Source organism: Anopheles moucheti, chromosome 2, assembly GCF_943734755.1.
Source record: "Anopheles moucheti chromosome 2, idAnoMoucSN_F20_07, whole genome shotgun sequence".
NCBI lineage: Eukaryota > Metazoa > Arthropoda > Insecta > Diptera > Culicidae > Anopheles > Anopheles moucheti.
Genome location: NC_069140.1, coordinates 3,465,376 through 3,605,856, shown reverse-complemented (window position 1 = coordinate 3,605,856; position 140,481 = coordinate 3,465,376). Strand labels below are relative to the sequence as shown.

Genomic DNA, 140,481 nt, shown 5'->3' with positions numbered 1-140,481 from the left:
GGACAAGATGGCGGCCAAGATGGCGGCCAAGATGGCGGACAAGATGGCGGCCAAAATGGCGGCCAAGATGGTGGACCAAGAAGGCGGACAAGATGGCGGACAATATGGCGGACAAGCTGGCGGACAAGATGGCGGACAAGATGGCGGCCAAGATGGCGGCCAAGATGGCGGCCAAGATGGCGGACAAGATGGCGGCCAAGATGAAGAAAAACAAGATGGTGAGAAAACTCGCAAAAAATGACCAGTTTTTCAAGCTCCTGATACCAGGAGAGCATGCAACGCAGGAGGATGCTTTTCCGTGTCAATCGAGACAGAAAACTCGCCAAAAGTGACCAGTTTTTCAAGCTCCTGATATCAGGAGAGCATGCAACACAGGAGGATGCTTTTTCCGTGTCAATCGAGACAGAAAACTCGCCAAAAATGACCAGTTTTTCAAGCTCCTGATACCAGGAGAGCATGCAACGCAGGAGGATGCTTTTTCTGTGTCAATCGAGCCAGAAAACTCGCCAAAAATGACCAGTTTTTCAATATTCTGATATCAGAAGAGCATGCAACGCAGGAGGATGCTTTTCCGTGTCAATCGAGACAGAAAACTCGACAAAAATGACCAGTTTTTCAAGCTCCTGATACCAGGAGAGCATGCAACGCAGGAGGATGCTTTTTCCATGTCAGTCGAGCCAGAAAACTCGCCAAAAATGACCAGTTTTTCAAGCTCCTGATACCAGGAGAGCATGCAACGCAAGAGGATGCTTTTCCGTGTCAATCGAGACCGAAAACTCGCCTAAAATGACCAGTTTTTCAAGCTCTGTTATCAGGAGAGCATGCAACGCAGGAGGATGCTTTTCCGTGTCAATCGAGACAGAAAACTCGCCAAAAATGACCAGTTTTTCAAGCTCTGTTATCAGGAGAGCATGCAACGCAGGAGGATGCTTTTTCCGTGTCAATCGAGACAGAAAACTCGCCAAAAATGACTAGGTTTTCAATCTCCTGATACCAGGAAAGCATGCAACGCAAGAGGATGCTTTTCCGTGTCAATCGAGACAGAAAACTCGCCAAAAATGACCAGTTTTTCAAGCTCCTGATATCAGGAGAGCATGCAACGCAAGAGGATGCTTTTCCGTGTCAATCGAGACAGAAATCTCGCCAAAAATAACCAGTTTTTCAAGCTCCTGATACTAGGAGAGCATGTTACGCAAGAGGATGCTGTTCCGTGTCAATCGAGACAGAAAACTCGCCAAAAATGACCAGTTTTTCAAGCTCCTGATATCAGGAGAGCATGCAACGCAGGAGGATGCATTTCCGTGTCAATCGAGACAGAAAACTCGCCAAAAATGATCAGTTTTTTAAGCTCTGTTATCAGGAGAGCATGCAACGCAGTAGGATGCTTTTTCCGTGTCAATCGAGACAGAAAACTCCCCAAAAATGACCAGTTTTTCAAGCTCCTGATACCAGGAAAGCATCCAACGCAAGAGGATGCTTTTCCGTGTCAATCGAGACAGAAAACTCGCCAAAAATGACCAGTTTTTCAAGCTCCTGATACCAGGAGAGCATGCAACGCAGGAGGATGCTTTTCCGTGTCATTCGAGACAGAAAACTCGCCTAAAATGACCAGTTTTCAAGCTCCTGATACCAGGAGAGCATGCAACGCAGGAGGATGCTTTTTCCGTGTCAATCGAGACAGAAAACTCGCCAAAAATGACCAGTTTTTCAAGCTCCTGATACCAGGAGAGCATGCAACGCAGGAGGATGCTTTTCCGTGTCAATCGAGACAGAAAACTCGCCAAAAATGACCAGTTTTTCAAGCTCTGGTATCAGGAGAGCATGCAACGCAGGAGGATGCTTTTTCCGTGTCAATCGAGACAGAAAACTCGCCAAAAATGACCAGTTTTCAAGCTCCTGATATCAGGAGAGCATGCAACGCAGGAGGATGCTTTTCCGTGTCAATCGAGACAGAAAACTCGCCAAAAATGACCAGTTTTTCAAGCTCCTGATACCAGGAGAGCATGCAACGCAGGAGGATGCTTTTCCGTGTCAATCGAGACAGAAAACTCGCCAAAAATGACCAGTTTTTCAAGCTCCTGATACCAGGAGAGCATGCAACGCAGGAGGATGCTTTTCCGTGTCAATCGAGCCAGAAATCTCACCAAAAATGACCAGTTTTTCAAGCTCCTGATACCAGGAGAGCATCCAACGAAGGAGGATGCTTTTTCCGTGTCAATCGAGACAGAAATCTCGCCAAAAATGACCAGTTTTTCAAGCTCCTGATACCAGGAGAGCATGCAACGCAGGAGGATGCTTTTCCGTGTCAATCGAGACAGAAATCTCGCCAAAAATGACCAGTTTTTCAAGCTCCTGATACCAGGAGAGCATGCAACGCAGGAGGATGCTTTTTCCGTGTCAATCGAGCCAGAAATCTCGCCAAAAACGACCAGTTTTTCAAGCTCCTGATACCAGGAGAGCATGCATATTTTGTAGCCATTTTGCTCAAAAACCGCCGAAAGGTATGCAATGTTTAAACACTATCTTTCCCGTTGGTCGTGAAAAATTTCTTCTAAAACTACCAGTTTCCGCATGTATAGTACCAGGAGAGCATCCACGGAAGAGGTAGCTCCTGGTACTGCGCCGGAAGGTATGCAATCAACTTGCAATGCAATGCGCCGTAAGGTATGCAATGTTTATACACTAACTTTTCATACAAACCAGCTGTTTTCAGATTTCCGATACCAGGAGAGCATGTTGTTCAAGAGGTAACATCTTCCATCCCCCTCCCCCCCTTCCCCTGCCAAGATGGCGGACCAAGATGGCGGACCAAGATGGTGGCCAAGATGGCGGACAAGATGGTGGACAAGATGGCAGCCAAGATGGCGGACAAGATGGCGGCCAAGATGGCGGACAAGATGGCGGCCAAGATGGCGGATCAAGATGGCAGCTAAGATGGCGGCCAAGATGGCGGCCAAGATGGCGGACAAGATGGCGGACAAGATGGCGGCCAAGATGGCGGCCAAGATGGCGGCCAAGATGGCGGACAAGATGGCGGACAAGATGGCGGACAAGATGGCGGACAAGATGGCGGCCAAGAGTGTGGACAAGATGGTGTCCAAGATGGCGGACAAGTTGGCGCTGAAGATGGCGGCCAAGATGGCGGACCAAGATGGCGGACAAGATGGCGGCCAAGATGGCGGACCAAGATGGCGGACAAGATGGCGGACAAGATGGCGGCCAAGATGGCGGCCAAGATGGCGGCCAAGATGGTGGCCAAGATGGCGGACAAGATGGCGGACAAGATGGCGGACAAGATGGCGGCCAAGATGGCGGACAAGATGGCGGACAAGATGGCGGCCAAGATGGCGGACCAAGATGTCGGACCAAGATGGCGGACAAGATGGCGGACAAGATGGCGGACAAGATGGCGGCCAAGATGGCGGACAAGATGGCGGCCAAGATGGCGGACCAAGATGGCGGACCAAGATGGCAGCCACGATGGCGGACAAGATGGCGGACAAGATGGCGGACAAGATGGCGGACAAGATGGCGGACAAGATGGCGGCCAAGATGGCGGACAAGATGGCGGACCAAGATGGCGCACAAGATGGCGGATAAGATGGTTGACAAGATGGCGGACAAGATGGCGGACAAGATGGCGGACAAGATGGCGGACAAGATGGCGGACAAGATGGCGGACAAGATGGCGGACAAGATGGCTGCCAAGATGGCGGACCAAGATGGCGGACCAAGATGGCGGCCAAAATGGCGGACAAGATGGCGGACAAGATGGCGGCCAAGATGGCGGACAAGATGGCGGACCAAGATGGCGGACCAAGATGGCGGCCAAAATGGCGGACAAGATGGCGGACAAGATGGCGGCCAAGATGGCGGACAAGATGGCGGACAAGATGGCGGACAAGATGGCGGACAAGATGGCGGACAAGATGGCGGACAAGATGGCGGACAAGATGGCGGACAAGATGGCGGACAAGATGGCGGCCAAGATGGCGGGCCAAGATGGCGGACCAAGATGGCGGCCAAAATGGCGGACAAGATGGCGGACAAGATGGCGGCCATGATGGCGGACAAGATGGCGGACAAGATGGCGGACAAGATGGCGGACAAGATGGCGGACAAGATGGTGGACCAAGATGGCGGCCAAGATGGCGGACAAGATGGCGGACAAGATGGCGGCCAAGATGGCGGACAAGATGGCGGCCAAGATGGCGGACAAGATGGCGGACAAGATGGCGGCCAAGATGGCGGCCAAGATGGCGGACAAGATGGCGGACAAGATGGCGGACAAGATGGCGGACAAGATGGCGGCCAAAATGGCGGACAAGATGGCGGACAAGATGGCGGCCAAGATGGCGGACAATATGGCGGACAAGATGGCGGACAAGATGGCGGACAAGATGGCGGACAAGATGGTGGACCAAGATGGCGGCCAAGATGGCGGACAAGATGGCGGACAAGATGGCGGACCAAGATGGCGGACCAAGATGGCAGACCAGATGGCGGACAAGATGGCGGACAAGATGGCGGACCAAGATGGCGGACCAAGATGGCAGACCAGATGGCGGACAAGATGGCGGACAAGATGGCGGACAAGATGGCGCACCAAGATGGCGGACAAGATGGCGGACAAGATGGCGGACAAGATGGCGGACAAGATGGCGGACCAAGATGGCGGCCAAGATGGCGGCCAAGATGGCGGACAAGATGGCGGACAAGATGGCGGACAAGATGGCGGACAAGATGGTGGACAAGATGGCGGCCAAGATGGCGGACCAAGATGGCGGACCAAGATGGCGGCCAAAATGGCGGACAAGATGGCGGACAAGATGGCGGCCATGATGGCGGACAAGATGGCGGACAAGATGGCGGACAAGATGGCGGACAAGATGGCGGACAAGATGGTGGACCAAGATGGCGGCCAAGATGGCGGACAAGATGGCGGACAAGATGGCGGACAAGATGGCGGACAAGATGGCGGACAAGATGGCGGCCAAGATGGCGGACAAGATGGCGGCCAAGATGGCGGACCAAGATGGCGGACCAAGATGGCGGCCAAAATGGCGGACAAGATGGCGGACAAGATGGCGGCCAAGATGGCGGACAAGATGGCGGACCAAGATGGCGGACCAAGATGGCGGCCAAATTTTCGGACAAGATGGCGGACAAGATGGCGGCCAAGATGGCGGACAAAATGGCGGACAAGATGGCGGACAAGATGGCGGACAAGATGGCGGACAAGATGGCGGACCAAGATGGCGGCCAAAATGGCGGACAAGATGGCGGACCAAGATGGCGGCCAAAATGGCGGACAAGATGGCGGACAAGATGGCGGCCAAGATGGCGGCCAAGATGGCGGACAAGATGGCGGCCAAGATGGCGGACAAGATGGCGGACAAGATGGTGGACCAAGATGGCGGCCAAGATGGCGGACAAGATGGCGGACAAGATGGCGGACAAGATGGCGGACAAAATGGCGGACCAAGATGGCGGACAAGATGGCGGACAAGATGGCGGACAAGATGGCGGCCAAGATGGCGGACCAAGATGGCGGACCAAGATGGCGGCCAAAATGGCGGACCAAGATGGCGGCCAAAATGGCGGACAAGATGGCGGACAAGATGGCGGCCAAGATGGCGGACAAGATGGCGGACCAAGATGGCGGACCAAGATGGCGGCCAAAATGGCGGACAAGATGGCGGACAAGATGGCGGCCAAGATGGCGGACAAGATGGCGGACAAGATGGCGGACAAGATGGCGGCCAAGATGGCGGACCAAGATGGCGGCCAAAATGGCGGACAAGATGGCGGACAAGATGGCGGCCAAGATGGCGGACAAGATGGCGGACAAGATGGCGGACAAGATGGCGGACAAGATGGCGGACAAGATGGTGGACCAAGATGGCGGCCAAGATGGCGGACAAGATGGCGGACCAAGATGGCGGACAAGATGGCGGACAAGATGGCGGCTAAGATGGCGGACCAAGATGGCGGACAAGATAGCGCACCAAGATGGCGGACAAGATGGCGGACAAGATGGCGGACAAGATGGCGGACAAGATGGCGGACAAGATGGCGGACCAAGATGGCGGCCAAGATGGCGGCCAAGATGGCGGACAAGATGGCGGACAAGATGGCGGACAAGATGGCGGACAAGATGGCGGACAAGATGGCGGCCAAGATGGCGGACCAAGATGGCGGACCAAGATGGCGGCCAAAATGGCGGACAAGATGGCGGACAAGATGGCGGCCAAGATGGCGGACAAGATGGCGGACAAGATGGCGGACAAGATGGCGGACAAGATGGCGGCCAAGATGGCGGACCAAGATGGCGGACCAAGATGGTGGACCAAGATGGCGGCCAAGATGGCGGACAAGATGGCGGACAAGATGGCGGACAAGATGGCGGACAAGATGGCGGACAAGATGGCGGACAAGATGGCGGCCAAGATGGCGGACAAGATGGCGGCCAAGATGGCGGACCAAGATGGCGGACCAAGATGGCGGCCAAAATGGCGGACAAGATGGCGGACAAGATGGCGGCCAAGATGGCGGACAAGATGGCGGACCAAGATGGCGGACCAAGATGGCGGCCAAAATGGCGGACAAGATGGCGGACAAGATGGCGGCCAAGATGGCGGACAAGATGGCGGACAAGATGGCGGACAAGATGGCGGACAAGATGGCGGACAAGATGGCGGACCAAGATGGCGGCCAAAATGGCGGACAAGATGGCGGACCAAGATGGCGGCCAAAATGGCGGACAAGATGGCGGACAAGATGGCGGCCAAGATGGCGGACAAGATGGCGGACAAGATGGCGGCCAAGATGGCGGACAAGATGGCGGACCAAGATGGCGGACAAGATGGCGGACAAGATGGCGGACAAGATGGCGGACCAAGATGGCGGACCAAGATGGCAGACCAGATGGCGGACAAGATGGCGGACAAGATGGCGGACCAAGATGGCGCACCAAGATGGCGGACAAGATGGCGGACAAGATGGCGGACAAGATGGCGGACAAGATGGCGGACCAAGATGGCGGCCAAGATGGCGGCCAAGATGGCGGACAAGATGGCGGACAAGATGGCGGACAAGATGGCGGACAAGATGGCGGACAAGATGGCGGCCAAGATGGCGGACCAAGATGGCGGACCAAGATGGCGGCCAAAATGGCGGACAAGATGGCGGACAAGATGGCGGCCATGATGGCGGACAAGATGGCGGACAAGATGGCGGACAAGATGGCGGACAAGATGGCGGACAAGATGGTGGACCAAGATGGCGGCCAAGATGGCGGACAAGATGGCGGACAAGATGGCGGACAAGATGGCGGACAAGATGGCGGACAAGATGGCGGACAAGATGGCGGCCAAGATGGCGGACAAGATGGCGGCCAAGATGGCGGACCAAGATGGCGGACCAAGATGGCGGCCAAAATGGCGGACAAGATGGCGGACAAGATGGCGGCCAAGATGGCGGACAAGATGGCGGACCAAGATGGCGGACCAAGATGGCGGCCAAAATGGCGGACAAGATGGCGGACAAGATGGCGGCCAAGATGGCGGACAAGATGGCGGACAAGATGGCGGACAAGATGGCGGACAAGATGGCGGACCAAGATGGCGGCCAAAATGGCGGACAAGATGGCGGACCAAGATGGCGGCCAAAATGGCGGACAAGATGGCGGCCAAGATGGCGGACAAGATGGCGGACAAGATGGCGGCCAAGATGGCGGACAAGATGGCGGCCAAGATGGTGGACCAAGATGGCGGCCAAGATGGCGGACAAGATGGCGGACAAGATGGCGGACAAGATGGCGGACAAGATGGCGGACCAAGATGGCGGACAAGATGGCGGACAAGATGGCGGCCAAGATGGCGGACCAAGATGGCGGACCAAGATGGCGGCCAAAATGGCGGACAAGATGGCGGACAAGATGGCGGCCAAGATGGCGGACAAGATGGCGGACCAAGATGGCGGACCAAGATGGCGGCCAAAATGGCGGACAAGATGGCGGACAAGATGGCGGCCAAGATGGCGGACAAGATGGTGGACAAGATGGCGGACAATATGGCGGACAAGATGGCGGACAAGATGGCGGACCAAGATGGCGGCCAAAATGGCGGACCAAGATGGCGGACCAAGATGGCAGACCAGATGGCGGACAAGATGGCGGACAAAATGGCGGACAAGATGGCGGACAAGATGGCGGACAAGATGGTGGACCAAGATGGCGGCCAAGATGGCGGACAAGATGGCGGACAAGATGGCGGACAAGATGGCGGACAAGATGGCGGACAAGATGGCGGACAAGATGGCGGACCAAGATGGCGGACCAAGATGGCAGACCAGATGGCGGACAAGATGGCGGACAAGATGGCGGACAAGATGGCGCACCAAGATGGCGGACAAGATGGCGGACAAGATGGCGGACAAGATGGCGGACAAGATGGCGGACAAGATGGCGGACCAAGATGGCGGCCAAGATGGCGGCCAAGATGGCGGACAAGATGGCGGACAAGATGGCGGACAAGATGGCGGACAAGATGGCGGACAAGATGGCGGCCAAGATGGCGGCCAAGATGGCGGACAAGATGGCGGCCAAGATGGCGGACCAAGATGGCGGACCAAGATGGAGGCCACGATGGCGGACAAGATGGCGGCCACGATGGCGGACAAGATGGCGGACAAGATGGCGGCCAAGATGGCGGACAAGATGGCGGACAAGATGGCGGACAAGATGGCGGCCAAGATGGCGGACAAGATGGCGGACAAGATGGCGGCCAAGATGGCGGACAAGATGGCGGCCAAGATGGCGGACAAGATGGCGGCCAAGATGGCGGACAAGATGGCGGACAAGATGGTGGCCAAGATGGCGGACAAGATGGCGGACAAGATGGCGGACAAGATGGCGGACCAAGATGGCGGACAAGATGGCGGACAAGATGGCGGACAAGATGGCGGACAAGATGGCGGCCAAGATGGCGGACAAGATGGCGGCCAAGATGGCGGCCAAGATGGCGGACAAGATGGCGGCCAAAATGGCGGCCAAGATGGTGGACCAAGAAGGCGGACAAGATGGCGGACAATATGGCGGACAAGCTGGCGGACAAGATGGCGGACAAGATGGCGGCCAAGATGGCGGCCAAGATGGCGGACAAGATGGCGGCCAAGATGAAGAAAAACAAGATGGTGAGAAAACTCGCAAAAAATGACCAGTTTTTCAAGCTCCTGATACCAGGAGAGCATGCAACGCAGGAGGATGCTTTTCCGTGTCAATCGAGACAGAAAACTCGCCAAAAATGACCAGTTTTTCAAGCTCCTGATACCAGGAGAGCATGCAACACAGGAGGATGCTTTTTCCGTGTCAATCGAGACAGAAAACTCGCCAAAAATGACCAGTTTTCAAGCTCCTGATACCAGGAGAGCATGCAACGCAGGAGGATGCTTTTTCTGTGTCAATCGAGCCAGAAAACTCGCCAAAAATAACCAGTTTTTCAATATTCTGATATCAGAAGAGCATGCAACGCAGGAGGATGCTTTTCCGTGTCAATCGAGACAGAAAACTCGCCAAAAATGACCAGTTTTTCAAGCTCCTGATACCAGGAGAGCATGCAACGCAGGAGGATGCTTTTTCCATGTCAGTCGAGCCAGAAAACTCGCCAAAAATGACCAGTTTTTCAAGCTCCTGATACCAGGAGAGCATGCAACGCAAGAGGATGCTTTTCCGTGTCAATCGAGACCGAAAACTCGCCTAAAATGACCAGTTTTTCAAGCTCTGTTATCAGGAGAGCATGCAACGCAGGAGGATGCTTTTCCGTGTCAATCGAGACAGAAAACTCGCCAAAAAAGACCAGTTTTTCAAGCTCTGTTATCAGGAGAGCATGCAACGCAGGAGGATGCTTTTTCCGTGTCAATCGAGACAGAAAACTCGCCAAAAATAACTAGGTTTTCAATCTCCTGATACCAGGAAAGCATGCAACGCAAGAGGATGCTTTTCCGTGTCAATCGAGACAGAAAACTCGCCAAAAATGTCCAGTGTTTCAAGCTCCTGATATCAGGAGAGCATGCAACGCAAGAGGATGCTTTTCCGTGTCAATCGAGACAGAAATCTCGCCAAAAATAACCAGTTTTTCAAGCTCCTGATACTAGGAGAGCATGTTACGCAAGAGGATGCTGTTCCGTGTCAATCGAGACAGAAAACTCGCCAAAAATGACCAGTTTTTCAAGCTCCTGATATCAGGAGAGCATGCAACGCAGGAGGATGCATTTCCGTGTCAATCGAGACAGAAAACTCGCCAAAAATGATCAGTTTTTTAAGCTCTGTTATCAGGAGAGCATGCAACGCAGTAGGATGCTTTTCCGTGTCAATCGAGACCGAAAACTCGCCAAAAATGACCAGTTTTTCAAGCTCCTGATACCAGGAAAGCATCCAACGCAAGAGGATGCTTTTCCGTGTCAATCGAGACAGAAAACTCGCCAAAAATGACCAGTTTTTCAAGCTCCTGATACCAGGAGAGCATGCAACACAGGAGGATGCTTTTTCCGTGTCAATCGAGACCGAAAACTCGCCAAAAATGACCAGTTTTTCAAGCTCCTGATACCAGGAGAGCATGCAACGCAGGAGGATGCTTTTCCGTGTCATTCGAGACAGAAAACTCGCCAAAAATGACCAGTTTTCAAGCTCCTGATACCAGGAGAGCATGCAACGCAGGAGGATGCTTTTTCCGTGTCAATCGAGACAGAAAACTCGCCAAAAATGACCAGTTTTTCAAGCTCCTGATACCAGGAGAGCATGCAACGCAGGAGGATGCTTTTCCGTGTCAATCGAGACAGAAAACTCGCCAAAAATGACCAGTTTTTCAAGCTCTGCTATCAGGAGAGCATGCAACGCAGGAGGATGCTTTTTCCGTGTCAATCGAGACAGAAAACTCGCCAAAAATGACCAGTTTTTCAAGCTCCTGATACCAGGAGAGCATGCAACACAGGAGGATGCTTTTTCCGTGTCAATCGAGACCGAAAACTCGCCAAAAATGACCAGTTTTTCAAGCTCCTGATACCAGGAGAGCATGCAACGCAGGAGGATGCTTTTCCGTGTCAATCGAGACAGAAAACTCGCCAAAAATGACCAGTTTTTCAAGCTCCTGATACCAGGAGAGCATGCAACACAGGAGGATGCTTTTTCCGTGTCAATCGAGACCGAAAACTCGCCAAAAATGACCAGTTTTTCAAGCTCCTGATACCAGGAGAGCATGCAACGCAGGAGGATGCTTTTCCGTGTCATTCGAGACAGAAAACTCGCCAAAAATGACCAGTTTTCAAGCTCCTGATACCAGGAGAGCATGCAACGCAGGAGGATGCTTTTTCCGTGTCAATCGAGACAGAAAACTCGCCAAAAATGACCAGTTTTTCAAGCTCCTGATACCAGGAGAGCATGCAACGCAGGAGGATGCTTTTCCGTGTCAATCGAGACAGAAAACTCGCCAAAAATGACCAGTTTTTCAAGCTCTGCTATCAGGAGAGCATGCAACGCAGGAGGATGCTTTTTCCGTGTCAATCGAGACAGAAAACTCGCCAAAAATGACCAGTTTTCAAGCTCCTGATATCAGGAGAGCATGCAACGCAGGAGGATGCTTTTCCGTGTCAATCGAGACAGAAAACTCGCCAAAAATGACCAGTTTTTCAAGCTCCTGATACCAGGAGAGCATGCAACGCAGGAGGATGCTTTTCCGTGTCAATCGAGACAGAAAACTCGCCAAAAATGACCAGTTTTTCAAGCTCCTGATACCAGGAGAGCATGCAACGCAGGAGGATGCTTTTCCGTGTCAATCGAGCCAGAAATCTCACCAAAAATGACCAATTTTTCAAGCTCCTGATACCAGGAGAGCATCCAACGAAGGAGGATGCTTTTTCCGTGTCAATCGAGACAGAAATCTCGCCAAAAATGACCAGTTTTTCAAGCTCCTGATACCAGGAGAGCATGCAACGCAGGAGGATGCTTTTCCGTGTCAATCGAGACAGAAATCTCGCCAAAAATGACCAGTTTTTCAAGCTCCTGATACCAGGAGAGCATGCAACGCAGGAGGATGCTTTTTCCGTGTCAATCGAGCCAGAAATCTCGCCAAAAATGACCAGTTTTTCAAGCTCCTGATACCAGGAGAGCATGCATATTTTGTAGCCATTTTGCTCAAAAACCGCCGAAAGGTATGCAATGTTTAAACACTATCTTTCCCGTTGGTCGTGAGAAATTTCTTCTAAAACTACCAGTTTCCGCATGTATAGTACCAGGAGAGCATCCACGGAAGAGGTAGCTCCTGGTAATGCGCCGGAAGGTATGCAATCAACTTGCAATGCAATGCGCCGTAAGGTATGCAATGTTTATACACTAACTTTTCATACAAACCAGCTGTTTTCAGATTTCCGATACCAGGAGAGCATGTTGTTCAAGAGGTAACATCTTCCATCCCCCTCCCCCCCTTCCCCTGCCAAGATGGCGGACCAAGATGGCGGACCAAGATGGTGGCCAAGATGGCGGACAAGATGGTGGACAAGATGGCAGCCAAGATGGCGGACAAGATGGCGGCCAAGATGGCGGACAAGATGGCGGCCAAGATGGCGGATCAAGATGGCGGCTAAGATGGCGGCCAAGATGGCGGCCAAGATGGCGGCCAAGATGGCGGACCAAGATGGCGGACAAGATGGCGGACAAAATGGCGGCCAAGATGGCGGACAAGATGGCAGACAAGATGGCGGCCAAGATGGCGAACAAGATGGCGGACAAGATGGCGGACAAGATGGCGGCCAAGATGGCAGACAATATGGTGAACAAGATGGCGGCCAAGATGGCGGACAAGATGGCGGACAAGATGGTGGACCAAGATAACGGCCAAGATGGCGCTGAAGATGGCGCACCAAGATGGCGTACAAGATGGCGGACAAGATGGCGGACAAGATGGCGGACAAGATGGCGGACAAGATGGCAGACACAAGATGGCGGCCAAGATGGCGGACAAGATGGCGGCCAAGATGGCGCACCAAGATGGCGGACAAGATGGCGGACAAGATGGCGGACAAGATGGCGGACAAGATGGCGGACAAGATGGCGGACCAAGATGGCGGCCAAGATGGCGGCCAAGATGGCGGACAAGATGGCGGACAAGATGGCGGACAAGATGGCGGACAAGATGGCGGCCAAGATGGCGGACAAGATGGCGGCCAAGATGGCGGACCAAGATGGCGGACCAAGATGGCGGCCACGATGGCGGACAAGATGGCGGACAAGATGGCGGACAAGATGGCGGTCAAGATGGCGGACAAGATGGCGGCCAAGATGGCGGACAAGATGGCGGACCAAGATGGCGCACAAGATGGCGGACAAGATGGTTGACAAGATGGCGGACAAGATGGTGGACAAGATGGCGGACAAGATGGCGGACAAGATGGCGGCCAAGATGGTGGACCAAGATGGCGGCCAAGATGGCAGACAAGATGGCGGACAAGATGGCGGACAAGATGGCGGACAAGATGGCGGACAAGATGGCGGACAAGATGGCGGACAAGATGGCGGACAAGATGGCGGACAAGATGGCGGACCAATATGGCGGACAAGATGGCGGACCAAGATGGCGGACCAAGATGGCAGACCAGATGGCGGACAAGATGGCGGACAAGATGGCGGACCAAGATGGCGGACAAGATGGCGGACAAGATGGCGAACAAGATGGCGGACCAAGATGGCGGACAAGATGGCGGACAAGATGGCGAACAAGATGGCGGACAAGATGGCGGACCAAGATGGCGGACCAAGATGGCGGCCAAAATGGCGGACAAGATGGCGGACAAGATGGCGGCCAAGATGGCGGACAAGATGGCGGACAAGATGGCGGACAAGATGGCGGACAAGATGGCGGACAAGATGGCGGACAAGATGGCGCACAAGATGGCGGACAAGATGGTTGACAAGATGGCGGACAAGATGGCGGACAAGATGGCGGACAAGATGGCGGACAAGATGGTGGACCAAGATGGCGGCCAAGATGGCGGACAAGATGGCGGACAAGATGGCGGACAAGATGGCGGACAAGATGGCGGACAAGATGGCGGACCAAGATGGCGGACCAAGATGGCAGACCAGATGGCGGACAAGATGGCGGACAAGATGGCGGACAAGATGGCGCACCAAGATGGCGGACAAGATGGCGGACAAGATGGCGGACAAGATGGCGGACAAGATGGCGGACAAGATGGCGGCCAAGATGGCGGCCAAGATGGCGGCCAAGATGGCGGACAAGATGGCGGCCAAGATGGCGGACAAGATGGCGGACAAAATGGCGGCCAAGATGGCGGCCAAGATGGCGGCCAAGATGGCGGACAAGATGGCGGACAAGATGGCGGACAAGATGGCGGACAAGATGGCGGACAAGATGGCGGCCAAGAGTGTGGACAAGATGGTGTCCAAGATGGCGGACAAGTTGGCGCTGAAGATGGCGGCCAAGATGGCGGACCAAGATGGCGGACAAGATGGCGGCCAAGATGGCGGACCAAGATGGCGGACAAGATGGCGGACAAGATGGCGGCCAAGATGGCGGCCAAGATGGCGGCCAAGATGGCGGCCAAGATGACGGACAAGATGGCGGACACAAGATGGCGGCCAAGATGGCGGACAAGATGGCGGACAAGATGGCGGTCAAGATGGCGGCCAAAATGGCGGTCAAGATGGCGGACAAGATGGCGGCCAAGATGGCGGACCAAGATGGCGGACAAGATGGCGGACAAGATGGCGGACCAAGATGGCGGCCAAGATGGTGGACCAAGATGGCGGCCAAGATGGCGGCCAAGATGGCGGACAAGATGGCGGCCAAGATGATGGACAAGATGGCAGCCAAGATGGCAGACAAGATGGCGGACCAAGATGGCGGCCAAGATGGCGGACAAGATGGCGGACAAGATGGCGGACAAGATAACGGACAAGATGGCGGACAAGATGGCGGCCAAGATGGCGGACAAGATGGCGGCCAAGAGTGTGGACAAGATGGTGTCCAAGATGGCGGACAAGATGGCGGCCAAGATGGCGGCCAAGATGGCGGACAAGATGGCGGACAAGATGGCGGACCAAGATGGCAGCCAAGATGGCGGACAAGATGGCGGACAAGATGGTGGGCAAAATGGCGGACAAAATGGCGCACAAGATGGCGGCCAAGATGGCGGACAAGATGGCGGCCAAGATGGTGGACAAGATGGCGGACAAGATGGCGGACAAGATGGCGGACAAGATGGCGGACAAGATGGCGCGCAAGATGGTGGACAAGATGGCGGACAAGATGGCGGACAAGAAAGTGGACCAAGAAGGCGGTTAAGATGGCGGCCAAGATGGTGGACAAGATGGCGGACAAGATGGCGAACAAGATGGCGGGCCAAGATGGCGGACAAGATGGCGGACAAGATGGCGGCCAAGAGTGTGGACAAGATGGTGTCCAAGATGGCGGACAAGATGGCGGACAAGATGGCGGACCAAGATGGCAGCCAAGATGGCGGACAAAATGGCGGACAAGATGGTGGGCAAAATGGCGGACAAAATGGCGCACAAGATGGCGGCCAAGATGGCGAACAAGATGGCGGCCAAGATGGCGGACAAGATGGCGGCCAAGATGGCGGCCAAGATGGCGGACAAGATGGTGGACAAGATGGCGGACACAAGATGGCGGACAAGATGGCGGACAAGATGGCGGACAAGATGGCGGACAAGAAAGTGGACCAAGAAGGCCGTTAAGATGGCGGCCAAGATGGTGGACAAGATGGCGGACAAGATGGCGAACAAGATGGCGGCCAAGATGGCGGACAAGATGGCGGACAAGATGGCGTCCAAGATGGCAGACACAAGATGGCGGACAAGATGGCGGCCAAGATGGCGGACAAGATGGCGGACCAAGATGGCGGACAAGATGGCGGACAAGATAGCGGCCAAGATGGCGGACAAGATGGCGGACAAGATGGCGGCCAAGATGGCGGACAAGATGGCGGCCAAGATGGCGGACAAGATGGTGGTAAAAATCCGCCAAATTGGCCATCCATCTTGTCTGCCATCTTATTTGCCATCACGTCCGCCATCTTGTCCGCCATTTTGTCCGCCATCTTGTCCACCATCTTGTCCGCCATCTTGTCCGCCATCTTGTCCGCCATTTTGTCCGCCATCTTGGTCCACCATCTTTTCCGCCATCTTGGCCGCCATCTTGGCCGCCATCTTGTCCGCCATCTTGGCCGCCATCTTGGCCGCCATCTTGTCCGCCATCTTGGACGCCATCTTGTCCGCCATCTTGTCCGCCATCTTGGCCGCCATTTTTTTGCCATCTCGTCCGCCATCTTGTCCACCATCTTGGCCGCCATCTTGGCCGCCTTCTTGGCCGCCATCTTGGCCGCCATCGTGGCCGCCATCTTGTCCGCCATCTTGGTCCACCATCTTGTCCGCCATCTTGGCCGCCATCTTGTCCGCCATCTTGGCTGCCATCTTGTCCACCATCTTGGCCGCCATTTTGTCCGCCATCTTGGCCGCCATCTTGGCCGCCATCTTGGCCGCCATCTTGTCCGCCATCTTGTCCGCCATCTTGTCCGCCATCTTGTCCGCCATCTTGTCCGCCATCTTGGCCGCCATCTTGTCCGCCATCTTGTCCGCCATCTTATCCGCCATCTTGTCCGCCATCTTGTCCACCATCTTGGCCGCCATCTTGTCCGCCATCTTGGACGCCATCTTGGACGCCATCTTGTCCGCCATCTTGTCCGCCATCTTGGCCGCCATTTTGTCCGCCATCTTGTCCGCCATCTTGGCCGCCATCTTGGCCGCCATCTTGGCCGCCATCTTGGCTGCCATCTTGTCCGCCATCTTGGCCGCCATCTTGGCCGCCATCTTGGCCGCCATCTTGGCCGCCATCTTGTCCTCCATCTTGTCCGCCATCTTGGTCCGCCATCTTGTCCGCCATCTTGTCCGCCATCTTGTCCGCCATCTTGGTCCGCCATCTTGGCCGCCATCTTGTCCGCCATCTTGGCCGCCATCTTGTCTGCCTCCTTGGCCGCCATCTTGGCCGCCATCGTGGCCGCCATCTTGTCCGCCATTTTGTCCGCCATCTTGTCCACCATCTTGTCCGCCATCTTGTCCGCCATCTTGTCCGCCATTTTGTCCGCCATCTTGGTCCGCCATCTTGGCCGCCATTTTGTCCGCCATCTTGGTCCGCCATCTTGTCCGCCATCTTGGCCGCCATCTTGGTCCGCCATCTTGGCCGCCATCTTGTCCGCCATCTTGTGTTTGCTATCTTGGACGCCATCTTGTCCGCCATCTTGTCCGCCATCTTGGCCGCCATTTTGTTCGCCATCTCGTCCGCCATCTTGTCCACCATCTTGGCCGCCATCTTAGCCGCCTTCTTGGCCGCCATCTTGGCCGCCATCTTGGCCGCCATCTTGTCCGCCATCTCGGTCCACCATCTTGTCCGCCATCTTGGCCGCCATCTTGTCCGCCATCTTGGCTGCCATCTTGTCCACCATCTTGGCCGCCATCTTGTCCGCCATCTTGGCCGCCATCTTGTCCGCCATCTTGTCCGCCATCTTGTCCGCCATCTTGGCCGCCATCTTGTCCGCCATCTTGTCCGCCATCTTATCCGCCATCTTGTCCGCCATCTTGTCCACCATCTTGGCCGCCATCTTGTCCGCCATCTTGTCCGCCATCTGGTCCGCCATCTTGTCCGCCATCTTGGACGCCATCTTGGACGCCATCTTGTCCGCCATCTTGTCCGCCATCTTGGCCGCCATTTTGTCCGCCATCTTGTCCGCCATCGTGGTCCGCCATCTTGGCCGCCATCTTGGCCGCCATCTTGTCCGCCATCTTGTCCGCCATCTTGTCCGCCATCTTGTCCGCCATCTTGTCCGCCATCTTGTCCGCCATCTTGTCCGCCATCTTGGCAGCCCTCTTGGCCGCCATCTTGGCCGCCATCTTGGCCGCCATCTTGTCCGCCATCTTGGACGCCATCTTGGACGCCATCTTGTCCGCCATCTTGTCCGCCATCTTGGCCGCCATTTTGTCCGCCATCTTGTCCGCCATCGTGGTCCGCCATCTTGGCCGCCATCTTGTCCGCCATCTTGTCCGCCATCTTGTCCGCCATCTTGTCCGCCATCTTGTCCGCCATCTTGTCCGCCATCTTGTCCGCCATCTTGTCCGCCATCTTGGCCGCCCTCTTGGCCGCCATCTTGGCCGCCATCTTGGCCGCCATCTTGTCCGCCATCTTGTCCGCCATCTTGGCCGCCATCTTGGTCCGCCATCTTGTCCGCCATCTTGTCCGCCATCTTGTCCACCATCTTGTCCGCCATCTTGGCCACCATCTTGGTCCACCATCTTGGCCGCCATCGTGGCCGCCATCTTGTGTCTGCCATCTTGTCCGCCATCTTGTCCGCCATCTTGGCCACCATCTTGTCCGCCATCTTGTCCGCCATCTTGTCCGCCATCTTGTCCGCCATCTTGGCCGCCATCTTGTCCGCCATCTTGGCCGCCATCTTGTCCGCCATCTTGGCCGCCATCTTGTCCGCCATCTTGGCCGCCATCTTGTGTCTGCCATCTTGTCCGCCATCTTGTCCGCCATCTTGTCCGCCATCTTGTCCGCCATCTTGTCCGCCATCTTGATGCGCCATCTTCAGCGCCATCTTGGCCGCCATCTTGTCCGCCATCTTGTCCGCCATCTTGTCCGCCATCTTGTTCACCATATTGTCTGCCATCTTGTCCGCCATCTTGTCCGCCATCTTGGCCGCCATCTTGTTCGCCATCTTGGCCGCCATCTTGTCTGCCATCTTGTCCGCCATCTTGGCCGCCATTTTGTCCGCCATCTTGTCCGCCATTTTGTCCGCCATCTTGGCCGCCATCTTGGCCGCCATCTTGGCCGCCATCTTGGCCGCCATCTTGGCCGCCATCTTGATCCGCCATCTTGGCCGCCATCTTGTCCGCCATCTTGGCCGCCATCTTGTCCGCCATCTTGGCCGCCATCTTGTCCGCCATCTTGGCTGCCATCTTGTCCACCATCTTGTCCGCCATCTTGGCCACCATCTTGGTCCGCCATCTTGGTCCGCCATCTTGGCAGGGGAAGGGGGGGAGGGGGATGGAAGATGTTACCTCTTGAACAACATGCTCTCCTGGTATCGGAAATCTGAAAACAGCTGGTTTGTATGAAAAGTTAGTGTATAAACATTGCATACCTTACGGCGCATTGCATCGCAATTTTATTGCATACCTTCCGGCGCATTACCAGGAGCTACCTCTTCCGTGGATGCTCTCCTGGTACTATACATGCGGAAACTGGTAGTTTTAGAAGAAATTTTTCACGACCAACGGGAAAGATAGTGTTTCAACATTGCATACCTTTCGGCGGTTTTTGAGCAAAATTGCTGCAAAATATGCATGCTCTCCTGGTATCAGGAGCGCGAAAAACTGGTCATTTTTGGCGAGTTTTCTGTCTCGATTGACACGGAAAAGCATCCTCCTGCGTTGCATGCTCTCCTGGTATCAGGAGCTTGAAAAACTGGTCATTTTTGGCGAGTTTTCTGGCTCGATTGACACGGAAAAGCATCCTCCTGCGTTGCATGCTCTCCTGATATCAGGAGCTTGAAAACTGGTCATTTTTGGCGAGTTTTCTGTCTCGATTGACACGGAAAAGCATCCTCCTTCGTTGCATGCTCTCCTGGTATCAGGAGCTTGAAAAACTGGTCATTTTTGGCGAGTTTTCTGTCTCGATTGACACGGAAAAGCATCCTCCTGCGTTGCATGCTCTCCTAGTATCAGCAGCTTAAAAAACTGGTCATTTTTGGCGAGATTTCTGTCTCGATTGACACGGAAAAGCATCCTCCTGCGTTGCATGCTCTCCTGATATCAGGAGCTTGAAAAACTGGTCATTTTTGGCGAGTTTTCTGTCTCGATTGACACGGAAAAGCATCCTCCTGCGTTGCATGCTCTCCTGGTATCAGGAGCTTGAAAAACTGGTCATTTTTGGCGAGTTTTCGGTCTCGATTGACACGGAAAAGCATCCTCCTGCGTTGCATGCTCTCCTAGTATCAGGAGCTTGAAAAACTGGTCATTTTTGGCGAGATTTCTGTCTCGATTGACACGGAAAAGCATCCTCTTGCGTTGCATGCTCTCCTGATATCAGGAGCTTGAAAAACTGGTCATTTTTGGCGAGTTTTCTGTCTCGATTGACACGGAAAAGCATCCTCCTGCGTTGCATGCTCTCCTGGTATCAGGAACTCGAAAAACTGGTCATTTTTGGCGAGTTTTCTGTCTCGATTGACACGGAAAAGCATCCTCCTGCGTTGCATGCTCTCCTGGTATCAGGAACTCGAAAAACTGGTCATTTTTGGCGAGTTTTCTGTCTCGATTGACACCGAAAAAGCATCCTCTTGCGTTGCATGCTCTCCTGGTATCTCCTGGTGGTAGGCTTGAAAAACTGGTCATTTTTGGCGAGTTTTCTGGCTCGATTGACACCGAAAAAGCATCCTCCTGCGTTGCATGCTCTCCTGGTATCAGGAGCTTGAAAAACTGGTCATTTTTGGCGAGTTTTCTGGCTCGATTGTCACGGAAAAGCATTCTCCTGCGTTGCATGCTCTCCTGGTATCAGGAGCTTGAAAAACTGGTCATTTTTGGCAAGTTTTCGGTCTCGATTGACACCGAAAAAGCATCCTCCTGCGTTGCATGCTCTCCTGGTATCAGGAGCTCGAAAAACTGGTCACTTTTGGCGAGTTTTCTGTCTTGATTGACACGGAAAAGCATCCTTCTGCGTTGCATGCTCTCCTGGTATCAGGAGCTTGAAAAACTGGTCATATTTGGCGAGTTTTCTGGCTCGATTGACACCGAAAAAGCATCCTCCTGCGTTGCATGCTCTCCTGGTATCAGGAGCTTGAAAAACTGGTCACTTTTGGCGAGTTTTCTGTCTTGATTGACACGGAAAAGCATCCTCCTGCGTAGCATGCTCTCCTGGTATCAGGAGCTTGAAAAACTGGTCATATTTGGCGAGTTTTCTGGCTCGATTGACACCGAAAAAGCATCCTCCTGCGTTGCATGCTCTCCTGGTATCAGGAGCTTGAAAAACTGGTCATTTTTGGCGAGTTTTCGGTCTCGATTGACACCGAAAAAGCATCCTCCTGCGTTGCATGCTCTCCTGGTATCAGGAGCTTGAAAAACTGGTCATTTTTGGCGAGTTTTCTGTCTCGATTGACACGGAAAAAGCATCCTCCTGCGTTGCATGCTCTCCTGGTATCAGGAGCTTGAAAAACTGGTCATTTTTGGCGAGTTTTCGGTCTCGATTGACACGGAAAAGCATCCTCCTGCGTTGCATGCTCTCCTGGTATCAGGAGCTTGAAAAACTGGTCATTTTTGGCGAGTTTTCGGTCTTGATTGACACGGAAAAAGCATCCTCCTGCGTTGCATGCTCTCCTGGTATCAGGAGCTTGAAAAACTGGTCATTTTTGGCGAGTTTTCGGTCTTGATTGACACGGAAAAGCATCCTCCTGCGTTGCATGCTCTCCTGATATCAGGAGCTTGAAAAACTGGTCATTTTTGGCGAGTTTTCTGTCTCGATTGACACGGAAAAGCATCCTCCTGCGTTGCATGCTCTCCTGGTATCAGGAGCGTGAAAAACTGGTCATTTTTGGCGAGATTTCTGTCTCGATTGACACGGAAAAGCATCCTCCTGCGTTGCATGCTCTCCTGGTATCAGGAGCTTGAAAAACTGGTCATTTTTGGCGAGTTTTCTGGCTCGATTGACACGGAAAAGCATCCCCCTGCGTTACATGCTCTCCTGATATCAGGAGCTTGAAAAACTGGTCATTTTTGGCGAGTTTTCTGGCTCGATTGACACCGAAAAAGCATCCTCCTGCGTTGCATGCTCTCTTGGTATCAGGAGCTTGAAAACTGGTCATTTTTGGCGAGTTTTCTGTCTGGATTGACACAGAAAAGCATCCTCCTGCGTTGCATGCTCTCCTGGTATCAGGAGCTTGAAAAACTGGTCATATTTGGCGAGTTTTCTGGCTCGTTTGACACGGAAAAAGCATCCTCCTGCGTTGCATGCTCTCCTGGTATCAGGAGCTTGAAAAACTGGTCATTTTTGGCGAGTTTTCTGGCTCGATTGACACCGAAAAAGCATCCTCCTGCGTTGCATGCTCTCTTGGTATCAGGAGCTTGAAAACTGGTCATTTTTGGCGAGTTTTCTGTCTGGATTGACACAGAAAAGCATCCTCCTGCGTTGCATGCTCTCCTGGTATCAGGAGCTTGAAAAACTGGTCATTTTTGGCGAGTTTTCTGTCTCGATTGACATGGAAAAGCATCCTTCTGCGTTGCATGCTCTCCTGGTATCAGGAGCTTGAAAAACTGGTCATTTTTGGCAAGCTTTCGGTCTCGATCGACACGGAAAAGCATCCTCCTGCGTTGCATGCTCTCCTGGTATCAGGAGCTTGAAAAACTGGTCATTTTTGGCGAGTTTTCGGTCTCGATTGACATGGAAAATCATCCTCCTGCGTTGCATGCTCTCCTGGTATTAGGAGCTTGAAAAACTGGTCATTTTTGGCGAGTTTTCTGTCTCGATTGACACGGAAAAGCATCCTCCTGCGTTGCATGCTCTCCTGGTATCAGGAGCTTGAAAAACTGGTCATTTTTGGCGAGTTTTCGGTCTCGATTGACACGAAAAAGCATCCTCCTGCGTTGCATGCTCTCCTGGTATCAGGAGCTTGACAAACTGGTCATTTTTGGTGAGTATTCTGGCTCGATTGACACGAAAAAGCATCCTCCTGCGTTGCATGCTCTCCTGGTATCAGGAGCTTGAAAAACTGGTCATTTTTGGCGAGTTTTCTGGCTCGTTTGACACGGAAAAAGCATCCTCCTGCGTTGCATGCTCTCCTGGTATCAGGAGCTTGAAAAACTGGTCATTTTTGGCGAGTTTTCTGTCTCGATTGACACGGAAAAAGCATCCTCCTGCGTTGCATGCTCTCCTGGTATCAGGAGCTTGAAAAACTGGTCATTTTTGGCGAGTTTTCTGTCTCGATTGACACGGAAAAGCATCCTCCTGCGTTACATGCTCTCCTGGTATCAGGAGCTTGAAAAACTGGTCATTTTTGGCGAGTTTTCTGTCTCGATTGTCACGGAAAAGCATCCTCCTGCGTAGCATGCTCTCCTGGTATCAGGAGCTTGAAAAACTGGTCATTTTTGGCGAGTTTTCGGTCTCGATTGACACGGAAAAAGCATCCTCCTACGTTGAATGCTCTCCTGGTATAAGAGCTTGACAAACTGGTCATTTTTGGTGAGTTCTCTGTCTCGATCGACACGGAAAAAGCATCCTCCTGCGTTAGATGCTCTCCTGGTATCAGAGCTTGACAAACTGGTCATTTTTGGCGAGTTCTCTGTCTCGATCGACACGGAAAAAGCATCCTCCTACGTTGAATGCTCTCCTGGTATCAGAGCTTGACAAACTGGTCATTTTTGGTGAGTTCTCTGTCTCGATTGACACGGAAAAAGCATCCTCCTGCGTTAGATGCTCTCCTGGTATCAGAGCTTGACAAACTGGTCATTTTTGGCGAGTTCTCTGTCTCGATCAACACGGAAAAAACATCCTCCTGCGTTGGATGATCTCCTGGTATCAGAGCTTGACAAACTGGTCATTTTTGGTGAGTTCTCTGTCTCGATCGACACGGAAAAAGCATGCTCCTACGTTGAATGCTCTCCTGGTATCAGAGCTTGACAAACTGGTCATTTTTGGTGAGTTCTCTGTCTCGATCGACACGGAAAAAGCATCCTCCTGCGTTAGATGCTCTCCTGGTATCAGAGCTTGACAAACTGGTCATTTTTGGCGAGTTCTCTGTCTCGATCGACACGGAAAAAGCATCCTCCTACGTTGAATGCTCTCCTGGTATCAGAGCTTGACAAACTGGTCATTTTTGGTGAGTTCTCTGTCTCGATTGACACGGAAAAAGCATCCTCCTGCGTTAGATGCTCTCCTGGTATCAGAGCTTGACAAACTGGTCATTTTTGGCGAGTTCTCTGTCTCGATCAACACGGAAAAAACATCCTCCTGCGTTGGATGATCTCCTGGTATCAGAGCTTGACAAACTGGTCATTTTTGGTGAGTTCTCTGTCTCGATCAACACGGGAAAAGCATCCTCCTGCGTTGGAAGCTCTCCTGGTATCAGAGCTTGACAAACTGGTCATTTTTGGTGAGTTCTCTATCTCGATCGACACGGAAAAAGCATCCTCCTACGTTGAATGCTCTCCTGGTATCAGAGCTTGACAAACTGGTCATTTTTGGTGAGTTCTCTGTCTCGATCAACACGGAAAAAGCATCCTCCTGCGTTGGAAGCTCTCCTGGTATCAGAGCTTGACAAACTGGTCATTTTGTTGAAGTAAGCAATTTCCTACCCCTCAACATTATCTTGACAGTTGCGGACCGCAGGTTGCTCAACCCTGGAATAATGATTGCATGTACATTTGATTCCGCCAATAGACGTACAGGAAAGTGCACGTGTTTTTCTCTTCCTTGTTATACATTCAATCCGAACTCCCAGTTTCACTTAATGTGTAATACTGCGTAACCCCCAGCAGGTTATGGGCCCAGACAGGATATAATTATCCTTGGAAATTTTGATTGTTCAGTGAAGAAAGGCTAGTTTTGCTAAAGGAACGTGCGCGTCGGTTTTGTGTGTTGTACGGTATAGTGTGCAAAATAAAATGGCGGAACCCGGAAAACTCTCGCTTGCAAAATTGAACAATTCGAACTACAGCACTTGGAAGTTTCGAATGGAGATGCTTCTGATTCGAGAAGAAGTATGGTATGTGATCGCTGATCCAAAACCAGAATCACCACCGGAGAAATGGGTCAAGGATGACCGCAAGGCGCGTGCCACAATGGGGCTCTGTATAGAGGATAACCAGGTCAATCTGGTAAAAGACATACCTTCGGCAAAAGAGTTTTGGGAAAAACTACGAGTGTTTCACGAAAAGACGAGTGCAACGTCGCGAGTGTCGGTTCTAGGGAAAATATGTGACATGAACCTGATCGAGGGTGGCGACATTGAAAAACATTTAATGGAGCTCGAGAGTTTATTCGATAAACTCACAATAGCGGGTCTGGTGCTTCAGCCAGAGCTACGTGTTGCAATGATTCACCGGAGCTTGCCGGAGTCATATGGTGGGCTGGTGACTGCATTGGAGAGTCGTCCGGATTCCGAGTTAACGGTGGAAGTCGTTAAGTCGAAGTTGCTCGACGAAAGCGAGCGAAGAAAAGATCGGTCAGGTAACACTAGCGAACCAAAGGCCATGAAAGGTCACGTGAAACAAAGCCACGGAACAGTTTGTTATAAGTGCGGTAAGCCGGGACATATGAAAAGAAACTGTCGGTCTAAGGAAAGAAAACAAAATGGCAGTCGCGCAGAGTGCAACAGTATGTGTTTCATGGTTGGCATAAATCAGTCACATGTGTGGCTCATTGATAGTGGTGCCAGTTGTCACATGACGAGCAACAAGAAATTCTTCGAAAAACTCATCGTGTATGAAAAAGGACCAAGTGTCGTTTTGGCCGACGGGAACGTTGCAAAGGCAACCGGTATTGGACATGGAACGGTTCGTTGTGTAGGTGCGAACGGCGGCATTATAAAAATCACTTTAAAAGACGTCCTGTATGTTCCGTCATTGACGGCAGGACTGATTTCAGTGGACAAAATGGCGGCCAATGGCTACACAATTGAGTTCAAAATCGATGGGTACGAGATTCGCAACGAGGCCAATAAACTTATGCTGAAAGGCGAACGTTCCGGATGCCTATATAAACTGAAAACGGCTGAAGTGGCAAATACAGCTGAGAAGAAGACACATAATGCTAACTGTGAACACATGTGGCATCGTCGCTCTGGTCATCGGGACCTGAAAACTATCACGAAGATAATAAACGACGATTTATGCACCGGAATGAAAATGGTGGACTGCGGCATTAATGAAACTTGTGAAAGCTGCATCGAGGGAAAATTAGCACGACACCCCTTTCCAAAAGCAGCGGAGATAAAATCAACAAAGGTTTTGGATTTAATCCACACCGATATCTGCGGCCCAACGCGAACAACAACGCCGGGAGGAAAAAGGTACTTTATGAGTATGATAGATGATTATAGTCGGTTTACTCTTGTCTATTTGTTAGAGAAGAAATCTGATGTTGCTGGTAAAATTAAGGAGTACGTTCGTTTTGTGGAGAACCTCTTTGCTAGAAAACCACGAACAATAAGATCCGACGGTGGAGGCGAGTATGTCAATAACATCTTACGTACTTTCTACGCAGAGGAAGGCATCAAGGCGCAGTACACAGTAGCTTACTCACCTCAACAGAACGGCGTAGCAGAAAGAAAGAATAGATCTTTGGAGGAGATGGCAACAACGATGCTCCTTGACGCAGGTCTAGACAAACGGTACTGGGGTGAAGCAGTTATGACAGCAGCATATATACAAAATAGACTTCCTACCCGAGCGACTAATATGACACCTTACGAAAAATGGTTTGGTCGTAAACCAGATTTAGGTCATCTGAAAGTGTATGGTTGTCCCGCGTACGTGCAGATTCCTAATGTCAAACGAGGAAAGTTCGAAAGCAAGGCACGCAAGTTAATCTTTATTGGCTACTCAGATGAACATAAAGGTTATCGTTTCGTTGATACAGAAACGGATAAGATTACCATCAGCCGGGATGCTATATTCCTGGAGAGTGATGTAGTGCCTGTAAATAAATGGAAGTCATCTGAAGGAAAATTAAAGCAAACAACTACAAGATTGTTAAAAGACACTCAAAGTAATACTTCTTCAGAGAATGTCGTGGAATACTATTTAACGTCGAACCCAATGAAACCAACAACCCAAGAGGAAGTGGTTACAGACAGTACGAGTGATGATAGTTTATTCTTCGACTCAACTGAAGTTGGTGAGACCGTGGATCCCCTGGTCTTAGTGGAACATGAAGACAACGTGGAACCGGTAAGGCGTTCGAGTCGTGTAAATCGCGGTGAACTGCCTAGCAAGCTGAGTGATTACGTAGTAGGTGTTGCATCGTATACCGCAGATGAACCAACAAGCTATAAGGAGGCAATTTCGAGTGAAGATCGAAATTCATGGAAACAGGCGATGGACAGTGAGATTCAATCGCACCAACACAACGAGACATGGGAATTGGTACAGCTTCCCAAAGGAAAAAGAGCATTTGGTAGTAAATGGGTCTTTAAGCAAAAACGAAATGAATCGGATGCAATCGTGCGTTACAAAGCACGGATAGTAGCTCAAGGGTACAATCAACGCTACGGAGAAGACTATGATGAAGTGTATGCTCCAGTGACAAAGTATGCTACCCTACGAACGTTATTAGTACTGGCTGGAAAGAAGAATATGGCTTTACAACATTTCGACGTTCGTACTGCTTACCTCTATGGTGAAATCAACGAGGAAATTTTTATGCGTCAACCTCCTGGATATGAGGTTCCAGGAAAGGAGGAGTTTGTGTGTAAACTAAGAAGGAGCATTTACGGACTAAAGCAATCAGCAAGGTGCTGGAACGAGAAGCTTTCGGGAGTGCTATGCAAACTAGGGTTCACTACAAGTTCTACCGATCCATGTTTGTTTATGGCTAACAGAAACGGAAAAATGCTCTATTTAATAGTTTACGTTGACGACATACTTGTAGGGTGCGAAAACAAAAAGGAAATAATGGGTGTTTATGAACAGTTACTGGAATATTTTGAAATGACTTGCTTAGGTGATGTGAAGTTTTTCTTAGGACTAGAAGTTCAGAAGAGAAATGGCGTTTACAATATAGGTTTATCGAATTACATCAACAAACTAGTGATCAAAACCGGGCTTAGCGAAGCGAAAATAGCGAAAACACCTATGGACCAAGGTTTTCTGAAAGATGAAGTAGGAAGCGAAATACTAGAAGATAGTACCAAGTATCGGTCCGTTGTGGGAGCACTTTTGTACATAGCAGTTTGTGCACGACCTGACATTATGACAACAGCTACGATATTGGGAAGGAAATTCAGTGCTCCAACTGAAAGTGACTGGACAGCAGCTAAACGTGCCGTTAGGTATCTTAAAGGTACAAAAGATTGGGTGTTGAAGCTAGGTGGTGTTAATGATGGAATCGTTTCCGATGGTTTAGTTGCGTTTTCTGATGCAGATTGGGCAGGAGATTCCTCGTCGCGAAAGTCAACAACTGGATTAGTTATATATTTCTCAGGAGGAGCAATATCCTGGGCTAGTCGACAGCAGGATAATGTTACATTGTCAACTATGGAGGCAGAATATGTTGCATTAGCGGAGACCTGCCAGGAGGTATTGTGGTTGCGTCGACTTCTTGGTGATTTTGGGGAGGTTCAAGACAAAGCAACCACAGTGAATGGAGACAATCAGGCCTGTATATCATTTGCTCAATCGGAGAAAACTTCTAAGCGGTCCAAGCATATCGAGACTAAACATCATTTCGTGCGCGATTTATGTAAAAGGGGAGATGTCGTTTTAAAGTATTGTCCAACTGATAGTATGAATGCAGACATTTTAACAAAACCTTTAGGTGCGATAAAACATAACATGTTTTCGAGTAATCTAGGATTAGTAGGATTATAGTAGAGGGCTATTAATTGAGGAGGAGTGTTGAAGTAAGCAATTTCCTACCCCTCAACATTAGCTTGACAGTTGCGGACCGCAGGTTGCTCAACCCTGGAATAATGATTGCATGTACATTTGATTCCGCCAATAGACGTACAGGAAAGTGCACGTGTTTTTCTCTTCCTTGTTATACATTCAATCCGAACTCCCAGTTTCACTTAATGTGTAATACTGCGTAACCCCCAACACATTTTTGGTGAGTTCTCTGTCTCGATCGACACGGAAAAAGCATCCTCCTACGTTGAATGCTCTCCTGGTATCAGAGCTTGACAAACTGGTCATTTTTGGTGAGTTCTCTGTCTCGGTCAACACGGAAAAAGCATCCTCCTGCGTTAGATGCTCTCCTGGTATCAGAGCTTGACAAACTGGTCATTTTTGGCGAGTTCTCTGTCTCGATCAACACGGAAAAAACATCCTCCTGCGTTGGATGATCTCCTGGTATCAGAGCTTGACAAACTGGTCATTTTTGGTGAGTTCTCTGTCTCGATCAATACGGAAAAAGCATCCTCCTGCGTTGGATGCTCTCCTGGTATCAGAGCTTGACAAACTGGTCATTTTTGGCGAGTTCTCTTTATCAATCAACGCGGAAAAAGCATCCTCCTGCGTTGGATGCTCTCCTGGTATCAGAGCTTGACAAATTGGTCATTTTTGGTGAGTTCTCTGTCTCGGTCAACACGGAAAAAACATCCTCCTGCGTTGGATGCTCTCCTGGTATCAGAGCTTGACAAACTGGTCATTTTTGGCGAGTTCTCTGTCTCGATCAACACGGAAAAAGCATCCTCCTGCGTTGGATGCTCTCCTGGTATCAGAGCTTGACAAACTGGTCATTTTTGGTGAGTTCTCTTTCTCAATCAACACGGAAAAAGCATCCTCCTGCGTTGGATGCTCTCCTGGTATCAGAGCTTGACAAACTGGTCATTTTTGGTGAGTTTTCTGTTTCAATCAACACGGAAAAAACATCCTCCTGCGTTAGATGCTCTCCTGGTATCAGAGCTTGACAAACTGGTCATTTTTGGTGAGTTCTCTGTCTCGATCAACACGGAAAAAAGCATCCTCCTGCGTTGGATGCTCTCCTGGTATCAGAGCTTGACAAACTAGTCATTTTCGGCGAGTTCTCTGTCTCGGTCAACACGGAAAAAGCATCCTCCTACGTTGGATGCTCTCCTGGTATCAGAGTTTGACAAACTGGTCATTTTTGGCGAGTTCTCTGTCTCGATCAACACGGAAAAAGCATCCTCCTGCGTTAGATGCTCTCCTGGTATCAGAGCTTGACAAACTGGTCATTTTTGGTGAGTTCTCTTTCTCAATCAACGCGGAAAAAGCATCCTCCTGCGTTGGATGCTCTCCTGGTATCAGAGCTTGACAAACTGGTCATTTTTGGTGAGTTTTCTGTTTCAATCAACACGGAAAAAACATCCTCCTGCGTTGGAGGCTCTCCTGGTATCAGAGCTTGACAAACTGGTCATTTTTGGTGAGTTCTCTGTCTCGATCAACACGGAAAAAAGCATCCTCCTGCGTTGGATGCTCTCCTGGTATCAGAGCTTGACAAACTGGTCATTTTCGGCGAGTTTTCTGTCTCGGTCAACACGGAAAAAGCATCCTCCTACGTTGGATGCTCTCCTGGTATCAGAGCTTGACAAACTGGTCATTTTTGGTGAGTTCTCTTTCTCAATCAACGCGGAAAAAGCATCCTCCTGCGTTGGATGCTCTCCTGGTATCAGAGCTTGACAAACTGGTCATTTTTGGTGAGTTCTCTGTATCGGTCAACACGGAAAAAACATCCTCCTGCGTTAGATGCTCTCCTGGTATCAGAGCTTGACAAACTGGTCATTTTTGGTGAGTTCTCTGTCTCGATCAACACGGAAAAAAGCATCCTCCTGCGTTGGATGCTCTCCTGGTATCAGAGCTTGACAAACTGGTCATTTTCGGCGAGTTCTCTGTCTCGGTCAACACGGAAAAAGCATCCTCCTACGGAGGATGCTCTCCTGGTATCAGAGCTTGACAAACTGGTCATTTTTGGCGAGTTCTCTGTCTCGATCAACACGAAAAAAGCATCCTCCTGCGTTAGATGCTCTCCTGGTATCAGAGCTTGACAAACTGGTCATTTTTGGTGAGTTCTCTGTCTCGATTGACACGGAAAAAAGCATCCTCCTGCGTTGGATGCTCTCCTGGTATCAGAGCTTGACAAACTGGTCATTTTTGGCGAGTTCTCTTTATCAATCAACGCGGAAAAAGCATCCTCCTGCGTTGGATGCTCTCCTGGTATCAGAGCTTGACAAATTGGTCATTTTTGGTGAGTTCTCTGTCTCGGTCAACACGGAAAAAACATCCTCCTGCGTTGGATGCTCTCCTGGTATCAGAGCTTGACAAACTGGTCATTTTTGGCGAGTTCTCTGTCTCGATCAACACGGAAAAAGCATCCTCCTGCGTTAGATGCTCTCCTGGTATCAGAGCTTGACAAACTGATCATTTTTGGTGAGTTCTCTGTCTCGATTGACACGGAAAAAAGCATCCTCCTGCGTTGGATGCTCTCCTGGTATCAGAGCTTGACAAACTGGTCATTTTTGGTGAGTTCTCTTTCTCAATCAACGTGGAAAAAGCATCCTCCTGCGTTGGATGCTCTCCTGGTATCAGAGCTTGACAAATTGGTCATTTTTGGTGAGTTCTCTGTCTCGGTCAACACGGAAAAAACATCCTCCTGCGTTGGATGCTCTCCTGGTATCAGAGCTTGACAAACTGGTCATTTTTGGTGAGTTATTTGTCTCGATCAACGCGGAAAAAGCATCCTCCTGCGTTGGATTCTTTCCTGGTATAAGAGCTTGACAAACTGGTCATTTTTGGTGAGTTCTCTTTCTCGATCAACACGGAAAAACATCCTCCTGCGTTGGAAGCTCTCCTAGTATCAGAGCTTGACAAACTGGTCATTTTTGGTGAGTTCTCTGTCTTGATTGACACGGAAAAAAGCATCCTCCTGCGTTGGATGCTCTCCTGGTATCAGAGCTTGACAAACTGGTCATTTTTGGTGAGTTCTCCGTCTCGATCAACACGAACAAAAGCATCCTCCTACGGTGGATGCTCTCCTGGTATCAGAGCTTGACAAACTGGTCATTTTTGGTGAGTTCTCTGTCTCGATCAACACGGAAAAAGCATCCTCCTGCGTTGGATGCTCTTCTGGTATCACTGGTATCAAACTGGTAATTTTTGGCGAGTTCTTTGTCTCGATCAACACGGTAAAAGCATCCTCCTACGTTGGATGCTTTCCTGGTATCAGAGCTTGACAAACTGGTAATTTTTGGTGAGTTCTTTGTCTCGGTCAACACGGAAAAAACATCCTCCTGCGTTGGATGCTCTCCTGGTATCAGAGCTTGACAAACTGGTCATTTTTGGTGAGTTCTCTATCTCGATTGACACGGAAAAAGCATCCTCCTGCGTTGGATGCTCTCCTGGTATCAGAGCTTGACAAACTGGTCATGTTTGGTGAGTTCTCTGTCTCGATCAATACGGAAAAAGCATCCTCCTACGTTGAATGCTCTCCTGGTATCAGAGCTTGACAAACTGGTCATTTTTGGTGAGTTCTCTGTCTTGATTGACACGGAAAAAAGCATCCTCCTACGTTGGATGCTCTCCTGGTATCAGAGTTTGACAAACCGGTCATTTTTGGTGAGTTCTCTGTCTCGATCAACACGGAAAAAGCATCCTTCTGCGTTGGATGCTCACCTTGTATCAGAGCTTGTCAAACTGGTCATTTTTGGTGAGTTCTCTGTCTCGATCAACGCGGAAAAAGCATCCTCCTACGTTGGATGCTCTCCTGGTATCAGAGCTTGACAAACTGGTCATTTTTGGTGAAATCTCTGTCTCGGTCAACGCGGAAAAAAGCATCCTCCTGCGTTGGAAGCTCTCCTGGTAACAGAGCTTGACAAATTGGTCAGTTTATGCGAGTTCTCTGTCTCGATCAACACGGAAAAAGCATCCTCCTGCGTTGGATGCTCTCCTGGTATCAAGCTTGACAAACTGGTCATTTTTGGTGAGTTCTCTGTCTCGATTGACTCGGAAAAAGCATCCTCCTGCGTTGGATGCTTTGCTGGTATCAGAGCTTGACAAACTGGTCATTTTTGGTGAGTTCTCTGTCTCGATCAACACGGAAAAAGCATCCTTCTACGATGGAAGCTCTCCTGGTATCAGAGTTTGACAAACTGGTCATTTTTGGTGAGTTCTCTGTCTCGATCAACACGGAAAAAACATCCTCCTGCGTTGGATGCTCTCCTGGTATCAGAGCTTGACAAATTGGTCATTTTTGGTGAGTTCTCTGTCTCAATCAACACGGAAAAAGCATCCTCCTGCGTTGGATTCTTTCCTGGTATCAGAGCTTGACAAACTGGTTATTTTTGGTGAGTTCTCTGTTTCAATCAACACGGAAAAAGCATCCTCCTGCGTTGGATGCTTTGCTGGTATCAGAGCTTGACAAACTGGTCATTTTTGGTGAGTTCTCTGTCTCGATCAACACGGAAAAAGCATCCTTCTACGATGGAAGCTCTCCTGGTATCAGAGCTTGACAAACTGGTCATTTTTGGTGAGTTCTCTGTCTCAATCAACACGGAAAAAGCATCCTTCTACGATGGAAGCTCTCCTGGTATCAGAGCTTGACAAACTTGTCATTTTTGGTGAGTTCTCTGTCTCAATCAACACGGAAAAAGCATCCTCCTGCGTTGGATGCTTTCCTGGTATCAGAGCTTGACAAATTGGTCATTTTTGGTGAGTTCTCTGTCTCAATCAACACGGAAAAAGCATCCTCCTGCGTTGAATGCTCTTCTGGTATCAGAGCTTGACAAATTGGTCATTTTTGGTGAGTTCTCTGTCTCGACCAACACGGAAAAAGCATCCTCCTACGTTGGATGCTCTCCTGGTATCAGAGCTTGACAAACTTGTCATTTTTGGTGAGTTCTCTGTCTCAATCAACACGGAAAAAGCATCCTCCTGCGTTGGATGCTTTCCTGGTATCAGAGCTTGACAAACTGGTCATTTTTGGTGAGTTCTCTGTCTCAATCAACACGGAAAAAGCATCCTCCTACGTTGGATGCTCTCCTGCTATCAGAGCTTGATAAACTGGTCATTGTGGTGAGGGCAACTCTCGTGGCCCTGCAAATATTAAAGTGAATTTCGATCGTTCGCTTGATTTTCGCGTATTAAGTTTGATGCTTCGAGTGGAGATCGGTTGTCCGTGCGTCAAGAAATCCAAGAATTTCTTGGCCGATCCCTTCGGTCATTGTGAAGACACTTGCGTTCATTTCGTCACATTTACATCAGTATGAAATACACTACGTGCTCCTCATGCACAATTTGATAGTCAGTAGCAAATTATAGGTTTGCAACACCACAAAGCATTCACTAATTTTTCTCAAACAATCTGAGTTTTCAATGCAAAAAATCGAAACCGCTTTCAGCACGCACGATATCGCCAACAATGTTTTAGCAAGACTACTATGATAGGTTCTTCACTGAATACATTGTTTTTATATCAATGCGTACTTGATTTCTTCAAGTATCTTTTTTCGTGTTTTTTTATATAGATTAACGATTTCGCGGTGATGATCTTCAACCATATAGATTTAGAATTGAAAATTTTAGAACAATTCCAGTCTAACAACGATGCAAATGTTATCGAGATTACAACATTGTAGTTTGAACATTATTCTACACGGGGATATGATGAAGTGCTTGGACAGTTTGGGATGGGTAAAAGAAAAGAAATGGTATTCCAAGAACCATGAGGTTGTCATATAAAACGGAAAAGAGAGTTCTAATGATTGCAACATGATTTTATTAATATTCTATGATAATGCTAGCTATGTCGTAGTACACTGACAGATTGTGTCGGTTATAACATCATTACCGGCTTGCAAACTTGCAGAAATTGTGACAATCTAAATACTAAACACCAGATAAAAAATTTCATCTGGACCACCAAACCTCCGTACGCAGCACCGACTACCCTACGGGTAAAAAAAGCCAGAAATGGTAGGCTGCAACATCCTGAACCGGGCCGATATAGCTAGTCAAATAGAAACGAATGTTTTATATAAACAAGGGTATATAACTCTGCTGCTAAACTTCCAAAATTCGCACAATCGACACAAATTTTTTGGGGTCCCCAACACGGCGAGACCCTAGGCGACCGCCTATTCCGCCTGCCGTTTGATCTACCGCTGTCTTGGTTTGTCGTTGCTCAGCCACAATGGGAATAGTAAGCTGATTAATCTTTACATGCAATCTATCGGAGTTTCACTAGCGAGCTATTATCTTCAATAGAAGATCTTTGTTTGGCTGTAAAAAGGGTTTAAGAAAATAGATGAACATGAAACTCGATACCGTTTGGAAAAGCTGGAAAGGTCCTCTGTCTTTTGGGGTGAATTAATTTATTCATCCATTACAAGCCGTTCCTTCAGCTTTTTTGTTGCATTCAAGCTCCCGGAGCTTGAATGCACTAAATGTACCACGCAAAAGGTGGTAATAATTGTACGACACTGGCCTATTGAAACATAATAAAAATGCTTGTAGATTTTTATTGCTTTTCTGTGTTTACTCTTTCTCAAACTCACTGTAGACTAAAATGCACATTTGCATTAGAGAGGCTATGAACTAAGCGGAGAAAAACTGCATCCGCATCAGATATGACAGGCGTAGATCATTTCGCACGGTGCTCCCTGCAGGCCTTCCATCGCGGCCCGGTCCAGACTCGCCAGCAGACGCTTGTAGTTGTAGTTGTCCGCTATTTCCGGGTTGAACATTTCCGCACCCTTCATGAGGGCGTGGGCCGCCCGCGCGTACTCGTCGGCCGTCCGTGGTGCCCGGCAGGCAGAACGCATCAGACACCCGTCCTGGCCGGAACCTTCCGCGGCCAGATAGCCGACGATGAGGTTCGCTTCACCCGGCAGTAAAAATCCCCCATTGGCAGCACCTGCGTGTACACGGGAGAAGCACATGAAGCACGTTAGAAGGTGAGATTCGCGCGAAAGGAGAACTCATTAGCGCTGCGGGACCATTGTGTGTCCCTCACTGTGATTCGATACCGGGCAAAAGGTGCTGCAATCACCGAAACCTTCGGGCTGTTTCGCGTTGGAATGGAGCTTTATTTGCCGCTTCCGGTGTTTTGTTCGACCGGGTGAAAACAATGACACGCCGGAGACGGGGCGTGAGTGAGTACGGTGCCGGTTCCAGAGCGGTGCGTCGGATAATGGTGAATGCTGATGGTGGCTTACCTTCTTCGCTGCGGCCTCGCGCGTACTGGCTCCAGTTCCCGGCACCGATCAATCCAGCGGCGAAGATGAGCGCTTTCAGTAGAAACAGAATCAAGAGGTTCGTCAGGTTCAAGCTGAGCACCTGTGGAGTGGGTTGGAATAAAACGAAGCAACGAATCCGTTATGCAGCGATTAATTAGCTTTTTTTGAGTTTTTGATTAGTTCGCGGTGGAAGAAGTTTGCCTCCTTTCTCCGTTTGACTTCGAAAGTAAAAGTTTCAAAAGCAAAAGTAGCGACGTAATAAATTTACCGCACTTTAGAATGGATGGAATGTGTTTGGAGTTCGGAGTTCCGTTGGTAATACTTTCAGTTCCTTTATTTACTCATGCAACAGTAACAGTCAACAGTAACTCTTTTTAATTCGATTTCCGAAAGCAATAATCAATCGTTGTACTCTAAGTTTACATAGTTCATTTTAGTGTCTAACGAAAAACAAGGCAGATGACAAGATAAAGAGATTTACTGCGAAGCTTCTTTAGCAAATGGTCCAAAAGTATGATAAATTTGTGATATCATGTGGTTAAACATATTTTGCTTAATCATCTGCATCGTTTACATATACTGTGATTGATGCATCACTTAAAATGTGAAGAACAATTACAGATCCCTGAGAACTTGTTGACCTTTGAGTTGTTAGACTCATAAGTTGGAATGTTTGTGACACTATTATGGAACAACCACACGCAAACACACTCGCACGCACCTGGCTATTTCCTGCCGAACGACTGATCATCTCCTTGGCGACGTACGCAGCCAACTGACCAGCTGGACTGGCCAGTATATCGCGCGCACTGTCAGTAAATCCGCGTCCCACTGGCATCTGCTCTTTGCCGAATGGACGGCGTCGATCGTACTGCGGAGTGTGCAGTTCATTTCCATCAAAATCGTGCACATTGCCATACGTTTCCGGGATCACGAGCACTAATATGAGCACTATAAAGGCTGACACTAACAAGAAGGCAGGTTTCATCGTTGCAGAATGTCACTGATCGTTCGTTTTTCACAACCACTTTGCTGTTTAGAACGCGCACACACTAGCACATGAACGTGGCTTTATCTCTTTATCTCTCACACTGATCCTTTTCCCGGAGCTGAACACACTGCTACAGGTTGTACATCGTACTGAGCCTTGGGCCACTGTCGAACAAGCATAAATATCCTCGACAGGTAAGCATTCCGGAGCAAGGGTGGGTCGATTGCGGTTGCCAGAGATCGTCAGGTAGAAAGACAATGAGACACAATTTTCCTCGCTACGCTTCATCCTAAACATCTCACCAGTTTGGCAGCGGTTTGAAGGAAGCGAAGCCTCGATATTGTAGCGTTTGTCGCATTTCGGTTTGCTCGTTTTGTTATGCTCATCAACTCATGCCCGTCGCCAAACATTCCACCTTGTTGCCTTCTATTTTCGTCCACTTCCCCATCCGTGCACGCATTGGAAACGATTTTAATGCTTACAATGGAAAAACCTTGTAACAATAGCAGCGATGTGCGGTACGAAGAAGCAGCCGTTTCATGTTTCAGCTCAACCGTCCGTACAGGGACCGGCGCATTATCTGCGTTTAGCCGCGTGAGGCTCTCTTTGCAACCTTCTGCCATGAAGTTTTTCCGTCCAAATGTCCACGTGAGCCACCCCTTATCGTAGGCAACTTCCGTTCATCCCTTTTTTTTTCCTTGACCTTCTGTGCGCTCGTTGAGAGCCAACTAATACCAGTTGAATGCCGTTGTTTTATGACATAAAAATATACAACTAAAAACACCTTGCAAACTTCTGCACTGTGATGAAGTTTGCCATTTTGTTGAACAGTATAGAGGATTTTTTTGTCTGGTAATTATAGTTCCGTGGAACGCAAAAAGAAACCTTATCTATGAGTCTAGTAAATTTCACCGTACAACTGTCGCTGCATTAAATCATTTATCCGATATAAGTGATGTGCCAGTGTTTCGAGTAGACAATGGAAATTTGTTCAAATTGCTCTCGTGAGGAGGCCCAAGATTTAAACAACATGACACACTCCCTGGTACGAAGATTGCATAATGGTGCGTTAAATGAGCCGCACCGCTTGCTATCTTGCTGTGGGACAATGTGTAGAAAGTTTTTAAAATGATCCCTCGATTTTGTTTTCCCTTTCGATCTTCAAGAGCAGAAAGAAAAAGAATTTATCCCTGAGACATGTTTATTACTTAATGCGGTCATTTCTAGCTAATGAGTAGTTATGTTTTATGTTAAAGTTCTTATTCCTTTGAAATGTTTATAAATAAAATGTCAACGTCCCACGATGATTGCTTCAATACATATACAACCAAAATAAACATCGACAACACACATTTATCAAACTCATGTAGTAAATAATTTATTAAATAATTTTTGTTGCATACAATAAAATCCTCTCCAATGCAAACGATAACGTACTTTCTGCTAATTATGCTATGTTTCTGCTCCCCCAAAATTATGTCCCTAAACAAGACGTTACACAACAACAACAAACGTTTTTAATAGAATCTCGGCTTAGATGCACAACTGCACCCATTGAACTCTGTCGCTTACCGAACGAAATCTTCTCGACCAAACGATTACTAAATTGCTCGAAAGTATTCCTTGCCTGTGTTGCAGCGCTCATCGATTGCTGCTGTTATTCCCTAGTTATATCCCTTTCCTTTGGCATATGATGCTCTGGTGTATGTACAAGTACGGCATACATAACACGAAATCAAATCTCTCTTCGAATTCTTGCATAAAGGTGGTTGGTGGTGTGTTGGTGTGAGTGTAGTAAGTAAAGATGTAATGTTAATGACCAATGTTCATAAAACGGGATTTGTTTACGACTGTTGAATTAGTTGGCTAGACAGGGTTGATTAGTGTTTAGATTACTACTTGCATTCGCCCACACACTGGGCACATTGCCCAGTGCAGCAGATACAGATAAAGGTAACATGATTTTCACTTGCGCTAAAGTTTCTTACGCCCTATGTTGCAGCCCTCGATCGAAAAGGGTCGCGATCTAACGATGCCGTATCGCTGCTTACTATTTTAATATAAAATACAGACATGGTCTAAAACACACATAATCATACCGTCCCGCGCGTGGTTCAGTGGCTGCTCGGCTGCTCATGTCCCCGAGCTCACTGCTCACTCAGTTCTTCGCTATAACTAATAGGATTTTGCAATGGATGGAGTGTCCATGGTCTTCCCTGTCGCGGTCGCTCTCCGTTACACTCACATACACTCTTTCCGAAAGTTTTATTAAACATCAACTAGTGTCGAAATGCATGAACCGCATGCCGCATGCCGTGCCAGTGCTGGTCCGCAGATGTGCTGAAGGGTGTTCAGGATCGTGTTTGCTGCTGGCAAACGAATCGTGTGCAATCGTTCTGTCGGATGGCGTCAGTCACTGCCGACAGATGATCGGTGAGACTAGCGGCCAGTGCCGGGTGCATCCTGCAAAATGGAAGAAACAGAGACCATCAGACATTAAGGAAATACTTTCTTCGAGCTCCAGCCGTCGCTGTGATACCTACATATCTAGCATAGTGTACATCTTCTTCTCCATCAGCACGATATCGTCGGCGCCCTGTTGGATCATCACACGGCAGAAGGTGAGCTTGGCACAGGAAGGATTCTTCCAGTCGGTTTCGCGCAGCTGCTGCTCGAAACGGGCCCGAGACGAGCTGGTAGACTCGCGTCCCACATCCTGCAGGCCCTGCTCCTCAAAAGGATTCCGAGCGATCGACCGCTTGGAGCGTCGCGCAAACTCACGATCATTCGGCGAGTTCATGATCATCACATCGTACTGCTCCGGATAGCGCTGCTGCTGGATAGCTTCGAGCGCTCGCTTGTGCTCCAGATCGTCCAGGTCGAAGGGTAGCAACTCACTGCCCGACCTACGCAGCAGGCCCATGTCGAAAAAACGTCCCACAGCAACCGCGCCTAGCCCGAGGGCAGCTCCACCCGCCATCAGTCCTAGAGCCGGGAGTATAATTGAATTTGAAGCTGGTGCCACCACCACGCCAACCTTATCCTGAGCCTCGTCAGACTTTCGTACCAGTCCGAGATTTTTGGAGATTTTCTGTCCGGCCTCGACGATGGGCTCCAGGACGGGCTTGGTGAACTCCTGCACGGTGGAAATCCCACTCTGGAGTCCTTCGCGCATCTGATCGGTAATTTTGGCCCAAAATGGCCGCTCGTGCTTAACGCGCCGGATGTAGCCGTAGTTGTACGGGTACGTGGAGGGACCTTTAAAGTTCTCGTACTGGGGCGGCCGCGGCATCTTGACCGGTTGCGGTGGATCGTAGTAGTCTTTGCTGCTCATGGCCGGCTCGATCGCGTATGGCGAGTGATCGTTGTGTGCCGCCTTGCTGTAGTAGTCCTGCACGTTCATGATCTTCTTCATCGCTTTCGTTGGCTTACGCTCCGGCGGAACGGACTTGGCCGGCTGTACACCGAGCTCGGGGTGTGCGTATTGGAGTACGGGCTTCCGGGTATCCTCCAGCTCCTTCTCTTGGTTCTGTGCTCCCGGACCATTGATGGAGTACAGCTGCGACACGGGATAGTTTGGATTACCTGGGTTCTGCAGCATACGGCGCTGTATCTTGGGCTGTTCGGCAAGTGCATCCTCCTTGAAGTTGGCGCGACTCACAATCTGCGGATAGTGCTTACGACTTTCTTCCTCGTTGATTTTGCGCAGATACTCCACCAATCGGCCATTTGGTACTGGACGCGAGTTATCTGCTCTCGAGAATGGTCCAATATTCCCCGACACCTTCGGTGGGTTCGAGTTTATCGCGATCGAGCCCGAATGCAAGTTGTCCTCAACACTGAACGGTCCAAAGCTCTTGGCCTGTCCATCGTTCGGCTGGAAGTTGTCGGCGGTCGTGAACGGTCCGATGCTGCGCTGCCGTGATCCGAAGCTCGAGCGTCCTCCATTTCCGGACGGTTTGGCGAAGATCAGCTGCCCATAGATGTCGCCACTGTTTTCCAACTTCGTCGGTACATGGCCCTTCTCGTACGGTACCAGCTCCCCATTGATGACGCGAGCATTTCGCCACACCTGACGCTTGTCGGACTCATCATCCGGCACACGAATTCCGTGTACCACCGGTATACCGTCAGCGCCAATCTCCTGCATCGAACGACCCCGCTTTTGCGTCTTTACCGCCCCGTTGTCCTTCATGTACACCGCATCCGAGCTGATGACTACGGGCGGTGGAACGCGACTCTCCTGCACCGTCTCGTCACTCACCTTAATCCGCACCGGACGGCGATCGTTCTTCATCGCACCATGATCATCGTCGTAGAACGATCGGGGCGGCCGCTCGATGCGATTAACGTGCTCCAGGAAAGCGTTGATAATGTCTACCGATTCCGGTGCCGAGTCGGCCGACAGACGATAGTTTCCTGCGATTCGCGACGATGTCACGTGGCTTTGGGGCGGTGGCGGTGAGAAGGAATAGGTAACGCCTTGGCTGGTACTGCCAGTGACGGAGCTTGGGGTCACTGATACACTTCCGATCGGAAGTTCCATTCCGTTGCGCTTCTTTACGATAATCTGTACCATGCGCCCATTGTTAGAGCGTACGTTCAGCTTCTGCACGTTGTCCGGATTGAGACTTCGGGAGACCTTCAGCTCGGTTCGGGTGTAAGCCGGCCGTACTTTCGCCACTTCCTCCGGAGTGGTGCGATTCGTTCGCTCCACCGGAGCGGTTGAGTTGCGAGTTGCGGACAGTGCGTCGAGCTTGGTGAAGACCACCGTGCCCTGTCCGTTCGATTGGATTTCACTGTTTGCCAACGCGACGGCAAACAGCAAGCCAACGGTGGCCAGAGATAGCATGTATGACGTCTGGAAAGAAGAAAAACATCATATTATAAATGTTGTTGCCCATCATCATCATATAATCAATGTTGTTGGTCTTGTCTGATACAACTTAAGGCATGATGTAGTATTTGTTAGAATACCTCATCCATCAGTAGAAGAAATATCTTATTCCGTTCTTCGGAATTTCCTCAGTTTCGCTAGAAACTGGAATGGAAACTCATACAACTTCAGACTTATAGAGAATATCCATAAAGTACATTGTATATCTAAATCAGACTTCATTTTAGTTTAATGTTAAATGGTCTTGATTGAAGATTATTTTTCATTGTGGAAAATTTGAAGAAAATTGTATCCTTCAATCGAAATATTTACTCTATTCAACACTCCTATCACTGTTCACAATCGTTTTCATACAATTATTATTCAATGACCATTATCGAAGATCGATTCTGGAGGATTATACCTCATTGGATGGAGATTTCAACGAGTGGAAAGAGACGATCGTAATAATATGTTATTATGAAAGATGTGATGATATAGATTTCGATGCAAGTAGGGATATTTATCTTATGTTTTACATAATCAAAATCAATCAATCAATTTGGAATAGTTTTGCTCCAAAGCATAGTAAATTGAACAAAAACCCCCTTTCCATGCCACCTCATTTTCCACCGATTGTGATTTAAAACCGAAAGCGATCGGCCAACTAGCTGCACCAGCTCATTTTCTCATCCCCACGTCCAACTATCATTTCACCGATAATGTCTTATTTCGAGTAATTCCGGCGATGTTATTTACCCTCACGAATAACGGGGCGTACATTTGCAAAACACCGGGCCAGGACTTGGAACAGGGGGGAACAAACGGAAAACAGACACGGCCCGAACGGAAAATAATCACTAATCAGCTGCAAGCACCGATCGTTCGAACACTGGCCGTACTGACGTTGCGATGCCCGTGGCAATGGCTTTTCGTGAAAGTTTTTTTGCCCTCCACCCGCTCAACCGCTTCGTCCGTCCACGGCATCGCTGCCGTGGCCGCGAATTCCGATCAAACGTCATCGGCAATGGGGTGAGACCAGGGGGTGAGACATCCCCCCCTCTTTCTTCGATGATCGAAGCTTACGCAATCGATGAATTTCACCCGATTGCGATAAAGTCAATCGTCCGGCTGGTGACGGCCTATTGGAGCGATGATCGATTCCATCGGTCGATCGGTTTGTGATCGGCCATTCAACGTTGCTGTCAACAAGGATGTATCGTCATGGATCGATCGATGCACTGAAGCTGTCATCGATCGTTTCCATTAGCCTCATTTATTCTCCTGAACATCCGGCCACCCCGTATATCTGGCCACTCTGAATGTTAATCGAGCACTTTCGAGAATCTGTCTACTAGAACGTCACATTGCGGGCACACTTACCATTTCTTTGTAGCGTGATGACTGTACTGACTGATGACTAGGTGCAGCCTGCAGGCGAAATCGAGAGCGTCTTCTAGCACCTAACGTTGGCTGGTGAAATTTCCCACCGGTGTCTCTTGTTTTTCCGCTCGATCGTTTTAGAAATCAAACAAGTGTAGCGCAAAAAACAAAGCAGCTCTGCCACTAAAGTCACCTGGCAACCGTTCCGAGGAGCCCTAACGTCAAGCTCTGATTGTTCGATAAAAGCCTCTGCTTAGATTGATTGTTTCCTCGCTTGTCACCGGTTTCGCTTCGTGGAGCTTCAGGCTCCAGTTTCAGCCTCTGTTCAGTTAATTATTGGTGCTACGTTTCCTCGGTGTACATGTGTGTGCGCAGCAGCTCTTCTCGTCACGCGTTTTCCACCAGCCACCAGCCGGGAGGGCGATTTTTTGGCTTTTCCACTCCTTCGGCACACCGTTTTACAGGTGGCAGAGCTTTTCACCTGGTGCACTACAGCGGCAGCGCTAGTTCGATTTCTAATTCCTATCCAAAACTATGCACATGTACCTCACGCACTAACTATCTTTCCCTCTATTTCTCTCGCTCTCTCTCTCTCTACACGCACACGCACACACGCGAGCACTCACATATGCACCTACACCGATGCACCAATTACTAGCATGGACGGGATGGTGTGGGGGCAGGTTACAATGTGCAGGAAATCGGATCTCTCCAGCTCCGGCGATACGGTCATCTTTGCAGGAGTTGGAAAACCAACAGCATGTTTCCGCGGTTCGGCTCCTTTTTTCCTCCTTTCGGGGCGCCGTTCGGGGTGGGTACATGGGAATAGAAAATAGAAGAAAAACCAAGCGGGTAAGAAAAGGAAAGCGATTCCGATAAAGCGTGCGCGCACCACATTGCCAATCTCCCGTTACCGTTACAATCTAATTGTTATCGGTTTTGCTCTCGGGTAAGATCCACCCGGGTTCGATTACATATAGTGGGAGAGCTTTCGCGAAAACCGTCACCCGGATCGACCGTCTGCCATTTTTTGTAGTTGTTGTTGTTGCGAAAATACTTCGCACCATTCCTTTCCGCCAGTCTTCCCGCAAACCCCATCCCATAGGCCTAGCTCCCATGTAGCCGGTACGGGGCGGCAAGCCCGCACCTACACACATACACACTCGTACACGGCTCGTTGTTGAATTTCACTTTTATTTGGAAAGTATCGCCTTGAATTCATTTATTTATCTCATTTTGCCTTTTCCACCCGTTTTCCAGCGCATTCCAGCGGCATGAGTGTTGTACGGTGGGTCGCGTTCCAAAGCGTTCCCCTCACTTACTTCCCCCTTGACTTCCTCTCCCACCCCTCCCATTAACTCAAATCTCCCTCAACCCATTTGCAAAGGCTCATTGGTACCGGCATTTCTTCGTCGTGCAGCAGCCAATCACTGTGCATGTGTGTATGTGCGCATTTCTTCTGCGTCTCTTTCGCTGACCGATGTAATACCGTGTGGCTTTGCCGATAGCCGCCACTCAACTGTTACGTTATGCAGACTATCTTCGGCACCTTCGAACCAGCAACCACCGTGTGGCACGTGAAAGTGATGAACCTGACGCACTCTTACGCTACTTTGCCAGGCGAAAGACACCTTGCTTATAGCATCACGTATCACGTGTTTGTGTGTGCCCGGGGAAGAGCGAGTGGGTCGGAAGGCTTTCTTTTAGCCTTTTTTTCGTAATGTCCACTCCATGTTGGTACCGTGCGGGTAGAGCCTCTCATTTCGGTTCAAATTTCGCAGACAAGGCGGTGACCCACAAATCGTACGGAAGGGGTGTGTTAGGGAGGGGGAGAGGGGGATGGGGGGAGTGAAGTTGCTAGGGAAGATCTTGCAGACAATCCACAATGATAACACCTTATCCAGATGTGTAAATCTGCCCAAAAGCACGGGGACCCATATAACTAGATCAATTTCACGTTCGGAGCGAACGAAAGACTGCAACGGTGGTGAAAACAACGAACCTTTTTTTTCGGCCAAAGTTGACAAATGCTCGCCGGTGTAGAGTGGATTAAATATTCATCAATTGCAAATTGGTTTGCGTTATCAAAATGGCACCACTTAACCGGTGAAGTCGGATTCAATTAATTCATATCGAGAAAATTGCCATTTATAAGATGGCAAAGGTAGCAAAAAGAGAGCAAAAATCAAACATTTTATCCCGTTCGTAGCAGTATATTTCCGAACAACGGTATGAAAGTAATTTCTAAAATGCATATAATTTACATTCTTTTATTGCTCATAAGATGCGACGTAAAACTGTTCAAAGTCCAAACTCGTCCATTCGCCCGTCGCGAACTCCTCGCTACGGGTGTAAAAGTGCAGCAAATTAATCACTGTTGAACCGAAATTCCCGATTCAGCTCACACTCGAAGATCTGCCTTTTAAATGTACTTTCCCAAAACGAGGGATAGCGTGGAATAAGGAGTCGAGCGGCGCAGGGAGAGAGAGAGAGAGAGAGAGAGAGAGAGGGAAGGGAACCGTGCATACGTCGTCCCCGGAGTGTCTGGCCGGGTTAAAGATTTTAACTTTCCCCTTTCGGCAGTTGTTTCCCCTGTTTTACCACGGACCACCGCATCTTTAAAGTGCCATTTCACAAATAACCTCCCTCTTTGCGAACAGTCTCCCAAAACCGCGCCTATTGCGCCATCATCTCGTTGTGCATTTGAATATTGGAGACACAAACACTACCAATAGACACACACACAGGCACACACTCAGGCACAGTTAGGAAGCAAATGACCGTAATCTGCATCCGATACACGAACGTGTTCGATCAGATCGAGTTTGTTTTTGGCCTCTGTCCGCACGATTCGATGCCGTAATTATTCACTTTGTGAATCGGTTCGATGGGCCGGCCAATTCGACCCGTTCGGTATTCTCGGCGTTCCGGCTGTTTCCGGTCGGTATTATTTCACTTTCACAATCGGAGGGGGTTTTTTCTTCGTGCCGAGCTATTTTTGCCGCCGATGAATGTAATAGTGGCAGCAGGGAGTGGATGACAAAAAAACGGCGACGAAACAAAACAACCTTACTCCCACACTCGATTATGCGAGTTCCTTACAAAGAACAGCAACAATTGCACCGATGGGAACCATCGCGGAGGGGTATGATGAAATGGCCACGTGGTTTTGAACGGGTAACGCAACATTGCTATAAAATAGTAACTTCTGTCGCTGGAGATAGTCACTTTATAGCTCGCCTTTTCGCCATCCATTGCTGTACACTAATACTATACATTACAGAAGATAGTCACTTTATGGCACGCTCTTTATAGCATTTTATGGCAACATCCATTAATAATGTGTACTAACTACTACTACAACTAAACCATTCGTTTATCCTAAAACATACTTTATCTTGGCCACCAAAACACACGCTCACACACGCACACACTTGTTAATCACGGGACTACTATTGGTTGTACTAAATATTGTTTTCCGCGCAATATAGGTGTAGAGTATTTTTCACTGGTACAAAAATAACACTATTTTGTTTCGGGTAACACTGCTCGTTTAATGCTTCGGTTCGGTTGGTGGTCAAACAGTTTCCTTTTCAAACAACTTGCTGCAGCAACTAAAAACTGTTGCGGTTTGCTGCTTTCGGGAGTCGGATATCCGTTCGAAAGGTTCGATCGCATCCGGACCGGAATTCCCGTCTGTGAAGGAACGCAGGGAGTCGTTTCCTTGTGATTAGTTAGTTTTTGTTTGTTAGTGTGGCCACTGGCTGTGGGTTTCGTCGTGCGTCGCGTTCAGCGCTCAGATTGATACTGATTCATGGTGGATCCCGGTGCCAACCGTACCCAACGAACCAGCCAGCCAATGTTCCACGCCGGCTCGCCGAGTTCGGAGTGGGGAGATTGTACGCTTTGCTTGCCAAGTCCACCCTTCACTCCACCCGGCTGCTGAAGGGAAATTAAAAGTCTCAAAATCTCAACACGAAACCGAAACTCGCCTCCTTCTGCTCGCACCACCACCAACCGGGTGAGATTGAATAACGTAATAGCGCTGGAAGTGCATCTTTGCGAGGCGAATGAAAGGATTGCATCTCCGCTCGTTGAAGTCGATGGTGGAGTTCGTCGCCGGGGCTGGTGGGATGTGATCGTGGATCACCCCAGAAACTACACACCACCACCTTCCAACAGGCACGGGAGGGAAAGGGAAGCTGTGCGTTTTGTCTCGAGTGTTTGTTGGCCCAAAACGATCCAAGTGGGACCGGGAGGGGTGTCCGCGGGTAGGAGAAAGCGCCGTGAAGGTGGTACACGGCACCACAGATGAAAGCCTTTCCATTTGCTCACATGTGTGTGGCGATGCGATCGAGTGGTGCGCGAGCGCGAAAGAAAGTTGCCATTTTGCTGCCATCGAAATCGGTCTCTCCTCCCAACGCCCTCCTCCCGCTCTAGACGCCCCTTACTCCTCCAGCGGGCACGATTCGAACGGGACGAAAGATTGCGTTGAAAGTAAAGCGAGGAAACTGCCATTTCCGTACACGCGCATGTGCTCTATTGCTCTTTCACATCGGTGCGGTGTGTCATGTGTGTTTGTGCTGTGCTGTGCGCTTCCGTTCCGACCATTGCGATGGCCAGCGATGTTTGCGGAGGTTTGGGACACGGCCCCAATCTTCTTTTCCTCTCCGCCGCAATTTGAGCGCATCCCTTGAACGAAACCACCTGATCGAATTATGCAACGTGCGGCATTGTAATGCAAAGTGCGCGCTGTCGATAACGATCGATGTTGCGCGTTCGGTCGTGCCTTTCCGGGGTGATTTTTTGGGGCTGCTGGTGCAATCGAACGCGTGACGCGGAGTGACGGATGACGAAGTGCGCACTTGTTCCCATCCCACGCTCCACTCCAATACGTTTTCGAGCCGTTTCATAATGATGGGTTTTTTTTTCTTGCCGACCCGAAGCATCTGCTTCTGGGATATTATCGCCCAGTCCGGAAGTCGTACGCGGCGGCGTGAAACAACCGAAACCAAATCACACTCCTAATCGGCGTGGCACCCGTTCGGAGTGGATGTTTTGTTTCCATATTTGTTAGCGCTTGGCCCTAATTTATAAATCATTTCCAGCCCAAAACGGTTGGACGAGCTAAGCCGCGATTTCACGTAGTAATTATGGGTGATGAGCACCCGGGACGCGAGCGAAAAAGGTGCCCTTCGGACCGAAGATGAATGTTATAAATCTTCATAAAAATCAGTACGAACAAAAGCTTCGGCCCGAAAAAGGGGGATCGTTATCGATTAACAAAATGTCTAATTAATTATTTATTGCCGCTTGTTGCCTCTGTTTATGCTGATGATGAATGTGTTTAAACAGTTGGTGAATCATTTTTACGGCATCTCCCTTTGGAATTTATTAAAATGAAAGCATCTTATTATTTAAAAAACGAAGAAAACAATCAATCTCGCCGCCAATAAAACAAGCAGTGTCATGCGCATTAAGATGACCCCTGTCGCATGCTGGTCCGGTGGTCACAAATTCTTGTACAAGATAAACAACAATTAATTTCTCCATCTATCCGTTTGTTTTTATTGCGTTGCGGTTGCACTTTACCGTACCCGGTCCGTTTCGAAGATGCACTTTATCGACTTTCGCTTTGTTAAAAAGATGCCCGAGGCTACGTGAGGTTATGCGTGCGTGGTTTGCTGGCTGTTGGTTTTATTGCACCTTCGTTGCGCCATCTCCGCCATCGTGCCCGGTCGTCAAGTGTCCTGATCGCAGGTGCGCTGCAACCGATCGCAATCACCTTTCCGTATGATGCGGAAGATCTCCTCCAGCCCGAGCCGTCCCGTCCATTCCGATGGGGTCCTGCAAGGAAAGTGTCCGACAGTGAAAGTGATGAATGCGATGAGTAAAGCCGGGAATACCGGAATACCACACGCGGTACCCTCCGCTACGTACTCGCTGACAATTTTCCACAGCATCTTGTGGACCGCGTCCGTACCCGTGCCGGACATTCCTTGGCGGGCGAGCTGGCAGAGCAGCTTCCAGTCGCAGCCCAGCAACTTGCCGGTGTCCATTAAACGGTTCATGCCCTCGACGTCGTCTGCGGCCGAACCGGACCGGACCGTGTCGCGCTGCTCGAGCGCATTCAGCTTACGGAGCAGTTTGACCAGTGCCACCGGATCCGCACCGAGGCCACGCTGGGCTAGAACGAATCGTGGCACATCCTGTCCGAGGCTGCGCTGACGTATTCCCGTACCGGCCAAACCAGCCCCACTGACGGGGGTCGGTGTCTGCAGTTGTATCGGTGGTCTAATAAATGAAATTAAACAACGACAACTGTATCATATCCGTTTGTAATAAAATACATCTTATTAGGAGGATATGATACCGATTCCGGTCGAACAAAAGACTGTGTTAACGAGCAAATTGCTGCTTACTTCGTGGTCGAATACGTAACGTGGATGGTATGCTACAGTTGACATTCTTTGGTTCAAATCTCACCCATATGCGCGTGGCCTTTTTTCTGATAAGACCAGATTGGGGGAGCTTAAGGAAACTTTTTCACTTGGAGCAGGCTGTCATCACACACTTAGTATAGTTAGTAGTGGTTGGTGTAAAATCCTCTTGCACTTTTTCCCTTTTTAACCATGACCGCGTCACAAATTGCGATTGGACACACACAAAGGGGGGGATCGTGGGATCCGTGGCCCTCGAACATTTTTCAACCCTCGGCAGTTAACTGCATCCCACACAGAGCAGGTGTATTGGTGTGTGTGTGCGCGGGTCGGCTCGGTATAGGTGAAATTTTCACGCGCCATTGCATTGTGAAGCGCATCGGCAGCCAACGCGTCGTCAAACGTCATCGTGGCCCCCCCATGTGTGCGCGCTCGCTCATTCGCGGTTCATTCATCTTTCATAACTGATGTAACATGCCAAAGGCGCAGGCCACGATGACGAAGAAATTCAACGGCCACGGCCAGAGGGAAAGAAAAAAAGGAGGAAAAAAGCGAAAATCTCAACCAGTAGTGATGCAAAAAACAACACCAGTGGAACGGGAAAGGGGAACAGTGTGTGGAGAGTAGGAGCAGCAGCAGCAGCAGCAAAGGGGGCCCTCTGGAAACACGTTTTCACTTTCGTCGAACAAAACCGTCCGTTGCTGTACTAGCCCGCGGCACGAAAGACGCGCTCTCTAGAGACACACCGGGTATGTGCGAGCGCGCGCGCACGAATGTGTGGATAAGAGCGACGTTAAAGTAGGCTGGTGATATCTTCTAGCCATTTTCGCGGCCTGTTGCTGCTTGCTGCCCGCTTTGCTTCGCATTGTTTCCACAATTTTCACCTTTCTTCTTTCGCGCACCACGACGCACTACATAATCTCGTTCGGTGAATTCGCCGCTGGTGCTGTACGCAGCTCATTTGCTGCTCATCTCGGCGGCGGCGAGAGCAGCTGGTTGGAAAAGAAGGCGCTGGGGTGGGAGGGAGGCGAAATTACGCCAGAAAGTTGGCGAAAATTGGCTGGAGCCCATTTTTCAGTGCCGGCAAATAATTGCTGCAGTGCCAAAAGAGGCAAAAAAACGCGACAATGCCTGCGCACATTACGGCATCGGATGCGAAAGGTTTAAAGCACTGCTTAGGGGGAGTGGCGGTACTTACTGCGTGGCGTTCGGGTTGATGTAAACGACCTGTGGCGTGAGGGCCGATATTAGCAACCCGATCGGAATGGCTGCACTCAGAACGTGAATGATTTTCTTCCACGGTGAAACGCTGTGCCGGCGGCGAGCGGAGATAATTAGTTTGACATTTGCACTATCGTGAACCACCGAAAGGTGGCTCAGGTTGGCTCAGGTACGGCTCACTTACCCTTTCAGATGTGCATCCTCTTTACCGACGAGCTTTACATCCGTTAGACTGCCAATTGCATTGTTTGTTTCACCGCTTTCTGTACTAACGCCACTAGCGCTGTTGCTGCTGCTAACGCTACTGCTATTGCTTACTGTCACGGGATCAACGCTAAAAGCGCCCTCTGCCGGAGTGCGATCGAACGAGTAAGGGTGATTCTTGGATGGAGTTGGAAAAACGTACTGATGCCGCCCGAAATGGTGTTCCTCCAATGAGCCGGACGAAGAAAATGGCGTTTCGCCCCCTTTTGGCCGTTGGCTCTTGGTGACTTCAGTGGATTCGTTCTCCTCCTCCGGGATCCATTTCCACTTACCCTTGGGCGAAGGGAACTGAGGTGTTCCTTCCTGGGGGAATTTTATTTGCACATTCTGCTGGTGCTGGTGCCGCAGCGTGGGTGTCGTCCAGGTGTATTTGTGGTCCCATTTTCCCGGCTCCTCCGATGACGCACCACCAGATGGAGCTTTAATGTACCCATTCCCCGACAGTCCCATGCCACCTGCATACCACCGTGAGTCACCATCCGAAAGCCCGGTAGGGTAGGATGCATCTACTGTGCCGGTGGTTGCACTTCCCGGTGCCGTGTTTTCCTCGTTGAAAAATGGTATCACCTCAGGCGATGGGACAAATTCCTTGGTAAATTGACCCTCGGAACTGAGGAAAATTGCAAAATTGTTATCTTATGATTGATTTAGTTCACGAAAGGACCGTCTGGGCAACCTACCTCCCGTTGGTAATATTTCGGCGTGGTGCAGCATTTGCATAAAGTTGTCGCTTCCGGTAGCCGGATATCTGGTGCTGAACCGACCGATCGTTCACGATCGTGGCAGTGCCTCGGCCTGGGTACAGATGACCATTTCTGCATTGCAAACGTTAACAGTGGGAGGGGGTGGGAGCAAAAAAAGCATTAATTTCTTATTCCAATCAGCATCACCCGCTAACATCCAACATTTTTGCATTCCAACACGCTTTGCCAACGCCAACAGTGCGGCGGCGTTGTTAGGCGAGGATCCCATTCCTGGAATGAAAACATCTCAACCGAGCAGAAAATTCCTGGCTCGTGGGTTGTATAAAAGCATGAAAATGTTACGAAAACGCCCGAGGTGTGATTTTTTATAACGCGGGCTTTATTTGCCGTGCCCGTTGGCTCAACCAGCAAATCTGTGGTGCGGTTAGACAGTGGTCTATGATGAGTTGAATTAGTAATAGAGAAATACAACTTGTTTTTTTTTATATACGTACAGTTAGTATGTTCGAAAAAGTCGGAATATGTTTCAATTTAGTTCCTTGAAGTTTAAAGTTTCTGGAATATCTGGTAAAACATTCAAGTCGATGGACTACCAACTAATTAAGTTATAGTCCTGTGAACCGATAGACTTGAAGTTTTCATTGGGTAATTTACGAACCCTTGCTGTACGCTTCTAATTCTTAATAGATTTTTCATAAGTTTATAATCAAATAGTTTTTGTTTTAGAACAGTCCGTTTGAAAGCTTGCTGCAAACGTCAATTTCTCTTTACGCTTGCATGTACAACCTTTCAAATCAACCTATTTATTTATGAAGTCATGACCAAAATTCAAAACTAAACTTTTTTTGCAATGGTATTTAATAATGCCCTTATTTATCACAAGCATTTTATCAGAAAATGAAGTTAAACAAAAATACTTATTATAAAATTATTAAAATACTTTAGTATATACCGAGCTTTGCAAGATTTTCCTCTTTTGAAACATTTTTATGATGTTTTCGATAAAAAAAAAAACAAATCACTATTAAGTGACACACCACAGCCTCAGCAGCTCACCCAACTACTGCGATAACAGTGAAAGTGTATCACTTTCTTTAAGGCCCCAACTTGATGATGTCTTTCTTTTGGTTGCCTGCCAGCTCTTCTCCATCGTTAACCACTGTTTCTGGCTGTGGCTGTTACCGCTCCAGCTCACAAAACAACACGTACACACGCGATACACGCAATCCATTTAACACCGCATGCGTATTGTACCTCTTCGCGGGTGCGGGATCTTCCGCGATCATACCATCACGGATCGCTCGCTGGGTGGCGAACCGCTCTCGAGCCCAATGTTTTTTTTTGTTTTGTTTTTCGCAAACCAACATCATCCTTTCGCGACTTACACGTTCACGCGTGTGCTGGTCGATTGAAACATCGAGCGCGTGGAGGTATTGTCTCGAAACGGAAAGAAAATAACATTTACAAATTGAGGGATCACACAAAAAAATAACACCAAAACCATCACACACACACACACTTCTCGCCAACCGGGGGAAGATGAATTTCCGAACGGCATCTTGGTAAGCATCTTGTGTGAGTGTATTCTTTTTTTGTCCGCCAACCGGAGGATTTGTGTGATGAAATAATAAACGAATCGAGCCCGTGTTAGATCCGCGTATTAATGCGCGATTTTTTCCTCCCTCCCTACCCCAGTTCAACCCACCCCTATTTTCCACTTCCACCCGCTTGTTCCGCTTCACACACTTGAACCCGTGCGATGTCCATTGTGTTGTGCATTGCTTGCGTGAAATCAAAACGACACGGGCGGCACTTTGCATACGTACGCTGCACGGAAGGACGACAACCCGGTGGCCGGTGGCGTTTGGGAGGTTGCCGGAGCTACCGGGGAGGGCGGCGGCGGGGAGGGTGACGACGGCGAGAAGGAAGTTATGCCAGCGATTGCAACAACTTCCGTCGTTAATGGCGATGACGTTTGGCCGTGCACTGCGCTCGCACCGGAATGCTGCTTATGATTGCTGGGAAATGCGGTGAAATTATTTGCAACCAGCAGCTCTCCATCGGCGGTGCTGGTGGTGGTTTGTTCACCGTGCTGGAAATGGTGGTGCGGTGGCGCAGCGGCCGGTAGGTCATTTACATTGCGTTCATTAACCATCGGTGCGGTTGCATTGGTATGCGGAATGCTCGCGTTTACGCGCAGATGTGCACCGATCGGGCCCTCGTTGACATCCTCGTGCACTTCGATGGTTCGCACGAAAGGGACGAATAGCCCGACGCACACCAGCACTGTCACCGCCGATTGGAACGTTACCGGACAGCACATGGTTAGAACATTGCACGGAAAACGCGAAGGAAAATAAAACTGTAAACACTGGACACTGGAGCGGTTAGGGTATGTTCGTGTGTCTTCCAACTTTAACTGTCACTGTGCGATTAAGGGCATCGCTGTACGCTGCCTGTGATTTTATAAAGCATAAACCAAGATGATACCCTTCAGTAAGCAAAAACAGTAGCATGAATAGTGTGTGGAGCATTAACCGCATCCCATCCAAAAAGGCATATGGCAGCATTATGTCGCATCGCGGTTGGTTTGAATTATTGGACCTTCATCCCATTGAAAGCGACACGCTGCCAGGACGATTCACACCGCGGCTATTGTTTTGTGCGCTTTGCTGCAATTGCATCATTGTTCCATTGCGATCCATTGCAGATCAACGCCTAGCAAATGTGTCGCACCATACGTAACGTGCGTACAGAAGGGGGAAAAACAAACAATCCGCCGTGCCGGTGAATTTGAATGGGGAAAAGGATTTATGTTGGTGCATATTCCGCGATGCATAACTTTGGACCCTTTAGGAGCGAGCGTGAGCCATTAGCGTTATTTTTGACATAATTTCCTTGAAGTTCCGAACCGGTCCGCTCCGGCGACGGCGAAAGATACGTGGACTACAGCTGATAGTTCCATCTCGCATTTACGCTTTGTTAGCAAAGTGGTGCATTTTCTTCGTGGAAAGTAATCTCATTACTTGGGTAAAGGCGATGCACGCGCCCTAATGAGTACCTTTCAACACCCGGCGAAGGCGTCCATCGTGTGGTAGGTCATTGGCAAATGCCTCAAATCGACACACTCAAAACCTTTGGTTTGAGTGCGAGCCCAACCAATCGACATCGGCGGTGCGATCGCCCCGAAGATCCTAAAACGGTCGGTTCCTGCGCCGGCCAACGAGCGTGCGCGGCCTGGCGGTTTGTTGACTTTGGCGGGCGACCCTGCAGCAAAATTGTTTCCGGCGAATCGGTTAACCATCCACCGTGTACCATATTTCTCACGCATATTTCGTCCGATAATTATTTCACCCCCCGGGTCCTCCGAACGATCTCCCTCCCCAACGATTACGCCGGGGGTGTTTCGTTTCGTAATAGGTAATCGGGCGCGTTAGGACCTTTCCACCTTCTTTACCGTTTTACCGGGGTTGTAAAAGTAGTAACACGTCCACTTTTCCGGTTCTATTGATTACTTTCGTGTTGAGTCGTCAGCGATTGAGTGAAAGTTACGCGGAATGTTTTCTTTTTGTTTGTATCTTTTGTGTCTTTTTTTTCATTTCTCACCCCGCCAGCGGCTCTTCTCCACTGCACCCCACATAAACACACACGTGTCTGATTGTTTATTGCTCTCGCGAGGTGTTCGATTAGGGTTCGATTGCAGATACTTACGGCATCGTTTTACACTGGATGAGCATCGGTCGAAGGGATGGTCATGATGATTTATTCGATACTCTGTTCGCGTGGCACAACCACAGCGGCGGATCAAACGGTAGGCGAAGTAGGCGGTCGCCTAGGGCCTCGCCGTGTTTGGGGCCCCAAACAATTTGTGCCGATTGTGCGATTTTTAGAAATTTAACAGCAGAGTTAATCTATAGCACAAAATCTAATTAAAAAGGTACAAAAATGATCGAAAATATCCTTGGTATATCGAAAATATCGTTGGATTTTATATATCCTTGGTTATATAAAACATTTGTTTCTATTTGATTAGCTATATCGGCCCGGTTACACGGCTACGCAAGAGAAGTATGCAGTGTACTCAAACTCCTTCTTCTTGTATTCTATTCTATCTTATGTATTCTATTTCTTGAACGGGATTTTTTCATCTGTTCGTAAATGATCCTACCGTTAGATGCTAGAATAGAACCCGTGCTTGTTTTTACTTCCGCAATATTCGCCAGCAATTGCCATTGCGATACTCGTGGTGTGGTATTGTTTTCTCTCACTGATTGAACCGTGAAAATGTCCAGCCTGCGTGCTTTGGAACAGTATTGTGGTAGAGTATTGTGTTTAGTATTTCGATTGTCACAATTTCTTAAAGTTGATGTTATAACCGACACAATCTGTCAGTGTACTATGACGTATGAATGTAGTGTATAGAATATGAATGAAATCATATTGCAATCATTAGAACTATCTTTTTCGTTTGATATTTGATACCTCATGATTCTTAGAATACCATTTCTGTCTTTCTTGATTATTACTTATTCGAAGCTGGATGATAGGTTCAGCTTATGTCCACCCATCCCAAACTGTCCAAATACTTTATCATATCCCCGTGTAGAATACTGTTCAAACTGTTCATTGTTGTAATCTCGGTAACAACGTTGTTAGACTGAAATTGTTCTAAAATTTCCAATTCTAAATCCATACGGTTGAAGATCATCACCGCGAAATCGTTCATCTAAATAAAAAAAGGACATGAAAAAAGATACTTGAAGAAATCAAGTATGCATTGATATAAAAACAATGTATTCAGTGTAAACGGTAACGATGTAAACCTCCAGTTTTCGAATGTATAGTACCAGGAGAGCATCCACGGAAGAGGTAGCTCCTGGTACTGCGCCGTAAGGTATGCAATGTTTATACACTACCTTTGCAACCAACTTGCAATGCAATGCGCCGTTAGGTATGCAATGTTTAAACACTAACTTTCCATACAAACCAGCTGTTTTGGGATTTCCGATACCAGGAGAGCATGTCTCTCAAGAGGTAACCCTCAGACACTCAGGCACTCATGAGTGCCGGTCACTCATGAGTGCCGGTCACTCATGAGTGCCGGTCACTCATGAGTGTCGGTCACTCATGAGTGACTGGCACTCATGAGTGACTGAGTGACTGAGTGCCTGAGTGTCTGAGGGTTACCTCTTGAGAGACATGCTCTCCTGGTATCGGAAATTTCAAAACAGCTTGTTTGTATGGAATGTTAGTGTTTAAACATTGCATACCTAACGGCGCATTGCATTGCAAGTTGGTTGCAAAGGTAGTGTATAAACATTGCATACCTTACGGCGCAGTACCAGGAGCTATCTCGTCCGTGGATGCTTTCCTGGTATCGGAAATCGAACCAGACCATCGAGGTCAGCGGTGGATTAAATGGTAGGCGGAGTAAGAAGGGGCCTTCTTACCGCGCTTTTTGCCTTGTCGCATTTCAAGCCCCCTCAATGTCGCCCTTCCCTCTTGCATCGTTTTTATAATTAGAGGCCCCAACTATTCCGCCCTGGGCCTCCAAGGGGATTGATCCTCCACTGCACAACCATCAATGGCGCACTGTGCGGTGGTTTGTTTTAGAGATAAAAACGAAAGGAGGCATGTTTGTTCAATTCTTAGCATCTGAAGGATTTGTTTTCCTTCACAGTAAAAGTGATAAATTTCGTGATAGCTATTAAGAGTTTTACCAAATGAAGCAAGTTTGAAAAAATATTGTAAATGACATGGAAAATACACTTGGAAATACCATTGGATTTTTTTCAATTTGTCGCAGTAAATATCAAGAATAACAAGAAACATCAACAGGTGCAGGGCCACGAGAGTTGACGAAATGCTGACAAATTTGTCAAGCGACAAAATCAGCTTGTCAACTGCGAAAAACCACCATACCGTTGCCGCGCACACAATTGTACTCTTTGATAAAGTAAATTGACAAGAATATCCAGTTGATCATTTTTTGTGTAAATATGAAGAGATTTGAGGAATAATGATAAATTATAAGTTATAGTTCATTCAAAAATCAAGCTAATATGAACATATTGCCTTAATGCCATGCAAGCGGTGCAAAATTTTGTCAGCATATTGTCAGGATTTTGTAAACTTTTTATCGTGAATTTTCTACAAAATGAAGTTTTACAAAAACTCCGTTGTGACAAATTTGTCAGCATTTTGTCAGCTCATGAGCTTCTGCAATGTTCCCCCTAGATGGCGCTGCAAGGCTACGATACAAAAGCTTTGGTGTGTGTCTCGAATCGATGCTTCAGCAATACATTGCATACATTTAGGAGAAAAAGTATGAGCAACACAATTCATTTAAAATTTGATGGTTCATTTTATTGCTGTCTGTTAAATCACGTGCAATACTACAAACAATTAATAGAGTCACTTTATTTCTTTTGAATTGTTTTTAACGGTTTGACGAATTCAAATACGATTCCTGCTTTTAACCTTTTATTTTTGTTGTTTAACAAACTTTTCCTACAATTTTTTAAATGAACTTGAAATGCGGTGTGCATTGGATTAAATCAAGATCACGTGTAATTTTCAATTAGATCGCAAGCATGCATAATTGTACGTCGCTCTATGGCACACACACACAAACACCATAGCAATATTGGAAGATCAGTGAAAGCATAACAGTATCCGCCCACACGCTATTTACACTGTCTTCGGAAAGGAGATTAATGAATTGTTGGGTAAATATTGTCACCATTAAGATCAGCGTTCCGTGACCGTGAACGATTTGACGCACGACGCAGGTATGGAGCAAACCCCTGCAACGCCAGCAACAACCGACACAGTTCCTGAGCGCGAAAAGCGAATGGCAGCAGCATAATTTTTCACGCCTCGAAATAAAAAGTGAGAGCAAGTGCAAATGCGCAATTGTGTTGTTGATAATTTTATCAACCTTCGTGGTTTGCTGGATCGAAAGAAAATGTGTTGTTGTTATGTTTCGCGAGTGGTTCTGAAAGTTCTGGAAGAGGATTTTCATTCGGGCCAAATAAAGACCGAACGAACTGGTTGCGGCTTCTGCACGATCATCGCAGGGAGCACCGTTAACACGCTACGCCTACTATGCACTTGGAGTTGGCGCCCTGAGGTCAACGAATGCTCCCATTTCTAAGCAAGACCGGCTAGATCACTCTGAAACGGTCCTTACGGGCATAGGCAAAAGGGCCTCAGCGCGTGGTCCGGGGCATGCAAGTTCTGTTTATACCCAATACTTTCACCTTTACCGGTACGCCGTGTACGCCCTTTTGCGTTTGGTGAGCGAAAGGTTTGAAATTAGTTCTCTCCCGTCTTCCGATCCTCCCGGGTCGCGAGTTCTTTCTCCGTTGCCACTGCGTAACGCGAGCTTTCTTTTTCTTTTCCTTTCAACGCCTTTGTCGTCGTGGTGGGCCGTGTCGGCGCCTTAAGCAAGTCATGCGCGGTCACCAAACATCCTACATCAACGCTCCAACAACACATGCCGCCACCCTCGGGGCGGGTTTTGTTCGATGCAATTTTCTTCCCTTCCATCCTTTTGCCCTGGCCAGTGCCGTCGTGGCGTCGACGGAACACACGGTGGGTGAGAGAAATGGCACCAGCAGCAATCTCGGAGACTCGCGGTGCTCGGGGATGATGCTCGGCGCTTCAATGTTGTGGCGGTGCTCGTTCCAGCCAGCTGAGCTCAAGTCGTTTTTCCCGCGGTTTGTGGCGAACTGAAGCGTGCGGCCCAAGAAAGTCAACTATATTAGTAGGACAACCAGTCTCCACCACTTCAGTCGTCTGGGCGTGATGTGCGAGTATTGATTAGACGCGAGCTTACGACAAACCAGCGCCAGAACGCGCGTCTTTGGTGTTCACAGTGTGTACAGGCTCTCGAGGGGTTGGAGTGATTTGTGGCGTGTATTAGGAGCGGTTCTGTCGGTCCGTGGAGAACACAAAGAACACGAGGTTTGTGTGTGCGTGAGAACGAAGTGAAGCGGTTAAGCCATCGAAATGGGTGGCCGGTTTTGCTGTGGCTGGTGGTGCAGCGTGCTCTGGACGTGCTCGTTAGGCTTTGCGTGGCTTCAGGCAGAAACGATACATTTTACCAACTCGCCCAAGCTGATCATGGCGTCGAAGAACTTTACCACGTACGAAATAGAAGTTCCCGGCTCGAAACCAATCACCATCATCGAGGCGACCGATCCGTACGATCGTGGATCGAGCGTTGGACGACCGTTGAACACTTTTCCCAAGGAAGTGCAGATACCCGGCGGTCCAACGACAAGCTTCCGGACGAGCACCGGACTAAGCGTTAGCAGACCCACCCAGGAGGATCAAGGCGTCGAGCAGTCGACCGGCTCCCGAAAAACGCTCTACTCACCGGAGCTGTTGAACAAGTTCCTCAAGGAGTACTCCGAAAAGCTGCGCAACGCTGATTCCGCCACGAGAAAGCGCCTGAACGAGATCACGATGATCAACAACAGCATTAACCGAAACCAGAACGAGTTGCCGGGAGGGGCGGACAGTGGGGATGAGAATCAGTACCGAAACAAACATCCACACCTGGATGCTATTCAGGCCGAGAGTCAAAACGACACCCGCGAACGGTTGCCGGAAGATGAGCCGAAAACGGAGGACGAGTTCGTGTTTAACGACACACACGAGCGGCACGTGATGAGCGGTGCGGGAGCGACGAGCAATAAGCGGTGGTACCAGGAGGCAGGATTGGGAGGCTACCAGACGCCGACCCAACAAACCAGCCACAAAAACCACCCGTGGAACATTAAGGATGGTTGGGTGAGCCTGGAGGCGGTGCCGTGGTCGGAAAGTAAGGTATCAAAGTGGCACGCCAGCGGATCGGTGTCGGAGTTGAACAAAAACACAGCCGGGAAGGTTACGGTGAGCATGCAGCACGCGTTGGACAAGTACTGGAACTCGGGTGCGGTAGCAAGTGAGGAAACTCCCAAGTACAAACCCGTTGCTACGTCGGGATCTATCGGTTCGTCGAGCTACTACAACGGGGAAGCGGATGATGACTACGGGTATGGATCGTACCACAGCGACAACAGGTCACCGGTGAACCGGTTACCAAGCTCCTCCGTAACTCCTACCGAGTCCCTCTACAACCGAAGACGTCCCATTGCAACGCTCTACAACGATCGTCCGGATCCGGACCGAAGCAGACCATCAGCTCCGCCGCAGCCACAGATTGATAGCTGGTACGATCAGCAGCTACATGCGAGCAATCCGTACGACTCGATGAAGGCTTACCACGATCAGGGACCCAATACCTCGCCGAGCACTCCCAATCGCGACATCATAACCGATGGTCGTCCGGCAAATTTTCCCAAATCTCCTCAAGATCGTCCCGGACAGGGAGGATACAGCGACGACAGTAGTCCGCAGAATGAACGAGCGCGGCCAGTGTCTTATCCCGATCGTGGCAATGGCGAATGGGTCTTGATCTCCACCACCAAGGGCTACCAATATCCCAAGCGACGTCACGGACAGCGAGCGATCACGTTCTCGCCCGCCACATCCACCAGCCATCAGACGGTCAAGTTGACGGTGTTGCCCATGAAGAACGCAATCGATATGACCACTTCGCACAACGGCCTGATCGAGGTGTCCTCCTCGACGCAAACGGTGGAGGATGCGGTCAAGCAGCAGAAGAGCAAACGCAAGGGTCAGTATCCCGGGTCGACAGCGAGCGGACACGTGGGGCCGAAGAAGAAAAAACATTCCTCGACGGTGGCGTCAGCTTCGGGCCAAACCTTCTCACTGATGCGTCGCGATGCGTCCCAGGACAGCTCGGCCGTACTGGCGGCAGTCGGGGCGGGTATGGTACCGGCCACCATGGCCATCCTGGCACCGATGGTTCTCGGTCGAAAGAAAAAGTAATTTGTAACTCAAAATGACTACCTTTTATGTATTCGCCACAGTAACTACAGCAAAAAAAACGCACGCACTCACACACGCAAAAACCATTACTCAGTAAGAGGCGAGATAAATTATTTATTTCTGTAGTACGTAAACATAATATAAAAAATAGTTTTGGAAGGGATTTGATCTCGTGTACGAACGGACGGTTCCCCCATTCGCAAACGTTGCTATATGTACTATTGTTTTACTCGTTCACTGTTTTATAGTATATATTATCGCGTTCAAACCATCCTTTCGCTTGCGGACGGACTGTAAATAAATGCGTAAAACACACACACACACGCGCGCGCATACAAACATACCCTTTCTTGAGTGTGGTGTGTTTGTTTTAAATTTGTTTCGGATCTTCATCTTCCCCGTGCCGTTCCACAACTTCTCCGAAAACCCCCACATCCCTCCCCCCCGGGGAAGGACGACGAACGACACGAAACCCACAAATCCTTTCGATAAAATCACGCAACGAACATGTCTGTAGACGCAGACGGTGTTGCGCGAGAGTTGATAAATAAATATAAAAGTTCCGGCCACGGCCGCGGATTACTCTGCGTGTGTGTGTGTGCTTCCCAGTGTGAGCCATACCATAACGTAACGGCTTGATGGTTCGGTGCTACAAGATCAGAAGAGAGCTCTCGGCGATATGCGACGTCCGGAGGTGGCCGTGTCGAGAATCCTATCCTCAATCCCATAGCAAGGTTCAGAACCTACGGGTGTATGTGTGGGTGTGTCTTGTGCTGATGGTGTCTCCCTGCTAATGTCTACCGTGACGCGTGGCTTCCGTCGAGTTGGTGTGGCTGTGGTGCTGCTGGAATCGATCATGAACTCCGTTAAGGTATCGCTGAAAGTCCATGGTGACATGCTGGAGGAAATGGATACCCATTGCCACCTTCCGTTCGACCGTGTTTCGGATAAAGTCACCCCAAGTATATTGGAGAGTGTCGGTTGTCGTCTCCGTAGCTCCCGATTCCGTCGTTGTCTCAGTGTCTCCCTCCGGGAAGCTCATTTCAGTCGCTTCTCCCGTGTGACTTGACTGTGCGGACGTGTCTTTTGGGCGATCTTCGTCCACATCGATCTCATTCTCCAGCTCAATATCCTCGTCCGATTCCACTGCACGACGCTTTCTTCGTGGGCCGTGTTCTGGTACCGCGGCGGAATTGATCATGTCCAGCATGCTGTCCGAGTAGCTGGTTCCGACGACATAGTGCGCATGATGCTCGGGACTGTGCTCCGCGGAATACGCCTCCGGATGGGGCATCATCTCGTGCTCGGTTTCCACAATTGGATCTGCAGCAGAGTTGGAGGCGACTGTAGTCGACGGACTGACCGTGCTGCTAGCTAGCGTTGGGAGAGAGGACGAGCTGTACACTGGGGCCGGTTGCCGTGTGGGCGTTTCGACCGAAACGGTACGCATCGGGTAGTACGGCGTCGGTGGTGTGTTGTAGAAGAACTCGTTCTGAGACTTTGCCTGGCCCTGGACCTGCCCTGCCTGTCCCTGGGCCGGCCGGTTGACGTTCGTGTACATCGTTTCTGGGGCACTCGGACCACCGGTTCCACCATACGCCCGATTGCGATACGTAATGTGTGGATACTTGTTGGCAGAATAAGGCTGCACATGGTAGTACTGATGTCCAGTTCGCACCGGCTGTACCTGCGTTCGCCGACGTACGGCATTGTTCCGGTAGTAGGACCGATCCGGCATACCCGCAATCAGCTTCCCAAAGACATCTTCCTCATTCTGTCCATCCTGTCCGGCATACTCCTCGTAGTTGGAGTAGTAAAGATCATCCTTCCGATCGTCCGATCGACGCAACGCACCCAGAGGACTACCGAGGAAGTACGAAGCCAATCCGGCGGCCATTACCAAACCCACCAACCCGACACCGACCGTGGGCATCACCTCACGGGACAAATAGTTGATGATCTGCGTCGAGACGGGTTTGTTCTTGTTCGCCGGCTTCTTATCACTTGCCACACCGTCCTTCACTTCCGGTTTGCGAGTTTTCTTGTTGGCCGGCTTCTTCTTCGTACCGCCCGGTGCCTTGGAGGTGGGCTTTCGTGTCGGTTTCTTCGCAATCTTGCCACCGTTCGCTGGCGGTGCCGTTTTCGAGGGCGAACGATCTTCGGGCAGATCAAACTGAGCATCCTTCGGTTCCAGTATGAGGAAGGTGGATGACTCCATCGAACTGTCATCGGTGACGGGAGCTGACAGGTCGTTAGCCACCGTGGAGGCACTCTGCTCCGTGATAACCATCTCGGGAGTGGTCGTTGGAGTGGAGGTAGTTGTGGTTGGCTTGGGAGTCGTAGTGGTCGTCGTGGTGGTTGTTGTTGTGGGTGTGTTGGCTAACGGCTTCTTAACCTTCTTCACAATCACCGGCTTCAGAGTCGTCGAGACAATCTTCTGCTTGGGCAGTGGTTTGTTCAGTTTTTCCTTCTTTTCGTCCGGATTGACGGTGGATGTGGATGCGGTTGTTCGGGCCGGACGAGGTGTGGTCGATGGGATTAGACGTCGAGTGGTCGGTTGGAAGCGTTTCGTAGCGGTGGTCGGTTTCGCTGTCGTCGTTGTCGTCGTCGTGGTGATCACCTTTCTTGTCGTGCTGGTCGACTCGCTCTTCATCTCGGTGGAATCGCTGCCCGATAGGAGGACCCAGGTGGAGAGACCCTCCTTCGGGGTGGTCGTCCGCAGTGGGACGCGCTCCGTGGCGCGGTGCAACTCATTCTGATACTCCTCGTCCGTCATCGGTTCCGCCACACCTGCGTGTCCTGAATAGCGATCAAAGAGGGTTAGCTGATCGTTAGCTTTCGCTTCGCCCGAGCCGAGAACCGTGCCCGGACGGGGCCGCTGGGCAGCTGCACCGGAAGCGGCACTCGCACCACCGGTTAATACTTTCGTGCTGGTGGACACCACGAAACCGGACGTGCCCATCTTCGTCTTCAGCAGCTCGGGACGCTTGAACGCGTGGCTGCAACGAGAAGAAGATAGATATATTTCTAGAACACTTTGTACGAGACGGCCGGTTTGCTGGGTGGGAAGAATTGGGGTGGCATTTATTGCGGTACTGCCGATTCAGACCGATTTTGTGTTCTTCCCTTCCGGGGTTCGTTTTTCCCCACCTTTCTTGCGCTACATTCTAAACATGCAGAACGATGCTACGAGAAGAAAGCTACTGGAAACGTAATGAAGAAGGAGCTGCGAGGAGGTTTTTCATGCGGGAAATGGCGAGGAATACAGGTGAGGGATAAGAATATGGTGTGAACAGCCCAGACAGTCGGTTAACTCGGACTCGGACGCACTTTTTTTGTACAGCAAGAAACAACATGAGATGTTCGATAGGGTAAGCAGAAGAGCGTAATCATTTTATTGGTTTGTTAGTCACGGTACTTGGTTGGTTGTGGTTTTTGGTCACTATTTTAAGCAAATCTACAAACGATTCATCCGTTACGTGTTACGGTGTTGGCTGATTCGCCACATGCACATAAGTTCTTACAGTCTAGAGACGCCTACCGCGGGTGGGCCGGTCAGGCGGGAAGGTACGGGCAGAACTAGAAAACAAATTGGTACGCTACTAGCTAATGATTTACATGGTGTTTCGTTCACGCTTTGCCTCCTTCTTCGACGCTACACAACTAAACACTGAAATCCATCTCCTCTCCTGATGCGACTGAGCGGCTTGCCTGCGTGAGCTAACGGCTCCGCAGGCACGGTTCGATTTAAGATGCTACAATATTATCACGCTGTTCACCTTAATCTACGCTACATTCTTACCTTTTTTAAAAAATAAAATAAATACCATTACACTACGCAACTAAACTAGAATCAAATGCCCCGCGGGGGTGCTTGGGAGCTCATGGAGTGAACTATACATACACGGTACAAACCTTACAGACAAAAACGATACATGCAACAACATAAGACCGGGAGTCTGAAGCCAATCTTACACTCATCTCGCACTCGAAAATCTACCAATCTACACGCGGTGAAAGCGATACGAGGTGATCTTTCCAATCATTTTACGATCACCGCCAAACAGCGTGGTGTGCGGGAGTGTAGTAGGGTCTTAACATCCCGCGGTCCGTGTCTCGATTGTCAAACGCTTTCACGACGGTTCGCTATCGGCGAGCCGAATGCCGAAGCAGAAGCAATCAACTCAAATGCCGGACTAAATTACGATTATCATCGACACCACCATCATCATCACACGCGCGTTGGAGTGATGCTGAATTTACGTATTATATTGCACTCGGTGTTGCGACTCGGTAGCGATCTCCTCCACTCCGCCGACAGTGGCGTCGGGTAATAAATCTATTACAGATGCCTACGTCTCTGGTTTCGGTCGCGTTTCTTGCAAATGAATGCTACCCTTCATCTACAGTAGCTCGATTGAAATTACACTAATTATGTCTACAAACAAATAAAATGATTCCTTCCTTTGGAATTGCCTCACCCGGGCACATGGAATCGATCATGCGATCAGATACTGGGAGAAAGAGCGATACAGACATTTTTCGGGGCGAGACGAGACACACAAAGCATGTAGATGATGTACACGAGGCATGCAAAGAGGCGAGATAAAGTGCATTTAAACAGCATTTTGGCGAGCGCTTGAGATGAGATGCAGATGGAGATGAAGATGAGTGGTTTTAGAAATCGAGCGTCCGCTATCAACGCACCATGCAACAAGCGACATGCAAGTGGAATTAGTGTGTATGTTTTCGGGTTCGGACAAATGCTACGGCTACACTATCACGTCATTACGCGGGACACTAAAAGCTAAAGAGGTCATGCTATTCATGCTACGGTGGCGTCGGGTGTGATGGTGTTTGCTTTGTTTTTGGAAGGTTATTGACTATTTGGTGTGTATTATGTGTATGTGTGTTTGTGTGTGTGTTTTGTACCGAAAAGCGCGACAAGGAATGTTCTACTAAAAAACCCGGACCCGGAATATCCGAGACCAAAACCAGCGGTTCCGGTTTGGAACGCTTCGTGTGATCACGCCCGGGTACTACCGGACCGGACGGTGCTGCTGCTGTTGGTCGGTTTGTGCCGCCGGTACGGATCGGAGTGTTGGCGCATGCTTCGCCGATCGTTGTCCCAGCTGGCGGCCGGGCCCCAGCTGTGCGGGTCGTAATCCGTCCAGGAGGACGTGTGCACGGGCCGTCGTCCCGGACGGCCCGGCTTCCTTAGCCAGTGGTACGATACGGGCGGTTTCTTCTGCACCAGCACCGTCGTGGTGTAGTGCCGCACCGGCGTTGGGTAGTAGAACTTGTACATGTACATACCGGCTGCGACCGTGCCGATGATCATGGCCAACACTGGCAGGCTGGTCATGCCCAGCACGAACATGTTCATCGGTGTCATGGCGGACACCGCCGCCATCATACCGAGCAGAGCGTGCGACACATCCGGCAGCAATGAGGATGAACCGTGATCGTGCGACGGTTTGCCAGGCTTCGGCTTCACCTTGTTCTGGTTCGCTCCGATACCGTTCCCAATGGTGGCTGCCGGTTGTCCCGCGCTCCCAATGCGTACAGGTGGTCGAATGATGTTGCTCACAATGTTGCTGATCGGTGTGTTGAGAAAGTTGGACACGGGTGCGGGTATGGCGGCCGGGACTAAAGGTACGACCGGATTGGCAGCCAACGGAGCAGCCGCTGCGAGTGGCGCAGCGAAGGCGATATCACTCGCTACGGCCGCTGCCGGAACAGCTGCCGTCTGTGGTGCGGCGGACAGAGCACCCGCCGTCCCAACGGCAGCAGCTGCAACGGCTGCACCGGGCAACACACCGGCCGTTCCTGGACCGAGCTTCGTCAACTCTCCCTGCTTCGTTGGACTCGGGTTGACTTCATTGATCGCGATCTGTATATCATTACAGCCCTGTTTGCCACTCATCGAAATGCTGATCTCATTGCACTCCGACACCGTGTCCGTTACTGCCTCACCCTTCAAGTTACCCGCCTCATCGTACGGGTTCGCATCTTCCACCTCGTCATAAGGATCTTCGTATGGATTCCAACCACCTGCCGCTACACCCTGCTCACCGGAGTACACAGCATCCGGACGGTCCGGATCACCCTGCGGGAGTGCTGTCACCTTCACGGGACCGGCCGTCGGAGTCGGCTTGATCGTGATCTTGATCTTGTTCTTCTTTTTGTGCTTTTTGTTCTTGTTCTTCGTGTCGGAGGAACTCAACGGAATTAGTTGATCGTTCACTATCGGCCCGGGACCCTGTTGGTACACCTCCTCCGAAGGGGTGTGGAAGTTCGTCGACAACACTTCCGGTGAACCGAATCCGCCGTAAAACTGCTGCTCCACCGCACTGGCTGCCGGTGTAGTCACGCCGAAGTTGGAATAGATCTGACTCGAGGGCCGCAGAAGGTTGACGGCCGGAGTTCCGTAATCCACATTTAACACGTCCGACGTTTTGTCCGACCATTTGGTAATGATTTTGTGAATGATCGGCTTGCGCTTCTGACCAATTTCCACCTCCAACGGGGCGGCCGGGTACTGCGTCTTTACCGGATAGACGTACGTTTTCTCTGGCGGGTCCCAGTTGGGCAGTGGCGGATAGCCCATACCGGACACCCCGAGCGACACGGAACGGAGCGTGTTCTGTTCCTCGGATCCGGCCGTGTCTACCGGCACCGGTGCTGCCACCGGCAACGGAGACTGGCCTTGCAGATTGGCCAGATTTTTTAGTAGAAATTCCTTGATTAAGCTATCACTAGAGAGACCATCGTTAGTAGTTTGGTACCTTGGTTGGTGCGTGGACGTGCTGGCGACGAAGCTGGTGCTACTGTCGGTGGCGGTGGGTTCCGCGATGCCGGTGGTTGACTGCTGCTGCTCGGTACTGCTCTGGACCGCACTGTCCTGTGGCAGGCTGCTGGACTCCACGCTCTCTTCCACTATCTCCAGCGGATTGCTGCGTCGTCGTAGATAGATCGGTTCCACCAAGTTGGGCCGAGCCAGGGCCGGGCCGACTAGCAGCAAGGCCAGTGCGTATGCAGCGATAAACTTCATTATCTATTGGGGAGAAAGACAGAAGTAAGAACAAGCTTATTAAACTGAAAGTTTCTCACTTGCTCTGCGCATTGCATACAAACAGGCGCTTTGCCAGAACTGGCACTTATAGAATTCGCATTCCGTTATACATAAAAGGAGCGCTTCAAGCGAACAATCGCTGAATCATTCAACCCACTTCATAACGGGAGGAAATAAACCCATCAACATGGCACCATCGATCAATAAACAGTTGCACGGCTGACGAATTTCAACACGTCATAAGAACCGTTCACTGCGAGTGTCCGCGATCGCATAACGGGGTACGGGGCTGAATCGAATTATGTCACCTACTTCCGCCCGTCTCGCGGCCACATACCATAAAGGACATTCAACCGCTTCGTTCCAGCGCGCAACAGCCGTACTTCAACTAACCCAAGTTGCCCCCAAGTGCCCGGTACGGTAACCTCGTTTCGGAAAGAATGTGCTAACCATTCGGCAGCACGATTTACCGAAATAGAGGCTCTCCAGCAGGAAGACCTGGGGCGTCCAGAGAGTCACCCCATTCCGCCCCAAAAACGGCGAGTGGAAAAGGAGGCCTCCAGGCCTCCTTTTGTTTGTTTTGCACAACAATGGCCCCGCGGGGAGGGACTGGTACCAGCCATCCCTAAAGAGCGATAAACACTGCTTCATTGGTGAAGGTATTGAAGCGGTACGATGAGGCACCCATACACACGATCGTTCCCATATGCACCGTTAAATATTGGGAAGGAAGGTGAACGCGGATCTGACCTAAATCTTCCGGGGTCTGTGTACAACCCGAACCCGGACGGAATTCTGCGCCGATTGTGGCCGTAGCAATCGTTGGGTATACATAGCGTCAACTGTACTACTTGCCGTCTTCGTAAGCACCCGGGAGTCCCGCATGAGATCCGGTCTTTTCCCCGAAGCTGTTGCACTCAGCGGTGCAGTGAGGACGATGCTGTTTGCTCCATTCCACGATTCCACAATCACTTGCCATGACCAGATGGCGTTGCATGACGCAGCTTTGAGTGTCGTGCGTGAATGGCTTTTTAGCCGTTTTGTTATCGTTTGCTTCGTCTTTCCGGTGATCTCCAGGCCGTCCAGTACCTTGAACTTGATCTTCAGTTTTTGGTCATGCGGTGTGGAGTTCCTGCCCAGGGCTCCGGCACGGAGGATCATTCCCACACTGGCTGGCTGGAGAGGTGAAGATCGTTCCCGTTTTCTTTCCCAAACAAGGGGGAAAAAGGTAAAAGCAACAGGAAAACGAATCATATCCCAAAGACAGATGGATCATCCAACATCGCGTGTATGCACAAGCGTGAATGAGTGTGCGCTGCCCGATGCTCCATGCTCGATCTCCCGAGGTCTCATATCATCGGTTTCGTTTTCAAGTTCATGAACTCGAGGCCGCCATGGAAGTTCCCCCCCATTTCGGAAATCCCGTTACGATATTATGCTTCATCGTACCTATATTTTTCTTTTCCCTCTGCGTGCCGCCAGCATCGGAGGGCTCTGACTCTTCACATGGATACAAACACCACAGCAAGACAGACGCTCGCATACGTATCTCCATTAGTAGCAATTCCACTCCGTTGTAAGATCACCTTAGCGATACTTCTGCCAAGATAACAATGCAGCCGGTCAGCAGCCAAATGGGCAGTGGAAAATAACAGGAAAATAAAAGAAAAACACACGCTACATCCTCTCGAGTAGGGTTGGGGCGTTCCAGCGAAGTATTTAAAGGGAGGGCGAATAAACGATCCGCTTGACGGTATGCAAAAATAAAAGACTTGTTGTGCGCCTCCGATGTAAAACCCAACGAGTAACGAATATTTACTTAAGCCAACACAAACAAAACCACCCGGTTAAGCTTGAGCTAGTTTTATGACTGGGTTGTGTTTGGCATGGCATGGCGTTGTCTATCGTTATGCTACCCCGGTTGGTGGCCGTAAAATGGAACCATTTAACTGAGCTGCAATAAATGTTTTTCCACGTGACAAACGCCACAATTCGCTGCGCGCCGTACCGGTGCGATCGCTTCATCCAGGGTGCTTTTTCATCGCAAACGGGCACACGTCACGTTGTGCTCTTCTAATAAGTACGTTTGCCACCACGATCGGGAGGCCCCGGGAAAGGAAAAGCCCAGCAAACGCTTACGCTTGACATGATTTCCACCTGGATTTCCACCACGGCTGACAAACGTAAACAATGGGTTCTTAAGAGTTTGTGTTTGGGTACGGATTCGTTCCAACGCACCGAGGAGAAATAGGGACGGGAGGAGGGCGGGCCCTTCCCGGGAGTGGCACACAAAAAGTGTCTCACTTAAATTCAGGTTAATCAGTGACGATACGGTGCGGTGCACCCTTATCATCCGATCAACAATCACAACAATCCGCCCGAGATGCGTGAGAACCGATGTAACCTTGGGCGGAAGTAGACGCTTCTGGCGCAAATGGGAGGTGTTGGCGTGTTACACTTTCTCCTCCAAGCAGAGTTCCTCCTTCCGATCCCACCTTTAGTGTGGTTTGGCCGTATGGAAATGAACACATGGCCCGATTGCACCCGCATATTCCTTTGTTGCCTGTACACGGCGACAATTGATGAAAGATGTACCATTTTTGGGTCAATCTTCATACAGTTTCGGCGCCGTGCTTAGCTTGATGGAAAATGATACTATCCATCGAGGGAAATGTAAAAGGATCCGACGCACAACGCACTCATCGGTTCCGATCCAGTTCGATTTTATTGGAGAGAAATTCGATCAAACGGCGAGCAACACAACATCAATTCAATACTCCAGTCCAGCCGATCGGTTCGGAATATTTAAAAGCATATTGATCTACTACCATAACCGGGCCACAGTGCTTCAAAACCGTTCAAAAGGCAAAACCAAATCAAGTTTTAAAAAACGTACATAATTAAATACGCAAAGCGCGACGAACGGGAGGGTTCGTCGCTTACGCTTGCGTTGAAATTCTTTCACGCCTTCGCCTTCGCCCAATGTCGCGCTTGGGCTAGGGTACCGCATGAGGTCACTACTTTCACCGCCATACGATCGATTAAGTTATTACCATACGAATGGAATGGAAAGCACAACAATGCAACACAAGAGGCAGAGAACCGCAGGGATTATGTGATGCCCGTATGATCGACACTTTTCGGAGGGCTGCTAATTGTTACATTCTTTCGCAATGGATCATTCCGCCAACTCCATCACCCAACAAAACACGGTGTGTACAGTTAGATGAGCGATCGCGAAGAACTTATACGACCAATCGTTCATTCTCTGTCCTCTCCGCCCGGTACGAAGCAGAGTCATTTAATAACGATTATCCGAAAGTAGGAATGGTCGGTGTGGTTGGTAGAAAATCCCACCCCAACTATGTCCCCGTTTGGACGTTCGATGGCCCCCAAGATGGAAGCCCGGTCTAGCTCGCTATGGGAACGACCCCTGCCGTAAGTGTAAGCTCCCGGCAAAACAACACAGAAAAAAACACATCACCACGGACAGATTCTCGTTGTCCAGACGGCGGCCTCATTCCGGTTGCGGTCGTAGCCGTAGCTAAAGCCAAAGTTCATTCACACCACCGCAAAGCAACCGAAGCCGGGCAAGTCGCACGTCATCGCTTAGCCTACTTCGGTGCAGTGCGATCGCCGTCAAGAAGCTTCTCCAAACCGAGAGCCTTCACCGTTCACCTAAGCGTCAGATCTTCACGATGGATTGGGTTTTTCGTTGTTGCTGTCGTTGTTGTCAGCAAGGAAGAAAGCGAGCAAAAAAGAACTTTCTTCTCGTCACTTTTTCTACACAAATCTCCGTCCGTCCCTAGTACCGAGCGTTTCATTCGAATGTGTTACGTTGCAGTTGCTGGCAGTGGTACAGCAGTGACCAACATTCTGGACATTTAGGTTCTTACCGTTATGCTGTGGTATCTTTGCTCCCGAGAAAGATAGACGAGAGACTAATCTGCGGTCCGGTGCGTTGTCCGGGTCGTTTTATCCTCCGGGAGGAACTCCGGGATTTCAACTTCCCTTTGAATCTACTTGTGGACTTCTAGCCCAAGGTGTGGACACCTTGAAAATAAGCTTTCTCGCAAAGGGGGTTATTTAAAATTTCACGATTCACGGTGCGGGCCACTGACCACTACCACCTCGCGATGCAGTGAGAAACACTTGACGGCTTGGGCAACTATACACACTTTTTCACTGAGCACATTGAGAAAACAGAGCTCGGGGAGAACTTTGGGAAGTCTTCAGCTTCTGGTAGATTTCACTTGAGCACTTAATGTTCTGCCACCCTAAGACCCTACAATCCGAGCTACACTCGCAGTTCGACGACGTTACTTCTCTGCTCCTGCATTGCCAGAACAGGACAATCTAGGGCAAAAGGGTTACGCCCTACAGGGGGCAAACACGCTGCAGTTCGACCTAACCCAAAACACTTGCACGTCTCAGTACAAAGTTTGAACACTGCGAAGCTTTCTTTTCTCTACCGTTGCAAGATCTCCTCTCGATCAATCGTGTTAGTGGGGGGATTGCGAGTGGCAAGGGAACGGGAAACTTATCCAGTTCCAGAATGTCTTTCTGGCCGGTTCTCCGTACGTCCGAACGGGTTGAATCTCGACTGCAGACTGGAACCGGAACGGACGGTTCCGTGGCAGATAAAAAGAAGCACAGCTTACACAATTGCTTTCGTGTCGTGTCTGCTGCTATGCGTTGTGTTTCTCTCATGCTTCTGCTCCAAACCACCAGGATGGCACCAGGGCGGCATTCAACAGTGATGGTTCTCTGCCTCTCCCGGCTGGTGTGCTTTTCGCTCGTTTGTGTACGTTTCGCGTTACCGTTCTCAATGCCTGCCCCGGAGAAAGTATAGCGGAATGGAATCGGAATAAATCTCGATCGTAAGCGTGTACGCGATCTTAACCATTGCCAATGAATTGATAATGATCGATCGCTACTTTTCGGAGGGTGAGTTTGAAGAGCAGTCCGAGCATTAAATTATGTATTGGTGGCAACTGATAGCACAAAACTATATTAGAAATGTATTTTTACCATTATCTATTTTAAAAATTTTATATTAGGCAAATATTATTTCCATATTGCATACATTCCGGCGTTAATCGCTTTAAAAGTCATAACAACTCAACTTGATGCACCGATTACGTTGGAGTATGTCCAAAAAGGTGATCATATTTTTTCTAACTTTTCTGTCGAACGTATAGATGCAGGGCCACGAGAACTGACAAAATGCTGACAAATTTGTCAAAAGGGAGCTTTTGTCACTATTTGTGAGCTTTTGTCAAACTTCATTGTGTAGAAAATCCACGACAAAAAGTTGACAAAACCCTGACAAAATGCTGACAAAATTTTGCACCGCTTGCTAATTAAGGGCATTGAGTTAATAATGTTTTTTATCGGAAAATTGTATTTTATATTGCATTTAAAGTACATAAGCTTGATTTTTGAATAAACCATAACTTATATTTTATCATTCATGTTTCATGAAATGTTTCATGAAATGTTTGCTCAGCTGGTACCAAGTGTCACCTCTTAAAACATGCTCTCCTGATATTGGCAATCTGAAAACAGCTGGTTTGTGTGGAAAGTTAGTGTTTAAACATTGCATACCTTTAGGCGGTTTTCGATAAAATATGCTGTACAAGGTGCTACCTCTTCCGTGGATGCTTTCCTGGTATCGGAAATCTGAAAACAGTTGGGGACTTTATATATACGTTTCAACAGGCTCAAACAAACACTCAAAATCTTCCTGTCTGTAAAGATGGCTAATAATTGTACTACATAAAATTGGAATAGTATATAAATAAATAACTAGTAATAGTCGATTGTGCACCGCCTAGCATCATCTCAAGTTTTATTGGATTAATTTTATTATAGCACCTTTGATCAACGGAGAGCTCTCAAGGGAGATCGGACACTTCTTTCGCTTCATCATAACACATGCAATTCTGTGCAGACGTCGGTCTGCAATGGTATGCAGGCATGAGACTACAAATCAAATCTGTACATTTTATGCTAGGTCTTACATTCTTCTTCTACGAGAACCCCCCCCCCCTCCCCCTCCCACCTTTAGGAACTCGTAATGATGAGTAGGGTAATTAGCTATCCCCATTGCTGTTCCTCCATAGTCCATCCCATTGGAGCTAACCGTATCGTTTAAGCGTACTTTAAATCACAATTCGTTCCCTTAGAATCTACCCACCACCTGGCGGTATCTGGTGGGAGAGCAAAACAAACCCCCTCGGACCATTCTCAGCACGCATCGCTTAACCAACCGTGAAATGAATGTTTGTTCGCGCCACCGCATTTCATGCTCGCTTGGGTGAAAAGTAAAACGGAAGCGGGAACCCTTTTTTCGCAATAAAGTGCACTAAAAATTGTTATTGCACTTACAGAGTGGTGATAGCATTTCTAGCACCTAGCGAGGTGTTTGACCACGGGCTTTAGCCGAGGAGCGTTGGTGATCGACCCGCGGTCGATGATCGCTGACCTCCGCGAGATCGTCACGTTCGAAAGTCGGCGTGGATAATTGTTCGGCGAGCGTTATTATGTTGTTAGTGGTAACATTTTGCATGATTTCTCTCGCGATGCTGGCCCGACCCCGGACGCGCTAGAAGCATTACGCACCCGGCGCACGGAGGGAACATCGCCACATCGCCACACCGACTTTGATCGGTCACTTCCCGCCCGAGCCCCCGTCGGGGTACATCATGTTTGCTTGCTTGCTGCTTATCGATTTGTACACTTTCAAATGGTTACGGTGCGCCAATCGGAGATCTATGACCTGATGATCGCGAAGATGCCCATGGTAATGAAACGGGCCAGATTGCCTTCCCCGAAAAAAAAAAGAAACGGTGGCGCCCCTAACTCCACTATTGGCAGCGGTGGGCGATGCAGTGCGGTGTATGTTAGTGTAATAACAATTTGTTGCCGTTTGCTACCAACTCCCGGTGGCAACCGATGGGCAAACCAATCTATGTCTCGAGCTCACCTCCTTTCTCTGGGCGAACAAACGCCTGATGAAGATGGAGAGGCATTATTTGTGGCCCGCCATGAGAAGTAGCATTATTTCCGCTGGCTTATGGCTGTCAATCTGCACAATCACTACCCTGGCGAGCCAGCGCCACCGTCATCGTCGTTCGTCGGAAATTAGTCCACGCGAATCGACAAGATGTGAGCGGGCTGTTCGACCGACAGCAGCAAGAAGAAAACACAAAATCATTCCCCGTGTGCGCGCGCGCCCATCCCAACGACGACAGTTAGGTCCGGATTCCCAAGTATTCTTCCCCTACCGTGAAAACCCGCTACATCGCATGACGAGTGCTGGGAACTGGCCAACATATCTCACAAACGGCCACCCTGCCCCAAAAAGGCGTCACCCGGGAGACGGTGGTCGATCGAGCTCGCAAACGGTGGAGATTATGAATAAATACGCCACTCCGCAGCTCCGCTGAAGAACTCCAGCGTTGTTGAATCGGAAACGCATTCAGTCGGGCATGTAAAGCGCGACCAAACAAACGGTATAATTATCGCGTTAAGCTGTTGGCAACAGTATAGCACTTGCGGCGAATCAATTACCGCGTGTTGTGCATGTTGGCGCCGATCGTAGAACATTAGCAGCTGATTAGCTCCACCCTTTCGAAGGAAGTACGATACTTGGTGGATGCGATCGTGAAGAAGCCGTTGGCTAATATGATGCCTACCGCAATAATGTAAAGGGCGCCTGTTGGCAGGAGTTAATTTATTGACATTAGTTACTAGTTCCGAGTGTGTGATTAATGATGTTTTTGTTTTTCTCTCCAATCGTAGCTCCAAACTTTCGGACAAACAGTATGCACTTCCTCCAAAAACGATGAAACAATTTGTTTGGTGGTAATCAGATTATTATAAACAGCACAGCCTCGGTGGAAATTGGGCTGACCCTTCTCCCACGTTAGGGAGGGAGGCAATTATACACAGGAATCGGCATGATTTCATTGTACTCCATAATGACCTGTGGAAGCACCGTGACCTAAATGTGTAACCGTCTTGGCGAAATCCAGATCAACATTTTTTTTTTTGGGAGAACCTTTCTTTGAGGATTTATGTTTTCTGAGCGGCGAGAGCTAAGACCGTGCTTGGACCAAACAAACAGCATCTTTCCAACGGGTTGGCCATATCGAATTGGTGCATTGGAATGTTTCAAGCAGGAAGTGTAATTAGCTATGTTTGATTTGATCAAGTACCAAAACACACTTCAAATAGGCAGCACAGTTTCGAAAGCGGCCCTTACAAATTATGGTTGTGAATGGAATATTCAACCCTTTCGATTCTGAACCAGCCTCACAGCCATAAGTTGTTGGAGTGTTTATATTTAATTTACTTCAGATAATGATCAAACCAATTATTTTAAGAGTATCCTACATTCCAGTCGAGCTATAATGGGATTTGATGTCGAGATGCAACCTTTAAAAAGATAAAGATTTGCTATTAGCTTGCCCAAGACTGGTTATGATTTTTCGAACGGTCATCAAGTAACTGACTACTAAAGAAATATGTATTAAATACACCACCAGTCTCTATTTCAAATTGAATACATGTTTTTAAGCACGATAATATCAATGTCAATACCATCAAAGCAAATATTTTATTTTCATTACGAATGACGAACAACGATCGTTTCAAACGATTTGAAAAGACTCATTCTTTCGAGTATCCAACCCTTGAGCATATGCGAACGAAGCGGCTGAAGCAGGGCGGCCAAATTTTATGAGCGGCTAACCCGGTTTGTTATGACATTTCCATCAATCTTCACCACAAAAGACGTACACGCATTATTAACGCTCTTTTTACGCAATTTTAAATTGGAAAAAGGTGTACTATCGCTTGTTTCTACACCATATTAGGCGTGAATGCAAAGTTTCTACAAGTTTGTCTTGTTTCTTCGCGCAGAGCACAAAGATTTCTGGTAAATCTGAGAAACTTCACACAGTCCGTTGGTTCACGCGTAGAACGGGCAACGCATGTTCTCAACTGTCGTCATACGTGCGGGCTGGCACTAGTCTACTCAGACGGACTTTGGATTGAGATAAACCCGTATAAGCTTCCCGAGGCAACTGCGTGTGATTCCGGCACTCAACGTTTCCTCAAGGTAAGTGCAATGATTGTCTCTTCGAGTTTTGCGCTGTCGCGAACGCGGATTAAGAACTTCTGGCTATAACTTTTCTGGCGCTGGCGTACTGTCACACGGTGTAGTTCTACTAATTAAATTTAACTTCTGTGTTGTGCTGCGCGGAAATGTGGTCAGGCAATAAACTGTACCGGCAGACCGGTTCGATCGTTTTAATGCAAATTGTGCAAGTTTGGCTTACGAAACAATGCCCAACCAATACATGACACGGTTCCATGTAAGTAAACTGCTCCGTCGATCGTTTCTTCGATGCAATGTCGATGATTGCTTTCCGCACGCAAATACATTAAGTAAAAGGGAATAGACAAATAAGTTATCATTATAGTGCTTTTCGTTGTGTTTTAGCCGTCCGAGAACAAGGAAAGTCCTCGCCGATTACCCGGTTGGCTCGATTGTCACCGAAAGCCCGTTTCGATGATCTTACGGTTATACGCCACGTTGATTTTTTGCTGGGATGTGCTGATCATCTTGGTGCAGTTCTTTCTCACTTTGCTGCAATCGTTGTTTCGTCTGGTAAGACCGGCCAAGGCGAAAAGTCTTAGCGGGGAAGTTGCGGCTGTAAGTATCGCTTGGAATTGCTTGGATTTGATAATCTGGAAGAACTAATCGATGATTAACTTTGGTCTTCATCCACAGGTGGTCGGTAGTGGTCGGGGAGTAGGATACGATCTCGCCATACAGCTAGCAGAATTAGGTGTCAAGGTGGCATGTATCGACGTGAACACAACGGACAACGATCTGTTGGTGAAAAAAATCCAATCTTCCGGAGGTATTGCCTGTGCATACGAATGTGACGTCACTAACAAAGCGGACATCAATCGAACGGTGACTGCGATCGAAAACAGTCTTGGTACCATTAGCATGCTGTTCCACAGTTGCAATGTTCCCAGTGCTCGGAGTCTCGTCACCGAGCCACCTCCGATCGAAATTACATTGAATGTCGGTGTAGTTTCCCATTTCTTGGTACGTATGAATTTTCCTGCTTTTTACTGTTCATTAACTTCCACTAACGCCGCACGTTTACGACCCATTATCAGCTCCTCGAGGCGATACTTCCCAAGATGAAGAAGGTGTCGCACGGACATATCGTCTTTCTCACCTCGGTGGCCGGTGTAAGTGGATTGAAGCATCAAATGCCACTGGCCGTATCACAGTTTGCCGTACAAGGGCTGTACGAGTCAACGCTAGAGGAGCTGCGCATCGAAAAGCGGCAGCACACGATCCACACTACCCTGGTGCATATCTACCCGTTCATCATAACTGACCACTGCCTGAACGATATCCGGCTGCGCATTTCTTCTGCCTTCGGGCGCATCAAGTCGGATGAAGCAGCCCGACGCATCATAGAGGGCGTGCGACGTAACGAGCTGGAAATCAGCATACCGAAATATTTGCTCTTCGTGAGCCATTTGCTACGATTGCTGCCACGTCGCGCATCACTTCTGCTACGCGAACTGATCGATACCGGGTTAGATCTATGAGAGGAAGTGAAATGTTTCCACTTCCAAGGGGACAAGGAACGAACCACCAAATCAGTTTGCGGGCGATCGTGACGATCGTTCGATGCGATCGAGATAGGATTAATATTGTTGTTTTCTATTACGTTTTATACTCGGTTTGTTTGCCTTTTCGAATGATACTCCAAAAAAATGTACTCTACATGTACACACGATGTTAAAAAATGCATTGCACCAAAATATAACATAATCGGACGCACAAAAACAAGTCGTCTTCTGTTTGAGAACAATTTTCGTTGACTTGTAACGCTTTATATTGGTTTAACAATGAACCTGTATCGAATGCTTATACATTCTATCATCTTCAGTCATTATGATGGAAAGGCAGGACGATGATCAGGCGAGCAAGAAAATTCTTTGCGTCGGTCTTTGCAACATTGACATCATACAGGTGTGTGACACGTACCCGGAGGAGGATACCGATCAACGGTGTCATTCTAGCCGCTGGCAACGTGGTGGTAACGCATCCAACAACTGCACCGTACTGGCCAATCTCGGAGCACGCTGCGAATTACTCGCTTCGTTTAGTGATACGAAAATGTTCCAGTTTGCGCTTGATGACATGCAGAAGCGAAAGATTCTGTTCGATAAATGCGTGTACCATCGCGACAAACAAGTGCCACTGTCTACCGTTTGGCTCAGCCTGGCAACCGGCACAAGAACCATCGTGCACAGTAATCCGGACCTGCCGGAACTTACGCTGGAAGACTTTAAAAACATCAACCTAGCCGAATATGCATGGATTCATTTCGAGGTAGGACATCTGGTGGATGACTAATCTCTAACCCACCTGTGGATACTAATGTTGTCACAATATCTACAGGGTAGACGAAACACATCGACAATTGTTGATATGATACAGTCCATCCGCTGCTGGAATAACGATCTGGAAAACCAACACTCCAAGGTGAGAATCTCAGTTGAGATGGAAAAACCTCGTCATTCAAATCTGGACCTGCTCGTTGATGGTGTTGATGTAGTGTTCGTTGGGAAAGACTTTGCCCGCTTTCTTGGCCATGAGAGTGCACACGATACGGTACGAGCGTTGAAGGAGTCTCACCCCGGTCCATACACCATCATTTGCCCGTGGGGTTCGAGTGACACGGTAGCGGTAAATGAGTGTGGCCGTTGGTATAGCCAGCGAACCTATCCACCTGAAGTAATACGCGACAGTCTCGGGGCCGGGGACACATTCGTGGCGGGTTGTATTTTTAAGCTATCTCAAAACGAGCGTTCACTGTCGACCGTGCTGGAGTTTGCATCGCGCTTAGCCGGCCGGAAGTTAGGCCATTACGGGTTTGATGAACCTTAAACACGAAGAAGAAGGTGTGCTTAGTTATAGCTAATTTCCATCATTTTTCGGACATTCATAAATAGAGCAAAAACGCCCGATCAGCAACGATTTCTTCGTACAGTTGTTTCCGGTTACTGTCGTATTTCTTCTATTCGAAAAAAGTAATCGAAGCAATCCCACCTGGTAACCAATTGGTAGGATTTCGATCATTGCCACACACACACTCACACGTGTACAGAGAGAAGGGAGAGGCTGGCAGGGTTTTCCCTCCACACACGACACACAGCCACAAACTGCCTCCAGCGTGTGTTCCCTGGGGTGCTAGTGTAGTAGAAAATGAGCAAACAAACATATAGGCGTGGGGTGCGCAGTACACCACACACCCAGCATATTTGAACGGAACTTGTGCTACATTTATACACACTAAATAACGCACGAAGAGTGCATGAACTCCTTAGAAAGGACACTACTTCTTCCTTACACACGTACGTTGTTCACGCATACATACACATAAACGCAGCACACGTGCACTACGCAAACGGTAACAGGGACTTACTCACACGTGAGTGAAACTAAAAACCAATCCTGTGCCATATTCACATATCCACAGTATCCACAGTAGACTAGCGTGTGTTTCCCTGTCACAGGTGATTCTTTTGGGGACAGTTAGATTAAATAGTGCCTAGTATACGGCTGAAGGAGGAAAGATAAAGAGGAAGGAAATTGGGGGAAAGGCTAAGGAGAAGTAGGGACGTTTAGCTGCTAGTGTATATAGATACCGGATGTACCCGGAGAGGAAACAGAATGTTCAAACTGCCATACTGTATATAGTATTTACTATCAAGTTGGTAAACGTACGACCAACATCCTCTACCTCTATCTCTCTCTCTCCTCAATTCTCTTTCTGTCAAACCTAGCTGCGAGGATTGTGCACTAAAGGGGAAAGAACTTGAAAGAAACTGGTAAACCTACCTAACTTAAAGCCTTGTGTATAACTTCTGTTTAAAACAGTTTTCTACATTGATCCGACTTTTACGCGACTCTTTACTACATGTTTGCCCTTTTTCTTTGTTTTTCAAAGCTCGTACAGTACCGTACCATAAAACACACTTCCTACTACCTTTCAATACATTACGTTTCAGTTTAAATCAGTGCCTGCCGTAGCCGGTAGTTAGAAATTAAAAGAAAACAAATCGTTAGCAATCCCTAAACCTAAACCGACAAGAAGGAAAGTAAAAAAATCCTTCGTTTTCTTTTAGAACATTTTAGACCAGTAATGGTTGACTTATACGGTTGACTGCTTACGGTCCTACCTGTGAGGATATCAAGTAAAGTATATCTTTAATCACTGACTCTGTGTAGACTTAAGCTAGACTGACTCTTATAATATGCCTACAACACCACCCGAACGTAATTCCGCTCACGTGCATTCACTTTGTACAAGGATATTTCATATGCGGCGTTTTCGGTTTCTGTGCTGTTTTGCTGAATGTTTTGTTTGTTTGCTGGATTGCATTAAGGATAGCATCGTTACTACAACTAACACGATGATGATCCACTTCAACATCCAGTTTGTGCCGCTCTTTCATCATTCTTATTGGGATTGTTTTTGTTTGTATAGTTGTGTGCGTTTAAACGCTACCTTTTCCGACGGCACGTGCGTTACGACGGAAAGGTGCAAGCTCATTGGCGCCTCAGAACGCCGGTTGGAGAAGAAAATCAGCTTCATTTTGGTTGCTGCCCAAGTGTTGTTAAGAGCAGCAAGTTGGCAAACTCCATTATCCTGGAACTGATGCTTAACACTAGAACCATTTACACTAGAATAGGGTAACGATCAGCACACACGCAGATGCTTCTTTGCTCACTTATAATTTAGCAAATGTATGTGTCTCAATCACTTGGTGCGACTTAGAGTTTGTTTGCTTTGCAGATTTGTTTTTTTTTTTCACTTCAGTTCGTTCTCCGTGTCTTCCTTCCGTTAAGTAAACATATGTAAACTCTCCTCTGGGCGCGGGGTTTTGCTTTATCGTAGCTGTGCTGTGTTGTGCTTTTGCCTTGCCTAGCTGCGAGATTAGAGAGAATGCGGAACAGCGTCGTACGACGGTTCGTATGTTTAGCTCAACATGTACACGTACATGACGTTCGTGTAGTTGATCAACATTAAAATGAGCTGCAGATGCACATAAGTAGAGGTAACGAAAAACAGATGTATCAGCAAAAACCGAAGCAGATCCTGGTGTACGACCGTCGGCGGAATGGTACAGCTGGCCGGCCAGGTGCCGGTACGATAAAACTCTTCAAGCAATTTTTCCTTCTCGTAAAATCGATTGTACAACCACTGGGTGAGAGATTCACTTTCACGTGGCACCTATATGATTTAGGATGGAATAAAGGAGAAAATATAATCACATCTCGATTCTCAGAGAGAACATGATCAAGTTAGTTGATCGATGCGTTAGTTTACCTCAGAACTATGGTAAAGTTTGTAGAATAAAAAGGTCTGGCAGGGATTCCGCATACCGTGCACGATGTTAGGTAAATCTAGTGGAGTGCCTTGCGGGTACGCGATCGTAATGTCTAGTACGTATTCTATGCAGCCACCCGATTGCCCGTTTAGCATTGCGTACGTCGCATCCTTACAGGTATCTGAATGGAACAAGAAAACCCCAACTTAGCCACCAAATATCGTTTCAACCAACAATTGACCATTCTTACCACAGTCATCGTCTTCCTTGTTTATTGCTTTGCTACTGATGATAGTGCTGTTGTTGCTGTCGGATTGTTTAACCGCATCCTGCCCCACCACACTACCCACCTGTGTCGGGTTGTTTGTGGCGGAGAAGGAAGAGCAAACGTTTATGTCACTTGGTGCCCCGAGCATATCCATGATCGCCTTCATAGCACCTACGCGCGGCAAGGTGACATTGTTTAATACTGGTAGATTGTTTTTCTCTGCAAATCTGTAAATGAGAGTAATACGAAGATGAGTTAGAACTATCATTATTTAGTGTGGCTCAAGTTAAATATACCTCTGACTAACTTCCTTTCTTTTGCGCAAGAAACCACCCTCGGGGAATAGTACCATCCACTTTCGTTTTCTCGGTACGTAACATTGTTGTATATGCGATTTGAGCTGCTGTAGTGACTTTTCGCGGTTTTTCTTGCCCTAAAGGAGCAAAAAAAAGATGGTTCCATCAGCATACACTGGTTAGACACGTCTAGCGCAATTTACACACTTACCGAAGCAATGAAAAAGTCCTGATGGACAAGACTCACAGCACCGAAGTTGGTATACTTGAACAGCCGATCCATAATCCACATGATATTTGGCAGAATGCCTTTCTTCGCGTTAAAGGCCGCCATCAGAAGCGGTACGTCCGAGGTACTTTGATGGTTCGCCAACACCAACGTGCGCTTGTCGAATGCCGTCGTAATATCGTCACCCATCTCTACCACTAGAAACGAAAACGAGACACGGTTAAACAGTTCGGTTCAAGATGCCCCGTAACATGCATGTAGCGAGATAAATCACCTTCGTAACCTGCCGTCCAGGACCACATGGATACGTTTGCGAGCAGCCAATGGAACAGTATGCCCTCGATGCGATAGTAATATGTTTCGTGGATCTTCCGAAGCGGTAGCAGCAAAAACATCCACACCAAATACGTCGGCACACAGTAGATGTTGTTCGCCACTACCAGAATCGTTCGCAATACGGCTCGTGGATATTTTATAATATTTCTGCAAAACACATTATGGCGCGTGTGGTGATTTGGTTTTGGTGAGCGGGTACAATGCATTATGGAAACCAAGGCTCTTACCTTAAACTATAGCACGGCATCTTGATTCCCGGGGTGATGAATCGACACAGGCTCGTTTGTGTGGATAAACAGTGATTACTTCAGGCTGTGCGACTCGTCAGCGTCTGTCGAGTCGCGGAATGTAAACCCCGTTTCCAGATGGTGGTGGATTTTTCTAGCGTATGCCCTTATCAATGGCGCTTTAATTCTACTAGATCTACAATCAGCTAACTCGCCGTTGTAGTGTGTAGCGCGCGTACTCTTTTCTTTCCAAGCGATTAATCTTCTTCACTTTGGAACACGAAAGATAGTGTGAGAGAGAAGTGACCGTCGTGCGGTTGGTGGAAAGATTTTCTGCTAGGCTAATTTATAGTAGCTCCATGCTGCGTCATCCACACGAGCGCTCTATCGAGCTGATGATGCTGTTTGCTTGGAGTAGTAGCAGCAACAACAGGAAAAAAGCAAAATGGGCAACCTAAACGAATAGGACCACCGGCCTGGTCAAACGCAACGGATTGTGATGGGCCGTGTCGGTATTGTCGCTTCGTGTTTCCTGCGTCGTTTGCCGCTACGGTTGCTGTACGGGCGTTTCAGCTGATCCACCTTAGCACGGGTACGCCGGTTCCATTGAGACGAAGTCGAAGCGCTGCAGAAAAAAGCCTCCTCCAGTGAATACATTGATTTATTGCGCTTTCCTGGAATAAGTGGAAAGGCGAACAGAAGTAAAAAGTTTAAAAAAACGTCGTTATCTCGACGATTGAGCAAGTGCGGTTAAATTTAAGTGTGCGGTCTAGCAAAACAAAACAAATAAAACCCTGCACCATAAAATAACGGACGAGCCTCTTCGCTATGGCAACGATAGCAACTGGTGTGCAGCAACACACGGCCAGCTTTAATTTAAAAATTGTACCCGTCAATGCCACATTGTTTCTGCTCATTGTACACCAACCAACCATATCCGCGATAATCCCAAGCAGGAAACGATTCACGATCGGAAGACCCTAACCGCCAAAAGTCCAAAAGTCGCCAATTGATAACGGGTGGGGAGGGCATAAAAACAGACCATCCTGTCGCCGATCCGGTGTGCGTCGCATATCAATCACAACATACGGCGACACACACGGTGCAGTACCAGACACACGCGCAGTACAACCCTCGCACGGCGATGAGAGAATCTTCCTTTCCACTCCTTGCTGATAACTGATAAGCACACACCCGATCGACCTGCCAGGGCCACCAAGAGTGGTGTTGATGTTAGATTGTGCACGGTGTGCAATGCGGCATTGATAACGCGACCGAATCATGAATCATAAGACGCCAAAACATCCATTAATGACCAATCACACACACAATCGATCCATGAAGCGGGGGGAACTGGGGAGCTATGTTGTCTGGATATCAGTGAACGCTATTTAACATAAATTCCTTTCGCGGTTTCCCTGCAATGACTCACATCGATAGCCACGACCACGCTGCTTTGCGGCCGGCGTGATGTGCTAATTTAGCGAACCCACTACGACGTTTTGTTGGAGACACGTTTTCATCCTCTTCAATTCGCACCTCGTACTTCAATCACACTCCACCGACTCGTCCGGCCTTTTAAGGGTTTCCCCGCCGCGCAAGACACACACATTAAATGTTTATCGATTTTTCCGATACCGTGCACCGTCGTTTCAATGAGACTCTCGGTGAGTTTTTTTTCTTCTCGCTCCCTTCGCAATTGCAACATACGGTTTCGTTATTGTTTCTTGCGGAGATGTTTCTTCCTTGCACAAAAGGTCAGCATGTGCCCGTTTCTAACTCATCACACCTACCTTCTTCGAACCATTTTGCACGCACCGGAATCGCGGCTTCCAGTTTATACCGAGCGCACGGTTAGATTTTCGTTTTCAACATTCGACTCTGACCTTGGCATCGGCACACACATTGAACCACCAGGGCATTGATTAACTATTTCCTCTGCTCTGTTGCACACGCTCGTTTTAGCATGTGAATGTTTAATTACATCAAGCAATATTCAACTTTACAACCTCCATCGGTTGTTTCATAAAAGTATTGAAACGCAAATTTTCCTTTCCAGTACTGATTCCGCTGATGTTTTTACTTCGGCAGCTGGTTTTTTTTTACAAACTTCTATCGTTTTGCTGTTCGCTTGCCGTTGACAGCTGCAAATTCTGGCCGTTAAAATTCTCGTTATCGCACACCGGGAATTGAGCATTTAGCATTTCGTTAATGAATTATAAAACTCAGACTATAATTCTGTATGTGCAGCCTTTACAATTCTATACGTGCAGCGAATGATCAAACAGAGTGATCAAACATTTAAATTCCTAATAAATATGATTTGACTAAAGTTCAATACGCTCCTTCACACAATGCCAAGGAGTTCTGCAGAACCGGCACGAATTCGAGTACTGAAAATGATATGAACGGGACTAAAAAAAACGATAGTTAGATCAATAGTTAGTGAAATATTGAAGAAGTGATTTTATAAATGATCTTGAAAGCAAAAACGGACATTCAAAACTCGCGAAGTTCGGGGGTGCAAACGAGGCGAATTCAACGTTCGTTTCGCCAAATCGATTATACAGTTTATATCGTGGTAGCGAAAGTGTCTATTTGGTGTTCGATGAAGGAAATATTATTTATTGCTCAAAATTTATCGTGCTCCAAGAGGATCTATTTTTTGCTACAACTTTGTTTCCATTCTCGCTGAAATACACGCTCCTCAGCTCCATAATGCAATCGCAACTGAATTCTAACCTTCTCACCCAACAATGTAAATCCTTATCCCCGCTGTCACACTTTCGCTAACCTCAATTTTGACAGGTACGTGATTCAACAAAAATCATTCGCGGAACAAGAAAGCAACCGATTGTAATTCCTCACCGTATTTTGTGCAAACAACAAGAGATTTTCCACTTGCAAAATGTCCACCGCGGAGAAAATTGATGAGCCTGTCGTGAAAACAAAGGGCAAGGAAAAGGAGGACGAGAAAACGGAGCTGGTAAGTGTATGCAGAAAACCGGGGATTTGGACAAAACAACGCGACCATTCTGCCCCGTCATCCCGTTGTGTTAATGGATATACGAAGGGTTTTATGTGTATCACATCAACTGCTTCTTTATCCTTTCGTTCTCTTAGTCCGACGAGGATAAGCAGCTTCAGGATGAGCTGAACATGTTGGTGGAACGTCTGCAGGAAGCAGACTCGGAGCTGTATCGTCCGTCGCTGGAGGCGATGGCAAACCTGATCCGTGCATCCACCACCTCCATGACTTCGGTGCCGAAGCCGCTGAAGTTCATGCGTCCGCACTATGAAACAATGAAGGAAATTCACAAGAAAATGACGGCCAAGCTGAAGGACGTGAACACGCTGAAGCTCTGCGCAGAAATCATCTCCGTGCTGGCGATGACCATGGGCACCGGTAAGGAATGCTTGGTGTACCGGTTGCTAAGCGATAACAGCACCGAAAACATCGGTGAGTGGGGCCATGAGTATGTGCGACATCTGTCCGGTGAGATTGCCGCCAACTGGCCTGAATCGACGGATAATCTCTTCAAGAATCGGTTGATTGAACTGATCCACCAGATCATACCATACAACATGGCGCACAACGCTGAAGCGGAAGCGTGCGATCTTTTGATGGAAATCGAGCGACTCGATCTGCTGGAGAATTACGTCGACGAAAGCGCCTATCCGCGCGTGTGTCTGTATCTCCAGAGCTGCGTACCGTACGTGGCCGAGCCGGAAAACGTAAGTCTGCTCAAGTGTGCCCTGAATCTGTCGCGCAAGTTCAACCAGCACACGCAGGCGATGCGTCTCGCAATGATGATCAATGACACGGAGTTGATCAAGGAAATCTTTACATCCTGTACGGACAGTGCAGTACAGAAGCAGCTAGCTTTCATGCTCGGCCGACAGCAAATCTTTTTCGAGTTGTCCGAGGGCAGCAATGACTACGATGATTTGGTGGAGATCATGTCCAACTCGCATCTGAATCATCATTTCCTTAACTTGGCCCGTGAGCTAGACATTATGGAGCCCAAGACACCGGAGGACGTATATAAATCGCACTTGGACAATTCACGCGCTCCGTTTGGCTCGCAGATCGATTCGGCGCGTCAGAATTTGGCGGCCAGCTTTGTGAATGGTTTCGTAAATGCTGGCTTCGGGCAGGACAAGCTGCTGATGGAGGACGGCAACAAGTGGCTGTACAAAAACAAGGAGCACGGTATGCTGAGTGCTACGGCTTCGCTGGGATTGATCTTACTGTGGGACGTGGATGGTGGTCTTACACCGATTGATAAGTATTTGTACTCGAACGAAGACTACATCAAGTCGGGAGCCTTGCTGGCCTGCGGTATCGTGAACTGTGGCGTACGGAATGAGGTCGATCCGGCACTGGCCCTGCTGTCCGATTATGTTCTGCATCAGAACACAACGATGCGCATCGGAGCTATCCTCGGGTTGGGACTCGCGTATGCGGGATCGAACCGTTCGGTTGTGCTGGAACTGATTGGGTCGGTGTTTAGCTCGGAACGCCGCACCGGATCGAACATGGAGGTGATGGGCATTGCGGCACTGTCACTTGGCATGATTGCGGTCGGATCGTGCAACAGCGAAGTAACCGAGGTGCTGCTGCAAATCATTATGGATCGCAGTGAGGCCGATTTAAAGGACACTTACGCTCGGTTCCTGCCGCTCGGTCTTGGACTGGTGTACCTTGGTCGTCAAGAAGCGGTCGAAGCGGTAACTGCTGCACTGGAAATTGTGGCCGAGCCATTCCGTTCGATGGCTACCACTATGGTGGAAATCTGCGCCTATGCTGGCACGGGAAATGTGCTGAAAATTCAGCAGCTTCTGCATCTTTGTTCGGAACACTATGAACCTACGGCATCTTCGAGTGAAGAACCGGCGTCGAAGAAATCCGAATCGAAGGAATCCACGAAGGAGAAGGAAGACAAGGAAAAGGATCTCTCCGGATGCCAGGCTGTGGCCGTGCTGGGTATTGCGTTGATTGCGATGGGTGAAGAAATCGGAGCCGAGATGGCATTCCGTTCGTTCGGCAATCTGCTGCGTTACTGTGAGCCTTGCATACGTCGTGCGGTCCCACTCGCACTTGGGTTGATTTCAGTGTCGAACCCCAAGCTGAACATATTGGATACGCTGAGCAAATTCTCTCACGATAGTGATGCAGAAGTGGCTCACAATGCCATCTTCGCTATGGGCCTGGTAGGAGCCGGAACTAACAATGCACGCTTGGCGTCGATGTTGCGCCAGCTGGCACAGTATCACGCGAAGGACCCAAACAACCTGTTCATGGTGCGCATCGCCCAGGGATTGACCCATTTGGGCAAGGGAACGTTTACCATTAGCCCGTACCATAGTGATCGACAGCTCATGAGTCCCGTGGCGGTTGCAGGTCTTATGGCTGCGCTTGTCTCCTTCCTGGACGTTAAGAACAGTAAGTACAAGCATGAAAGGACATGACAGCGAACTAGTAGCGAGCTAATTTTTTTTTTTTTACAGTTATTCTGGGTAAATCGCACTATTTACTATACACCTTAACGACCGCTATGCAGCCACGCATGTTGATTACCTTCACGGAAGACTTGAATTCGTGTCCCGTCCCTGTCCGCGTGGGAATGGTATGTATAATTGTCTGAAGTTGTTTGAAGATGGTGCGAGAGTACAAACTGTCATTGACTTTGTTCTTAATTCACAGGCTGTGGATGTGGTCGGACAAGCAGGTAAACCGAAGACCATCACCGGCTTCCAGACACACACGACCCCCGTACTGCTGGCAATGGGCGAACGTGCCGAACTGGCGACTGAGGAGTACATCTCCCTAACACCGATCATGGAAGGGTTCTGCATTTTGCGAAAAAATCCCAATTACGTCCCATAAGAGAAGCGATGCTCATAACCGATGTCCCCCGAAGTATTTTCCTGCAGAAATTGTCATCATGAAAATGTTGAAGCTGATGGCGGGACAGATGAGCGATTCAGCTACAAATGGCCACAGTCTGTCGATGGTTTATTACTGGTTGGCTATCACGCTATATAACATTTACTTATACTTAGGATCATAATAAATAATGATTTTCGAAACGATAGCACTTTTCTCCTACGGGTTGTTGGTTCGCTTTCTTCCTCTGCTAGACGAGCTAGCACCTCGACTGGGGCCGGCGGTACTTCCTCCGGACGAAGGCTTCTGCTTTCGCTCCAGTGACATCTGTTTCAGTTTCTGCGTTAAACGCACCTGTGCCTTCTGTTTTTCGTACTGTTCCGCCTTGGCTTTACCGGTCATGGGATGAAGGAACAGTTCACGCTCCTTGCGTTTTACTGCCTCACCACAACCGTGTATCTCCGGCAAGCTGTGTTTGAAGCAGAACCGATCCTTACAGAACGAACAGTCCGTCCCGACGAGATTAGTCTTCTGCTTGCAACCCTTGAAATCGCACGTCAAATCAACGATCTTCACGGCTTCCAGCACCTTGTCCAGGTTCTTATCCACCACCTCGGTGTTGATCGGTTGCAGCAGTTCGGCCGCCTTGGTGACGACCTTTGGGTCCGTATCCAGAACCAGCACCGAATCGTCGTCATTTGAAGCGTTAGTTATTTTTTCCGGCCTTTTTTGACTCATTTTGTTGTGAAATTGTAACAGGACAAAGAGGATGTTGCTGTTGCGGTGTATGGAGAATTGTTTGTTGTGATTATTTGCGTATTCTTGACGTTTGTTCAAACTTATGCTATAGGTTCATTTCCATGTAACGCAACACGAGCTGCGCGACAAAAGAACTTAAACAAACTATTTTGCACTTTAATTTGGCACTTTTAGAATCTTCCATTCATCTTTGAAGTAAAATCGGTGCTTCACTAATATAAAAATCTAGCTGCTACTCACCATCGTTGAATAAATCAGCAACTTTCTGGACGGTGTAAGTGAGCCATAATGAAAACAACACCCGCGTTCTATTTGAAGAAAATTTTGACAGAATAGTCACAAAAAAAGAAAAAGAAGTAAGAACTTTTTCCCTGGGTGGACGTGTAAGTTTTATTTCGTTCGAAACCGAAAACGATATTTTATTCCAAATAGTTGCAAAATACGGTGCCTGTTTGCAGCACCGATAGTGCGCTACTACCCGGGAACTTGAATTACTGTAGATCCAGTGGAGGAGTTCCAGTCAGTCCGGAGTGTTGAAATTGGGACGGAATACCACGGGTTCGGGTGCTGGTCAATATCATCAGCAGCGAAACAACGAAAACGATGATAGCGGCAGAAAATTTGGACCTTTCGTTTAAAGACCTGTCTCTGGATGGGGGACTAGCAGCCAGTGAAGAAAATAACAAAATCCTCAAATGGAATCTACCGCTGAAAGAGCTGTACAAGCTGGCCTGCAGTTTTTACAAAGGTATGATGGTTGTACGAAACATTCCGGCGCAGTATATCAAGAACGCAATACTAAAACATCTTCTCCCGTTTCGTTTGTAGAAAAATCGGGCAAAGCGATTCACCTGAGCTATGAGGACAACTTAAAGGTAGTGCAAATTGGTTGGAGCAGAGTTTACGTGAAGTTAATGCTTCCCCTCTTAATCTCTTGTTACAGCTGGTGGCTTTTACACAGCAAGCCGCACACGGGCCACTGGATCTTTCGGAAGCCCCACCGCTGGGCATGTTTGATGTCATTGGGAAAGATCGCAGAATAGCATGGCAACAGCTGGGCACGATCACAAAGCTGCAAGCGATGGAAGGTTTCATCGATCTGTTGGATCGTCTGTGTCCACTATTTAAACCGTACGTGGAAGCGATCAAGAAGGACAAGGAAGAGAAAGCTCGTCGAGCGGAACAGGAACAGATCCAGCGCACGGAAGCACTTGCCGCGGAAAAGGAACGTCTGGAAGAGAAACAGCGGCTGGAAAACGAAAAGAATCGTGAAGAGTTACATCGGCGACAGTTGCAGGATGCTCTAAACCAGCAAACTTACCACCAGTTCAAGGAGTATGCCGAAATCCAATTTCCGGGCAACCCGGAACAGCAGGCCGTACTGATACGGCAGCTCCAGAACGAACACTATCACCAGTACATGCAGCAACTGCAGGCCCAGGTCGCGACCAACTTGGCGCGCCTGAAAAGCATATCCGATGCGGAGGATGATGATAATCCTACCGCGGTCGTGTGTGAGAATGGAACCGGTACCAATGACACGGCAGAATTTGCGTGCGCCAACACCAAGGAAAATAGTCAATTCGAGTTTAAGGAACAGTGTGACAGTGACAATGACTCCGGAGGTATGGCGACATGAAGAAGGATGGAGTGGTTTTGTTTACGACGTATTGACGTGGCTTATCTTATTGCAGATTACGCAGTCATCAGCCCCGCGAATATGTGGACAAAGCCGGATATAAAACTATTCAAGCAGGAAGTGATGGCCGGCAAAGGGGATGGAGTGATACGCGTTAATCATGGCGACACAGTGACGGTATGGCACGGCCACGGTTATCAGCTTCTGATTAGGGGATGAGTAATTTATTGGATTCTTTTTTCCATATCAACAGGTGAAAGTTCCAACACACGAAGGCGGTTCGTGTTTGTTTTGGGAGTTTGCAACCGATAGTTACGATATTGGGTTTGGCGTTTACTTCGAGTGGGGTAAACCACCGACGACCGAGGTTTCAGTGCATATTAGCGAAAGTGACGAGGACGATGATACGATAGAGGAAGATGAAGGTAAATTATCTTATTTCCTATTGTTCCATATATGTTAATAACACATTTTTCCAATTTTGGGAAACACTGTGGCGATGCAGAAGTGATCTGCGCGGAAGATCTTGAGTGTGGTCCGGCGCAGAGCAACCAAACGAGTAGCGTCGGAAGTGCGCTCGGTACGCGCAATCCCATCTCGATAATCATACCGATCTATAGGCGCGAATGCCACCAGGAGGTGTACGCCGGGTCTCATACGTACCCGGGAGAGGGCACGTACTTGCTCAAATTTGACAACTCGTACAGCTTGTGGCGTCCGAAGACGCTCTATTACAAGGTGTTCTACACGCGATAATCACGTCGTTACGGTGTTACACAACAGCAGGAGAATTCGAAAGTAAAGCATATTCGCGCAAAACGTAAAACCGCAAGGGAAAATGGGAACGTGTAAACATGATGATCCCAGGAACTATTTAAAGGAAATATGATATATCGAATAACTTATGAACCACTGGCATACCCCGAACCTTTTCTATTTTTCGTTTTGCTGTATCGGTTCGTGGTAACCCGCGTGTGGAGGAAAACCATGTTAACCATGTCGTGCTGCAGGATTATTCTACTACGTTGATCGTTGTAAAGCGAGCTTTGGCGGTCGCGGTGGTGTACTAGCAAAAAAAGAAACTTGTTCCCTAGATCCAATAGAGTATATAGAGGTGATGTGCAAATGGTGGCTCCGTGTGAGTTAGATAAGCATATCCGTGTTCCGTTCTTCTCGAGTCTATTAGCGAATGGTTTGGGGATCGATCAATGCTGGATGATTCATTCCAAGTGTGGTGTTGATGATCGAGTTTGTATTTGCATTACATCGTAGGCCCAACAAAAAACACGTCTCCTCCATACCAATAGACGATCTATTGGACGAGGTGTTTGTTGTGAGATAGTTAAATGAAGAAAATAAAGAGGAGAACAAGTTGATGAAGAAAAAAAAAAACATCCCAAACCCATCCCCAACTTCGACCCAGCACTTAATAAACAATAATGGATGTTGATTGTTCAGCGAAATATAAAACTGTACGAAGCGGGCCTGTATGGGAGAGAAGAAAATAAAAGAAAACCCGGCAAGTGGTGTGTGGTATACATTTTGTTCAATGTAAACAAAAGGTGCTAGTTTCTTTCCATGCTATTGGTGTTCGATTCGTTCGTGGGGAATGATGGTAGGCGTAGGTAAAATTCCCAAATGGGCAATAAATCAACGGGGTACTGTACCGCGGGAATGGGTCTCATTCATTATTTCCAGTGGTAAACGTGAACATAATCTACGCGCACGGAAATGCATCGTTTGTATTATCTATGTGCCATATCCGCGATTAAGTGTGTGGTGCGATGTGGGTACGGAATGTTTTAAATTTTCCCCCTTTATCCCACGACTGACCCCACCGAGCGTGTGCCGAAACCTGTGTAAACCTTGGTAATGCACGCGAGCTCGCATCGAACGGTGTGCGGACCAGATTTCGAATCAAAACGACCAATCATTATCGTTTGTCAAACGCGGAAAATGTGGCTGTCCATGTCCACATTTGCTAGCGTACCGGAAAATCATCTCTCCCGCCTGCCGAGCGGTCGTGTGCCATGTCATAGAGGTGGGGAGAGTGGTGAGAATTACACGGGGTCATCCTGGGTTGGCGAGAAAAACGGTCAACGGCGATAACGAAACAAACAATTGGCCTTTAAACAAACAAACTGCGACCACAGGTGGACAACGTGGTACAGCAGGGAAAGGAAGAAAATCTAGATTTCCAGATGTGAACACCCTCTCCTCAGCCTCTCTTCCCACCTGCCGGAGTTCCTCCAACCCCTGCTCAGCGATCTCCAGCTACCAAGCTCCGGGTTTTTGAATAGGAGTAGTACCGCCGGTCACTCACGTGCGCGACAAACGATGGGAAAAATGACACTAATCAATGTCCAATCTGTCTAATGGCGGGTGTCTTATGGAAAATAGCAAACGATAATGGCCATCAAAGTGTGCTCAGTTTTCCGCCCGACGTTATGCCCGGGTTCGTTCAAGAGACCCGGGGCGGGACAGCACCGGAAAACTGTGGTGGTGATGATCAGCAACCTCCCCACATGTACGAGAGAGGTAGCTCACGATGTGTCAAGGTTGCGGTTGCATTTACGGGCGCGGAACAAAACGTCGGACGGTTGGTTGGTACGAGAAAAAAGTGGCGTAGAAACAAACAAAACAAAATCCCACCAGGAAAGGGTGCATGTAGTAAAGAAAAGCGTGGAAATCGTGGAAGAGAAAGAGACCGAGGGAAGGGAGTCCAAACACAGAAAAAACAACTTCATTCATATGTATCGTTACGTTTCTTGCTATCTTTTCCACGATCATCACCAACATCCGATCATTGTGTAATGGTGTTTTGTGGCGAAAACTAATGGATAGTAAATTGAGTGTCTTTTTTGTTTTGTTCATTCCCAACTCCACAAGTGGCCAACGTTGCCCGTTTTTCTGTTCAATAAAGCACGTGTGACTGCAAAGACTTGCGAAAGACAATCAGTGTGTTATTGATTTTTTAGTCTATTTGGCCCCGGTACAGCATGATAATTCCAATTGACAATAGAACACAAAAGCCTTGAACAGTCATCTCACTACGAATCCCAATAGATCAATAAGTCAGTTCACCAATTATTGAATGCTAGGAAATGGAGGAGTCTGTTATCTTTTAATTAGCATCCGGCTTTGCCGACCATGATCACCTTCAGGTGTTTCTGCAAGAGAGCGCAATGTGTTTATTTATCTTGCACTCAAACAGCCCATCCAGCATCAGGAGGGCATCAGACGAGCTATTTTCGTTCCACATTATTAAATTCATCGATCTTGCCGCTTCACTTTCGGGTGCACCAGTTCACAGTTTTGTTATTTATCTCGCTGATACCAACCTGTGTGTGAGTGTTGTTTTTCCAATGCCTTCTACCTCCAACGGAGAGGTTACGGAATTGCTTATCAACGATGTGATGTTGACACACGAAATTACCATACCACAAACGTACACGTTAATGTGGACACACTTCGACACCTATATTCGATCCAGTTCTGACACGGTGTTGCTCATCCGCAGATATCCGTAGCATGCACTGCAGATCGAATAAGAGGATCTCGTCGCCAGTCCGAACCATTGGAGTGGAGTGGATGGCAAAGTCTGGGAAGAGCGACATGTTTGCAACGTTTGCCAAACAGCACACGTTCCGGTACGTATTCTTTGTACTTAGAGGGATGCAACCAAATTGTTCTGACTGTGAGGTTCTAAACAGCATTACATACACATGAGTCTCCGGATAACCTTGCGCATTCATTTGCGCTTGAACGGAAGAAACGAAGAGCTCACGTTTTGTAGAATTTTCTGATATTGTTGTGTGTAAAATACTGATCTATACTATTTAGACAACAAGTTCGAACACAAACTTCTTAATCGGCGCATAAGCGAAACAACGATGATAAGTTTCTGGAACGGAACATTACACAATCGAAAGACATGCCAGCAAAAGTCCATAAATGATTACATAGGGTCAGCATAACGGGCAAGTCATGGGAAGTGTGTCCCCGACGCGTTGCTAATGTGTCGGACGTTTAATTAGAACCATACTCGCGTGTCGTCATTGTCGTCTGTTTCACTGATGCACGAGAATTTCCTTTGTCGATAAAACAGTACTGAGTCAGCAGTAGGGTTACAGGCCGTTCTTCATGAACAAATAAAACCATGACTGAGTCACCGGGCATTGTACATCGTGAGCAATCAATCCGATGTATAATGCTTTCTGTGGAAGACGCATTTATGCAATAGACGACATTTAGCCCAGCTGCGAATCGATCACATTAGGTGAGAATAAGTGAAATCAGCGTAACGGGCGGATCTTACACCCGACCGGCGACTGATCGACGATGCAGTGAGAAACTGCGGAAGAACATTGGCACATTTTTGCTCGGTCAGATCACTTTTCAAACCATCATTAATGTGGTGTAATTGTGGCGTTATAGCGGAGGCACCTTCAACGCACTGCGGGAAATTTAAATGTCCCGCAGTTCGCTGTTTTATGTTGGTACGATAAGGCGTTCGGGCGATGATAATAAACGACAACACCCAAAGGCCCTCCACGTTGCACTGTAGTAATTTAACGTGGATTCCGTTTGGAAACGCTGGGAGATACAGCTTATCAAACACAAAAAAAAAGACAAGTGCCCCAAGACACTGACCAGAGTGTGATGCAAGTTTTGACGCTCGGAATAAGGCTTCTTACACCGTGCCGTAGAGTACATCGGTAGCCGGGGAGGTTGCGAAAACATGACAAAGAACGACCCAGAAGAAGTGAAGATTACTCCACACCCGGGTTCGGCCCCAAACAGATAACGCGGACAGGACAAATATTAAAATGAACTACGCTTTGCCACGTGAAAACGGGACGAGACGTCAGATGGATGAGCGCACTTGCATAATAATGTTTGATATGAGAAAAAAGACAAGAACGCCACGCCGAGCTTAAGCGGGAGCTGACAGGCAAGTCATCATCAACACCCGTACCGGGAGATCGAGATATCGAGATAGGAACGGCTGCGACGGTGGCATCCATGACCGTGGGAGCTGCGGGACCTTCTGACAAGCTGCAGCGTCACTTGCGGACCACCATTACATCGTTCCCGGGTTTGTGATAAGAGAAAGAAAGGGAAACTGGTTCATTCTAGAGGTTCGGGGATGCGATAACGAGCTGCAGCTTAACCGTTTGTAAGTGCCAGAGGGTGGCAAAGAAGCCATAGACAGTCACTATTATCCAACAAGGGGTATGTAAATTAACTGTTGCTCATTTTTTACCCTTTTCACTCTACTCCAGATTGAGCACAGGTCGGTCATAAATTGGTGCTCCAGTTCCAGTGGGTTAGTGGAACCAGCCCAGCGACATGCTATAACTCGCACAAAACAAGTTATCCTTTGCTGTGTGTGCGATTTCGTCCAATTCCTGGACGAGGTCTAAATTATTGCTGTGCTGTAGGCCGCGCTGGAACCATTCCGAGGAATCCCAGTGTACCATTCCGCCCTTCGACCACAGTGAAACAGTTGCCACCCTGGTGCCCTTTGCCGATAGCTCTACCGGCGCAGTCATCGCCACATAGCGTCATAACTTCTTGGTTTTGATTATTTATTATTCCACTTAAAGGTCAGATATCTGTGCGTAAAAGTGTTGTGATTGAGGAGGGGTAGGTCCTTGCAGTTGCATGCACGTGCAGCCGGCACGGCAAGAAACAAGTGCAGGCTGCACACTTTGGTCGATGTCACAAGACAGTGGCTCTCAAGCCTACGATGAGACGCAATCGGTTAACCAATCGCCATGAATTGGGAGCTCGCTTCACTAAGACTCTATGAAAAGATAATGGAGAAATCATTGTCACTCTGGGATAAGTTATGATTTATCTAATGTGAAAAGATCACGAATCTCTGGTCTAAATAAGGTCATAATAAAGCAAAGCCTCACAAAAGAACAAACGTAATTTCTGAGTTTGGCCTTTCCGATCAGCACATAGAAATATATTGGATTAGAGCCTTTGTTTGAGGTTTGCCCTAACAACTTCTGTCCATCAAATCTGAGTGCCGTTGTGAAGACCAGTGATTTTCACTCCAACGTTGTCATTATTTTTTTCATCAGGACTTTCCACCATTCCTTCTGGTAGACTGTCTTCTGACATTACTGCATAACAAAGTTGATCTTGTTCTGGTACTTCTTAATTGTTTGGCCAATTTGTTACAACTTCCAGGACGAACGGAAAGATAACTAAGCTCTAACTAGCTCTAAGCTCTAAGTTTGCCTCACACCATATAAATCAATTCATTTTGCAAGAGTGAAATCACTCAACAAACTGTATTCATTATCCTGCCCTTCGAGCGCCATTTGAGAAACACTGACATCCGACTTTAATTCGTCCCTCCGCGTTTGCACTCGGATTGAGGGATGACGCGTTCGATTGTTCGATCGTGTGAGAAGGGAAAACAAGCAACCTGTGCAGTGCAGTGTACTACACTTATATGCAGAACACTTACAAAACGATGCGTGAGAGTGTGTATGCACCGTCCATACACACACACACGTACACATCGCCCTGTGGCGCACGCACACGCCGGGGGTGGGAGGTACGCAGGCGGCGGGGCGAGAATCCATTCCACAAAATGATCAGCGAAACCGGGGTCAACGAATAATAGGTGTATTTAGGTCAACGGAACATTAATGAACGACAGCGAACGCAAACGCCGCTGTCTCGTTGATCGACGCGAGATCGACGCACGAGAGTGTTAGTATAGTAGGGCTTTAAAGCGGGCGAATCATAATCAAAATTGCACACGTTCGAGTACGCGCATACGTACTGAGCAGCAACGATACACAATTACAATGAATATTGTACTTTACGGTGCAGTGTGCAGATATGTTCGACCCCTTTACACACGCACTTCCACATCGTTCGGTAATTCGGTTTTCGATTTATATTTATTGCGAAAGAAACTTATGCTAACTATCCAAAGGGTGGTATCACTCCGCAGTGAACAAGATAACACAAATCATGCTAATGGTGTTGTGTTACAGACCCCAGTTGTTCAGCTGCTCCGCATGTCCTGGTCTCGATCAGGCCGACCCCAAGGTGGCGATGTCAAATTACACCATCGTGCACGTTCAGGTACTCCGGTCGGAATAGGGGAAGAATGGCGGGCTGTGGTTGGGTCGCGGAGATTAAATCTGTACATGAGAAAAACGCCCCAATCCATTTATCATTCTCGCTCGAGCGCTCCGTCGTGTGACAGAATCAGAAGTCTAAGGGTCAAACCCTAGGACGACCTGCCCTCTAGATGCGGTCCGACGGTGAGTTGGCGGTCAACTGCACCGATCGATCCTGGGGAACTGCGCGGCTGGCGTGCCTATCAATTAAGTGTCTCCACGTTCGAGCCGAACTTCGCACTCTCGATCATCACGAACGGTGCGACCCGAAAAGCGCCCCCTCGCGGCGATTACTGTCACCGGTGCGCGGGCAGAAAATCGATCATTCGTTACCATGGTTACCCATGTCGGCTGCACACTGCACATTGTCGAACACCTTCTGGAAGCAGCGTGTCGGGTGTATCGTTTTAAAACAAACCGGATTCGGATACCCGTCCTCTTGACAATTACGCCGTCTAATGGGCTTCCTTTACAGGTGATCATGCATAAATGCGTCAAGGATTTGGGAGATCCCTTTTTCGTACGGCGATCTCCGGACTAAATGTTTATTAATCGTTTCCGTCATTTTCGGCAAATCGTTCGGTTCGTCCAATAATTGGGAAGGGTAATCGTGCCTACACGCAGAACACAACGTTGTACATCACTCATCCTCGGGGGTGCTGTACGCGGTGTCTTCTTCGCCTATTTGAGCGTGGTTACGCGACAATGCGACACACGTTTTTCACACCAATCTGACAAATGGCGCTCGCTAATGAACTTCCATTAGATTAGAGCTACCCGTTTTGGGGTGTCCGGAGTGTGTCGGCACTCGGACATCCTCGCATAACACGTCGATGTGGCACATGCGCATTATTGCCCGCGCGACGGTACTGGAGGTGGTGTTGCAGCAGCAGCAGCTTCCATTCGTAGCGTGTGGTGTTGTTTGTGTACCGTGCGCGAGTGATTTCAACGATGGTAGCAACCAGAAGCCCGAACCAGATTGATGCTTTTTTTTTAAGGGCAATTGTTTTGGAGTGTTTATTGTTGACGGGGCGAAATATCCCAAAACCCGGTATTAAGTCTGGGGAGTGTGTTTGTTTGTTTCAGTAGGATATATATATTTTATTCATGATTGCATGATTCATACCGTTTCGCGGGATCAATCAATCATTCTCGGAAAACCCCAAATAAAAGAGGTTTTAGAGTGTGCTAAACGTGCACAAAATCTCTCAAGTCATCGCTTGGTAAATAATATATATTTGTCTCCGGCTTGTTTGATCCTGCGGCAACCCTACAATTACGCCACACGAGTTTTAGCCCCGGCCTTGATCTTCGCTTGTTCTCAGCCCATCAGCGGGCAAACCAATCCTGTTCTTTACTTTAAGACGCTATTTTGCGTTGATAGCACGACATGGTTCCACTGCTCCAGTTGTTCAATTTTGATGACCGATCCAAGGTCACGACCTTCCCGGTGTGTCAAACGATCTATCTGTTCCCCTCGCTAGTGTCGCGAGTCAGAACCACCGAATCCGAGTGCACGATCCTTTCGATCGGCTTCTTGCCCGCACCCCTTGCTCGTTCCAGTTACTGCCTGTTACACTTGAACTTGAAAGCCTATATACGCGGGCACGGACTTACGTTCTCTCCGGTCTGGTACCGACGACCACAACCATACCATACCGGTGAACTCGCTAGATTCGCTTAGGCCATCTCCGAACCCTGCTTCGGGCTACACGCAAAGCCCACCAATCGACTCCGCGCGCAGACCTTCGCCGGTCTGCGGCAGGCCTGCTAAAGGAGGAGGGAGCGCTGCAAAGATCAAGTCAAGATCACGATCGATGTCAAAACAGAGTGTTTGTGTATAGAGTTTGTTTTTTTTTCTGCTTAATCTTTCGCGTTTTGAGGTTTTGTTTCTTTGATTTATTCTCTCTCGTTTTCGTTTTTCACCCCGTACCTTGTTGTCCTAATAATTTATCGTTCGCCTTACCGTTCTCGCACAACACGTTTGGGGTTGTGTTTTTTTTTCTTGTTGCCATCTTTCCCATCTGTAAGCTTGTTGCTGTTGCGTCGTGTTTGACACATTGACACATATTCAGGTGTAGAAGTAAATGGGGAGTTTATCCGACCTGCTCCGGGCGAGTTCTTGAATGTCTTGACCTCATCAGTGATTCTTATCAGCTGCTTGGTTGATTGTTGATCGAGTTTGTTTACTACCGTTTGATGTTGGCGTACATTTGGTGTGTTTTAAGTTAAAGTACATTTATCAAAAAAAGGCTACTACCGAAAGTGTGAGAGAGAGAATTAGAGAGAAGTAGAAGTACGGGGACATCGCATACCGTTTCGTGATCATCATTCTGATGATGTTGCCAATATGTTCAAGCTCTATCCTCTCTCCCAATCCCCACCGGTCCTCCGGTCAGGTCTGGCTGGTAAATCCCAACGGTGAATGTAAACTTGTTTCTGCATCATGCCCGGCGTCAAGGTGGAATTAAATAAAATCACTACAGCAAAACACACACTCGGGACGGTCGTCGCATCGGGTTACTCGACTGTGTGGTGTTTGTGGTACTTTTGGCGTTTCGGTGATTGCTCGTTTTACGGACGTCCGATATCCTCGCGCCCTCCACATGCTCCACCTGCAGATGGAGATTGATCTTGGCAGACTAGAGGGCGACTTTAAACTCCAAACTGCCGACTTGGTGCGGAGTTCAGTTTTATAGACCTCGTTTCGTGAGGCTTTTTGTGTTTATTACAGCATTGAGTGCACAATTCGTTTCTTTTTCTTTCTTAAGTGGAACGAATATCTGTATGAATAGTGCGTCCTTATGAAAGGATACACAATGATCTGTTTAATGAATTGCACAACAATCTGAACAACAATGTACAATGTCCACCATCACGGTCAGGATGATCGATCTTCGACCATTATTACGGAGCCCTATTCGGGAATCTTCGCGATGTTTCGGAGTTATACTCCTCCATCAGAACCACTATAGTATAGCAAGGAGACACTACTTATTGGTGAAGCCTTCGATGTCTCTATAATGAATATTTATGACAATACCAACGAGTGGCTAATTTTTTCGCAACACCTTCACCATAGGCTCCGGGAACGTTTATCATACTTTCTCTGCGGCTTTATTTGGACCAGCTGAGCTGAGCATTACCGTGCGTCGTCTGCAGACCGAAATGCCGTGCGGGGGGTGGAGTTTGTTTGTGCGACAACGAACGCATGTCAAGTGGTAAAGTTGGCCAGGTTTTTTTATTTATTAACCACTGGCCGTTGCTTTCATTCTTTCCATTTCTCGCCCCGTCCCAACCGTTTCCCATGCGGGGGGTTGATAAATCCCTCCGATTGGGTCGAGCTCGGTGGGACCCGATAATGATCACTGTCACATGAAGTACCCTTCAGCGTCATCGATTACGAGCGTCGGTACTTCCAGAGAGAGGGCTTTGTGGGCCGTCCACCTCCTGCCTCCTGCTGCCCCCTATTCTGCACAGTCATTCGGCAGCAACATTCGCAAACTGATTTTAACTGTTTTGTTTCGTTACACCCCCCCACCTTGCTGTTGTTTTATTGTGGCCCTGCCCTTCCTCCCATCGGGTGATTCACCCACCACCCTTTCGGCTTCCATGCCACAAATATCATGGCCATCGGTTGACATACGCCACTCCGGGGGTGGTGAGAGCTTATCGCGTGTGTGTCATGCATGTTGAATGAAGCGCTGTTTTTGTTTAATGTTTTTTTTTTGCTTTTGATCGTTTCAAAATTTCATCGTTTCATATTTCATGCATGTTTCGATACGCATGTGTGTTTGTGTGGAAGTTTCTAGTTTTTTTGTTTTAATTTTGAATGATCAATTCATTTTTTTGCGAGCGTTCGTATAAATAGGCGCGTTTGTTGTTTAACCCCCACCCGAAATCGGTTTGGATGGGATCGGGATTAATGTTTGTGAAGTTTTGCTCGCAAACTCGTCTATAGCGGCACCACACACGCACGTTATGGATTTACGGTGGCACGTTTCTAATGTAGGAGTGTATTTTTGTGTTCGCAAGCAACGTCATCATCTTCGTGGACCTTTAGGTTGATCAACTCGATCGGATCTTTATGAAGATTATCTTCTCTTCTAGTCAACTGAAAGCAAAAAAAGTTTTGCATTTTGTAGCCTTCTTTTAACACCTTCATCAATTTTGTGAAGCTTCTTAACAGCACTGCGCGTCACAAACACTTACGCTTCTGCGCTTGGCAACTGTTCAAAACCCCTTGGCGCAAAATGTAATCTACATCAAATTCTAGCCTCTACATGTTTCCGTGCTGATTGCAAATGCTTTCCGTCAGTGGCATACCGGAACATCGGCTCACCACGACCGGACATTGACAATTTACGGCGATAATTACTTTTCGAAGCCCGTGCGCCACCACACACGAGCTCATGCGGGATCAGTGTGGTGCTTCCCAAGAAAAACGACGAGCCAAGATTGTGTGTTGATGCCACCGCTCGATGGGCTTCTTGACAGATTACTTTAAGCTAGTGAAGTTCCCAACCGAATAAGCTCCCCCCACATCCCACTGGCGGGGAAACCCGAGCTCAGCTCTCGTGCCCTGAGATAATGATAGTGGGCGAAGGTTGGGAATGCAAAAGCAATAAACCAGAGTCATCGAAAAGCACGAGTGAGGAATCCTCGGCCAGTCATCACTCAAGCCGAAAGGGAGGATTTTTTGTTGTGTTTTTTTTTACAAAAAAAGTTCACAAATTACCAATTCGTTGAAAACAACACGTTTAGAACAAGGAGGGTAACAAATTCTCCACCACGTTTCACGCCGTAAGAAATTGTTTTTGTTTTTGCTCTATCACCAAGTCATTCCTCTCGCGTGTCTCGTTAACAAACCTCAAGGTGATGAAATATTCGCACAATGCAAGAAAAAAAGGTTAACTCTCCAAACTCTAGACACTTGTCAAGCCGTGTGTAGCATGTCTTCATAATTTGGTTAATAAGCGTGCGGGAGAGCTGCCTCAAATCAATAATTTAGAAAAGCTCAATCATTGCGCGCTGCTCTGACTCCGCAAGCGCAATGGAGCAATCTTCCACTCAAGGTTTCGCATCCGCGGGGAATAAGGGAAGTTACTGCTGAGGTCCGAAGGGAGGGCAAAATGATTCGGTTTTAGGTGGACAAATGACAAGCGGGTGACAGTGAGTTTATTAGAAAACAAAACCACTACATCCCCTCCCTCCCCTTTCCCCCCTCCCTTGCTCACCATATTGGCTAATAGGGCAGAACATTTGAAAACCGACTCGCTCAACTCCAGAGTGCAGTTCGTTCGGTTCGCGTTGCATCATAATTGAATTTGACCAATTCAAGGTAAGGTTGCTCGCTTTGGTGTCTCTTACAAGCTTTGCAAGGTTGAGCTGGCTGCATTGTAGTGTGTGAAGAAAGCGAATTTGTTCTACTGCACGATTAACTGCAGTAGCTCAAAGTTTCAAGTTTGTCAAACCCTTTTGAAAATATTTATCAACCATCAGCGGTCGCTGGTGGCAACAATGTTCCAGCTGTGAAAATCTGCTTCGCAATGGCCTTCGGAAAGGGTGCATTTTTTGATAAGCAAACTGTGTAGTCGTACGATACGACAAATCCGCCCAGGACAAGATAGAATGGATTTACGGCGAGCCCAAATTTCCAAATAAAACAAAATAATTTATCAACCCCTGTAGATCCACCCAGTAGGCCGTGGCTTGATCGGGGAGAGTTTTCACACTCCCGCTGCGTGTGGTTCGTGTTGCGCGACAATTTACTAAGCGCACGGTGGAAAATCTCCCTCCACCTGCTCCACAGTTGCGACCGCCACCCGCTCACTCACCCTCTCAAACCGCCCCTAAAAGAATGCAGGTGAAGTACAGGTGTTTTCCGCACCGGTTCTAATCGGGGTGGTTTTATTCTTTAATCGCTTGATTGTAACCGTCGATGGAGGAATGGATAAAGAGAGAAAAAGAGAGAAAGAGAGAGAGAGAGAGAGAGAGAGAGAGAGAGAGAGAGAGAGAGAGAGAGAGAGGACAGAATAAAAGCGAAACGTGAAAGTACGAACGATCGGTCCGATTGAATAGTGGTGAAGTCAAACACACCAACACCACACCGTTTCCGTTTCACGTGCCAATCGAACACGTCGCCCTCGTTTGTCCTCGCCGTCTACCCCGTTTGGCACCCCTTTCGGCAACACTGAATGCCGCGATTAAGAACCGCTTAAAACGGCGCATCGAGCCATAAACGTGCAGCTACTTTAACAGTGCGTAACACTACTTGATCGCTCACTGCAGTGACTTTGTCGTAAGTTGTTTCATCGCGAATTGTTATTAATTGTGTCACAAGTGTTAATAATTACTAATGTTCAAATGACAATTCTAGAACAGCATTTTGGAGCAAAACGATACGAAGATAACTACTGTCTTACCTTATAACAATGATAATAACGAGATAAGACTAATGAAAATGGACCCGTGCAAATGGATTTTATGTCCAATGACTATTGACTAATGTGTCCTTTGACTTTGTAGTACAACTAATGATGAAGCCATAAAGCAAATTCTGAGCCCTTTCACTTTTTTATTTTGTGCTAAGGGAAAGTAAACCATCTGCTGACACTGATAAATAATCCACCGTTAAAAAATGATCTCGTCTATCCTCTGAGTAAATAACTCTCCTAAGCGAAGCAAACATTATCGTTCTTTGTACTTAAAGTGGTTCTACCCTACGCAAAATTTAGCAAGAGTCAAGAAAAATAGCATTTGTTCAGCTTAAATAGTGTTTACTGTGTCGTGAATTTTATTTGAAAATTATCAGACCCTCTGTTTCAAACTCAGGACTGAAAATGTGATTATATCGATGAAATGTGTTCAAAGTTGGTAGACTTTATACCCCTTTTTCTTTTCTTTCTTTTTTTTATACCCCTGAAATGGTTCGTTTGATGAACACGGTGTAGATTTTTGAATTTTACGCATTCTTTAAAAATCGTCGTGCGTAGGTGTTGTTACGTATACCGGAATTTTGATAGATTTTTTAAAAATTCAGTTTATTTTAATATTTTTTAAGCATAATAATCCAAAAATCCTACGTACGATGACAGGAAGTCTATTTTGTTTTAACTCCCACCATGCAGCTTGAAGGATGTCCGCCGATTATCAAGTTAGAGACATTATATTAAAAATTAGAGATGTCATAATGCATTTAGAGTAACTTTTGAGAGACGAATGTAGTTTCACAAGGCCTCATGTGTTTATAGATATATTTTAAAATAACTTTCAAAAATTATCCTTGTTGCGGGAAATCCCCAATCATGGGTACGTATAGATTGCACCGGGTGCAATACAAATTGGTCCCTCACTGTAGCGTATTGTAGTATGCAGCGAGTCTGAACGATCCGTCTTCTGTCTGTCTGCGGCTATCTACATCCCTTCGTCGTCGCACGTGCTCGCCCGCATCCGTACGTACCCCGTCCGGCACCGCAAACCGTCCACCCACCACCACCACCACCACCTCTACCATTACCACCCAGTAGTGGATCTGTCTGTATGTGTGCGCGCCGTTCAGCTGATTCGTGTGTTTGTTTATTCACGCTGTGCTATAGCTAGCCGGCGGCGCAATCGACGTAAAACGCGACAATGACGGGCTCACGACACGAGAGTGGAGAGGTTCCCTATCAACAAATGCGCGGCCACATTCATTCAGTTACGCACCGCCGCGCAGTAAACATCGCTCTTTTCGGGTCATCGCCGCAAACCAATTGCAGTGTGTGCAGTCAGTTTGTGCGCAAGGAATCGCACTTACGGATTTTGCGTTGCCAAAAACAAAAGAAGAAAAAAACAAACGACAGAAACACTAAACGGTGCACACATACGTGCAGCGAGCGTGTAATTGTCGCGCGAGCAGTATTCGCGATTGTTCGGCACACATAAATACGCTTTTAAAAAATAGACGCGTGATTCACGAGCGCAGACTTTTACAGGGCCCATATATCCAAAGCGGGCCACAGGGAACATTATAACGCGTATTTCGCGGACGTGAAGAGTGATAGTGCACTGGCGTAGTGTACAAGGAGCGCTTTCCCTGCACTGCTGTCAACATTGCAACCAAAAACCCGTTGCCAACGGTTACCAACGGATTGGTTGGCCGTGGGTTTTTCCTGCGCGCGTAAATTAAAAGCAGCACGAAGTACAGGTGCGAGGCTGCGTTGAGTGTGGCAAGGAATTCCCACCTTCATTCTTGCAAACAAAAAATCCACCCCCATTCACCAATACCATCAGCCGGCCTACAAGAAAGTGTGAATTTTGTGCGAATAAAATATTTTACCATCCCCTATCGGCAACCGAAAGAAAACTGTCATCAATCGTGCCGTTTTGTTGTTGTTTATCCCCTTCACGGAGAGTATCAACACGAGAGAGAGGGAGAAATTTGGCCAACTCGAAATTTGACAGGTTGTTGTTTCGGAGAAGGCGGAACAGAAACAAACATCTCAAGCGCATTATTAGGGGTGCTTTTGGGGTTGCATCACTTTGACACTTGCCTTAGTAGTTGCTCCTGTAGTAAGCGTATTAGTGCGTCAGTAAACGAGTGCGTTTATGATCGTCCCGTGAGTGCTTGAAGGAGAAATCAAAACACACCAAAGCAGCAAACGCAGTAGTGTGGCAGGACGAAACAGCTTCAGATTTATGTTTGTGAGTGTGTGGATCTGCGTCAGGTGCATCTCTCCGTTGTCGGACGACGGATAAAAAAGAAAAGGAAATAAATAAAGCGAAGCGAACAAGTGTGCAAACGGTCAAGTTTTCGCGAGTGCGCGCCGAAATTGTGCTGGGAGGCCAGGAATGTCAGAATAGAGCGTGAGAGTGTGAGATTGCGTGTGTTTGGTTGCTCACATGTTACAATTTTACCATTGGGAAAACAACGAATTTCTCCCATTTCTCCCGTAAATATATACACACTCCCACTACATCCCCGTCCGCGTTCCCTGGCTGACGTCCTTATTCCTGGCGTCCTGCAAGGAGTGATAGTAACAAAACAGAGCAAGAGCAAGAGAAAGTGAGAGAGACCGTGCCCGAGAACAGGTAGCAGACAGGCAGTAGTAGCACGACGGTACGAGTTGGCCAACAAAACGCCAACGCCACCAGCGCCCACAAAGCGGTTGCAACAGAAGGAAGTGGCCGTGGGTGGCCCCAACAAAAGTGGGCCCCTTGTGTAGTGCTGTTTTGTGTGCTGCTTTCCCTTGCATTGCAGCGTAAAAGTGCTGGGTGTGTGATATATATGCTTTTACGTTAAGTGTGTGTTGTTCAGCAAGTAAGGTGGCCCAAGCAGCGATTCACTGGACGCGCGCGTGCTTGTGGTGTCCTGAGAGAGCAGTTCTTCGTTTCGTCCAGTTGCTGCAGCGGAGGCTAGCAGCAACCCCAAAGCAGCAGAAGAAAGAAAAATAAAACCCCAGCAACCCTTGCTGTGAGCGTGTGTGTGATTTTGTGTGCGTGTGTGGTTAGTGGTTGGCAACTGTGCCCACCGCGTCGACCTCCGCCCCAAAACGGCCCTCATCATGAATAAGCTCGACTACGATGTAGATTGCTTAGAAATAAGGTAATTAGACGAATGGCGGAGATGAACCCCCGAAACCCAACGGCAATAAGAACAGGCGAGGCGAACTCATTCTACGCACGATTATTGATTACGCGAGGGTGGTCACAATCAGAGTGTGGGAGAGAGAGAGAGAGCGAGAGCACGCAAGAAAAACGGTGTTAGTGTACGAGTTCCATTCATGCGAGGAGGGAAGGGGGACGCTTGGAAAAGGGGTGTAAAAACCTACCCCATAATTTTCCACCCCGTTCGCGAGAGTTTGTGTGTACGCTGGTACAATTGTTTTCTTGTCGTTTTTTTTATTCTTCTTTGTTTTTCCTCCCACTTGGTAGTAATCTACCGATTTTCCGACCGATTTTCTCAATTTTTCATCGACGATGCATTCTCACGCATCGTGTTTGTGTGTGTGTGTACTATACACACACACTCTCTCTCGCTCTCTCTCTAGTAATAGTAGTTTGCTTTCCCTTTCGCTTGCACATTCTTGCCACCAAATGCATCCTGTTCTATTGTCCTTTCATTCAAAAACGGAACCCCCACACACACTCTCTCGCTCTCGCACTTTCCTTCGCTCGCGAGAGCAAACCAACTCTGTTTAGAGAGCTTTTGTTTAGGGGGAGATCGCAATGGATGAGATGAAAATTTTCCCTTAAGGCCACACATTTTCCTTTCTCCCAAAACTTTAGCCGTCAAACGGTGCTCCTCGAGCGCGTCTTGTTTTCACTCTCTCGCAGTTCCCTGATTACGCCTGCACATTCTACAGTTTCGCAAGTTGCACCAGTTCTTTTACCCTCGGTGTGACAAATAGTTGTGGCTGTCCTTTTTTTGTAAATTAAAATCAAGCGAGCGGGAGGAACACAAAACACACAGAAAGTGGAAAATCAGCAAAATTTATCACACAACGGGTCACATTTGTGCGTAAAGTTATTAGCGAAAAGTGCAAACAAAAAAATCACCCTCCCATCTCCCGCTCTTCAACAACATCCCGCAACAACTCGAGTGGGTGGCGAATTTTCTCCACCCTCTATAGTGTTGGTTTTCCCTTTGTGGTGGGGACGCGTGGTGTTTTTCGTGTGGTCGTGTGTGCACAAGTGAAAAACAACGGTGTACTTGCAGCTACACGGCACTGAAAATAGTATCAACCTTCTTTTTTCCCCAATTTTCCCATTTCCTTCGCGTGAGACGACCCCCCGCCCGTGAATTTTAAGAAGAAAGCGTGTCACAAGCGCGCACCCACTAGTGGGCCAGTGTGAGGTGAACATTGTTTGGTGTGAAAAGATGGAAAAGGATTCAATGGCACGGCGACGGATGCCTCCAATGTTAAGATGGGTGTCTCCATGAGAGACCCTCGTTCGTCTTGAAGTGCACGCTTGAAGTACGAGTATGGCATGGCAATGGCAAAAATCGACCGTATCTTGCTCTTGTTAGTGTGGAAAAATGTTGGGTTCTTTCAAACACTTCCCTTCATCCTCTCCTGCAACCAAGTAGACGCCCTTTGGTTATGTGAAAGTGAAAGTGATATCATCGCACACAACTGTTCTAAATGTTATCGTTTCTCCGCTTTTCTTTTTCATGCTGCTTCGGTTGGTTAAACGCAAACCATAACCCCGCCGATCAACACATCGAACGACAACAACTGCAACGCAAAATCCGTCAACCGACAGTGACGACCTGATAAGCATGGCCGAGGACAATACTCTTGGTAAGCGAACGGAGCGATGCAGCTTCAACCCTGTTCGACCACAACAACTAATGTTTACATTTTCCCATTGTTCTTGCAGGTGATTTTTCACATATCGACGATGACCTACAGTTTACAGTTAAAAATGATGGTACATTGGCAATTTTGGATTACCTACAACGTGGATCACCCCCACCTATACACCATGTTTTCCCACACCCTCACTCTTCGTATCCTTCGCACCACCCAATCGCACTTCTTCCCAACTCTGCCTACCTCTCCCTTCCAAATGGGTCAGAATGAAAGTAACTGTGCCTTCTGCACGGATGCATCCAGCATCACGAAGAATCAAAAATCAGCAGACACACCGTTCGTGAAGGCAATTGCGGACATTGGCCCGTACATTGTGACTAAAAGGGTGGCCCGCTTTCGAGCAATTTCAAGAGCAGTTTAGTTTATCAGAGCACCACAATAAAACAGGTGGCGAATCACCTCTCTATCGTGTAGCCGACACCATAAGGGCGGCCTCCGTCGTCGTCGTCGTCGTCGTCGTCATCCTGTGACAACAGTTTATTGCAACATATCATATTAAGCCGTGTGCGCGTGTTAATGTGCGCACCATGCGTCGCAATAATTTATATTGCCGGCTCACAAACCGCGCCGCCCGCTTTCGGCCCAAACCGGTGCAGTGCAGTGGTGCTTCGAGGCTCAAAAATAGCCACAAGAATGAGAATTCCGTTCGGCTTGTTCTCGGCCTGTATCTCGGTGGAGAATGCGTACAATTGATTCTACAGTGTTTTGGGCTATTATTGGAAGAGAGGGTACATTTTAAGTAAGCCACGATACGCAACCCATCCCTTGGAAAGGGTTTGGAAGGTGCAATGAATGTGGGGGGAGTATTAGTGAATCACAACATTAAAGCAGTGTGTGGAGGACAGTGGAATCCTTCTGAAGTGTCTTTTATCGATGCGAACGTTTGTGCAGTGCGCACATGTGCAATAAATGCCATTTTACAACCATCATAATATACTTCTGGCCCTATTTCCTCCCCCTTCTCCCCCATTCCTTTTCCATGTTCTCTATCATTCTTAAAACCTTCCCACAACACCCTCTCAGGCGCACCACCCTACACGTACCGTTGCGTGTGTTTTTTGCGATTGACCGTATTTTCTCATGTTTTCTTTTCGTTTTACTCCCCCCCTCTCTCTCTCTCTTTCATTCTCGTTTTTTTTACCCATTTTTTCTTCTTTCTTTCTTCATTCTCCATCTCTCACAGGAATGCTCGCACTAAGATTAATACAAGTGGCAGACAGTTTAGATTCACCTAATTTTATCACAGGATCTCCAGCTAGTCCATACCCAACGCTAACAAACTCCAGCAACGATCCCAGTCAATGTAAATTGAACTTATTTTTCTTCATTTTATTTTTGTTTTTTTGTTTTGTGTTGTGTGTTTCTCTTACCACTCGTTCGGTATCCGTACAGCTTCCGTTTCCTTCCGAGTGTGCTAAGTTTTACCACATCCGTTTGTGTGTATGCGTGTGTATGTTTATGTGACCGTGTGTGCATAGTTGTGTAGTTTTGAATTTTGTTGTATATCTCTTTGTAACAGTTTGTTACCCCTGTTTTACTTGCGTAGTTGTGTGAATGATTGTTAGAGTTGTTAAGTGTTTTCGTGCTTTTCGTGACTGGCAGGCTGCTACTAATGGTTGACTAATTTCGTTTTCTCTCTTCCACCGCACACACAGGCTCCTTTCTAGTGTTTAAGAAAAACAACGACAATGTGAAACAGTCCCGATCCGCCAACAGTGTCCGGGGGGTGCAGCGGAACTCGGAGTGCAATGGAGAAACGAACCTAAATCGAAAGGTAAGAGCGAAACCTTCTTCTCGTAGGTAACACTGGACATTTTGTGACAACAGACCCTTCAAGTAGGGTCTCATCAATGGTTGTGTGGGGTTTGGAAATTCCTGCCCCTGCAGTGGGGGGTGGTGGAAAGAATAACACAAGAATGAGTCGCAACAGGATGTGGATCGGAGCGAAAAAGTGATGTGCTGCACTTCAAAACCCAGAAACACCGCGAGTGTCTGCGAAGGTTTGCCCACACGCTGCTTCTTGACCCGTGGTGGACACCATGCTCGGTTCTTATCTTTATCTTATCACGGTCGAGTGTTAAAAATGCTTTCTTCTCATCATCATCATCCGGCCACGAAGGTTTACAGTGGGCAAGCGGAATTGGTAAATGTAAAAAACTGAGCCCAAGTGTCGAGTGTCGTTTGGCAGTTGCAAAATTGAAGAAAAAAAAAAACAGAAAAACCCTTTGCCGCAATCACATTGAGTTCTCGTGCTGTGCGTATCGGCGATGGGCTGGAAGATCTGGCCCCGTTTCGGGGCCAAATGACTGGGCAAAGGCTCCGAGACCGTGGCTTGCTTCAACATCGGGGCATAGTCACTGTGTAGCCTTGTGTGTTTGTAACAAGAACTCTCAACCCTCGTCAGTGACTGTTATCAAGAACCTTTTAAACTGGCCTTGGTGACTACCATTCGCCCTCCGGCAGAGGGAGGGCTACCCATAGCTACGTAGTAAGAACCACACGTGTGAGAGGGCACTTACGTAAACGAAAAATTACACTTTTGCTACACATACACACAAACATACGCACACACCCCTGCGGTCAGCGTAAACAGATGTTGACCGGGGTGGAAAACCCACCGAGGGTTTGCCGAAGTGCTGGAACGGATGCAGGTAAACTATGGCCAGGATGATGACACAGAGCCGCGTACACGTTGTATTGTGTTGTTGATATTCAAATTATCATTACCGTGGCCGGTTCGTCGTCATCGTTGCCCAACGCGCTGACAATGCTGGAGTGCCCACGAAGGGAAGGGATCGTATTATAACTCTACGCCCACCGCCCACCACCCCGAATGGGACTACCCCAACTAACAGTTTCCAGTTGGACTTTCCTAATCGCTTTGCTGACAGCTCTCGCCATCAACCGCCATCAGCAAATGACCATTTTTCATCAGAAGGTTATGTTGCTCTATGCTGTTTTACCTTCCGTCCACAATCCTCCACCCCTTTATTTCTTCATTTAACAGCACCACTGCCGTGCTCCAGAGGACACATCTAGAGCAAATAAAACCGTTTTTAGTGGACCCGTACTAATTCGCTGAACAAATTCGTGTTTCCCTCCAGCGAAGCAGATTGATCGAACTTCATAATACGATTTCACTTTAACGCTCCGGAACTGGGTGACAATGTGTGGGGACGGGGACGGGGGGGGAGGAGGATGGGGTGGCGCCTCGCCACGCTGTGCCGCGTATGATTGTCGCATTACATCAGACATGCAAAAAAGCACTGACGATAACACACAACAATGTGCCATAATCCATCAACAGGCGCGTAGGGAGAAGCGAAGAGGGGGGTGGGTGGATTTTGCGGGAAGGGTTGGGACCGCGTGGCAACGCGATCAGTAAGGCACTGCCTAATGAGCCTCACCACTGTTTAGCCGTCGCGCGTGAAGGAACATGTGTGGCGGCGGCCAAGGAAGTGGCCTGAAGTACCTGCCTGGGATGGAATATTTATCCTTGGGCCGTTTGGGCTGTGATCTGGTTTTTGTAGTTCTTGTTTTTCTTTTCTACTTCTGCCCTCTCCCTTTACCACCCTCGCCTTCCTGCTGCCTGTTTGCTTGGCTTCCAGTTTGGTGACCAGAAGCATATCAGGTCTAATCGAGTGTCAGGGTTTTCTGGTGTTAGCGGGTTTCGTTTCGCGCCCTGGTAATTGTGTCCATTTTTTGGATACTTCAAGAACAGCTCAAGAAATCTTTTCTTGGATCTTGGATAACGGATGGATAAGCGATTGATCGAATCCATAGAAAAATTCGTTACAATTCTGCAACAGTAACTCATAGAATAGAATATTGTCAGCACCGGTGGCGAAGTTGCGTTGCCACGAGATATTGTTGTCCAGGCAGATTGATTGCGCGCATGTGCTGAGATGCAAATTGGACACGTCAGACGTATGGATAAATTATTAAGCTCACCAACAACACGCGGAGGAGATGAACTTTGCGACATGTAACTGTAGAATATTATATCGAACCGATATTTATCGAAGATTTACGTCAATCAAGTGACTTCATTTGGTGCTAATTCCAACAGATATAGTCCTTCAATGATGAAGCTTATCAGTCCTTATAGTCCTAGTAGGTCACTAAGTCAAAAAGACACAGAGTTCCTCCTAAATCTTTACCAGACAACTCTGGGAGATCTAACTTCAATGAGTCGGTGTTCAACCCGCTGATGATCATGCCGTTCGATAGTTCGATTTGAATGCCATTCCGTCTAAAGCACCGTCTAAAAGAGGCAGCTAGCTAGTACGCAGTATGACTCAGTGCCGCAGCTAAGAACATTCTTAACCTCCGACAACTCTTCTGCACGATCTCGGCGTTCTGCTCATTCACCTGTTTCGATCCGCTTCCACTCGCAATGCAATGCCCACCACGGCAGGGTGCACCGCAGGCGGGCTCGTCGCGAACGCTCACACCACGAACCTTGACATGAATAATTAAAACATCAACGGGCCGACGACGACTTGAAGCGAAAGTCACCGGTATGACCTACCCGTGGTTCGGCTGTGGTGACCCGCAAGAAGGAGCGAAAGAATACGCCGTCTCGAAGCCACAGAGAACGCTTGCCGTCTGGCGAGCCTCTCCCGGTAGCGGAGCCGCCATGTTTGCGCCACCGACGCGCAATCGCTGGGAATTCTCCTGGCCCGGCGCACGGCCCGGTGTGCTAGGCTACTTTCGGTTTTGTTGCTATTCAAACGCCGCTCGTATCTAACTGCACGCACGCACGCACGATAGCGCGCGCATCGATAAAGTTCAAGGTTAGCGACTAATCGGTGGCCTCTTTTTAGCAGCCGCTCTGGAGATGCTGGGCGCTAGCAGTACGGGGTTGTCCAATGGTTGTCAGAAGTCTCGCCAAAGGGGGCTACCGGCGAAGGAGCACGCTTGCGGCGTCGTGTATTCTCACGCCCTGGCCCTATGCCCCCAACGGTTGTGAAGCCGTTTGGCGGTGTCGCGGTGTCTAGGCTGCCTCGTTCTATTTCTTCGCCTCTCACGCGGTACCTTCGTCCATCGGTCACAGCGTCTCCGCCCCACCCCCGGACCAGCAGGTTGGCCTTTTAACCTCTGGCGTTTCGATTAGGCATCAACCCGTGCGACGGTGGGCATTAATTAGCAATTAACCAGCATGTCACTGCGTGCGGGCACCGCTTGCAGCTGGTGCAGCCCGCTGAGTTCGGTCGCTTCCGATCGATTCGCCGATCTGCTCGATCCGGGAGTGTGTAAATGAGTGTGCGATGGCGATACCGCCCGTCAGAGGTCGCTGCGGATGGAGTGTGCCTGAAACCATCTTAGTAGTCCGGTACCGCGTGCTGTCGATCGATCTCGTCAAGAGCACGCGCGCTATTGGGCTCTCGGGCCTGTTTGGGAGTTCTCTGGGAGGTGGGGAGGACGGGCTGGTATGTTAACTGGTTGGCGTGTGTATTTTGTTTTTTTTTTTTGTGTGCTACTCCAAGCCGCCTGCGGCACGGTGACGGTGTGACAATGACGAGGACTCCTCCGGTAACCGAAACTGGTTATTTGAACTTGCCGATCATCGGCATCCGCTCGTAGTGTGCGTTGCGCACACGCAGGCCCCACACACTATCGAAAACGCAGCCCGCACCGTGTGTGCCGCGATGTCGCGCCAAGGTGAATGAAATAGTGAGCGAAAAAACGCATATCGCAGACTGGCGAGATAAATGATCTCTCAACGATGTGCGGCAGCAGGCGGGGGCTTTTTTTCTATATTCCTTTGCAAAAGCAGCTCAACGACGAAGGAAAGCTTGCTGCTGTTTTCCGCTCGTTACGCCGCACACCCGTTCGCCCCTGTGCTGCTGGTCGGTGTGGCGTTATGGGCAACGCAAAAGGACACAACCGACCATCGATTAACCATCGTTTCGGGCGCCCTTCGGAGGTAGGATTACGAACGCGGTGCGTGTCAGCGGGTCCGCCGACCGATAATAAATGGACGATAGATTGTGCGCGGATGGTTCGGTTTGTCGATTGATCGCCGGGGATGTCAGCAACTAGCATCAATCAGCATTATCAGGGTGATGGTAGCTGGAAGAGCTCTTTACGTGCGGGTACTCGAAGTTTGAAGTTGTTGTGGTTGTTTCTTTTTTTTCTCCTGCAACGGAACCTCATTTGTGGGCCACACTGGAAAAACGTGACTGCCATCGGCATGAAGATAGCACCCGCTCGATCGATCGATGATTGTCAAATCGGTGGCAAGAAGTGATGTGTCACACCGATGGGTTCTGTTGCACATCAACGATTCACAATTCCAGTGCTACTAATTAATGTAACGCCTAGTAAGCATACAGTTACTAATTTACAATCTCTTCTCCTTCCTGTTCTGCTCGGTTCCGTCTTCATCCCTCACTGTAGCAACAGCGTGACGATCGGCGAAGGGCAAACCACAACGAAATCGAAAGACGGCGGAGGGACAAAATCAACAACTGGATACACGAGCTGAACAAAATTATTCCCGCGGAACATATGAACAGCCCGTCGTCCGAGACGCAGAACAAGCAGAACAATGGCGGACAGGGCGAAAACCTATCGAAGGGCGGCATACTGGCGAAAGCGTGCGAGTACATAACGCGGTTGAAAGACACCAGCGACAAGCTGACCGAGTGCCTTGCCGAGAAGGATCAGATACTGCTGGAGAACCTGCAGCTGAAGGAAAGCATCAACCAGCTGCTGGCGGAGAACAAGCGGCTCCAGACGCAGCTACAGTTTGCGCTCGAAACGAACGTCAAGCTCGAATCGTAGCCATTAGTGTGCGGTAATGAGCAGCAGGATTCGGTAGAACCGATACAGCCGCAGGCGGAACTGCTGCCGCATCAGCCTCATCACCAGCAGCACCAGCTTCATCACCATCCACATCATCATCATCATCTTCATCTTCATCACGGTAGCCAGCAGAAAAGTGCATCGCAACAGTCTGTTGTAACGTATTGAGAGCCGTATCAAACGCATGAACCAGCTCGACCGAAACCCGAAATCAATAACTCGTAAGTATTCTTAGCCGTCAGGAAGATAGGGCCGAAGCCACACCGCAATCAAATCGTTGAATGATTCAATTTAGTCGTTTGTAAGGCCCTCGCGGGTTCGATTGTTTTGTTGCACTATTAATGTACATTAACCGAGAATGGTGAAGGCATAGTTCCGGTGAGCAGCGTGAGAAGGAATAGGCGTAAAGATGTGGATTGCTGATGGGCCCGTATTGGTGATGCTCAAGTGGCGTGACACAAGACACAGTCGACCGGGCAGACGGTTGGATGAAAGTATGGTAGATGGCCGTAGGGCAGGACCCTACAGTTGTGGCTGTGGAAAACTAAAACCCGTAGCGCAGGATGGTTTGATGGTCGGTAGGCAAACGGAGAGACCCGTATATAAATCGCACAGCGTTTTAGTTCTCAGTTTAATGTCGATTTTATTTCCCGAAGCGCCAATTCGTTATTCGTCGCTTGCTCCGCACTGCTCCGTCGTAGTAGGCATATTAAGCATATCTAAGTCAGCTAACTAAGTAGACGATAGATCAGCTCCCGATCCAGCTAGAGCTAGTGGTGGCTCCGCGGGGAGGATCGTTTGTTTGTTATAGAAGTAACCTGCTCGATTGTTGAGGCTGTTCAGTTTGAGGTTTTGTGGGGATGATGCCGTAGTGCTAGCGAATGTTGTTGTATGTTCCTCCGCATCGTTGTTGTCGTTGTTACGTTACGTTACGAAATAGCTGCCGGGTGACGACGAGCCCAGGATGACAATACTAGAAAAGAAGGGGACTTGGGACGCTCATGCATTGTTGGAACCGTGTATTCGTTTTTTTTTATTGAAAACCAACAAGAAAAAAGAAGCCTTCTTCCGACCATCTTTCGGTGATACGATCTTGGCTTTTTGCCGGGTCCAGACATTGCCAGACATTGTTGTTCGCTTCAAGCGTTGCTGATACGGGACGCGTTCAATTGTGGACCGTAGCATAGGTTGGCGATAGTATTGGTAGATCAGCCGAAATAAACCCATTGTTAAGACGCGTCTAATCTAATTCTCGACAGACCCTCACTCGCGCCCGTTTTTTCGACGGTCGTCATTTCGTGGCATCGTGTTCTACGATGTCCAGAGCGTCATCGTGTGGCGAACATGGACGTAGATGTGGCCTCGAAATACCCGTGGCGAGGTTGTTTGGTGCCGACGATGAACACAGGGAAGGGGGCTTATATCAACTTTATCAAACATGATCAATTGGATCCTGAGTTACCAGTATTTAAGCCCATCAGCATCATGTGCGAGGGATAGTCCGGTACTTAAGCTACCCAATACACTTCAATCGATTGGCTACCCCCGTTTGATTTATTTGTTTATGGCTCCTTCCAGGAACGGGAGGACGGAAAACGGGTTGCTTTATGGAGTTATCATCCAGGGCGGGCGAGCGGGTTGACGACTCACGATCAATTATTTTGCGCTGCCTTTGGAGACCGCGGGCGTCCATGATGTGTGGTGGAGGCCCTCATGGTGGTTGACGATGGTGGCCGACGCATGCATACTTCGGGTGCGTGTGAGATAATGTTCATTCATATGACTGCCGTGTGACGTAGGAGTGTAGACCGGCGATGAGTGGTATTATTTCTATACATTTTTTCGTAAAGATAGGACACGCCACGGCGAGGGTGGTGCTCCCCACAACCCTTCCTTCTTGGCGCACCCTCCCCACCACCACCAGCCCCATATAATCTTGACGTTGACAATTATGGCGCCAGCACATTCGGACTCGCTTATCACTCATTATTTTTGCTTCTCCGGTCTTCACTCATCCACACACACACACATACACTTCCTCCCTAAAGAATGGGGGAGTACCTTCCATCGCGTTCCAAACCCGCCTAGGTTTGCTCCGGTTTGACGAAAAAGGGTTGACAAATTGGCCATGCATAGATTGGTGCTCGTTACAAATAAATACAGCAGCCAGTATAGGTGTGAGTGTTATCTCCAGTGTTGGGGGAAGGAAGGCAAAGAATTCCTCCCATTATCTCGAAGCGCCCGGGGCCACTGTGCGATGGAGACGATGTCGCCATCTCGCGCCTCACTTTGGACTGGCCGCATGCCGGGGTTTTTATTTTTTTAAATTCTCCAATGCAAAGTGGAACGCATTGGAGTTTAGCGAAGGGCAACAACAGGTTGATGTAATGAACGTTTCAACACCTCAGCCCATTGGAGCACGGGGGAGCCTCGTTTTGTTTGCCCGGACAAGCGCCATTTGCATCGGGGAAAGATCATAATGTGTATCGGAATGTGTCGGGAACGGTGGAGTCATACATTTAGATTGCGAGGAAGGAAACCCCGTACCCACTGCAAGCGGTATCGGAATCGAAATGTCAGTCCTGGAGGAGCAGGGCTACGGCAGCAAATGGTTGCCCTTTAGCTAATTGCGCTTCGATTCGACGAATCCATCCCGTCCCGATCTCGCGCTTTGGGCGGTGCATCTTTGCTTTCCCCGCGCCCGGTTCGAGACAACGTGATCGCGATCGTTCGCAAGTCTCACCAGCGCCCTTCGCTATGACGGCACCACGGGATGGATGATGGGTATCGCTTAAGGCACTCGCCGTGGATTGATTGTGCGATAGACAAACATACAGAAACATACACCCCACGAAAACAACACAAATCGACGACGTCACCGATTTATCGATATCATGTTCACTAATTGTTATTTCTTGTTAAATACGTGTTTCCCCCTGCGAGCATGACATTACTGGTCCCCAACGTCTAGCGGCGCTGGTGGTTGGGAAGTTGCAGCCAACTGTGGCAAGTTGGGATAATTTGATGACGATTTGTTTTCGGAGCAACACGCGACTGTCACGTTCCGCGGTTTGCGTTTTTGGTTTTGTTGCTGTAACGAGGGTGAAGATATGACGCCGGATCTCATTGAACGAGTTCGCCCGTTTGGACACCGGACGGGGAGAGGAACTGGGGTGAAGTTCGTTCGTAAATGACAATAATCAATGCTATAACTTGAAACCAGGATCGATCGCACGATCACTGTGGAAGGATCGTGTCTCGACAGACGGCGTCATATCTCGTCCGTTGTTGTTTTGGGGAAGATGGAGTGTTGTGACGATGTCACGGACAATACTGACGTCAGCGTGCAAGGGAACCGTGGTGGAAAGGACGAAGAGGACGTCACTGGTGACGAAAATAAGTGACGCTCGGGAAAATCATTAGCTTGTACATTACTCGGGAGAGATTTGCTCGTATTTGGAAAGCAATCATGAAGTCGTTTAAAAAACATAAAGGGGAAATCACGTAAACAGTCCATCTATTTTTTTCCCTTCCCATTGTACATAGAAAGCCCTTACAGTATGTAAGTGGACTGGACTGGAGATGTAACACGAGTTTAGACACTGAATTCCATCGGCGCGGAAAGTGATTTAGCACGAAACAAAAAAAAAACCAACCGTTGAGCGAAAAATGTAGAACGGCTCGGAGAGATGGGATTGATTAATAGAACAGCGCAAGTACTTATTAAATGGCCCCGACAGAAACCGAATCGCTGCCATGTTTAATTGGACTAATCGGTGCGCGGTTGCCGTATAGGAAGTAGTAGCGACGGAGGAAAAAAAATGGCGACGTGTGTTCCTTTCGCGACCAGAAGCGACACAAAAAAAACCGAGGGAAGCTGACGAAGAAGCGGCCACACTGTATTATCTCACACTTGTGTCACATTGTTTTTTTTTTGTTTTTTGTTCTTTTTGCTGCTGTTGATTTGTTGAGCGAAGCATTAGAACGTGATAAATGGCGGGAGGCGCGATGTGACGATGCGCCCGGATGCTGCTTCCCCTTGTTAAACAGTGCCAAGCGAGATCTCGAGATCATCGTCGGATCGGTGGTGGCGCCCTAGATTTCTCCACTCCACAGCTTCGAAAACAATCGAGCCCACAGTGGCGATGATGCAAAAAGAACGTTGAGAACGTTCATATTACGGTGAGGTTTTGCGAAAGATTTACAATCCATCAACGTAACAGGCATCACGGACAGGAAACGGGATGGGCTGGGGAAGTTTGCGGGGGTAGGGGTAATCTTGTCAAGCCCTAAGTCAACCCCTGGGTGCCATGTGTCAGCGTGTGCAAACTGGTGCAAATCGTAAGCACAAGAAGGTGTGCTGGATTAGTGTGAGATTTGGGCGTCCGCTGTCCGGCTAGGGGGAGAATTTATGGAACCCGGATCGTAACGCGTGTGCGAGCGTGGCGTCATCCTGCTAGAGTAGCGAAGAATGGGCAGTATTAGTACTTTTCTTAGTAGCATCCCGTAACTACTTGTACGACTTTATTTGGTGCTTCTAGTTTTTGGACAGCTCTTAGACGTTTGGTTATTCATCAGGCCAAACACTTTAAGCGATCGAGTATTTTAACGTTATTTGGCTCAACTGTTTGGTAGCGGTTCAGCTGCTGGTGCGTGCAATTGTTTTTACATTCTTAGCTGCTAATTTAGCTACTTCCGTAAGCGAAGATATGTTGTTTATTTGTTCGTTAGTTTAGATGTGTAAGCGCGTTTTTTCGCTAGTGTGATACACGTCCGTCACGTTTTCACGCACAATCAGCACGGAGACGATAGTGAGAACACAACGTTACATTATAGGTAAGAGGTTAAAACTTTAGTGCAAAACGCAAACAACCCTATACACTAACTAGCAGAAACCTCCCACCAAAACGTTCATCGTTAGCCGTATTGAACTGAGTGCAGTTTGAATTACCACTGTAGCGCTTTCGTTTGGGAGATTTATAGCTTTTTTGGTTTTACATATTACCGTTTAGTTGGATTGTTGTTGTTTACCATATTGTTGAATTATTCCTTCCACTTTCCTTTAGTGGACAATCTAGTGGACGCGGCGGTATTAAGCATAGCGTTTAGAGAAAATGCAATAATAGTGTTACAAGCTGGGTTAAGATGGCGCAGAAAGAAGCAAGCAGCATTATTATTAAACATGAGGTTTGTTTGGAAAGTATTGACCGGTACAAATCAGTACAAGTGGGTACAGATTCATAGTAACGGAGGCAAAGGCATCGAATGAACGTGAAAATTTGAAGATGCCGCCTTTTGAAGTGCAAGAGAGACAAAAACCGCCAACAACGATATCGACCATCATATGGTATAGAGCAAGGCAACCGGAAGAAGATAAAACACACACACACACAGACGAGTTAAGATACAAAAAAAACGCTCAACAGTTTACGAAAAACGTTCATTGTAAACGAAAGCAAATAATAAAAAAGCAAACAGAAAAAAAACATACACAGAAAGAAAACGGTAACGAAATCTAATACAATAATTAAATTATAATTAATTAATTAAACAAAATAAAAAAAAAACAAATACAAGTGTTACTAAATTATTGCTATTACAATAATATTACTTAAAACGAGATGAAAAAAAAACACGATGCTACATGAAACAAATCAACATGAACCATTGTATTATCTACTGAACACAAAAAAAAACAAAACAAAGACGCAAGGACAACGTTGTAAACATACGTTCGGCTACAGTTTACAAAAGAGATAAAGGTAATATTAGCAAAAACAGCAGGACAAGAATATACATATATACATATATATAGATATATATATATATATATATGCCAGAAAAGACAGAAAAAAACATATAGTATATTATATATTATTGACACAGGTCGCCGAGTGTTGTGAGTATATAGAAGCAAACAAGAAAACAAGACACGACGAAGGAGAAGCGGAAGGGTGCAGAGAATCGAATGAAGCCTACGATATATATTATATATATATATATACATATACCATATACAAAACTTTCATCACTTTTGCTGTATATTCATCGATGTAGTTCTATTCATTCATTTTGTTGTGAAAAAAGAAAACGTAACAAACAGACTAAACAACCAGCGAATAAGGTAAAGCAAAGCAAAAACAAAATGGAGCGAAACGGGAAAACGTGTAATCGTGGAACTAGCGCAACTAGCTGCTGCACCCTTTCAACAAAACCTAGGTACGGTAGTGAATCGTAGCGATTCTATTGCAAAATCACATCCAATAAAAACAACATAAAATCCCAAATCCTAAAACAGACTAACGACGTACAACAGTTGAGCGCGGCATCTTTTATGAATGGTACCGGAAGTCTTAAAGTTATTCCGCATACATTCATGCGTGTTTGTTATCAATATGAAAGAAGGATAAGAGCGAGTGGGCAAGAAGGAGTGAGACGAGGAGACCGTGACTGCAAAGTGATGAAAAACATATAAAACAAACTAACCGAAACCGAAGTTTACAGCAAAAGCAATGTTACATCCGCCATCTCCATCATCCTCTCCTGTTGCGTTAGGACCCTCGGGCAGGAGAGAGCTAAATGGGGCGGTATAAGCAAAGACATATAAAATCATTCAAAAATAAAACAAAAAACGTATTTACCGAAATCAAAGTTTCAAATTATTCCTAAACCATACACTAATGAAATACGCAGATATTGTTACATTAATTGATAAATAACATATAAATACCGGATCGGAGCATCGACTGTACGGGCGGCAAACGCGAACGAACACGTGTGTTAAAGAAGCTACTTAGAAATTGTGAAAAGACAAAACACTGAAAGAATGGTCAAGAAGGGCAAGCAAAGGGGATACAAAAATAAAGAAAAGTTGCAGATAAAACAGAAAACCGAAAATTAAACAAACTAGCCAAGGAAACTGATTTTAAATTGTTAAATCATTTCGTGTTACAATGAAACAATGAAGGTGCGAAGTAAAGCACAGTGGGAGCTACCTTCTCTATTCCTGTCATGGGCCGATGCTAAGCGGCCCCTATGAGACGGTTTAGGGCGACTGTCCGACGTCTTAGTAGCAATTGCAAAACAATAACACACACCGGTTGTCAAATCAAAGTAGACGAAGTCTCTAAGTGGGTTCGAAGCTGATGTGGTCGAAAGAACGAGATGAAAAGTGTAAGAGAAAATTATGAAAATAGAGAAGAGAAAAAAAAAGAATTAAACAAAATACGAAATAACAAAAACAATTGAGGAAAATATTCCATACGTCACACGTTGTGGTTGGTGTTTGCTGGTGTTGTTTTTCTGATAAGATCGTGAGACTACAATCCGAAGACCCGCAGGCACATGTTTGCTTGTCAATTGTGGAGTTTATTTAATGCTGTGCTGGAGTTCCCTCCTCTTCTCGGTTGCTAGGTAAGCTCTTTTCTCTTGTCTTCTACAATCTACTCTCTTCGAGGTTTCGATAGCCGAAAATTGTGAAATTATCCTCCGAAGCCACTGTGTCTTGTACGCTTCGTTGTCCCACATGTCCCACAGCAACTCAGCCCGTCTCTGCGCGTGAGGGAATCAACTTAGTGAGGTAAGTGTCGATAAATAATGGAAAGTTTAGCTGCCAAAATCTTCACTCACTTTCCGCCCAGTGCAAAGTGGTTTGGGTGGATTGGTGGGGCGTTTGGTGGTGTCGTGAGTACACTTCTAAACGAAATCTCTCTAATTCCAACGCAACAGCAAACCCGATCGATTCGCCTAATGGGTCCACAACCGGCAGTGTACCCGGTGTCAAACGCACAGGCACGACTTCGCACAATTCGCGCTAATTGGTGGGCCAAATATTGGGCAGATAATTTGAATGAATCGAGATAGTGCGGAAGGAGGAAGCGCATAAGCAGGAGGTTGAAGATGAAGGGAGTTGCGGTGACATATTGGACACAGATTCGTCCACCCGGGATGGTTCTGTGCGCGTGATTAGAGATGACAGCAAACGCGTCAGGACGTGGACCATGAAGTTTGTTATCGGGCAATGATGCGTCCTTGGAGTGTGTAACCGAGAGTGTGTCCCGGAGCAAGAGTTTGAAGATTTCGAGTCACCGCGTTGAGGTTGAACAATCATTTCAAGCACATTTGTGACAAGAAGATTTAACGTGATAAATTATCTCTTACTTTATCAAATTCGTCTAACCTCCTATAAGCTCCAGAGTCCAGAGCTCCAGAGTTCCTTCGTTTCTGCGCCGAATATCCCCAGCGAAGATTCACAACCCCTGGCGTTACTTTCATTATTAAATTCATATCGTTTCGGTTCTAGTCCTACGGATTAGGCTTGAGATAGAGTTGAACGTGCGATGAAGACGCTCTCCGCTTGACATGAAAGCGGCGTATCCGAAACACTTCGAAACAGTTCGTTTTGGGGTTGGACCAGATAACCTGCCGACGCCGATGGCGGTGAGTTAAAAATAATTGATACACACCTTGGATCGAGTATTATGAGATTTTTCGTTGATCCACTGTCTTCCCGACAAGGCGAAGGCATAGTGTTGTTGTCTATCAACGACCACACCTTGCCTCACACCTGGCACGGTACCACCAGCGTCTTGCACCTCAGTGCGGTCAGGGTTATCGTGGAATTCATAATTAATATTTGTCCACGATAACGCCGCAAGTTGCACAGAAAGACGTCAAAAAAACGGCATACTCCAAAAAAGGCGGACAGGAAGACACCGACAGGTGGATCCACAAATCCGTAATCCAACCGCGCTTTAGCGTGCCCTCTGTCTTACGTACACGGTTACGCGATATCTGCGCTACTGCTGATACGTACGTACATGTGTAATCCCGTGCTGGCGCTGGCCGTGCCGTCAGTAGCGCCATCGAATGCAAATAGAAATGCCCACCGAAGCCGGTAAGTACCGGCTAATACCGAGCTCTGCGTACTATACATCAGCCGATCTGCTGCTGCTGCAACAGCCGAAAGCATGATGCGCATGCTCGTGCTCGCGCCTGGAGCACTGGAGTTGGAACGGTTTAAGTTTTGCTTATTTTAATGTGTCACTAAAATGCTGAACGTGCAACGCATACGCGATGTGCCCGTACCGTAGCGCGATTCGTTGCGGATTCAAAGTAGAAATTCGAGGTTTTCGCGTCGCGTAATGACAAGATATTAAAATTACCAACATCCCTACCGAGCATACCAACAACCGGCACCGGTTCACGCACACACTGCCGCGTACACTATGCGCCTTCAATAATAATAAAATAATAATGGCCTCAGTGTTTGCTACTCTTCTTGCGAGTGGAGGCGCTGTGGTTGCTTTTTTTTTTGCAACCCTCACAATCGGCACAACTATGATCGGGGGTGGGCGGCCTATTGTTTTGATCGTTTCGATACGTCGCGTTGAGTTGGTCGATAAGGCACCGAAAGCTGAAGGAAGAAGATCTACTAACGTACTGACCACTGTTGCCCAAAAGCTGTCATGAACTGTGTGTACTATGATCCAAAATACCCCAAGGTAAGCGCACAAAATGGACGTCCTTGGGTTGAATTTCGTACCGCGTACAGTAAATGCGTACTGCCAAAGTCCAAAACACGGTAGGAATCGGAACGCGACCGCGACCAATTTTAAAGCTCAACCTCAATGCCATAAAGCTGCTTCTCCTCATTTCTTTTCTGTCCCCTGGTCCTAAAGGTATTGATGGTGATCGTAAAGAAATTGAGCTACTCTATCCAGGCAGGCATCTGGTGAAGCTTCCGATAACCGTGCAGTGGAGTTTTCGGTGCAATAAATTGATTAAAGATTTGTTTCTCGTGCCATAAACTATCATTGCTGCTCTATTGCATACGAACCTCTTTTGTGTAGCCCAATACGGGCCCGATTCTATTGCTCATTATTTCTGCCGATAAACGTTACCGTTCGAAGCGCAATAGGAAAGATAATAGAGTATTGTGATAAATTTAAAGGGTTCTGCTATAAACAAAACAAAACAACCAACCAAGGTGTATATTTTGCTACTCATTTTTACGACAAACCTGGTCTCTGGTCGATTTTTATGAACGTCTTCGCACACGCCAACAGCAGGAGGGCAGATTGATAACTTTTTTCCGAACGATAAGTGTATATTGGGCCCGTATTGATTAAGTCCATCTATCTTATCCACTACAAAAGTGGACACTGGACGCAAGGAGAGAGATCACGCGCATTGGAACCCATCGGTATCGTGCTAGGCCCCTCCGGTGTTATTGTTCTCTGGCCGCGATCTGCACGCGAATGATAGTCGGGCCGTTCGAGGCATGTAGGTACAGAAAAACGTGCACTTCAACTGCTGCGTTGGGCCACAAAACGTTATCAGTACCTTTCGCCACCGTCACACGACAAGCTGACGCACTGACATAACCGACCGCCAGGTATAGGTACGGGCATTTGCCTCCACTGCAGCTCTGCTCCACCGTTTCTGTGTGCGCTCGTGGCTCCGTGCACCGTATCGTTAAGATAGATTGTATTGTTCAAAGAGACTTATCAACTGCTACTATCCACAAACCGCGAAAAGAGTACAGAGGCAAGGGACTAGGTTGCTGCGAGATCAGGCTGCGGGAGCACACACTGTGCATCCTATATTCATCTGCTGATGGACATGTAATAAATCATGCCTTCACAACCTTTAGGAGGTGTATGTACGACTTAAGTAGTTGTAGTAGCTTAGTTGTTAGCAGAATAGTAGTAGTACTGATTCCACGCCAGACGTTAGCTTCTGCTGTCGTGAGATGAGAACAAACCCCACGTAAATGTGGAGCAAGTATTTGAAGATTCTTAACTTCTATAACATTGTCATCTGAGGATGGAACCATTACGGACGGCAGAGATACGGACGGACTGCCAATTGCCGTACAAAGAGCAGCTTCGAGGAGGCTCGTAAAGCCTGATTAGCTGAGCGTGCCACGAGTGGAATGTATTATTAACTAAAAATATGGAAAACTGCTACTGGCGCATTCCACATTCCCCCTGGTCGGCTGTAGCTCAGTTTGGTTTTGCCGCGTTGGCTTCTGTTTCACCGCTCACAGGTGAACTGACCTTCTGCTAACGGTGCCCACTAGAGCCATCCTAGATAAGGGAATCAATCAGTCAAGTGGCAAGTAATCCACTCGACACACAATTGACAAGCGTTTGGTGCCGATTGATTTAGTAATACAATTATGGAGAGCTCCGATCGCGTTCCTCCCCATATCGCAACGCTTCTCTTTATTGTACTGCTGTGATAAAACCTTCTGTCCCGAGTGTTCCAAAATGTTTTGGATATGATGAACATCGATTGATAGCTTGGTAACGTGCGTTGATAGGCTGTTTGTTTTTCTTCCGGTGGTTGGAATGTTTTCTTTTCGGGACTGTGAATTGATGTACAGGTGTTGTTACTTTCTAGCTTACCCTACCGAATACACAACATTAACGCTATCTGGGCTCAGTAGCTTAGTTTCGTGGAACAACATTCGATTATCTGCGATTACAAGAAATGATAGCTTTCTGCCATTCAATGACTGATAAATTGGTATCACGCTACTTTTCTCGCTCCAGTTGCAGGTAGGCTGCGTTTTGCAGCGTTAGAATGTTAGAGCGTCCTTCTCATAATCGAAAACTCGTGGTACGTATAAAATGATGCCTTGGAAACAGTGTAGCAATTTCTATATCGATCTTTATCCCTTTGGATGTTATCAGCTACAGCTTTGTTATCCGGTTTTATGGTTCTTTCCGGTAGATAAAAAATTATTCTATTTTTGCAACGCTTCGTGTGTTGCTTCACAAAAATTCCATTCATTGGAGATAGAAAAATAAGTTTAACATGAGTAACCTTGGTTTATGAAGATTCCCATCCACTCGTGTGGACCTCGGAAGGTCGTGTTTTGGAAATACTTAATCTGTTTAGAGGTCAAATCGCATAAGTATCATCTCTATCGGTTCAGGAATTTAATGAAAATGCCCGCAGTTAAACTATTCGTCATTTGCACACTCAGAACTTAATTATCATTTGCATTTTAGCTGATAATTATGAATATACTTTGCGCCGCTGCAATCGGCGGTTTCGATTAGTAGCTCAGTTTGAAGTGCATTTCACTATGGTCAGGAACTTGCATACTCTTGGACAGATTGATTTTCATTTTGATAGTTTATTGATAAATCATTCTTGGATATCACAATTTACCAGTAGTTCCTTGCATAACCAGGCTAGAACAAGCATTTTCGTAAGAAAGGTTTATTTTCTTTAATGCATTTCCGACGTTCGAATTCGTATAATTACGCACTGTGCGTAATGCACATTGCGTGCGGAAAGAATGAAAGGACATCCATAGCATCCGTACCCATCTTTTGTACGCGCTTGGATCATGGTGTTACAGTTCCTGCATCCAATGGAAGTTTTCAATGCATAAAACATTTCCACTTTGGCCTGTAATTAACTGTAAATGATAATGACGGAAGGAAACCTTTTCCAAAAAATTTAATTTATAAAATACATCGCAACATTTTCACGCTGTTTGACAGAACACTTCACAATCTGTCAGACGTCAAGTCGGCACCGTCGGGTGTCAGCGTGTGCATTTTATTCCAACCCGGTCCACATTCACTTCGGTCGCCATTGTACACGGTTTTTGTTTTCCCATTCCCGTTTGGGTCCGCAAAATCGCTGCCGAAAAACGCCGAAAACATGAAACAAAAGCAATAGAAAGTGGATGATGGTTGCGTGCAGTGTAGTTGCGATAGAATAAAGTGCGTAACGCGCACCGGCACAGTGCAACGAGTGTGTGATAAGCCGCATCCGAACCACCACCATAAGCGCAAGAAGAAAGAGGTGTTCCGTAGGCGCAGCAAGCAAGCGAGCGGAAGAAGAAGTAGAAGCAATAGCGGAAAGCGTACCAGGGGCAGAGCAATCAACGAACGAAGCGGGCGAGATAAATCCGTGTCGGTTGTCCGTCCGTGCCCGTCCGCGGAGCAATTCGCGGCATAGTTTGGGTGTTGGCAGGCAAAGGTTAAGACACACAAGGGAGGGTGGATTTGCAGCGACAAGCGAAGCCGATCATAGTGCCATTGAAGAGCTGTCTTCACACGCTCTTACCCGTAGACGGCAAGCAATGTGGAAAAAGCAAGCCTCCCTGTGTTGGCTCGTAAGTGTCTACGTCGTGTGTCAGCTGGTCGCAGCGAAGAATAACCAAGGTAGTAGTAACGCCAACCATCGACCCGGTGTCTGTCTGGTGATGACTAATGCATTTTTACGTCCGTTTTCAGTGCGGGAGGAATACTTTATTACCGGTAGCAACGGAACGCTGTCCTGTGCCACATCGGAAAACCAGAACATTGTGTGGCAAAAGAATGGCGCAAACATTTCAAACTCTCGGTAAGTGTAAGGGCCAAAAGCCAAAAAGGGGCGTATACACATAACGGATTACTAACGGTGTGCAAATACACACATATCTCGTTTGCAGAATATCGTTCCTTATCGTGGATAGCAGCGAGGCGGTACGAAAGTGGCCGTACTTTGTGCTCGAGGATGAGGCAGACGATGCAAATGCGCAGAAACTGTTCTACACGCTGACGATAAACAATTTTACCAAATCGGACGAAGGGAACTACACCTGCTACAACCTGGAAAATGGTCTCAACGTGTCGTACTCCGTACGCACCGTAATTTTACCAAAGATCACCCAAACTAGCAATGACAAAATTAGGACTAAGACGACCAGCATACAACAGTTGTACTGTGTGATCGAGGCATTCCCGCTGTCACACACCGTCTACTGGGTGAAGGAGGATGCGTCGGGTGAAAACAGTATGAAGGCGCTGGCCAACAATTCAGCACAGCGGGAGATCGACGAACGGCACATGAATGCAACCCTAACACTGCGCGATCTCACAAAAGCCCACAACGGCACTTACTCGTGCGTGGTAATGCCTTCGGCACAGATGCAAGCCAACTATGAGGTTAAGAAATCGATGGCCCTTTTGATCCTGGACGTGCCACAGGTAACGATCGATTACGCAAAAGCAGTAGGTGCCAACAAGATCTATCTGAACTGGACGGTCAACGATGGGAATGATCCGATTAAGAACTACATCGTGCGGTACTTGAAAACGGGTGATCAGACGTTTACGTACTACCGTGAAAAGATAGGGGGAAACAATTCTTTCTACGTGCTGGACGGATTCGAGCCCGGGACGGATTACAAGATCAGTTTGGGTGCATCCAATGGGCAGGGTGATAGCAAACATCATGAATACAGTGAAACCATTCGGACACTCGACACTGACCCCAGCTTCACGCCGCTAGTGGAAGTGAAAGGAAGCACGCATTCTACGATCACCATCGGGTGGGCTCCACCGCCAGCAAATCTCACCGATTACATCCAATACTACGAGCTGGTCGTATCGCTTGCCGGTGTAAATGCTTCCATCATGAAAAAGGAAGCGTTCCATCCGCAGAATAGCCGTAATTTACCGTACATGTTCGACAACCTAGCTACGGCGACGGAATATACCTTTCGTGTGCGGGCTTGCAGTGAGCTGACGAAGATTTGCGGCAATTGGTCAGAACCAGTCAACGGAACGACCAGCGATGGACAAGCATCGTCTCCACGGAACCTCAAAATAAGCTGCTCGCATCACAACATTTCGCGTCGTAACTTTGTGCGCGTGCGATGGGAAGAACCGGAAATTCCAAACGGCAAAATTATGTCCTATCAGACCATCCTGAGCGGGGTCGCTAACTATCGCTCGGAGTTTGGTATGATGAAGAACGAAATCTGGGGACCGAAGATTAAAAACATTCACACACTGGCCACCGAGTATGATAATGTACCGCCGAACACAAACTACACAGTGAACGTTACAGCCCACACGCGCACGAAACGGCCCGGTGTGGTTGCTTCGGCCACCTGTACCATGCCGGCTACAACGCCCGACAATCTTGGTCGCATCAGTTGGGGCAAGTTACGCACGGACCAAGATGACTGGATCTTCAAGTTGTTTTTGCCACGACTTTCCGAACGGAACGGACCGATCTGCTGCTATAAGATATACCTAACGCGCATCCACGTACACCACAACGGCTCACTGCCTGCGCCAGAGAACGCACTCATTACGAGTTATGCCGACGTGCATTCAATCAATAACACTCACGGAGGAACGTATCTGGCGGAGGTGTTTGCTGGTATGAACAGCCAGACGGAGATATTTCTGGGCGATGGGAAGAACAGTCCAGCGGTAGGGTTATGTCCACAGTGTCTTCAAATGCGGCACCCGGTGCATCATCCAGAACCAGAACGTTCAGCTGTTACAACAGGTGGGTCCAATTTGTCAAAGTGGAAACGTTTGATTTATTATTGAATATCTATTTGACTATTCCCAAACAGAATTGCCTGCTGCGAAAGATGATCTTCCAGCTGATGACGATGTGACATCAGCGCCTGGCGGAGGACGAACGGGCAACGAAGCGGTACCATTAGAAGATGAACGGAAAGCGTCTTCCAATCACGAAAAACGAGATACGGGAAAATATTTCGAAGCACTGCCTCGTTTGGAGACGGTGTTCGACGGTGCTCTGGATCCGACTAGTAATTACACCGGTTTTCTGGAGGTTGTCGGTAAGTTTTATCGTCTAGACTCTAGACCAGGGGTCTCCAAATCTTTCATTTAGTTGGGGGCAATTCACACAGAGGCTGAAAGCTCTCGAGGGCCGCATGTGGCCCGAGAACCGCGGTTTGGATACCCCTGCTCTAGACGATGGGACAATATCCGGGGGAAGAAAGGATATATTTATTACATGGTTTATATCCCTGATTGCAGTAAAAACCGATAGTGGTGATGATGGACGTGACTACGTCTCAACATTTAGCGATTATTTCCAAGAAATGAATGCCGGCGCTCCATCGGAAGAAGATACGGATGGAAACGATATCTCCTACATACTGAACATTGTTATTCAAGTCTTACTGGCACTGATTGCCGTTGTCGTGATTGTGCTGATGGTCCTCTGTTTCTTACACAAGCACGTTAGTAACAATATTGCGCAGGAAGGAGAAGCGATTAGTTTGGGTGACTCTTTGAGGTAAGTGTTTTTTTTCTCGAAATTAGTCCGTAAATCAGGTCCGGGAGGTCGAAGCAAGAGAGACACCATCTCGTTTGTGTTTGTGTTTCCACAAAAGCCAACCATTTTGTTTCCCTGGGACTATTTTTGGCTCCCTTCCTATCACCCCTCTCTACAGACGCGCCCTCTGCAATGGTGGCCGTGGTGTTAATGCTCATCATCGTCATTTGCTCGGTTCTAACAGTGCCAAGCCGCCGGTCCTTCCGCCGATCTCGAAAGATGATCTCCCGAAAGCGTACAACGAAAAGCACAAAGACTCTGACTACGGGTTCCAGCATGAATTCGAGCTGCTACCGGACAAGTTTGCCGACCGAACCACAAAGAACTCTGACATGAAGGAAAATATGCCGAAGAACCGGTATCCTGACATCAAGGCGTATGATCAGACGCGCGTGAAGCTAACCCCACTGAACGGATTGGCCGGATCAGACTACATTAATGCGAACTTTGTGATCGGATACAAGGAGCGGAAGAAGTTCATCTGTGCCCAGGGTCCTATGGATGCAACTATCAACGATTTTTGGCGCATGATCTGGGAACAGCATCTGGAGATTATCGTCATGTTGACGAATCTGGAAGAGTACAACAAAACCAAGTGTGCAAAGTACTGGCCAGAAAGTACGAACGATTCTATTCAGTACGGTGAGCTGCTGATCACCTTCCAGTCCCTAACATACTATGCTGATTATATCGTTCGCACACTAAAGGTAGCTATTACTGGAACTGATTCAGGTCTGAATGTTTCTTTATGTACAATCCTTCATTACTATGCAGGTCACAAAGCGGTCCGCCAGTTCTGGTGAGGAAACATCGCGCGAGATCAGTCAATACCACTATCTGGCGTGGAAGGATTTCATGGCTCCGGAGCATCCACAAGGCATTACGAAGTTCATCAATCGTATCAATTCCGAATACTCGCTGCAGCGTGGCCCAATATTGGTACATTGCAGTGCAGGCGTCGGTCGAACAGGCACGTTTGTAGCCCTCGATACGCTAATGCAGCAGCTACAGGAGGAGGGTCAGGTGTTTATTTTCAACACCATTTGTGATATGCGATATCAAAGAAATTTCCTCGTCCAATCTTTGGTAAGTGAGCATTGTCTTTTTGGGGTGGTATTTTAGAACTTATCTTACAATTTGATATCTTTTTAGAAACAATACATATTCTTGTATCGAGCCCTAGCCGAGCTGGCCTATTTTGGTGATACAGAGATCGACCAAAAGTCGCTGGCAAGCACAATTGAAGCATTGAAACAACCGTCTTCAGAGAACGTCGAAATATCACGACTTGAGCTCCAGTTTCAGGTATGGTTGACATACAGTCAAAGCGAAGGCCACCGTACTGAGCAATGTGCTTTATATTTCAGCGTTTAAAAGCGTTCCAAGAGGACACGCGGAAAACCACCACAATGGGTTCGAGTGAGGAGAATAAGCCGAAAAATCGCTCCGATTCGTGCATTCCGTACGATAAGAACCGTGTCATACTGGCCCCTATACCGGGGCGGGATCATTGCACCTACATTAATGCATCCTTTATCGATGGTTACGATGATGAGAACAACTTCGTCATCACGCAGGATCCGATGGAAGAAACCATTTTCGACTTTTGGCGCATGATATTCGAGCAGCGCATCAAAACGATCGTCATGTTTTCAGAGGTATAGTGTCCAATATTGGCGGATCTGTTCTTAAATTGAAACGATATAAACCTGTGTTTTTTGTTACAACAGATTGGTGACGGTGTCAACAACAAGTGTCCCAGGTATTGGGCAGACGAGGAGATGAAGTACGAGAACTTGCTAGTGTCGTACATCCAGAGTGAGAGTGGTCCTTACTACACGAAGCGCGAGTTTACTGTCACCAACTGCAAAACGAACGACACGATCCACGTGACACAGTTCCAGTATAATGGGTGGCCCACGGTAGAGGGCGAAGTCCCAGAGGTAACTCGTGGTATGATCGAGATTGTGAACCAGGCGCAGAAGCATAGCTCTCAGCAGCAGGACATCTTTACAATTGCCGTTCACTGCAGGTAGGCAACCGTCTTGCGCTTCGCCGTATCATTCGATTATCTAATTTTTACGTCTTCCCACTTTTTTACAGTCTCGGAACGGACAAAAGTTCCCTTTTCGTTGCCATGTGTATATTAGTGATGCAGCTGAAGACGGAGAAACGTGTTGATATTTGCACGGTGGTGCGAAAACTTCGAGCACAACGTAGTTTAATGATACAGACATATGTAAGTAGTGTGATATGCTACGAAAGCATTTGATTATCGCATAAGGCGGTGATGGGTTTATTCACTATTTGTACCGTTTGTTTGTTTTCTTTCCAGGCACAATATGAGTTCTTGCATAGGGCTATTGTAAATTTTGCTGATCTGTATAAAATATCGCTAGGCATCGTAAACGATTGTTGATAAAAGGCATAGAGACCGGCTCGAGGTAGTAATTAATATTCGAACAATATTAAAGCAAACAATATATTAAACAAAACACTGAACACAAAACAAAATACAATATATACGTATCGTAAGTCGGCCATGAGTGTAGCAATGGTACTGAGTGAAGATCAGTAACGAATGTGGCTTCCTTTGAAAGCACAGGCAAAACGTGGGGGTCAGCAAGACAGAGTCAGTAACAGAAGCAGTATAGCGTATGCAAAGTAGGACAGAAGCAAAAGAGATTGAAGGCTTATTATCTGAAACGATTGACAAACAAGAAAGTTCCAGTAAGAGTTAAGTAGGTGGCTAGTGTGCAGGCTATTATGAGAGAGAAAGGTATGAACCGATGAACACCGAAACTTAGAAGTTTAACACAGTAAAGAAACGATAAAACAAACCTAACATAATGGGGGAGCTTTGTAGCTCCTTTCATTTTTTTGGAACATTTTATGTGAAGAATGACAATTAGGATTAACTCTTTTTATATATACCGAATACACTGATACCACGCGATACAAGGAACCAACCCGACCGTTCTACAAAAGAAAATGAATCTGGAGGGGTGCGCGCAGATAACAAAACAGAGACAGGAGACTAAAGTCGATAATTATGAACTTTTGGTTTCGGTTAGTTTTTTGGCAAAACGATCGCTGATTAGCGGTGGTAAATCAAACCTCAATTTCAACTCAGGCCGGCCCGTAAACAGTAATGGTAACAAAGCGATGGATTTTGGGTGCATTAGACCAACAACAATACACCTTTGCCTCTGCCGCCCAACCGTGATAATGCGGGGTGTGGTGATGTATGGGGACATACGTGCCATCAATAGAGGTTTGTTATTTCTGTTTGTAATCTTGTTTGCCTACGACACAACGATCGTCACATCGCCAACAGTAGGATTGCAAATTTTGGTACTAGATTGATATAACAATCACTTAGCTAGAATTGTAGAATGTTCCCACACTGGTGACGAAAAGCCAACACATTATTAGGAAACACATTTTTTGTCGTACAACAAAGCGCCGCGGTATGCAAATGCTTTTGCTGCCACATAAATCTAGTCTGATATGATAACCTTACCAACACTTTCTCTGATGTGTTGCAGCTATAGCCTGTAACTTGCACTCACTGAAAGCATTCCATTACACGGTACGCCATATCTACAATGGTGCGCGCAGCATTTGCTCATTGTTCTCTGTGCTGTTTTGTCTGATCGTTTTTTTTGTTGGCAAAGAAACGTTTGCACACCTGTGGTCCAAATGCTTCGGTAGAATCAATGTTACTGTTTTTTTTTGTTTACTCGCGACAATCCGTAGAATTGAGGATTAAATTCTCTAAATGCCATCGCCCTCGTCCAAAGCACACACGCGTACATTCAAAGCTACCAACATACAATCACACACGCATGCATTAATACGAAAATCAACAATTACTCATTAATTATATCGATAGGCGTAACATAATATACGAATCTAGACGATAGATGTGATTAGACTCGAAAAAAGGAGAAACGAACAAGCGGGTTGAGATCGCCTTCGAGGAACGTTTGGTTTAATGGTATGATTTAAGTTAATGCTCTGACGCTTCTCATTTCTCTAAGTCATCTTACCTCCCGGCGACGATGTAGCAGACCGATCCATCACGAAACATGTTGGCCATGGCACGATTAGAAAAATGAACCCTTAACACAAAACATTACACGATAAGGAAAATCCGTAAAGACGGAACACTGTTGTACCGCGCTGTGACCCACCCCCCCCCGTGTGCATGGGCAGAGTCCGTCGTTTTCTTTTATGTTTCCTTAAAGTAATAGAAGTGTCAAAAGAAGGAATAGGTATTTGGCTTCTGTGGAGCCGAGTAAGTCAACCGCGCACAACATTTTTACGCTCTCATCTGCCACCATCCCAGCAAAGGATTGATGGGCATTGAGTATTCTTTCCCTGACGCTGTGCCTTCCATTCACCGCGTAGTGTTTTTAGAAACAGGAAAGGGGATGGATGACACATGGCCCGGCCACAGTATAGTACCCGCTTGTAGGATCGCTTTTGCGTGAGGCAACTTTGAAGCGTTGGCAATTATCAACGCGCAACTCCATGTGCAGCATGGTGTGTACTGGAGGGATTTTGTTTTAGCTGATAATGTCTAGATTTGTTACGATTAACGAGATCGCTTGCAAACATAGAAACTAAATACGATCTGTTTCGGAAGCGATATAAACCATCGTTATGATGTGGTCAATCTAGACGATCAAAAAACCATTCGAGGATAATATATCGCGAGCCGGTTATCGCGTCTTCGGTTATGTTTCCGTTCAGATTTTCATTAAGTAGACACATTATCCTAAGCAAGCAAGCAAACTGCAGCATAATTATCAAAAATGAAAACGAAGCAAACGAGACACAGATACTCTAGAACTACAAAAATACCTCTATTTGTGTGTAATAGTCAATAACGATTAAGGCATCCAACAGCAGAAGCAGCAGCAACAAATACCAGTATGATATTTCTTTAGCGTATTTGTCAAACGCCATTCGTCAGTGCAGAAGAATTCGTAATCCGATTTCGTAACACCACAAGCTGACATAAAACATTATTAACTTGCAACAGAAATGGAATCTGTCGCAAACGAGCAAGCGAACCAATATATTATGAAACATGCGGAAAAAGTAGCACAAATAGAAGCAAAACAAAAATCAAACAAACCAAGACCGTTGCGGTGCATTGGTCCATCATTGCAAATATGTACAGCAGCAGAAGGAGAAGCAACAAACAAGCGCTAATCCTCCATTTCGTATTCTTGATTCTTGGATGCAAAACGAAATCGGCCAAGGTGCAACGATAACCCTCACCACTAATGCTCTCTCTACTATACTAAGCAGTAGTAACACTGTGGCTTCAATTGCCTAGCCGCGAATGGCCCTTCAAACTGCGCCCAGCCCTGCAGCCGAATGACACGAGAATCGATTATGTGTATGTGTGTGCTAAGAATTTGCAATTAATTGTGTAAAAAAAAGAAACAACCCAGAAATGTGCGGTTCCCATTTTTTCAGCTTTTCCCAAGATAACAAAAGAAACACATTAAAGGAAAGAATCGAACATTAGGGATGTAATTTTGGATGATGGTGGAGAATGTACAAGAGGCGAGCGTAAGGAGTATAGGAAGGAAACATAAGAACCGAAATGATAATAATTAAAAGAAAATGATTATGCAATGAGATACCGTGAATAAACACAACAAAGATTAATACTTGGTGAAAATTATTGGTAAAAGCTTTGAAAGAATTCACATGCACAAGGACCTCTGGATAGTCATCAAGGAGCTTCGCATATGTAAAGTCCCATCTCGTGTGTACAACGGAATTTACTGAAGATCGCCTATTCTGGCAATGGCACTCAGATGTAAAGCTCATCAGACGCTACAACCGATTCGCAAGAGTCCTCTAAACCGCTCACGGTCGAGCGCCATCGTTAGCCAATCTATAATCTCGGGCTTTCTGGCGGACGCATCAACGCCATCACTTCATCTCTATTTGGGTCTTCTTCCATGTAGACGACTTAAAAGGACTTTACGAGCTGGGTCGTCCGATGTCATTGTCATGACGTAACCAGCCTTCCGGAGTCGGGTGAATTCGTCGTACAACTCGTAGAGTTCGTCATTGCAACGGCTCTTTATTGTCCT

The 140,481-nt window shown here is 48.0% G+C and overlaps 13 protein-coding genes across 14 annotated transcripts; 7 read left to right on the top strand and 6 right to left on the bottom strand.

Moving 5' to 3' along the window:
• Positions 1-35,364: 35,364 nt before the first annotated feature.
• Positions 35,365-36,967, bottom strand: LOC128298641 (uncharacterized). Its single transcript, XM_053034411.1, has 3 exons — positions 36,701-36,967; positions 35,959-36,079; positions 35,365-35,657 (listed from the first exon to the last, which is right to left on the bottom strand). Exons 1-3 carry the CDS (start codon positions 36,965-36,967, stop codon positions 35,365-35,367), a joined length of 681 nt encoding a protein of 226 aa, XP_052890371.1.
• A 2,354-nt stretch (positions 36,968-39,321) lies between these two features.
• LOC128298813 (uncharacterized) lies at positions 39,322-43,962 on the bottom strand. Its single transcript, XM_053034615.1, has 3 exons — positions 43,885-43,962; positions 39,514-41,831; positions 39,322-39,433 (listed from the first exon to the last, which is right to left on the bottom strand). Exons 1-3 carry the CDS (start codon positions 43,960-43,962, stop codon positions 39,322-39,324), a joined length of 2,508 nt encoding a protein of 835 aa, XP_052890575.1.
• A 5,008-nt stretch (positions 43,963-48,970) lies between these two features.
• LOC128298807 (uncharacterized) lies at positions 48,971-54,181 on the bottom strand. The gene is made up of 6 exons (XM_053034593.1): positions 53,685-54,181; positions 51,835-51,969; positions 51,075-51,764; positions 50,868-50,978; positions 49,170-49,523; positions 48,971-49,076 (listed from the first exon to the last, which is right to left on the bottom strand). Exons 1-6 carry the CDS (start codon positions 54,179-54,181, stop codon positions 48,971-48,973), a joined length of 1,893 nt encoding a protein of 630 aa, XP_052890553.1.
• A 5,690-nt stretch (positions 54,182-59,871) lies between these two features.
• On the top strand, positions 59,872-61,761 carry LOC128298881 (uncharacterized). The gene has a single exon (XM_053034682.1). The coding sequence runs from the start codon at positions 59,872-59,874 to the stop codon at positions 61,759-61,761; it is 1,890 nt and encodes a 629-aa protein (XP_052890642.1).
• Positions 61,762-62,551: 790 nt separating this feature from the next.
• LOC128298803 (mucin-17-like) lies at positions 62,552-68,815 on the bottom strand. The gene is made up of 2 exons (XM_053034590.1): positions 68,550-68,815; positions 62,552-64,760 (listed from the first exon to the last, which is right to left on the bottom strand). The coding sequence occupies exons 1-2, from the start codon at positions 68,813-68,815 to the stop codon at positions 62,552-62,554; spliced, it is 2,475 nt and encodes an 824-aa protein (XP_052890550.1).
• A 9,374-nt stretch (positions 68,816-78,189) lies between these two features.
• LOC128297871 (estradiol 17-beta-dehydrogenase 11-like) lies at positions 78,190-79,697 on the top strand. The gene is made up of 4 exons (XM_053033584.1): positions 78,190-78,219; positions 78,348-78,560; positions 78,639-78,965; positions 79,040-79,697. The coding sequence occupies exons 1-4, from the start codon at positions 78,190-78,192 to the stop codon at positions 79,481-79,483; spliced, it is 1,014 nt and encodes a 337-aa protein (XP_052889544.1). The 3' UTR covers positions 79,484-79,697.
• A 135-nt stretch (positions 79,698-79,832) lies between these two features.
• LOC128298798 (ketohexokinase-like) lies at positions 79,833-82,606 on the top strand. Its single transcript, XM_053034584.1, has 3 exons — positions 79,833-80,273; positions 80,343-80,820; positions 82,515-82,606. The coding sequence occupies exons 1-3, from the start codon at positions 79,833-79,835 to the stop codon at positions 82,604-82,606; spliced, it is 1,011 nt and encodes a 336-aa protein (XP_052890544.1).
• Positions 82,607-82,707: 101 nt separating this feature from the next.
• LOC128304304 (acyl-CoA:lysophosphatidylglycerol acyltransferase 1-like) lies at positions 82,708-86,652 on the bottom strand. The gene is made up of 8 exons (XM_053041479.1): positions 86,428-86,652; positions 84,635-85,308; positions 84,346-84,554; positions 84,054-84,268; positions 83,843-83,979; positions 83,529-83,773; positions 83,278-83,459; positions 82,708-83,181 (listed from the first exon to the last, which is right to left on the bottom strand). The coding sequence occupies exons 2-8, from the start codon at positions 84,652-84,654 to the stop codon at positions 82,927-82,929; spliced, it is 1,263 nt and encodes a 420-aa protein (XP_052897439.1). The 5' UTR covers positions 84,655-85,308; positions 86,428-86,652; the 3' UTR covers positions 82,708-82,926.
• Positions 86,653-87,472: 820 nt separating this feature from the next.
• On the top strand, positions 87,473-90,722 carry LOC128310111 (26S proteasome non-ATPase regulatory subunit 2). Its single transcript, XM_053046663.1, has 4 exons — positions 87,473-87,620; positions 87,758-90,080; positions 90,146-90,264; positions 90,342-90,722. The coding sequence occupies exons 1-4, from the start codon at positions 87,543-87,545 to the stop codon at positions 90,522-90,524; spliced, it is 2,703 nt and encodes a 900-aa protein (XP_052902623.1). The 5' UTR covers positions 87,473-87,542; the 3' UTR covers positions 90,525-90,722.
• On the bottom strand, positions 90,628-91,357 carry LOC128310112 (DNA-binding protein SMUBP-2). Its single transcript, XM_053046664.1, has one exon. It carries the CDS (start codon positions 91,260-91,262, stop codon positions 90,744-90,746), a length of 519 nt encoding a protein of 172 aa, XP_052902624.1. The 5' UTR covers positions 91,263-91,357; the 3' UTR covers positions 90,628-90,743.
• A 281-nt stretch (positions 91,358-91,638) lies between these two features.
• On the top strand, positions 91,639-94,462 carry LOC128310093 (Golgi resident protein GCP60). Of its 2 annotated transcripts, XM_053046643.1 has the most exons (7): positions 91,642-91,666; positions 91,716-92,031; positions 92,112-92,158; positions 92,227-92,908; positions 92,978-93,099; positions 93,176-93,347; positions 93,428-94,462. In XM_053046643.1, exons 2-7 carry the CDS (start codon positions 91,887-91,889, stop codon positions 93,676-93,678), a joined length of 1,419 nt encoding a protein of 472 aa, XP_052902603.1. In that variant the 5' UTR covers positions 91,642-91,666; positions 91,716-91,886; the 3' UTR covers positions 93,679-94,462. The 2 variants fall into 2 exon arrangements, with proteins under 2 accessions (XP_052902602.1, XP_052902603.1); XM_053046642.1 differs by having other exon boundaries at positions 91,639-92,031.
• Positions 94,463-109,146: 14,684 nt separating this feature from the next.
• Positions 109,147-118,222, top strand: LOC128298270 (uncharacterized). The gene is made up of 6 exons (XM_053034015.1): positions 109,147-109,662; positions 111,324-111,361; positions 111,441-111,491; positions 112,617-112,736; positions 113,089-113,207; positions 117,836-118,222. The coding sequence occupies exons 1-6, from the start codon at positions 109,622-109,624 to the stop codon at positions 118,220-118,222; spliced, it is 756 nt and encodes a 251-aa protein (XP_052889975.1). The 5' UTR covers positions 109,147-109,621.
• Positions 118,223-131,072: 12,850 nt separating this feature from the next.
• On the top strand, positions 131,073-137,983 carry LOC128303929 (tyrosine-protein phosphatase 69D). Its single transcript, XM_053041034.1, has 12 exons — positions 131,073-131,433; positions 131,506-131,614; positions 131,703-133,555; positions 133,626-133,856; positions 134,059-134,320; positions 134,478-135,066; positions 135,134-135,445; positions 135,512-135,664; positions 135,727-136,017; positions 136,090-136,391; positions 136,463-136,598; positions 136,695-137,983. Exons 1-12 carry the CDS (start codon positions 131,352-131,354, stop codon positions 136,776-136,778), a joined length of 4,404 nt encoding a protein of 1,467 aa, XP_052896994.1. The 5' UTR covers positions 131,073-131,351; the 3' UTR covers positions 136,779-137,983.
• The last annotated feature ends 2,498 nt before the right edge of the window (positions 137,984-140,481 follow it).

Coding starts and splice junctions, on each gene's coding strand:
- LOC128298641 (XM_053034411.1), bottom strand. CDS start 36,967: ATGAAACCTGCCTTCTTGTTAGTGTCAGCCTTTATAGTGCTCATATTA. Junction 36,080..36,700: donor GTTCGGCAGGAAATAGCCAG/GTGCGTGCGAGT, acceptor CCCACTCCACAG/GTGCTCAGCTTGAACCTGAC. Junction 35,658..35,958: donor GCGAGGCCGCAGCGAAGAAG/GTAAGCCACCAT, acceptor GTGTACACGCAG/GTGCTGCCAATGGGGGATTT.
- LOC128298813 (XM_053034615.1), bottom strand. CDS start 43,962: ATGACCGTATCGCCGGAGCTGGAGAGATCCGATTTCCTGCACATTGTA. Junction 41,832..43,884: donor ACACCATCCCGTCCATGCTA/GTAATTGGTGCA, acceptor TCTTCTTTCCAG/ACGTCATACATGCTATCTCT. Junction 39,434..39,513: donor ATGTACACTATGCTAGATAT/GTAGGTATCACA, acceptor TCCATTTTGCAG/GATGCACCCGGCACTGGCCG.
- LOC128298807 (XM_053034593.1), bottom strand. CDS start 54,181: ATGTGCTGTCCGGTAACGTTCCAATCGGCGGTGACAGTGCTGGTGTGC. Junction 51,765..51,834: donor CGAAATATTACCAACGGGAG/GTAGGTTGCCCA, acceptor AATTTTCCTCAG/TTCCGAGGGTCAATTTACCA. Junction 49,077..49,169: donor CTGTGGAAAATTGTCAGCGA/GTACGTAGCGGA, acceptor CTTTCCTTGCAG/GACCCCATCGGAATGGACGG.
- LOC128298881 (XM_053034682.1), top strand. CDS start 59,872: ATGGGTGGCCGGTTTTGCTGTGGCTGGTGGTGCAGCGTGCTCTGGACG.
- LOC128298803 (XM_053034590.1), bottom strand. CDS start 68,815: ATGAAGTTTATCGCTGCATACGCACTGGCCTTGCTGCTAGTCGGCCCG. Junction 64,761..68,549: donor ACGTCCACGCACCAACCAAG/GTACCAAACTAC, acceptor TTCTCGTTGCAG/CCACGCGTTCAAGCGTCCCG.
- LOC128297871 (XM_053033584.1), top strand. CDS start 78,190: ATGCCCAACCAATACATGACACGGTTCCAT. Junction 78,220..78,347: donor AATACATGACACGGTTCCAT/GTAAGTAAACTG, acceptor GTTGTGTTTTAG/CCGTCCGAGAACAAGGAAAG. Junction 78,966..79,039: donor GTGTAGTTTCCCATTTCTTG/GTACGTATGAAT, acceptor ACCCATTATCAG/CTCCTCGAGGCGATACTTCC.
- LOC128298798 (XM_053034584.1), top strand. CDS start 79,833: ATGATGGAAAGGCAGGACGATGATCAGGCGAGCAAGAAAATTCTTTGC. Junction 80,274..80,342: donor ATGCATGGATTCATTTCGAG/GTAGGACATCTG, acceptor CAATATCTACAG/GGTAGACGAAACACATCGAC. Junction 80,821..82,514: donor GTTAGGCCATTACGGGTTTG/ATGAACCTTAAA, acceptor GCGCCTCAGAAC/GCCGGTTGGAGAAGAAAATC.
- LOC128304304 (XM_053041479.1), bottom strand. CDS start 84,654: ATGCCGTGCTATAGTTTAAG. Junction 84,269..84,345: donor CTGGACGGCAGGTTACGAAG/GTGATTTATCTC, acceptor TTTCGTTTCTAG/TGGTAGAGATGGGTGACGAT. Junction 83,182..83,277: donor AACTTTACCATAGTTCTGAG/GTAAACTAACGC, acceptor TAAATCATATAG/GTGCCACGTGAAAGTGAATC.
- LOC128310111 (XM_053046663.1), top strand. CDS start 87,543: ATGTCCACCGCGGAGAAAATTGATGAGCCTGTCGTGAAAACAAAGGGC. Junction 90,081..90,145: donor CTTCCTGGACGTTAAGAACA/GTAAGTACAAGC, acceptor TTTTTTTTACAG/TTATTCTGGGTAAATCGCAC. Junction 90,265..90,341: donor TCCCTGTCCGCGTGGGAATG/GTATGTATAATT, acceptor CTTAATTCACAG/GCTGTGGATGTGGTCGGACA.
- LOC128310112 (XM_053046664.1), bottom strand. CDS start 91,262: ATGAGTCAAAAAAGGCCGGAAAAAATAACTAACGCTTCAAATGACGAC.
- LOC128310093 (XM_053046642.1), top strand. CDS start 91,887: ATGATAGCGGCAGAAAATTTGGACCTTTCGTTTAAAGACCTGTCTCTG. Junction 92,159..92,226: donor GCTATGAGGACAACTTAAAG/GTAGTGCAAATT, acceptor CTCTTGTTACAG/CTGGTGGCTTTTACACAGCA. Junction 93,348..93,427: donor TACGATAGAGGAAGATGAAG/GTAAATTATCTT, acceptor GTGGCGATGCAG/AAGTGATCTGCGCGGAAGAT.
- LOC128298270 (XM_053034015.1), top strand. CDS start 109,622: ATGAATAAGCTCGACTACGATGTAGATTGCTTAGAAATAAG. Junction 111,492..112,616: donor GTTTACAGTTAAAAATGATG/GTACATTGGCAA, acceptor CATCTCTCACAG/GAATGCTCGCACTAAGATTA. Junction 113,208..117,835: donor AAACGAACCTAAATCGAAAG/GTAAGAGCGAAA, acceptor CCCTCACTGTAG/CAACAGCGTGACGATCGGCG.
- LOC128303929 (XM_053041034.1), top strand. CDS start 131,352: ATGTGGAAAAAGCAAGCCTCCCTGTGTTGGCTCGTAAGTGTCTACGTC. Junction 131,615..131,702: donor GCAAACATTTCAAACTCTCG/GTAAGTGTAAGG, acceptor TCTCGTTTGCAG/AATATCGTTCCTTATCGTGG. Junction 135,067..135,133: donor ATATCGTTCGCACACTAAAG/GTAGCTATTACT, acceptor ATTACTATGCAG/GTCACAAAGCGGTCCGCCAG.